The sequence below is a fragment of the Spinacia oleracea genome, chromosome 1 (assembly GCF_020520425.1).
Source record: "Spinacia oleracea cultivar Varoflay chromosome 1, BTI_SOV_V1, whole genome shotgun sequence".
Classification (NCBI taxonomy): Eukaryota; Viridiplantae; Streptophyta; class Magnoliopsida; order Caryophyllales; family Amaranthaceae; genus Spinacia; species Spinacia oleracea.
The window spans coordinates 1,379,991-1,524,169 of record NC_079487.1 but is presented as its reverse complement, the minus strand read 5'-3'; the positions used below and the strand labels follow the sequence as shown (position 1 = coordinate 1,524,169).

The 144,179-nt window shown below is 37.8% G+C and overlaps 6 protein-coding genes and 1 long non-coding RNA gene across 16 annotated transcripts; 3 read left to right on the top strand and 4 right to left on the bottom strand.

The window, feature by feature from the left end:
- The first annotated feature begins 61,444 nt into the window (after positions 1–61,444).
- LOC110777672 (uncharacterized) lies at positions 61,445–73,046 on the top strand. 2 transcript variants are annotated; one of them, XR_008926255.1, is made up of 3 exons: positions 61,445–61,562; positions 61,655–69,922; positions 73,032–73,046. It is a non-coding gene; the product is annotated as an uncharacterized lncRNA (long non-coding RNA). The 2 variants fall into 2 exon arrangements; XR_008926256.1 differs by having other exon boundaries at positions 61,451–61,562; positions 61,655–69,918.
- Positions 73,047–73,510: 464 nt separating this feature from the next.
- On the top strand, positions 73,511–75,482 carry LOC110777677 (ethylene-responsive transcription factor ERF062). Its single transcript, XM_056834942.1, has 2 exons — positions 73,511–74,066; positions 74,199–75,482. Exons 1-2 carry the CDS (start codon positions 73,850–73,852, stop codon positions 75,248–75,250), a joined length of 1,269 nt encoding a protein of 422 aa, XP_056690920.1. The 5' UTR covers positions 73,511–73,849; the 3' UTR covers positions 75,251–75,482.
- A 1,986-nt stretch (positions 75,483–77,468) lies between these two features.
- Positions 77,469–81,352, bottom strand: LOC110777673 (high mobility group B protein 15). Of its 2 annotated transcripts, none has more exons than XM_021982264.2 (7): positions 80,913–81,352; positions 80,108–80,291; positions 79,958–80,036; positions 79,682–79,835; positions 79,461–79,592; positions 78,209–78,603; positions 77,469–78,113 (listed from the first exon to the last, which is right to left on the bottom strand). In XM_021982264.2, exons 2-7 carry the CDS (start codon positions 80,275–80,277, stop codon positions 77,679–77,681), a joined length of 1,365 nt encoding a protein of 454 aa, XP_021837956.2. In that variant the 5' UTR covers positions 80,278–80,291; positions 80,913–81,352; the 3' UTR covers positions 77,469–77,678. The 2 variants fall into 2 exon arrangements, with proteins under 2 accessions (XP_021837956.2, XP_021837954.2); XM_021982262.2 differs by having other exon boundaries at positions 79,676–79,835; positions 80,913–81,350.
- Positions 81,353–81,915: 563 nt separating this feature from the next.
- LOC110777671 (myosin-binding protein 7) lies at positions 81,916–88,163 on the bottom strand. The gene is made up of 3 exons (XM_021982260.2): positions 87,169–88,163; positions 85,619–86,949; positions 81,916–82,386 (listed from the first exon to the last, which is right to left on the bottom strand). Exons 1-3 carry the CDS (start codon positions 87,788–87,790, stop codon positions 82,321–82,323), a joined length of 2,019 nt encoding a protein of 672 aa, XP_021837952.1. The 5' UTR covers positions 87,791–88,163; the 3' UTR covers positions 81,916–82,320.
- A 9,670-nt stretch (positions 88,164–97,833) lies between these two features.
- On the top strand, positions 97,834–100,995 carry LOC110777674 (receptor like protein kinase S.2). The gene has a single exon (XM_021982265.2). It carries the CDS (start codon positions 98,035–98,037, stop codon positions 100,582–100,584), a length of 2,550 nt encoding a protein of 849 aa, XP_021837957.2. The 5' UTR covers positions 97,834–98,034; the 3' UTR covers positions 100,585–100,995.
- Positions 100,996–101,139: 144 nt separating this feature from the next.
- Positions 101,140–112,270, bottom strand: LOC110777675 (probable calcium-binding protein CML22). Of its 8 annotated transcripts, none has more exons than XR_008926252.1 (7): positions 109,112–112,270; positions 108,130–108,493; positions 107,754–107,871; positions 107,524–107,675; positions 105,890–106,170; positions 103,321–104,276; positions 101,694–101,832 (listed from the first exon to the last, which is right to left on the bottom strand). XR_008926252.1 is itself a non-coding variant. In XM_021982268.2 (5 exons), the coding sequence occupies exons 2-5, from the start codon at positions 102,445–102,447 to the stop codon at positions 101,438–101,440; spliced, it is 705 nt and encodes a 234-aa protein (XP_021837960.2). In that variant the 5' UTR covers positions 102,448–102,500; positions 103,329–103,501; the 3' UTR covers positions 101,140–101,437. The 8 variants fall into 8 exon arrangements, 3 of the variants coding, with proteins under 3 accessions (XP_021837960.2, XP_021837959.2, XP_021837958.2); XR_008926253.1 differs by having other exon boundaries at positions 105,890–106,173; positions 108,130–108,479; XR_008926250.1 differs by having other exon boundaries at positions 108,130–108,479.
- Positions 112,271–128,398: 16,128 nt separating this feature from the next.
- On the bottom strand, positions 128,399–129,923 carry LOC110779226 (MADS-box transcription factor 5-like). The gene is made up of 5 exons (XM_056834558.1): positions 129,766–129,923; positions 129,570–129,669; positions 129,413–129,454; positions 128,990–129,161; positions 128,399–128,906 (listed from the first exon to the last, which is right to left on the bottom strand). Coding segments are annotated over exons 1-5 (363 nt in total). The 5' UTR covers positions 129,768–129,923; the 3' UTR covers positions 128,399–128,859.
- Positions 129,924–144,179: the final 14,256 nt, after the last annotated feature.

The window sequence follows — 144,179 nt, the reverse complement described above, 5'->3', positions numbered from 1 at the left end:
CCTGGCTTTATGGTTTTTCCGCATGATTTATGTTTATTCATATGTATCATAACCTAACAGTGGTATCAGAGCCTCTTATTATTTTCATAATCTAAATTGCATAAACATGGTTAAATATTACAAATTTGCAAGGAATTAAAAGGGGTGATTAATTTTCGTAATTGTTAATTAATTGCAAATTGCGTTTATTTAATTATATGTACGCAGTTTTTCGGCAGAATGTTCGTTACTCAACCAAATCGAGTGATTTTTTTGTCAATTCCGCATGTAAAAGGCATTCTAAAATTTTGACAAAAATAGTACTATTCGCCGAAACCCAGAATTCCCAAATTCGAAGCCTAACTATGACTTTTCGGAGGTTTTAGTTTTTCGAACGCAAAATTTTGTAAATTTAAGATGTTAAATTAAATATCTGCGATTCTTGTTGATAAATCTTGAATCTTTGATTGACCTACAATATATGTTTAACAAGTTTGAATGCCTATGCTTGTTAATTATACAACCTAATTTGTAATTATGATTAATTTGTTGAAATTCGAATAATTTAGAATTGATTTGATTTTCATAATTAATTAATAATTTAATTAGGTACCCATGATTAAAAACCACCATAAAATTTATTAATTTGTGTTAAATTTTAAATTTTTATGACCTAGATTTGAATCCATGTTAATCGGAAATTAATTGATTAATAAATTTTCGATTTTTCGCCCTAAAATTATGAAATTAATATGATTTATTAATTTGTCATTAATTTTGGAAATAAAAGTTTTAATTTTTATGCAATTCGCTCATAAAACTTGCACGCACAAAGCAATGGACGCTACGTGTTACCCTTAAGGGGTGTTGTATAGTGCGGGCATGCGACGACGAGCAAGGGAGCTCGTCGCCCATGCGGTACGATGCAACGAGCAAGGGCCATGGCACACGAGCATAAGGCAGCACGCTGCCCTGTGTCGAGTGTTGTGCGCATGTGGGCGAGTGGGCAAGGGCGAAGGGCAAGGTGCAAGCCAGTGGCAGACGCATGTGGGCAGCAAGCATGGTGCGCCACAGCGCGCGCTGCCACGCCCAGCAAGCAAGCAGACGTAAGGCGACGAGCAAGCGGGCGCGCGCAGCGTGGCCTGCAGTGCTGCGTTGCGTGTGGCCTGCAGACGCGATGAGCGAGCAAGCGCGGGCGCAGCGTGGCCTGCAGTGCTGCGTTGCGTGTGGTTGCTTGTGTGTTGTTGTACGAACAATCAAGGGGCGCTAAGCCTCGTGCACTCGATGGGGCTTGGGCGCAAGCCCAAGTGCCTCGTCGTGTCTCGATTGAGTCGTTTCGAATTTAATTTTGAATTTTCAGTTCGGAAATAATTTTAATTAATTTAAAAATTAATAATTTAAATTGTTTTCTCGGATTTTAATTTTGAATATTATAATTATTATAAATTTTATTTATATTAATTATTTTACTAAAATTAAACCTTGAATTAATTTAAATTCGTTTAATTCAACTGAAATAAATTAAATTAATGGATTCGATTATAAATTTATATGAGCTTTAAATTTTAATTAAATTTGTATGTTTCCGGTTAAACTAGAAATACATTTTTATGTTTAAAATTAGTAAAGCATATGAATTTGTTGGTTTAAGTGGGAGCATTTTTAGTCATAAACTCTTGATTAGGTCTACAAATCCTTTAAGGTTAAACAACTTGATTAGAATTAATAAGGGTTGAATAATTGGTAGATTATTGGTGCCCTTGATTAATTGCTGCAATTAGGGGTGTTAATGAGCCGAGCCGAGACCGAGCTTAGGTAGGCTCGGCTCGAGCTCGAAACTCTTAAGCATAGGCTCGGCTCGAGCTCGAAGCTCGACGAGCCTGAAAAATTGAGCTCGAGCTCGAGCTCGGTACAAGGCTCGACTCAACTCGAGCTCGACTCCGCTCGAGCTCGAAACTCGACAAGCCTATAAAAACTCAAGCTTGAATCTTGTAGACCGCTTAGCTCAATTGCTTAATTCAGCCCAAGTAAAATTTTAAGGCCCAAAATTTTGCAATTGAAGCAGGTAGTTTGATTGCAAATGTATTGGTTATTTTATAACTTCTCATTTCTCTCACTTTTAGATATACAACCGATGTGGGACATGTTATTTTGTTTTTTTTAAGCAACTCTTGAATACTTTTTTCTATTTGCTACCTCTGTATGATTATTTTGTTTATGATAATCCATGAAGAACATAACACCAAAAAAATAAGAAATCTAAAGGTAATTAAACCATAATCTGCACGAAAAAAACTCAATAATTCAAATCACAAAATTACATTTTAACTAAACTGAACAAATAATTGTGCGCTGTTTTGGCAATTGAAGCACATTGATTTGCGAGAATCGGGTTTTCTATTTCTTCAGACATCAAGAATAAGAATTTTTTGGTTCATCAAAATCAAAATCAAAAGTTTTCATTGCTTACAAGACTGCAGTAATCAAAGAAGAAGGATACACAAAATCTTCAAATTCAAAATTTTAGGCAAAACCAATAACATTAATTGAAAAGATCATACTAAAGTTACTAGCAGGAGATAAAGGAAGAAAACATAGATGTTTATCAATCTATTTGTAATGAAGAGGTTGCCATTGATGCGTAAAGAAAAAGACATCTTTCTCTTTCACCAACTTGGTATACTAAGGAAGCCAATTACAAAGTGTATAACAAACTCCTAATAATCAAGAATAGGTAGAGATCTTGGGTAGATGTTAGATGATATGGATAACTGAGTAAGGAGAGGTCAAGCGAATTGGTGGAGGATAGAGTTAGGTCGGATGAAGGGATAGAAAATGAAGTGCAAAAAATGAAGAGACAAAAGATGGGCGTCTAAGAAAATGGTAGAATATTAGTGAGAGAGCTTAATTAAGGTTGTGGTTGCCGAGTTGTATCAATTAACATTATACTCACATGTAGACCGTAGTATAATAAATGAGTCACTCATCTATTAAAAATTGTGTTATGACTTATGATAAAGGTGCCTTATATATTCCACAAAACTTTTCAACATATGTATATCCACCGATGTGGGACTCTAAGTCACAAAATATTTTTACACTATAAACAAAGTCGAGCTTGTTCACGAGCTTTCGAGCCGAGCCATGGATAGCTCGGGCTTGGCTCGTTAAGATCTCGAGCCGAACTCGAACTCGAGTCGAGCCCACTCGAGCCGAGCTTTGACCGAGCTTTGCCGAGCCGAGCATCGAGTAGTTCACGAGCAGGCTCGGCTCATTAACACCCCTAGCTGCAATTATTTATGTGATGCACTAACCAGCTATGTGGGCCATTCATGATAATGAATGGATGAATGGTATATATTGTATATGTACTGTTTTGCAGGTTATGGAGTGACTAGTATGGCCCAAATAGGATAGAAAATATGGTCTGCGTACCATTAATTTGAATGTAATTGCTCTAATGCACCAAATGTGTTTTTCAATTTAAATATGGTCTGCGTACCATCAAATAGTTGTAATTAGTTTAATTATAGCTTATCCTATTTGAAGAAAATGGCGCCTCCCACGGTGAAATTCAAGACGGAGTTTTCAATCCATTTTCATGACAGACTTTGAAGTTGAAGCTTCAAGATGAAGTCGGGCCATACTAGATCACATTTATCTTATGCATGCTTTAAGTTATTTGTTGCTTTAAATATGTCTTAATTATGCATGAGATTGTGGCTTGATTATGTTGCATGATTAAGGATTTTAGTTCACTTAAAATCTAACCAACATAGTAAGAGCCTTAAGTCCCAAACTTAAAAATTGAGTTAAAAGGTGCCATGCCAAAATAAACACTTACTTGGATATCCTTTACATCAATCTAGTAATAGTTTTCGCTCAACGAGGTGTTACTTATTGGCCCTAAAGGGGTAAGGTACACAAATAATTGTGAGTACATGTTAGTTTTGGTGAACTCAACGATATAAGTAAGGAGTCCTTTTATGTCGTGGCAAAATCGATAGGTTTACCTAATAAGTTCTTAGACGTACCTATCAACCAAGAGTAGTTTCTAGACTATTAGCAAAAGGCTTTTGCTTACCTAAAAGATTTTAGAATTGAGTCTAAATACATAATGTGCTTAATTCTTCAATGGATTTTAGGATCTTGGAATCATTTTATTCACACCTTGCGGAACACATAAATTCGAATAAAATGCTAATAACTTGTTTGAATTGCATGATTGCTTTAATTTTCAAGTTATTATTCATGATAAATGTTCAGACTTTGCATGCTTCAATGTATGTTTTAATTATTGTTTATAATTAAATATCTTGCACTGCAATAAATCCTTTTAGAAAGGTAACAGTAAACTTCCTCGATTGGTAGTGAATCCAAGAACGATTCACGGAAATGAGAGAAATAGAGCAATTTAAAATGTACGTTTCTTTTAGCGACTTTTATGGTTGTTTTCAAGTATCAAAGTCGAATGGCAAACCTATTGGTGCTTGTGAATTCAAAATACAATGTAGTTTTGAGATCATAAAGCATTGAGTTTAAAACACTCAGCTTTACCAATGGTTAACAACCTAAAATCCTTTTTTCCATTTAATTCTCGAATGAGTCTAGTCCCTAGACATTCGAATAGATCGATGCTTAGAGAACTTTAGAAGCTTCTGGTAAGATCATCTAGTTGAAACGGAATATTCAACATAAATGGTAAGAACTTTGTTGGAGTGACATTGGACAAAGTATAAAAGTCAACACTAGAGAATTCAATTCTTAAGGCTATTAGAAAGGGTACAAGAAAAACGAAAACAAAGGAACAAATGAAAGGAATTTACAATTCCGTTTCTACCTATAAGTTTATGTTTAAAGAGCAGTGACCTAGCAATCAAACTTCCTTGGTGTCATATACCGCTTGAGGTTCTTACTTCGGTAATAACACAAACAATGGAAGCTAGGATACACTAATGACCTACAAGTGGGAAATGAAGCATGGAAATGCTACATTAGTTGTAGGGTCATCTAGTTTGTTTTAAGTCCTTTCAAAGGCTGGAACTTAATGGCTATTTTGTTCCACAATCAGCATACCTAAATTTCTGTTTTCAAACACAGAAAGACTCACATTCAGAAGAACAAAAACAATGTTTGTTTGTTTATTTGAATGAAATGGTCATTTACGGGTTGAGTCAATATGCTTGATTAAAACAAACAAATCTTTAACAATAAAACTTTACTAGGATCAAATCAACCCCTTGATTTGAGTTCCACTAATCTTTGGCACTGTTGCTTAGACCATATCAACAAGTTAACATTCAAAAGCTCTATTTTTGATGGACTTTTGAAAGTTCATTGATTTCTAGATCAATTTAAGACAACTAGTCTTACTTGTTGAAAGTAACAAAAGATATGAACTATTGTTAGAACGCCTAGACAATAGAGTTCAAAGCTAAAGAAAGATTTTATGACTTTATTATTTCACCTAGATTTGAGTGAATATTGGTTTATTTACTCAAAGTGATATAAGTTTGAATCTGTTTGGCTAGTTCAAAGATTCAGAAGTATAAATCTCACTTGGCAAGAAATCATAAAGATCTAGATTAGATCATGACGATGATTACTTTAAGACCAAATATGATCATCAATGATTGTGTGTTGTAATTTCACGATCTAGCTCCATAAGATATGGCATATCTAAGTTGGAATGATCGAAGTCAATTAGTACTTGATTCGATCAATGATGAACCATAAAGACTTTTCCTATAATTTCTAAAACAAAATGCTCAACTACCACCAAACTAAACCAAATTCGTCAAACTATTGAAAGGTAATTTCAGAATATCTTTTCAATAATATATATACATGCATCTAAAGAGTTGCTAAACTCAGTGGGAGCTTAGTGTTTGTTATTCAACAAACTAAGGCCCAAGTATAGATATATGTTTCATTGTGATTTATTCAAATGAGACACAAGGGTATTGTTTTCTACCACGAATTTTTGAGAACATAATGGTTGTTTGCTCGAAATAATGTCCTTTTGGAAAATCGTTTCCAAAATGACAAGTGGGAGAAAATAGACCTCGAAAGTCTTCGAGGCGAACAACAAACATAAACGGACATTCTGGAGGCTTTTCGAAGTTCTTTAGAAGATCCGAACACTTATTCTTTAAGGACTTTAGAAGTGGCTTTAAAGAATAGACATCTTTTAGAACACTTTACAAGTGCTTCAAGGAGAACAGAATATTCAAAGGACTTTCAAGTGGCTATTGATTTTCTATTGTTTGATGTTCTATACCCAAGTAGGCATAGAGTTTAAGTCACTGAAACTATGAGATTCTTCTATTAGATAGTGAAGAAACATGGAGTTCAGGTCACTGAAGCTATGCGATTCTTCTATTAGATAGTGAAGAAACCTACAACTTGCAGTCAAACTATTATCATGTAGATTAATGAGTTTGTGACCTGTAAGAAAGCTATGACGAAACCCAGATTCCCTAAAGTGGTTAGAGGCCATATATAGACTCAAATGTTTTAAATGGTTAGAGACCATAAAACATACTCAATGTTTTGATGACAAAATTGAAATTTTGTTGATTTGCAAGAATAGTTTCACACCTATTAGTTACAAGTTGGTTTTAAGGATAAAAACCATCAAACATGGAATTGTGTTCACACACAAATCTAGATTAGTTGCTAAAAGGTTACAAGCAAATTCATGGCATGGATTGTGTTGAAACCTCATGCATAATCATAATGCTCAAGTCTATAAATCAAGCAATGATTGCATATTGGTACATATGGCAATTGGATGACAAAACGTATTCCTCAATCAAATGTTGGAAGAAACTATGTACATGGCATGTCATAGGATTTGTGGATCCAAATAAATGCTTGAAAAAGAAAGATAGCTTATGAAATCTAAGTACAGATTTAAGCAAGCAATTGGGAATTGGAATTGTATTTTAGTGAAGCTAATAAGAATTTTAGTTTCATAAAATGTACATGATTCTTATAGATGTATAAGAATTTTAGTGGGAGTACATAAAACTTAATTGGTCCTATGTGTATCACACACATATCTCTCTATTGTGAAATAACATTCAAATACTAATGACTTGGATTTGAAATTATTCATCAATGATGGACCATGGCGAAACTTAGTACATACTGGGTATTAAGATCTATTTACAGAGATCTTATGATATTGTTTTGGATTAAGTAGTGACATTTACTAAATCAAACACGAAAGACTCCATTGGAGATATTCGACCCATATGAATAAATCTAAGTAAAGGATGTTTGAACTATGTATAAGCATTTACTAAGTTAAACATCAAAGAGTCTAAATGAGATTCTTAAACCTATATTATATGTCAAAGAATTTAGCTGGATTCAGTATCTACTGAAATTTAATGAGCTAAAGTTACATGAATAGAATTCAATTGAGAATAATTCTGCAAAAGAATTTATCATGTATGATATAATATGAGGATCGCCAAAAATGTATCGTATGGCTTTAGGCATAACGAACAAATACCAATCTCTATTGATCTAAGTGAAGATCAACTAGATTAAGATCAAGAATACTTATGGTACTTGAAAAGGTACATAGGAATAGTTCTTGATTCAAGGAAATAAAGATATGCTAAATATTGATGCTACACGCATAAACACTAGGCAAAGGATCAAGCAAGATCCCTTGGAGTTAACCATTGACAAGGACGAGCTAAAGAGCATCGTATTTTGAAATGGCAACATGGATTGGACCATGAGTTGTTGCGTGAGAAATTAAATATTAATTTATATGTTCTAAGATACAGCTGGAAAGTCTTCCACATATCCGTGAACTGCTTGGATAAGTAAATCCAAACAAAGCATCACTAGCAACCTAGATAGTTGAAGTAAAAGTACCTACTGCCTAAGAAGCAATAAAACAGGGTTGTTTATGTTAAAGAGTTCTTCATTGAACTTGGGTAGATCACATGTTTGTTGACTTGATGGTTCTTCATTACAAAATGCGTAGAACCACTCTTGTAGCTAGAAAGAATAGATCACAAACTAAACAAAGTCAAAATATCTTATCGTCCTATCTCGAATAACATTCGATGAAAAGGATATTAAGATTGGAAAAGCATGATAACTAAACCTATGCAACAAGTGAGATACAACACTCACATTGTGGCACTGGAAATCAAGCATAACTTTGAGTTCCATCAGTTGTTTTAAATATGGGTTAAGGGCCCATGGTTGTAAAACATTGGGGTTGAACATTTATCATATATGAAATGTATTTTCATATTCCATTTTATCTTGGTTTAGTATTAAATGATGAGTCCCTTCAATTTGACGATATATTCAAGATAGACTATCAGGACCAGTCTTGTGACTAAGAAATGTCTATCAAGTGAACTTGAATGTCAAAAGTTGAAAAAGGTCTCTGGTCGGAGTTTTCTATAAAATTGGACGCATAGAAAACGTTAGACGACTAGAATGCAAGATGACTAGTAGTTCTGTTTCTTGAACTATGTGGACATGGCAATGTCATAATCATTTGCATAGATACTTACTTTGGGAAAACTAGTATCGGACAGACCTATGAAACTTTACTGTAAGAGATGAAAATCTGTCATAAGTAAATTTCATTAAAATTATTAGACACTAAATCCTCAATACCTGAGTGATTTGAGATTACTTGTCTGAGAACTGGTTACTTTGACGTTGACCAACCGTCGCACCGTAAAAGGAGGCTATAAAGGCAACGCTCAGGTAATCACCTATCAAACAAAGTCTAATCTCAAGATCGCAAGATTGGGATTGTCCTCCCATAAATCGGGATGAGATGCTGAAAGTTGTACAAGGCCACTCGGAGAGCTAGAAACTGTAAAATGCATGGCCGTGCTCAGATGAATCATAGGCTATGATTATCTGTTTTATTTGATCAGTTGAACTCTGAAACCGAGAAACACCTCTGGACATAATAAGGATGACAACTCTTACCTTATGTTCAAGAGCAAGCATCGAGCGACGATGGAATTAGGTAATGCACACTTGTCCCTAAGGACAAGTGGGAGACTGAAGGAAATAGTGCCCTTGGTCCATTTGTATGCATATAATATTAAGTCTAATAAATGCGGTTCAGTATTAATTGACAAGTTAATAATTCAGTGAGATCAAGTGAGCTGAATGCCTAGCTTAGAAGCCGCTTCAGTTCAACTGGAATTAATTACATTAATCCACAGCTTACTCTTGACTGAACCCGTTGGGTCACACAAATAGTACGTAAACGGATCAAGTATTTAATGGAATTAAATACTCCATCTATGGATATTCGGAATCGACGGATCTTGGTTTCAGTGGGAGCTGAGATCGTCACAAGCAAGAAATGAATACTCCGGAAACGATGATATTGCCGGAAACGGAAATATGGATCGTATCGGAAATATAAATATTATCCAAGTCGTAGATGTTGCCGGAAACGGAAACATGGTACGTATCGGAAAATATTATTGATAATGGAAATATTGCCGGAATCGGAAATATTGCCGGAAACGGAAATATTGCCAGAATCGGAAATATTATCGGAATCGGAAAATAGTTCCGGAAACGGAAATATTAAATATTTGTTCGAAACGGAAATTAATTCCGAAATCGGAAATATTAAATATTGTTCGTATCGGAAATGAATTCCGGAATCGGGAATTTAATCGGAAGCGCATCGTACGAATTAGCATCGGACGAGGCTTGCTAGACGAAGGCCCAGCACGAAGCCAGGCCCACGCCCAGCAAGCCAAGCGCCCAACACGAAGGCCACAGCCTCGCCAGGCCCAGCAAGGCCGTTGGCGCGCGCGCTGAGCGTGCTCGTGGGCTGCGAGCAGCGACTGCTCGTGTGGGCCGCAAGGCCTACGCGGGTGGTGCGATGCTCGTGGTCGTGCGACACTCGTGTTCGTAACGAATCCTAATCCTATTGGAATTCGTGCATTGACTAAATCCTAATCCTAAAAGATTAAATTTATTATTTAGAGTTCTAGTAGGATTCTAATTAATAAATTCATATCCTAGTAGGATTATAATTCCTTTTAATAAACTCTATAAATAGGTGCCTAGGGTCACATATTTATATCGAGATTTGAAGTATTCAAAAGGTAAGATTTTCAAGAAAAATCAGCCAAATACTTGCAACCCAATAGCCGAAATTCCTAGTAACCTTAAGGGCGATTCTAGTTGGTCAAGCTTAAGGCGGATCCGGACGTGCTGTGGACTATCTACGGAGGGACGACACTTGGAGTCCTGAAGACTTGTTCTTGTTCGGTTCGGACGCAGCTAGGGAGGGCACGCTACAAAGTGTATGCATCTGAATTATGCTAAATGATTATGTGTAAATAATATGTTTCCTGGCTTTATGGTTTTTCCGCATGATTTATGTTTATTCATATGTATCATAACCTAACAGTTGTACCTCAGGAGGCTCAGCACCCTTCATGGTTTGGCTATCCCCCAGAGGGATATGGAGTTCCTGGTGCTAGGGGTACCTTCACGCCCACTCACTACTACGGAGGGTATGGAGAGGGCACTAGCGGTCATGGTGGACGGGCAAATGATAAGGATGATGATGGAGAGGGCCATCAGTGATGATTGATGATGATGGTGGGTTCCATACCCCTTTGAGCCAATGAGGACATTGTCTGATTTAGCATGGGGGGCGGGGGGAGTGTTCATTTCCTTGTATATACTGATTTGAAAAGAAAATCGAAAAATACGTGCGATTGATGAGATTGAGACAATTAATTCCCTGTGCCCCTTTGGTTCAAAATTTTTATTTGATGATTCAAGGTGATAAGACAGGTGAGCATCATGGATTGACTATTTTTATATGAACTATGGTTGCATTGACTCTTGTTGAAGGTCAACTTTGTCCTACTTGTCATATGCATATTGTTGGATTGTGGTTAGCTGTGAGGTTTTGAGCCTAAATTCTTCTGTGTGCTTAATTCCTGGTGTTACATTGGTCTAAGTCTTTGGTTTTTGACTATTAGTATGCTTAATACACTTGTACTTTGCGCATGATGAAAGCACCGCAGTAGAGTTTAACCACCAAGTTCGGGTCGGCAAGAGGTACTGCGCCTCCTTTAACTTACCATTCTTTAGGAAGCCTCCAGACGATCATAGATACATTTTTTCCTGCTTTTTCTTTCCCATGCTTAGGTTTGACCGTTTTTTTGTTTAACTCCACAAAATAACCCTTATCAGCCCCGTTGGTTATTTGTCGCAAGTCTAACTTGGGGGAGCTATCATATGTTAGTATTGGTTCACTTTGTTGGGATGGTTGGCCTTCTAGGCCTATGATATTCAAGGTTGTGCACCTGTATTTTATGGGAAGTTAATAAGGAAGAGGTGAAATTACTAGTGGCGCCTAAAGCTTGTAGTTGCGGGTATTTTAGTTTGTATATATGTAATTTTTCATTTTCGTCGTTAATTTAGTTCAAAAAAAATCAAGAAAATAAAAAAAAAATGTCATTTATTTTTGTACTCCCTCCGTCCCACATTAGTTGTTACAGTTTCCTTTTTCGTCCGTCCCAGATTAGTTGTTACACTTCTAAATTATTAATGACCCCACAATTATTATATTGTCTCTCTCTTTCCACTAAATTTTTTTTGTCCCCACACCCTTTCTCATTCAATTAAAATAATACCCCACTAACTCCTATCACATCTACTTTTTCAATAAAATAACAATTGATAACCAAACAATCACTTATCACCTAAAACTTTGTGCAAAGGTAAGTGTAACAACTAATATGGGACGGAGGGGATAGTTTAGAAAGGCAAGGAAAATGGTAGAAGTTGGTTTATATTTCATATTGTTGGTTACTTCTTCCCTTATGGTCATATTATGGCTATTGATGAGTTTATAGTCTTTGGAGATGGGTTTCATTGGTTATATTTGCTCCCCGAGTTAGACTTTACACTCTCACATGTCCAAAATACTCCTTACCCCTTGTTTTTACCTGGCCAACATTACAAGCTTATATAAAGACCTTTTTTATCATCGTGCAATGTGTGTGCAAAATATGTTGAAATTAGTCGCTTATCAAGGGCCAAAGAGTATATGTGCATTTCGAGTCGACTCCGGCGTAGGTTGAGTGTTTAGGAGAACCTTCAAACACACTAGTGTTGTGAGTTGGGAGGGGCTACTACTCAGTTGATAGTATGCATGTTCATAATGGGAAAGTGAATGAACGGGCCACATTTGGTTTGCTTAGCCCGCCACATAATGAGAGGAGTGATTCACTTGGTGAGACCCAATATTGATTTTATGCGTATGCCTTGTGAGCCTTGTTTGTGATAGGTTATGATACATATGACAAAACATAAATCATGCGGAAAAACCTTAATGCCAGGAAACATATTATTTACACATAATCATTTAGCATAATTTAGGAGCATACACTTTGTAGCGTGCCCTCCCTAGCTGCGCCCGAACCGAACAAGAACAAGTCTTTAGGACTCCAAATGTCGTCCCTCCGTAGATAGTCCACAGTACGTCCGGATCCGCCTCAAGTTAGACCAACTAGAATCGCCCTTAAGGTTACTAGGAAATTCGGTTAAGTGTTTGCAAGTGTTTGGCTTATTTTTCTTTCAAAACTTACCCTTAGAATACTTTAATCCCGTGTGCATAAATTATGACCCTAGGCCCTTATTTATAGAGGTTTGGAAAGGGAATTGGAATCCTAGTAGGATACGATTTAATTAAACTTAGAATCCTATAAGGACTCTAATTAATTAAATAATCCTTTTAGGAATAGGAATTTAATCATACACCAAATCCTAATAGATTTAGGAATTGTGCATGGACACAAACACACACACGCACGGAGCCACAAGGGCGCCCGCACGCGTGCGATCGGCCCACGCAGCCCACGCTGCGCAGCCTTGCCTTGGCGCGCTGGGCCTGCCTTGCGGTGGGCCTGGCGCTGCCTTGGGCTGGGCGTTGGCGCGCGTCTTGCTTGCTGGGCGATGGCCTGGCTTCGTGTTGGGCCTTCGTCCGGCAGGCCTCGTCCGATGCTTATTCGTACGATACGCTTCTGATTAAATTCCCGGTTCCGAAATTCATTTCCGATACGAACAATATTTAATATTTCCGATTCCGGAATTAATTTCCGTTTCGAACAAATATTTAATATTTCCGTTTCCGGAACTATTTTCCGATTCCGATAATATTTCCGATTCTGACAATATTTCCGTTTCCGGCAATATTTCCGATTCCGGCAATATTTCCATTTCCAATAATATTTTCCGATACGAACCATGTTTCCGTTTCCGGCAACATCTACGACTTGGATTTATATTTCCGATACGATCCATATTTCCGTTTCCGGCAATATCATCGTTTCCGGAGTATTCACTTGCTTGTGACGATCTCAGCTCCCACTGAAACCAAGATCCGTCGATTCCGAATATCCATAGATAGAGTATTTAATGTCATTAAATACTTGATCCGTTTACGTACTATTTGTGTGACCCTACGGGTTCAGTCAAGAGTAAGTTGTGGATTAATATCATTAATTCCACTTGAACTGAAGCGGCCTCTAGCTAGGCATTCAGCTCACTTGATCTCACTGAATTATTAACTTGTTAATTAATACTGAACCGCATTTATTAGACTTATCATTGAATGCATACTTGGACCAAGGGCATTATTTCCTTCAGTCTCCCACTTGTCCTTAGGGACAAGTGTGCATTTCCTAATTCCTTTGTCGCTCGATGCTTGCTCTTGAACATAAGGTAAGAGTTGTCATCCTTATTATGTCCAGAGGTGTTTCTCGGTTTCAGAGTTTAACTGATCAAATAAACAGATAATCATAGCGTATGATTCATCCGAGCACGGCCATGCATTTCACAGTTTCTAGCTCTCCGAGTGGCCTTGTACAACTTTTAAGCATCTCATCCCGATTTATGGGAGGACAATCCCAATCTTGTGATCTTGAGATTATACTTTGTTTGATAGGTGATTACCTGAGCGTTGCCTTTATAGCCTCCTTTTACGGTGCGACGGTTGGTCAACGTCAAAGTAACCAGTTCTCAGACAAGTAATCTCAAATCACTCAGGTATTGAGGATTTAGTGTCTAATAATTTTAATGAAATTTACTTATGTCAGATTTTCATCTCTTACAGTAAAGTTTCATAGGTCTGTCCGATACTAGTCTTCCCAAAGTAAGTATCTATGCAAATGATTATGACATGGCCATGTCCACATAGTTCAAGAAACAGAACTACTAGTCATCTTGCATTCTAGTCGTCTAACGTTTTCTATGCGTCCAATTTTATAGAAAACTCCGACCATGGACCATTCTCAACCTTTGACATTCAAGTTCACTTGATAGACATTTCTTAGTCACATGACTGGTCCTGACAGTCTATCTTGAATATATCATCAAATTGAAGGGACTCATCATTTAATAAACCACAAATTAAATGGAAAAATGAATTCTATTCATTTATTGTGAATGATTAATCAATAATGTTTTACGAAGATTTAAACTCTAAAACTTTAAAACATTAAATAAGGACATCAAAGCCATTCTCCAATATGCTTGATTCCCATAGCTGCAGTGTGCGAGTTGTGCTTCGCCTGCGGCAGAGGTTTAGTCAATGGATCTGATATGTTGTTATCAGTTCCAATCTTGCTTATCTCGACTTCTTTTCTTTCAACGAACTCTCGTAGAAGGTGAAATCTACGAAGTACATGCTTGACTCTTTGGTGGTGTCTAGGCTCCTTTGCCTGTGCAATAGCTCCATTATTATCGCAATACAGGGCTATTGGTCCTTTAATGGAGGGGAATACACCAAGTTCACCTATGAACTTCCTTATCCATATAGCTTCCTTTGCTGCTTCATGTGCAGCAATGTACTCCGCTTCAGTTGTAGAATCCGCAATGGTGCTTTGCTTAGCACTTTTCCAGCTTACTGCACCTCCGTTGAGGCAGAAGACAAACCCAGACTGTGATCTGAAATCATCTTTGTCGGTTTGGAAACTTGCGTCCTTATAGCCTTTAACAATTAATTCATCATCTCCACCATAGACCAGGAAGTCATCTTTGTGCCTTTTCAGGTAGCTCAGAATATTCTTGGCAGCAGTCCAATGTGCCTCTCCTGGGTCTGACTGGTATCTGCTCGTAGCACTGAGTGCGTACGCAACATCCGGGCGTGTACATATCATAGCATACATTATTGAACCAATCAATGATGCATATGGAATCTCATTCATTCGTCTACGCTCATCAAGTGTTTTTGGGCACTGAGTCTTGCTTAGAGTTATTCCATGAGACATGGGTGTGAGGGGGTCGAAAAAGCGCGAGGCTAATGCGTGACCTCGTCCCTCGTGGGTGTGACGATTCTTTTTATTCAATCAAGTGTAATTGGATTTCCTGTGAGTATACTGTTAGGATATGATACATATGACAATTCATAAATCATGCGGAAACAACCATTTAGCCAGGAATACATATTATTTACACATAATCATATAGCATAGTTTAGATGCATACTCTTTGTTGCGTTCCTTCCCTAGCTGCGCCCGAACCGAACAAGAACAAGTCTTTAGGACTCCAAGTGTCGTCCCTCCGTAGATAGTCCATAGCACGTCCGGATCCGCCTTAAGATTGACCAACTAGAATCGCCCTTAAGGTACTAAAATTTTCGGCACTCTTAGGTAAGAAATATGACTGAATTTTTCTCTCAAAACTCACTTTGAATACTTGAATTTTCCTCTCTAAAATATGTGACACTAGGCACGTATTTATAGAGTTATGGAAAGGGAATTGGAATCCTAGTAGGATACGAATTAATTAAACTTAGAATCCTACAAGAACTCTAATTAATTAATTTATCCTTTTAGGAATAGGAATTTAATCATATACTAATTCTAATAGTTTTAGGAATCATGCATGAACACAAACTCACACACACACGGCAGCCACGAGGGCCGCCCATGCGTGTGCGTGCGAGCAGCAGCCCACGCAGCGAGGCCATGGCCTTGGCGCGCGCTGGGCCTGCCTTGCGGTGGGCCTGGGCGCTGCCTTGGCTGGGCGCGCGTTTGGCTTGCTGGGCGATGGCCCGACTTCGTGCTGGGCCTTCGTCCGGCAGGCCTCGTCCGATGCTAATTCGTACGATACGCTTCCGATTAAATTCCCGGTTCCGGAATTCATTTCCGATACGAACAATATTTAATATTTCCGATTCCGGAATCAATTTCCGTTTCGAACAAATATTTAATATTTCCGTTTCCGGAATTATTTTCCGATTCCGATAATATTTCCGATTCTGACAATATTTCCGTTTCCGGCAATATTTCCGATTCTGGCAATATTTCCATTTCCGATAATATTTTCCGATACGTACCATGTTTCCGTTTCCGGCAACATCTACGACTTGGATAATATTTATATTTCCGATACGATCCATATTTCCGTTTCCGGCAATATCATCGTTTCCGGAGTATTCATTTCTTGCCTGTGACGATCTCAGCTCCCACTGAAACCAAGATCCGTCGATTCCGAATATCCATAGATGGAGTATCTAATGCCATTAAATACTTGATCCGTTTACGTACTATTTGTGTGACCCTACGGGTTCAGTCAAGAGTAAGCTGTGGATTAATATCATTAATTCCACTTGAACTGAAGCGGCCTCTAGCTAGGCATTCAGCTCACTTGATCTCACTGAATTATTAACTTGTTAATTAATACTGAACCGCATTTATTAGACTTAACATAGAATGCATACTTGGACCAAGGGCATTATTTCCTTCAGTCTCCCACTTGTCCTTAGGGACAAGTGTGCATATCCTAATTCCTTTGTCGCTCGATGCTTGCTCTTGAACATAAGGTAAGAGTTGTCATCCTTATTATATCCAGAGGTGTTCCTCGGTTTCAGAGTTCAACTGATCAAATAAACAGATAATCATAGCCTATGATTCATCCGAGCACGGCCATGCATTTCACAGTTTCTAGCTCTCCGAGTGGCCTTGTACAACTTTTAAGCATCTCATCTCGATTTATGGGAGGACAATCCCAATCTTGCGATCTTGAGATTAGACTTTGTTTGATAGGTGATTACCTGAGCGTTGCCTTTATAGCCTCCTTTTACGGTGCGACGGTTGGTCAACGTCAAAGCAACCAGTTCTCAAACAAGTAATCTCAAATCACTCAGGTATTGAGGATTTAGTGTCTAATAATTTAATGAAATTTACTTATGACAGATTTTCATCTTTTACAGTAAAGTTTCATAGGTCTTGTCCGATACTAGTCTTCCCAAAGTAAGTATCTATGCAAATGATTATGACATTGCCATGTCCACATAGTTCAAGAAACAGAACTACTAGTCATCTTGCATTCTAATCGTCTAACGTTTTCTATGCGTCCAATTTTATAGAAAACTCCGACTAGGGACCATTTTCAACCTTTGACATTCAAGTTCACTTGATAGACATTTCTTAGTCACAGGACTGGTCCTGACAGTCTATCTTGAATATATCGTCAAATTGAAGGGACTCATCATTTAATACTAAACCAAGATTAAATGGAATATGAAAAATACATTTCATATATGATAAATGTTCAACCCCAACGTTTTACAACCATGGGCCTCTAACCCATCTTTAAAATATTTCATAGAATTCAAAGCTATGCTTGATTTCCAGTGCTACAATGTGAGTGTTGCTTCTCACTTGTTGCATAGGTTTAGTTATCATGCTTTGTCAATCTTAATATCCTTTTCATCGAATGTTCTTCGAGATATGATGATAAGATCTTTTGAGTATGTTTATTTTGTGATCTAGTCTTTTCTTGCTTCAAGAGTGGTTCTACGCATTTTTTTTTTTCAATGAAGAACCATCAAGCCAGCAGACATGTGATCTACCCAAGTTCAGTGAAGAACTCTTTAACATAAACAACCCTGTTTTATTGCTTCTTAGGCAATAAGTACTTTTACTTCAACTTTTTAGGTTGCTAGTGATGCTTTGTTTGGATTTGCTCATCCAAGCAGTTCACAGATATGTGGAAGACTTTCCAGCTGTATCTTAGAACATAGAAATTAATATTTTAATTTCCCACGCAACAACTCATGGTCTCCAATCCATGTTGCCATTTCAAAACACGATGCTCTATAGCTCGTCCTTATCAATGGTTAACTCCAAAGGGTCTTGCTTGATCCTTTGCAAGTGTTTATGCGTGTAGCATCAATATTTAGCATATCTTTATTTCCTTGAATCAAGAACTATTCTTATGTACCTTTTCAAGTACCATAAGTATTCTTGATCTCAATCTAGTTGATCTTCACTTAGATCAATAGAGATTGGTATATGTTCGTCATGCCTAAAGTCATACGATACGTTTTTGGCGATCCTCATATTATATCATACATGATAAATTCTTTTGCAGAATAATTCCCAATTGAATTCTATTCATGTAACTTTAGCTCATTCAATTTCAGCAGATACTGAATCCAACTAAATTCTTTGACATATAATATAGGTTAAGAATCTTATTTAGATCCTTTGATGTTTAACTTAGTAAATGCTTATACATAGTTCAAACATCCTTTACTTAGATTTATTCACATGGGTCGAATATCTCCAATGGAGACTTTCGTGTTTGATTTAGTAAATGCCATTACTTAATCCAAAACAATATCATAAGATCTTTGTAAATAGATCTTAATACCCAGTATGTACTAAGTTTCGCCATGGTCCATCATTGATGAATAATTTCAAATCTAAGTCATTAGCATTTGAATGTTATTTCACAATAGAGAGATATGTGTGTAATACACATAGGACCAATTAAGTTTTAAGTACTCCCACTAAACTTCTTATATATCTATAAGAATCATGTATATTTTATGAAACTAAAATGCTTATTAGCTTCACTTAAAATACAGTTCCAATTCCCAATTGCTTGCTTAAATCTGTACTTAGATTTTATAAGCTAGCTTTCCTTTTCAAGCATTTATTTGGATCCACAAATTCTATGACATACCATGTACATATTATATTCCAACATTTGATTGAGGAATACGTTTTGTCATCCAATTGCCATATGTACCAATATGCAATCATTGCTTGAATTATAGACTTGAGCATTGCGATTATGCATGAGGTTTCAACACAATTCACACCATGAATTTGCTTGTAACCTTTAGCAACTAATCTCGCTTTGTGTGTGAACACAATTTCATGTTTGATGGTTTTTATCCTTGCAACCAATAGGTGTGAACCTATTCTTGCAAATCAACAAAATTTCAATTTTGTCATCAAAACATTGAGTATGTTTTATGGCCTCTAACCATTTAAAACATTTGAGTCTATATATGGCCTCTAACCATTTTAGGGAATCTAGGTTTTGTCATAGCTTTCTTACAAGTCACAAACTCATTAATCTATATGATAATAGTTTGACTGCAAGTTGTAGGTTTCTTCACTATCTAATAGAAGAATTGCATAGCTTCAGTGACCTGAACTCCATGTTTCTTCACTATCTAATAGAAGAATCTCATAGTTTCAGTGACTTGAACTATATGCCTACTTGGGTATAGAACATCAAACAATAGAATATCAATAGCCACTTGAAAGTCCTTTGAATATTCTGTTCTCCTTGAAGCACTTGTAAAGTCTTCTAAGAGATGTCTATTCTTTAAAGCCACTTTCTAAAGTCCTTAAAGAATACATGATCGGATTTTCTAAAGAACTTCGAAAAGCCTCCTGAATGTCCGTTTATGTTTGTTGTTCGCCTCGAAGACTTTCGAGGTCTATTTTCTCCCACTTGTCATTTTGGAAACGAATCTCCAAAAGGACATCATTTCGAGCAAACAAACATTATGTTCTCAAAAATTCGTGGTAGAAACAATACCCTTGTGTCTCATTTGAATAAATCACAATGAAACATATATCTATACTTGGGCCTTAGTTTGTCGAATGACAAACACTAAGCTCCCACTGAGTTTTGCAACTCTCTAGATATATTTTATGAAAAGTTATTCTGAAATTACTTTTCAATAGCTTTGACGAATTTGGTTTAGTTTGGTGGTAGTTGAGCATTTTGTTTTAGAAATTATAGGAAAAGCCTTTATGATTCATCATTGATCGAATCAAGTGCTAATTGAGTTCGATTATTCCAACTAAGATATGCCATATCTTATGGACCTAGATTGTGAAATTACAACACACAATCATTGATGATCATATTTGGTCTCAAGTAATCATCAACATGATCTAACCTAGATCTTTATGATTTCTTGCCAAGTGGATTTTATACTTCTGAATCGTTGAACTAGCCAAACAGATTCAACTTATATCACATTTGAGTAAATAAACCTATATTCACTCAAATCCATGTGAAATAATAAAGTCATAAAACCTTTCTTTAGCTTTGAACTCTATCGTCTAGGCGTTCTAACAATAGTTCATATTCTTTGTTACTTTCAACAAGTAAGACTAGCTTGTCTTAAGTTGATCTAGAAATCAACCAACTTTCAAAAGTCCATTAAAATAGAGCTTGTGAATGTTAACTTGTTGATATGGTCTGAGCAACAATGCCAAAGATTAGTGGAACTCAAATCAAGGGGTTGATTTGAACCTAGTAAAGTTCTTTAAAGAGTTGTTTGTTTTAATCAAGCATATTGACTCAACCCGTAATTGACCATTTCATTCAAATAAACAAACAAACATTGTTTTTGTTTTTCTTGAATGTGAGTCTTTCTGTGTTTGAAGCAGAAATTTAGGTATGCTGATTATGGAACAAAATAGCCATTAAGTTCCAGCCTTTGAAAGGACTTAAAACAAACTAGATGACCCTACAACTAATGTAGCATTGCCATGCTTCATTTCCCACTTGTAGGTCATTAGTGTAGCCTAGCTTCCATTGTTTGAGCTTTTACCGAAGTAAGAACCTCAAGCGGTATATGATACCAAGGAAGTTTGATTGCTAGGTCACTTCTCTTTAAACATAAACTTATAGGTAGAAACGGAATCGTAAATTCCTTTCATTTGTTCCTCGTTTTCCTATTTCTTGTACCCTTTCTTATAGTCTTAAGAATTGAATTCTTTAGTGTTGACTTTTATACTTTGTTTAGACATGTCCAATGTCACCCCAACAAGGTTCTTACCATTTAATTTATGTTGAATATTAAGTTTCAACTAGATGATCTTACCAGAAGCTTCTAAAGTTCTCTAAGCATCGATCTATTCGAATGTCTAGGGACTAGACTCATTCGAGAATTAAATGGACAAAGATATTAGGTTGTTAACCATTGGTAAAGCTGAGTGTATTAAACTCAATGCTTTATGATCTCAAAACTACAGTGTATTTTGAATTCACCAGCACCAATTGGTTTGCCATTCGACTTTGATGTTCGAAAACAACCATAAAAGTCGCTAAAAGAAACGTACATTTTAAATTGCTCATTTTCTCTCATTTCCGTGAATCGTTCTTGGATTCACTACCAATCGAGGAAGTTTACTGTTACCTTTCTAAAAGGATTTATTGCAGTGCAAGATATTTAATTATAAACAATAATTAAAACATACATTGAATCATGCAAAGTCTAAACATTTATCATGAATAATAACTTGAAGATTAAAGCAATCATGCAATTTAAACAAGTCATTAGCATTTTATTCGAGTTTATTGTTCCGGCAGGTGTGAATAAAATGATTCCAAGATCCTAAAATCATTGAAGAACTAAGCACAGTTTGTCGACTTAATCCTAAAACATCTTAGATAAGCAAAAGCCTTTTGCTAATAGTCTAGAAACTATTCTTGGTTGATAGGTACGTCTAAGAACTTATTAGGTAAACCTATCGATTTTGCCACGACATAAAAGGACTCCTTACTTATATCGTTGAGTTTCACCAAAACTAACATGTACTCACAATTATTTGTGTACCTTGCCCCTTTAGGACCAATAAGTAACACCTCGCTGAGCGAAAACTATTACTAGATTGATGTAAAGGATATCCAAGCAAGTGTATATTTTGGCATGGCACCTTTTAACTCAATTTTTAAGTTTGGAACTTAAGGCTCTTACTATGTTGGTTAGATTTTAAGTGAACTAAAATCCTTAATCATGCAACATAATCAAGCCACAATCTTACGCATAATTAAGACATATTTAAAGCAATAAATAACTTAAAGCATGCATAAGATAAATGTGATCTAGTATGGCCCGACTTCATCTTGAAGCTTTAACTTCAAAGTCCGTCTTGAAAATCTCCGTGGGAGGCACCATTTTCTTCAAATAGGATAAGCTATAAATAAAACTAATTACAACTATTTGATGGTACGCAGACCATATTTGAATTGAAAAACAACTTTGGTACTTTAGACCAATTACATTCAAATTAATGGTACGCAGACCATATTTTCTATCCTATTTGGGCCATACTAGTCACTTCATAACCTGCAAAACAGTACATATACAATATATACCATTCACCCATTCATTATCATGAATGGCCCACATAGTTGGTTAGTAAAACACATTATGCATCACGTAAACATTTGCAGCAATTAATCAAGGGCACCAATAATCTACAAATTATTCAGCCCTTATTAATTCTAATCAAGTTGTTTTAACCTTAAGGATTTGTAGACCTAATCAAGAGTTTATGACTAAAAGGGCTCCCACTTAAACCAATAAATTCATATGCTTTACTAATTTTAAACATAAAAATGTATTTCAAGTCTAACCGGAAACATACAAATTTAATTAAAATTTAAAGCTCATATAAATTTATAATTGAATCCAAAAGTTTAATTTAATTTCAGTTGTATTTAAATTAATTCATGATTTTAATTTTAGTAAAATAATTAGAATAAATAAAATTTATTATAATTACAATATTCAAAATTAAAATCCAAGAAAATAATTTAAATTATTAATTTTAAAATTAATTAAAATTACGTAAACTGAAAAATTTCAAATTAAACATTCAAAACGATCTAATCGCAACGCAAACACCCTACGCATTGCACGCCCATGGGCCGCACGCACACAGCCATCGCTGGCCATGTGCGCGCAGCCCATGCGCTCGTCGCATAGCTGCTGCATCTTCCATCGCAAGCCATCGCACGCTATGGTGCTCGCTGCGCGCGCGCCAGCACTCGACGCACGCGAGCCATCGCTCGTTGTGCGCGCTCGCCAGCGCTCACTGCGCGCGAGCCATCGCTCGCTGTGCGCGCGAGCCATTGCTCGCTGTGCGCGCGAGCCATCGCTCGCTGTGCGCGCGAGCAATTGCGCGCGATCAATCGCTGGGCGCAGCGCTCGTGGCACGCGAGCTTGCGCTCGTGGCACGCGAGCTTGCGCTCGTGGCACGCGAGCTTGCGCGCGCTTGCGCGAGGCAGTGCGCGTCGTGGCGCAGCTCGCTTGCTGTCCACACGCGACTGCCTTGGCTTGCCTTTCGCCCATGCCCATTTGTTCATAGCTCGTGGCCCACGACACAAGGCAGGGCTGCTGCCTTGTGCTCGTGCACCATGCCCTTGCTCATTGCATTCGTGCCGCACGGGCGACGAGCTCCCTTGCTCGTCGTCGCATGCCCGCACTATACAACACCCCTTAAGGGTAACACGAAGCGTCCATTGCTTTGTGCGTGCAAGTTATATGAACGAATCGCATAAAAATTTAAAATTTATATTTAAAATTAATGACAAATTAATAAATAATATTAATTTCATAATTTTAGGGCGAAAAAATCGAAAATTTATTATTCAATTGATTTCCGATTGTCATGGATTCAAGTCTAGGTCATAAAAATTTAAAATTTATCATAAATTTACAATTTTTATGGTGGTTTTTAATCATAGGTTTCTAATTAGATTATAATTAAATATGAAAATCAAATTAATTCTAAATTATTCTAATTTTCAACAAATTAATCATAATTACAAATTAGATTGCATAATTAACAAGGCTAGGCATTCAAACTTGTTAAACATATACTGTAGGTCAATCAAAAATTCAGGATTTATCAACAAGAATCGCAAATATTTAATTTAACATCTTAAATTTACGAAATTTTGCATTCGAAAAACTAAAACCTTCGAAAAGTCATAGTTAACCTTCAAAATTTTAGAATGCCTTTTACATGCGGAATTGACACAAAAATCACTCGATTTGGATGAGTAACGAAGAAACTGCCGAAAAACTGCGTACGTATAATTAAATAAACGCAATTTGCAATTAATTAACAATTACGAAAATTAATCACCCCTTTTAATTCTTGCAAATTTGTAATATTTAACCATGTTCATGCAATTTAGATTATGAAAATAATAAGGGGCTCGTGATACCACTGTTAGGTTATGATACATATGACAATTCATAAATCATGCGGAAACAACCATTTAGCCAGGAATACATATTATTTACACATAATCATATAGCATAGTTTAGATGCATACTCTTTGTTGCGTGCCTTCCCTAGCTGCGCCCGAACCGAACAAGAACAAGTCTTTAGGACTCCAAGTGTCGTCCCTCCGTAGATAGTCCACAGCACGTCCGGATCCGCCTTAAGATTGACCAACTAGAATCGCCCTTAAGGTACTAAAATTTTCGGCACTCTTAGGTAAGAAATATGACTGAATTTTTCTCTCAAAACTCACTTTGAATACTTGAATTTTTCTCTCTAAAATATGTGACCCTAGGCACGTATTTATAGAGTTATGGAAAGGGAATTGGAATCCTAGTAGGATACGAATTAATTAAACTTAGAATCCTACAAGAACTCTAATTAATTAATTTATCCTTTTAGGAATAGGAATTTAATCATATACTAATTCTAATAGTTTTAGGAATCATGCATGAACACAAACTCACACACACACGGCAGCCACGAGGGCCGCCCATGCGTGTGCGTGCGAGCAGCAGCCCACGCAGCGAGGCCATGGCCTTGGCGCGCGCTGGGCCTGCCTTGCGGTGGGCCTGGGCGCTGCCTTGGCTGGGCGCGCGTTTGGCTTGCTGGGCGATGGCCCGACTTCGTGTTGGGCCTTCGTCCGGCAGGCCTCGTCCGATGCTAATTCGTACGATACGCTTCCGATTAAATTCCCGGTTCCGGAATTCATTTCCGATACGAACAATATTTAATATTTCCGATTCCGGAATCAATTTCCGTTTCGAACAAATATTTAATATTTCCGTTTCCGGAATTATTTTCCGATTCCGATAATATTTTCGATTCTGACAATATTTCCGTTTCCGGCAATATTTCCGATTCTGGCAATATTTCCATTTCCGATAATATTTTCCGATACGTACCATGTTTCCGTTTCCGGCAACATCTACGACTTGGATAATATTTATATTTCCGATACGATCCATATTTCCGTTTCCGGCAATATCATCGTTTCCGGAGTATTCATTTCTTGCCTGTGACGATCTCAGCTCCCACTGAAACCAAGATCCGTCGATTCCGAATATCCATAGATGGAGTATCTAATGCCATTAAATACTTGATCCGTTTACGTACTATTTGTGTGACCCTACGGGTTCAGTCAAGAGTAAGCTGTGGATTAATATCATTAATTCCACTTGATTTGAAGCGGCCTCTAGCTAGGCATTCAGCTCACTTGATCTCACTGAATTATTAACTTGTTAATTAATACTGGACCGCATTTATTAGACTTAACATAGAATGCATACTTGGACCAAGGGCATTATTTCCTTCATATACACCCAATTGACTAGTAATATAGGAGTCGCCATTTAGTTTTTAACAACAATGAGAAAAACTGACAAAACCCGGTTATTGTGACATAAAGGGAGTGCAATTATGTTTGACCACGACGGCCGTAGGTTCCCTTGTGATCCCTGGTGTGGGGATCTCTCAATATACACCCGCAAGGTAGAGATTGAGGGTTCGGGGGACTGTAACTACCGAGAGGAGTACTTCGATCGTCGATAACTCCAGAGGCAGGATATCCTTACTAGCTCAGCATAAATAATTGAAGGGACATGCGTTAACTATTAAACTAATCTGAATTGGTTTTAGCAATATGCAACATATAACACTAATTCGATCATGATTATCTGATTTAAATAACATTAAGGGACCTAGCATGATAATCCGATTTCCCAAAAATATTATATTTGTTAGGCGTGATAGTACAATCAGATTAGTTAGTTTAACATTTCATAAAAGGGGGAGGAAAGCAATTAAATCATAGAAAAGGGACACATTACGACGCACCCTTGAGAGGTGCGTCATAGTTCTCAGAAAACTAACCACTTTGACTTTGCTATTTCTCCTTTTATTTAACGAATCTCAAATTATAGGACGGGATACGTTCTGTTCGATTTATGGATCGATTGCGACAAAACACATGATCGGTTTTGCAGCGTGAGGCTTAGGCTTAGGGGTTCAGAGTCAATACTCAGAATAATAATTGTGTGTTGTGTGTCTTTTTTTCACGTCGAACATGGGCTATATTTATAGAAAAGAGTTCGTGGAAAGATAGAATTTGCAGAACTCTAATCCACGAGGAATTAGGAAAAAACACGTACCAGGTATTTTCAGCGCCCAGGCCTGGGCGCCGAAGATTTCGGCGCCCAGAGCCAGGCGTTAAAAATAGGATATGGGCTGTTCTTCTTAGTCAGATTCGGATTCCTAGAATCCGGAGTATTTGAGAGTTAATTGAGTCTTTTAGTGCGTATTAACCTTGTGACGGGATGCGTCTGGGCCCGTTACGAACTCTAGGCTCGTTAGGATTTTAATTAATACGTAACTCTTATTTTTGAATCGTATTAGGAACAGGATTCTTCTCGCAATTTCTATCTCATTTAGGATTTATGTTGGAGTGCAACACCTAATTCTGACAGGTTTCTATCTTTTATGACTTGCCACTTTTAACAACTACCCATTACGACAGTTACTATTTTTAGCAGGTTTCCATAAATAGCAGGTTTCTATAAATAGCAGGTTTCGGGTGAAATGAAAAGGGGTGATCGAGATTCGTTATTTTATAGGAGACGCGTTGTCAAGTGCAGGTTTACGCTTTCATCATCGAACCTTCCCTTTCGGGAATGGGGACAAAAGTAGGTGTCTACAGTTAGCACCCACTTTGACTGAGTCTTGGAGTAAGACGATGGTCAAAGTATTAGACGGAGTGCGTCGCACAAGCCATGGTGACCTGTTTTGGCGAGGGTCTCACGAGCCCCCGAGTGATAACTTTTGACTTAAGGGTCATCACTTGAAGTGTCGACATATCCCTCACGTGTCATTGGGATTTGTCAACTGATAGTATAGAAACTTCCTCACTTTGTCATTGGAAGGATCTAAAGGTGCGTAGAAACTCCCTCACTTTGTCATTGGGAGTAGCTACAGATGTTTTCGAAATTAAAGCTGTAAAGTGTAATTGGGCCTGGCCAAGCCCAATCACGAGGTAAAACATTTTTAAAGATTCTCATTTTCAGGGCTAGCTAAACGAGAAAACCCCCTTGTTTTTATAGGACGTAAAACGAAGGAAAATCCAGCACATCGTTCTTTTTTGGAAAAACGGAAAACCAATCCTTTAATTTTTGGAAAAAGGGAAAACCGAAAAAGGTTATCGCTGCAGCGACTAAGGACCTGCGCGGTTAGTGACGCAGACCCCGCCCGCTGAAGGTGGGCGAGCCTGTCCGCTGAGGGTGGACGCCCCGTCCGATAGAAGTGGACGAATCTGTTTTGATGTTTTGAAAATAAGGACCTACGCGGTTTGTGACGTAGACCCCGCCGGCTGAAGATGGCGAATCTGTCCGCTAAGGGTGGACACCCCGTCCGATAGAAGTGGACGAATCTATTTTGAAATTTATTTTGCTTTTTTTGAAAATAAGGACCTACGTGGTTTGCGCCGTAGACCCCGCCGGCTGAAGATGGCGAGCCTTTTTTTAAATTTGAAGATCTTATTTCTTTCGAAAACTAAGGACCTGTGCGGCTAGTGACGCAGATCCCGCCCGCTGAGGGTGGGCGAGCCCTGTCCGCTGAGGGTGGACGTCCCTGAATTCGTTTTCTTTTTGATTTGGGAACTCGCGCGGTTTGTGACGCGATTCTTGCCTGACTAAAGATGGGCAAGTTCCTATTTCTTTGGTTCTTTGGATTTCTTTTGAGAATTTCTTTTATTCATTCTTGCAAGAGCGAATTCTTTCGAGGGGTGCTCGAATTTAGTTGTAACCTGAACGTGGGCTGACAACGTGTTCAGACGGATCTTTGTCTTGCGACCGTCCGCTTTCGTGATTTTGAGCTAGTCTTTACGGCTCGACTTGGTCTTTGATCAGAGGACCGTGCACAAGCGTCAGTGACGTCCTTCGATGAGGTCGAACCTATTGTTGTTCTTTTTTTTGAGATATCCAAACATGATATGGTGTATGGCGCAGTCCGGGAATGTGATTTTGATCGCGCGCTCCTCGTTGGAGTCTATTTTTTTTCGCGAGCCCCCAAGCACTGGGGTTCGTCGGTTGTTTTTCGCATCTTGTAATCATGTTTGGGGTCATGCTCGTATGTGCGAGCGACCTTCTATAGTAGTGTGCTACTTTAGTGAAGCCGTGGAGTGCGACTTTAGTTTTCAGGCGACATCCGGTTTTAGCTTGGCCCGGATTAACCCTTTGACAGACAAACATTTTTTATTTGGAAAACCAATGACTTGACGACACATATTTTTGGTATTTCGAAGAATGACCATGATATTTAACTTGCTTTTTTTTTGAAAGTGTACACAAGCATTTTCTGAGACGAGTCTAAGTTTCGACCAAGTTTTAATGTTATTATTTTTTTTTTGTGCTTATTTGGGAGCTAAAGGTGCTTTGGGCTTGATCCTACTTGCAATAGGGCCTCGTGTTTTAGCAACACGGTCTTAAGTCCTTTCCTGTTCCGTGTTTTGTGAAATCTGGGCCTTGGGCTGCATTTTCAGCGCCCAAGTTCAGGCGTTAAATATTTCGGCGCCCAGAGGTGGGCGCTGAAAGTCCTTTCCTGGTAATATTTGATTTTCGGATTCCTAACACGTTTCCGAATGGCATCAGGATGTCATTGGGTGCGTTCAGCTATATATAGGGGCTAGATACGTCCTTATTTTCCACCACTCTCAAATTCTTTCTCTTCTTTTGCTGTGCTCTAATTATTCACTGCTTTTGCCATGTCAATCCCTACTTTCTCACTCCAACGGACTGTTAGGCGTTGGCTACGGGCCCTTACTCCCACAGAAAAAGCTTTGTTAAAAGAATACCACTTAGAGGCACTTTTAGGCTTACAACAAATTAATATTGATTATAATTTTCTGCATGCTGCCCTAAGCTTTTGGGACTCCGATCATCATGTTTTTGCCTTTCGGGGCAATGAAATATGTCCTTTGCCTGATGAATTTGTTGCGATCCTTGGTTATCCTACTAATGCTACTCCTGTTACCCCTGGCACCGTTGAAGAGGGTAAAACAACCATAAGGGCTTTCCTAGGGCTAGATGATAACATGTTTGCTGAAATTGTTGTAGACGATAAGGTTAACTTGGAAAAACTTGTAAAACATCATTTTAGGCCTAGTAAGAATATGACCGAACAAAAATTGAACATTCGAGCCCTTGTATTTTGCTTGTTGAATCATTACTTGCTGTCGAATAATAATGGTGCGTTCGGTGACATAAGGTTGATCCCCTTGATTAGCCAGATGGAAAGTTGCTATTCTATTATGTCGTTGGTTGTTGCTGAGACTTTGCTGAGTGCGGATGTACTGAAGAAGGGCGCCAAATCTGAATATTTTAAGGGGAGCCCCCTATTGCTGCAGGTAATCGATCTTTTCCTTGCGCACATGTATGTTTTTTTTTTGCACATATTTCCTTCTGCCTGGGGCTGAGTTTCAGCGCCCAGTGCTGGGCGCTGGAATATTCGGCGCCTGGTCCTGGGCGTTGAAACTGAGCCCCAGGAACCTTTTTTTTCTTTCTTTTCATTCTTTTGATTCGATCGTACCTGTTTTTGCAGATTTGGCTTGCGGAACGGCTTAGACTTTTGGAAGCTCCTGCCGATCCTAAACATTATCGCCCTATAGCTTTGGGTAACCGAAAATACTTGCACCAAGGCCAGGACGAGGCCGAATGGACCTCCTTTTTTACTTATGGCATTTGTTCTATTAAGTGGGTGGTACCATGGTGGGGTTTGACTACTATGACAGGGGGTTCTGATGTATCGGTTTATGTTTCTTTGTTGGGGCTATCTCGTCCCATTTATATTTTCCCTTACCGAGTTATGCGTCAATATGGTTTAAGGCAGACTATCCCCTTTTTTGATACGGTACCACCTAAGGTAGCGGCCTTTTCACAAACACGGGTCCTAGCGTGGGCCAAGTATTATGATGGTCTCCCGCGTTGGGCCGTAGCTACAAATGGCTTTGTGGGTCTTTCTGAAAACTACAAGTTGTGGATGAGCTCCGATGACAAAGATGTGAGGACCGAGGCTCGTAATGGGGAGCCGGCTGAGCTTTTGATACCTCGTATTCGTGTTAAGTATGAGGGTCATGATTCTGCCAGACCTCGTACCTATAGTTTTAAGACTGTGAAAGCTCGTCCTAATCGAAAGCGAAAGGAAGTTCCTCCCCGTTCCAATTTCAGGCCTAAAAAGATGCCTAACATGAAGGGGCCTGATGTTGCTAAAAGAAATGCAAGCTCTCGCGGAGATCGTCGCCGGAACAATGTATGGGTTAGGAAGGCTCAGCCGCCTGTAGAAACAGTGGCTAGTCTAGTTGATGATAATAACCCTTCTCCCACCATTGCCTGTGCCTTCGAGGCTGAGCGAGCTATAATTGAGAATGTTTCTGAAGCCTTGACATCTTTGGAAGTTAGTGTCCAGGAGCCGGTTCTTATGGAGATTGATATTGGGGCAGCGCAGAAGACTGTGGGGGTGGATCCTGCGAACATTGCTCTCTACAAGACTTTATTTGATGATCCGGAAGAACTAGAGTAGTGTAGTTCTTGCTAGGGTGTAGGTGCCCTTTATTTATTTCAATCGTGTTTGTTTTTATTTTTAGCACTTTGTTTTCCTTCTTATTATATTTTAATAAAGGCGTATTTTTAGTTTTCATTTATTTTTGTTTCTCCTCTTTTTTTTATGTATTTTATATGTCTAACACTTTTTTGCAAAGAATATATTTTTTATTTGGACCGAATCCTTGGTAAGGATTGCCTATGTATCTTGTCAGAATCAGGTCGCGCGTAGTTCTAGCTTTAGAATAAGTTCTAGTATGCCGGATTTCGGTAGATATGTCCTGAAGTGGAAACATATTACTTAATCGGTCAAATAAGTGAAGTATTTATCATTATTTTCATCTGCCGTTTTTTTTTTTTTTTTTTTTGCCATAGGTTGCGTGAAATTCGACTAATTTGTATAGCTATATTCTTGGTAAACCTATTTGGATACGTACTGTACCCCCCAAGTGTTCGTTATTTTTCCGTTGTGTGCGGATGAAATGACGAGCACTTTCAAAAAGAAAACTTTTGGCAGGCAGAGAGTTTCAACGCCCAGGCTGGGGCGTCAGAAATTTCGGCGCCCAGCCCTGGGCGCTGAAAATGAATTGGGCGGTCAATTTTTGACGCTTTGCTTCACATGTTCTTGAGTTTATTTCTATTTCTTCTTTTTTTTTTTTTTTGTGCCTTGATATTTTGCTTCGTATTTAAAGTTAATTTTGAGGCTATTTTGGAGGCTCTTTTGACTGTTAGCGTGAAACGCATTTTTGTCCAGATTAATTTTTTCTATTGGTGACTCAAAACAGTTTTGAAAATGGAGTTAGGGTGCGGAATTTATGAAGAACTTTGTGTAGGCTTTGAGGTGCGTTGTTAGTGAAGGGTATGATGGAATCTATGTTTTATGAATCTGTGTTTTTGGTAACATTTGCATTGTTTTAAATTTTGATTTCCTTTGATTTTGGGTTGCATGGATTGGCTCTTATGATGACTGGTTGGCTTTTTAGGTTTTGGGGATATGAATGGGATAGTGTGGTTTATTTTGTGGGTTTCGGGAATTGGTTCCCATGGCACTATTTCAAAACCGAGTGGGCTTTATTTGTTTGGGCCTAGAGTGGGCCGCCTCTTTATTTTTGTATTTGCAAGTACATTTGGTGTTTATTTGGTGTTAGAATAAAATTTTTAGGAGAAATATTACGCCTTTATTGATTCGGAAAGTAAGGAAAACACACTGAAATAAAACTGACCCATATTCTAAGGGGCCTTAGGACCATCTAAAGTCTCTATTATTTTTTCTATCAATCTAAAGACCTACTAGGCGCTTTTTACTAATTGTGCTCTATGTGGCTCAAGCCTGGGGTTTAGTCTCATAAAACTTCGGTCCTTCACCGGTACTCATCTTGGATTCCATTCCTTTTGCGTTGACCCACTGATATGTCTTCACCCATCCGTTCTCGACCTCTTCTAGTGTTGATGCAGGAGAGATTAACCGGGTTCGATCGAAACCTTCATCTTATAAAGCTAGGGTAGTCATCACAGTCTCGTTCTCCATAGGCCTCGATTCGTTAAACAATGTCCATAGAGCCTGGTTGTCCAATATTTCAGCTGTTTTAGCCTTGGCGAGGTGGGGTGCCTCATCCAAGGTGTGGCAGTCATGGAAAATTTAAAATCCGGGTTTTAGCAAGCCATCCTGAACGAAGGGTTCAGGAAAATCACAGCATGGGTGTTCTTCTCCTTCCCGAATGAACATCCCGTTAAGGGTCCTTTGATATGGGGGAAGGAGGGTGGTTTGTTTGGTTTTGTTAAGGCGCAGCCTAGATAGGCGGTCAGCAATATCTTCCTCCGTTGGTTCATAACCCAAGCCAAAGGGAGTAGATTTGTCGGGAAAAGGATGGAATGTGCATTCCTTCTTCCTTATGCCCAATGGGGTTCCTGGAAAATAGCCTTGAGCTAACAGCATTCTACGGATTACTCGGGATGCATGCGGGTCTAGGAATGCTGGATCATAATCTTCGATGAACTGGATTGTTTCTTCCATTTGAAACCCATAAAGGTCGTCTGCAGCTTCAGCCGTTCCAACCATAGTACAACTGACGTCGAGAGGAGGGGCGCGGATTTCTAGTATTACCCCGTTATGGTTAAGTTTAACCATTTGATGCAAGGTAGAAGCTACACCTCCTAAGTCATGGAGCCAAGGTCGCCCCAAGAGGAGGTTGAAAGTGGGCTTGATGTTGAAAGTGCCACAGGCCCGGTTTGTATGGTAAGGTTGATTTTTCCCAATACAGGCCTTCGGGAGTTATCATAAGCTCGTACCCCTTGCGTGGAGGTTTGGAAGTCATCGTTTCCTAGCCCCAAGCAATGGGCGGTTCGCAATGGGCAGACATTAACCGCCGAACCATTATCTACGAGCGCTAGGGGGATGTTTTGTCCTTTGCATCCAACCACTAGGTAAAGGGCTTTATTGTGAGCACCCCCCTCTTTGGGTAAGTCTTTATCAGTGAAAACTATGGCCTTTTCCCCGGCATCTCTCGTGACATGGCTAATCAATGAGTCAGGTGTGATATCTGTAGGTACTGAGATGAGGTCAAGTGAGCGAATAAGCTTTTCGCGATGTTCCTTTGAAGTACACATAAGATCCCAGATGGTAATCTCAGCCTTGGTTCTTTTTAGTTGTTTCAGGAGAGGATTTTCAATGACTTCTGCGACGGTAGCGTGCCGTCCATTCTCAGGAGTTTGCCTAACCGGGACGTCGTCCATGGGAGGTGGGTGAATGTCCGGTTGGTATATTCTTCCGGATCGAGTGAGGTTGTCGACCTCGGGCTCCTGAGGGGTGGTGTCAATGAGAGCATACCCGGGCCAAGTTTCAGTGAAGAAGTCCTGGCCCGAGACATGAGATAGGTAAATATCTTCAGCATCATCGTTCCACACACCGCACACTTCCCTCTCGATTCGATCCATAGGGACCACAGCGAGTGGTGCACCTTGAGGTGTAATATACACCGTGGGGTCGAAATTCTCTGGTTGGTCGAGAGAGATGTGACAAGAGCCGAGTGGGCTCTTGTTGTTGTTGGGTTTGCCAACGTTAGGGAGAGGTATTACTTCATCCTCTATCATGTCCTGGATCGTATGTTTTAGAGTCCAGCAGTTTTCAGTGTCATGCCCATTTCCTTGATGGAATTTGCAGTAAGTACCTTCGACCCAATATTTGTTTTTGACAGGAGGGTCACGGGTGGGGCCTATAGGTCTCAACTTTCCTTGATTGGTTAGTCTTTCAAAGGCTTGTACCAAAGTTGACCCGAGTGGGGCAAACTTTCGGTCTCGGACCCATCTTACAGGGTTTCTTCGGGCGGGAGCCTCTTCTACAGCATGGACTTCTTGGGCTTGGGATGTGTTACCCCGATTATAGGTGTTGGTCTTATATGTGGGTTTGCTCTGTATGGTTTTGGCGAGGTCGTCCTCGATCTTTATTCCCACATCATAAACTCTTTTGAAAGTGTCGAGTCCCAGGTACCTTAGATGTTGTCTGTAAGCCGGGTCCAGGTTGTCAATGAATTTTTGGACCAATTCTGTTTCGGGAGGCCTATTGATTAGCTGGGCCGCCTGGTCCCTCCATCTAGCAAAGTAGGTTGTGAAACCCTCATTTTTCTTTTGGAAGAGAACTTCCAGCTCGCGCATGGTGACTTGGAAATCCATGTTCGACGAGTATTGCTTGATGAAGACATTGACAAAGTCTTCCCAAGTGGGGAAGAGCTTAGGGTCCTGGTGATAGTACCATTTGAGCGGCACAGGTTCCAAGGACAAAGGAAAGGCAGGTAAGTACATGGACTTGTCCACGCCTTTCAAGTTCATGGTATTCACAAAGCTCAGTAGATGATCACGGGGGTTGTCCGTGGCCTTGAACTTTGGTAAGTCAGATGAACCGAACTTTTCTGGTAATTTGCCAGGAAAAGGTTCAGGATCGAGGGAGAAGTATTTGCTCCCCATGGTTTTCCGTAGGACCATTTTTTCAATCCTCTTCTCGTTTTCGAGGTCATTTTTGGCTTGCGCTGCCGCTAAAGCTTCATTTTCCATTTTCAGCTGGCCCATAAGTTGGGTCATTTGGACCATCTGGTCTCGCAAATCTTCGATGGACATGTTTGAAGGTGCGAATCGAGGTTGGGGAAGCGGAGATCCTTGAAATGAGGGACGACGGACGGAGCTTGGGGCTACTAAACCTGGTGTTGGTGATGTATCTTCGAGACGCACTAACCGTTGATTCCCTGATCGGCACCAAGTGGCAGGACCAGTCCTAGGCATAAGATAAGCTAAAGTTTAGGTTCCCAAAGTTTCAAGCATTACTTAGTCTAGACTTCGACTCTCAAATTGGTTTTTCACTCTTTCTTTTGTCGGTACACTTTTTGGTTTTTTTTTTTATTTTGGTCATTCTTTGGATTTTCGAAACACTTGCCCGTGTGACATTCATAGTTGTTAGCATGTTCGGTTTTGGTGCCGAGCATTGCCGTCGTAGGAGGCCTAACAACGACACAAAGAGTTATTAATTTTTTCACGAGTCGCTTTTTTTGAAATCGAGCGCTTTTCTTACGCCCTCGTAGCAATTCTTTTGATGAACATTTTTTTTTTGCGCTACGTATTTTCCTTTCGCTCGGGCACCGAAGCTGCTGCGCCTGACCAGAAGGCCAAGCAGCAACTTCAGCGCCCAGCTAGGGGCGTGAGAAATTCTGGCGCCCAGCCAGGGGTGTTGAAAATGCGTCCCTGGCTGGTTCTCGTTTTTTGTCTTCTGTTTATGCGACTTCGACTTGCGTGCTTGCCTAATAACGTCCTTTACGCGTAACAGCGTTTGTGGGATTCGTTACAGGCCATCCCGAGCGTCGCTTATTTTGTGGCGATCATTCGGGTTTGCGGAACACATGCTTCGGTATAACTCTTTGGCAAATTAGTCTATGAATGTTTGGGCAGTTTTTAAGGTCGTTGGTTTTCTAGGATAGTTTGTCACACACAATCACATATTTCGCTACACATAACTACATTACAAACATGGATTTGAAAATTAAATATGCCACGTAGTTTATGATAGGCTTCTATGGGTAGTTTATTTGCGCCTGGCTTGGTACCGCTTCTATCGTAGATCCAACACATGCCCCGGTCGAGGTAGTGTCTTCAACAGACGAATTTCGCTCAAGAGGCCAACCCGCAAGTGCAAGCCAAGGGGGCATGCAGGCGAGAGGGACCTAATGGGCGAGCGATTGGGTTCGGGATAGGTGTACTACCTGCACAAGTACCGAGTGGGAAACATGCGCGGCGTATGCACCCCCTTATTGGCGAAAAAAGGTATCCTTAGTCCCAACTCCCGAGGGAGCCGAGATTCGTTATGATGTTCTGCCCGTTCACATTAATATGTTGATTTTCAGGTCGTCCCAACTTGATGGGGAAATAAACGCGGGGTAGGATCGTTTCACCCTTCGGCTATTTTGATTACCTACAAGCACGAGTATTTCCTTCACTATCCCCAGTGGAGTCGCCACTGTGAGGGGGTCGAAAAAGCGCGAGGCTAATGCGTGACCTCGTCCCTCGTGGGTGTGACGATTCTTTTTATTCAATCAAGTTAATTGGATTTCCTGTGAGTATACACCCAATTGACTAGTAATATAGGAGTCGCCATTCAGTTTTTAACGACAATGAGAAAAACTGACAAAACCCGGTTATCGTGACATAAAGGGAGTGCAATTATGTTTGACCACGACGGCCGTAGGTTCCCTTGTGATCCCTGGTGTGGGGATCTCTCAATATACACCCGCAAGGTAGAGATTGAGGGTTCGGGGGACTGTAACTACCGAGAGGAGTACTTCGCTCGTTGATAACTCCAGAGGCAGGATATCCTTACTAGCTCAGCATAAATAATTGAAGGGACATGCGTTAACTATTAAACTAATCTGAATTGGTTTTAGCAATATGCAACATATAACACTAATTCGATCGTGATTATCTGATTTAAATAACATTAAGGGACCTAGCATGATAATCCGATTTCCCAAAAATATTATATTTGTTAGGCGTGATAGTACAATCAGATTTAGTTAGTTTAACAGTTCATAAAAAGGGCGAGGAAAGCAGTTAAATCATCGAAAAGGGACACATTACGACGCACCCTTGAGAGGTGCGTCACGGTTCTCAGAAAACTAACCACTTTGACTTTGCTATTTCTCCTTTTTATTTAACTAATCTCAATTATGGGACAGGATACGTTCTGTTCGATTTATGGATCGATTGCGACAGAACGCGTGAACAGTTTCGCAGCGAGAGGCTTAGGCTAAGGGTTGGAGTCAATACTCAGAATATAATTGTGTGTTGTTGTATGTTCTTTCACGTCGAATTTAGGGGCCTATTTATAGGGAAGAGTTCGTGGAAAGATAGAATTGCAGAGTTCTAATCCACAAAGAATTAGGAAAAAACACGTACCCAGGTATTTTCAGCCCCCAGGCCTGGGCGCCGAAGATTTCGGCGCCCAGAGCCAGGCGTTGAAAATAGGGTCTGGGCTGTTTTCTTTAGTCAGATTCGGATTCCTGAAATCCGTAGAGTTTGAGATTAATTCGAGTCTTTTAGCGCGTATCAATTTTATGACGGAATGCGTCTGGGCCGTTACGAACTCTAGGCTCGTTAGGATTTTAATTAATACGTAACTCTTATTTCTGAATCATATTAGGAATAGGATTCTCGCAGTTTTCTATCTCATTTAGGATTTATGTTGGAATGCAACACCTAATTCTGACAGGTTTCTATCTTTTATGATTTGCCACTTTTAGAAGCTGCCTTTTACGGCAGTTACTATTTTTAGCAGGTTTCCATAAATAGCAGGTTTCGGGTGAAATGAAATGGGGAATCGAGATTCGTTTATTTTATAGGAGATGCGTTGTCAAGTGGAGATTTACGTTTTCATCATCGAACCTTTCCCTTGCGGGAACGGGGACAAAAGTAGGTGTCTACAATGGGTAGCTAGCCTCGCTTGGAGTCTGCCATCTTGAACCTATCAAGCACCTTATTGATATAAGTGCTTTGACTAAGTCCAATCATCTTTTTAGATCTATCTCTGTAAATCTTGATGCCCAATATGTACTGTGCTTCTCCTAGATCCTTCATCGAAAAACATTTCCCAAGCCAAATCTTGACAGAGTTCAACATAGGAATGTCATTTCCGATAAGTAATATGTCGTTGACATATAATACTAGGAAAGAAATTTTGCTCCCACTGACCTTCTTGTATACACAAGATTCGTCTGCGTTCTTGATGAAACCAAAGTCACTGACTGCTTCATCAAAACCTATATTCCAGCTCCTGGATGCCTGCTTCAATCCGTAGATTGATTTCTTTAGCTTGCATACCTTTTTAGCATTCTTTGGATCCTCAAAACCTTCAGGCTGTGTCATAAACACAGTTTCTGTTAAAACGCCGTTTAAGAAAGCGGTTTTGACATCCATCTGCCATATTTCGTAATCGTAATATGCAGCGATTGCTAACATTATCCGAATAGACTTTAGCATTGCAACTGGTGAAAAGGTTTCATCGTAATCCACACCGTGTACTTGCCTGTAACCTTTTGCAACCAATCTAGCTTTGAAAACTTCAAGTTTCCCATCCTTGTCCTTTTTCAGTTTGAAAACCCATTTGCTTCCAATGGCTTGGTAGCCATCTGGCAAATCGACCAAATCCCATACTTGGTTTTCTGACATGGAGTCTAATTCAGATTGCATGGCTTCTTGCCATTGCTTGGAGCTAGGGCTCGTCATAGCTTGTTTGTAAGTCGCAGGTTCATCACTTTCAAGTAATAGAACGTCATAGCTCTCGTTCGTCAAAATACCTAAGTACCTTTCCGGTTAAGATCTATATCTCTGTGATCTACGCGGGGTTAAATCTCTAGGTTGACCATGATTCTCACCAGATTCTTCTAAAGATCTCTGAGTTTCATCCTGAATGTCATCTTGAGCATTCTCTAGAGTTTGTTGTTCGACTCGAATTTCTTCGAGGTCTACTTTTCTCCCACTTGTCATTTTGGAAATGTGATTCTTCTCCAAAAAGACACCATCTCGAGCAACAAACACCTTGTTCTCAGATGTATTGTAGAAGTAATACCCCTTTGTTTCCTTTGGGTAGCCCACAAGGATACATTTGTCAGATTTCGGATGAAGTTTGTCTGAAATTAATCGTTTGACGTATACTTCACATCCCCAAATCTTAAGAAAAGACACTTTTGGAGGCTTTCCAAACCATAACTCATATGGATTCTTTTCGACAGCTTTAGACGGAGCTCTATTTATAGTGAGTGCGGCTGTATTTAGTGCATGTCCCCAAAATTCTAATGAAAGTTCGGCCTGACCCATCATTGACCTAACCATGTCTAGCAAGGTTTTGTTCCTCCGTTCCGACACACCATTCCATTGTGGTGTTCCAGGAGGAGTCAATTCTGATAGAATTCCACATTCTTTCAGATGGTCATCAAATTCATAGCTCAGATATTTACCGCCTCTATCAGACCGCAGTGCCTTAATCTTCTTTCCTAATTGATTCTCTACTTCACTCTGAAATTCCTTGAATTTGTCAAAGGATTCAGACTTATGCTTCATTAGGTTGACATAACCATATCTACTGAAGTCATTAGTGAAAGTGATAAAGTAGCTGAAACCACCTCTAGCATTTGTACTCATTGGTCCACATACATCTGTATGGATTAAACCCAATAGTTCAGTTGCTCTTTCTCTAACTTTAGAGAAAGGTTGCTTTGTCATTTTGCCAAGTAAACATGATTCGCACTTACCATAATCCTCTAAGTCAAATGGTTCTAGAATTCCTTCCTTTTGAAGTCTTTCCATGCGTTTCAAGTTAATATGGCCTAATCAACAATGCCACAGATAGGTGCGATCTGAATCATCCTTTTTGGCCTTTTTGGTATTTATGTTATAAACTTGTTTGTCGTGATCTAATAAATAAAGTCCATTGACTAATCTAGCAGATCCATAAAACATCTCTTTAAAATAAAACGAACAACTATTGTCTTTTATTAAAAAGGAAAATCCCTTAGCATCTAAGCAAGAAACTGAAATGATGTTTTTAGTAAGGCTTGGAACATGGAAACACTCTTCCATTTCCAAAACTAGCCCAGAGGGCAACGACAAATAATAAGTTCCTACAGCTAATGCAGCAATCCGTGCTCCATTTCCCACTCGTAGGTCGACTTCACCCTTGCTTAACTTTCTACTTCTTCTTAGTCCTTGTGAATTGGAACATAAGTGTGAGCCACAACCTGTATCTAATACCCAAGAAGTTGAATTAGCAAGTATACAGTCTATAACGAAAATACCTGAAGATGGAACGACTGTTCCGTTCTTCTGATCTTCCTTTAGCTTCAAGCAATCTCTCTTCCAATGCCCCTTCTTCTTGCAGTAGAAGCATTCGGATTCAGAAGTGGGTTGACTGACCTTCCTCTTTTCAGACTTGGCGCCAGTTTTCTTAGTTGGGCTGGCCTTGTTGCCACCTTTCTTAGCATTCCTCTTCTTTCCAGATTTCTTGAACTTGCCCCCACGCACCATAAGCACATCTTGCTTATCACTTTTGAGCGTCTTTTCAGCGGTATTCAGCATACCGTGAAGCTCAGTGAGCGTTTTGTCCAGACTATTCATACTGTAGTTCAGTTTGAACTGATCATACCCGTTATGAAGAGAATGGAGGATGGTGTCTACAGCCATTTCCTGAAAGAATTGCTGATCCAGCCGACTCATATTCTCAATGAGTCCAATCATTTTGAGAACATGTGGACTTACGGGCTCGCCTTTCTTAAGTTTGGTCTCAAGAATTTGCCTATGAGTCTCGAATCTTTCGACTCGAGCCAGATCTTGGAACATGTTCTTCAACTCACTGATGATTGTGAAAGCATCTGAGTTGATGAACGTTTTCTGCAGATCTGCACTCATGGTGGCGAGCATTAGACATTTCACATCCTTGTTGGCATCAATCCAACGATTGAGGGCTGCTTGAGTGACCCCTTCGCCTGCGGCTTCGGGCATCGCCTCTTCCAGGACATACTCCTTTTCTTCCTGCATAAGAACTATTTGCAAGTTCCTTTGCCAGTCAAGGAAGTTTTTCCCGCTCAACTTCTCCTTTTCGAGAATTGATCGAATGTTGAATGAATTGTTGTTTGCCATAATTAAAACTACAATTGAAAAGAATAAACAAATAAATAATCATTCACAGCTTCTCTTAATAAACTTAAATTCTAGCATACATGCATAATTCAATGTTCATTAAGCATTTTATTCAAATTATGTGTTCCGGCAGGTGTGAATAAAATGATTCCAAGATCCTAAAACCATTGAAGAATTAAGCACAGTTTGTCGACTCAATCCTAAAACATCTTAGGTAAGCAAAAACCTTTTGCTAATAGTCTAGAAACTATTCTTGGTTGATAGGTACGTCTAAGAACTTATTAGGTAAACCTATCGATTTTGCCACGACATAAAAGGACTCCTTACTTATATCGTTGAGTTTCAACAAAACTAACATGTACTCACAATTATTTGTGTACCTTACCCCTTTAGTATCGACAAGTAACACCTCGCTATGGCGGAAAACTATTACTAAGATCGATGTAAAGGATATCCAAGTAAGCGTTATTTTGGCATGGCACCTTTTAACTCAATTTTTAAGTTTGGAACTTAAGGCTCTTACTATGTTGGTTAGATTTTAAGTGAACTAAAATCCTTAATCATGCAACATAATCAAGCTTTGATCTCATGCATATTTAAGACATATTTAAAGCAATAAATAACTTAAAGCATGCATAAGATAAATGTGATCTAGTATGGCCCGACTTCATCTTGAAGCTTCAACTTCAAAGTCCGTCTTGAAAATCTCCGCGGGAGGCGCCATTTTCTTCAAATAGGATAAGCTATAATTAAACTAATTAAAACTATTTGATGGTACGCAGACCATATTTGAATTGAAAAACAATTTTGGTACTTTAGACCAATTACATTCAAATTAATGGTACGCAGACCATATTTTCTATCCTATTTGGGCCATACTAGTCACTTCATAACCTGCAAAACAGTACATATACAATATATACCATTCACCCATTCATTATCATGAATGGCCCACATAATTGGTTAGTTAAAACACATTGTATGCATCACATAAACATTTGCAGCAATTAATCAAGGGCACCAATAATCTACAAATTATTCAATTCATTCCTTATTAATTCTAATCAAGTTGTTTTAACCTTAAGGATTTGTAGACCTAATCAAGAGTTTATGACTAAAAGGGCTCCCACTTAAACCAATAAATTCATATGCTTAACTAATTTTAAACATAAAAATGTATTTCTAGTATAACCGGAAACATACAAATTTAATTAAAATTTAAAGCTCATATAAATTTATAATTGAATCCACATATTTAATTTATTTTCAGTCGTATTTAAATTAATTCATGATTTTAATTTTAGTAAAATAATTAGAATAAATGAAATTTATTATAATTATAATATTCAAAATTAAAATCCAAGAAAACAATTTAAATTATTAATTTTAAAATTAATTAAAATTACATAAATTGAAAATTTCAAATTAAAATTTTAAAACGATCTAATCGTAACACAAGGTACGCAACATCACCATACAACGCATAGCCATAGGCCACACGCACGCAGCCATTGCTGGCCATGTGCGCGCAGCCTATGTGCTGCGTCGCATCTGCTGCTGCTCACCTTCGCAAGGCATCATCGAAGCACGCTCGCTGCTCACCATCGCTGGGCGCGCGCCAGCGCTCGTCGCACGCGAGCCAGCACTCGCTGCGCGCGAGGCTTCGATGCAGGCGTAGCGCTCGTCGCACGCGAGCCAGTGCTCGCTGCGCGCGAGGCTTCGATCGCTGCGCGAGGCAGTGCGCGTTGCACGCGACTGCTCGCTGCCTTGCTCTCGCCCTTGCCCACTCGCCCATCGCACATAGCACACGACACAAGGCAGGGATGATGCCTTGTGCTCGTGCACCATGGTCTTGCTCGCTGCATTCGTACCGCATGGGCGACGAGCTCCCTTGCTCGTCGTCGCATGCCCGCACTATACAACACCCCTTAAGGGTAACACGTAGCGTCCATTGCTTTGGGCGTGCAAGTTATATGAGCGAATCGCATAAAAATTAAAAATTTTATTTTCAAAATTAATGACAAATTAATAAATCATATTAATTTCATAATTTTAGGGCGAAAAATCGAAAATTTATTAATTAATTGATTTCCGATTAATATGGATTCAAGTCTAGGTCATAAAAATTTAAAATTTAACACAAATTTACAATTTTTATGGTGGTTTTTAATCATAGGTATCTAATTAAATTATCAATTAATTATGAAAATCAAATTAATTCTAAATTATTCCAATTTTCAACAAATTAATCATAATTACAAATTAGATTGCATAATTAACAAGGCTAGGCATTCAAACTTGTTAAACATATACATTAGGTCAATCAAAAATTCAAGATTTATCAACAAGAATCGCAAATATTTAATTTAACATCTTAAATTTACAAAATTTTGCGTTCGAAAAACTAATACCTCCGAAAAGTCATAGTTAGGCTTCGAATTTGGGAATTCTGGGTTCGGCCGAAAAACACTATTTTTGTAAAAATTTTAGAATGCCTTTTACATGCGGAATTGACACAAAAATCACTCGATTTGGATGAGTAACGAAGAAACTGCCGAAAAACTGCGTACATATAATTAAATAAACGCAATTTGCAATTAATTAACAATTACGAAAATTAATCACCCCTTTTAATTCTTGCAAATTTGTAATATTTAACCATGTTTATGCAATTTAGATTATGAAAATAATAAGAGGCTCGTGATACCACTGATAGGTTATGATACATATGACAAAACATAAATCATGCGGAAAAACCTTGATGCCAGGAAACATATTATTTACACATAATCATTTAGCATAATTTAGGAGCATACACTTTGTAGCGTGCCCTCCCTAGCTGCGCCCGAACCGAACAAGAACAAGTCTTTAGGACTCCAAATGTCGTCCCTCCGTAGATAGTCCACAGTACGTCCGGATCCGCCTCAAGTTAGACCAACTAGAATCGCCCTTAAGGTTACTAGGAAATTCGGTTAAGTGTTTGCAAGTGTTTGGCTTATTTTTCTTTCAAAACTTACCCTTAGAATACTTTAATCCCGTGTGCATAAATTATGACCCTAGGCCCTTATTTATAGAGGTTTGGAAAGGGAATTGGAATCCTAGTAGGATACGATTTAACTAAACTTAGAATCCTAGAAGGACTCTAATTAATTAAATAATCCTTTTAGGAATAGGAATTTAATCATACACCAAATCCTAATAGATTTAGGAATTGTGCATGGACACAAACACACACACGCACGGAGCCACAAGGGCGCCCGCACGCGTGCGCTCGGCCCACGCAGCCCACGCTGCGCAGCCTTGCCTTGGCGCGCTGGGCCTGCCTTGTGGTGGGCCTGGCGCTGCCTTGGGCTGGGCGTTGGCGCGCGTCTTGCTTGCTGGGCGATGGCCTGGCTTCGTGCTGGGCCTTCGTCCGGCAGGCCTCGTCCGATGCTTATTCGTACGATACGCTTCCGATTAAATTCCCGGTTCCGGAATTCATTTCCGATACGAACAATATTTAATATTTCCGATTCCGGAATTAATTTCCGTTTTGAACAAATATTTAATATTTCCGTTTCCGGAACTATTTTCCGATTCCGATAATATTTCCGATTCTGACAATATTTCTGTTTCCGGCAATATTTCCGATTCCGGCAATATTTCCATTTCCAATAATATTTTCCGATACGTACCATGTTTCCGTTTCCGGCAACATCTACGACTTGGATTTATATTTCCGATACGATCCATATTTCTGTTTCCGGCAATATCATCGTTTCCGGAGTATTCACTTGCTTGTGACGATCTCAGCTCCCACTGAAACCAAGATCCGTCGATTCCGAATATCCATAGATAGAGTATTTAATGCCATTAAATACTTGATCCGTTTACGTACTATTTGTGTGACCCTACGGGTTCAGTCAAGAGTAAGCTGTGGATTAATATCATTAATTCCACTTGAACTGAAGCGGCCTCTAGCTAGGCATTCAGCTCACTTGATCTCACTGAATTATTAACTTGTTAATTAATACTGAACCGCATTTATTAGACTTATCATTGAATGCATACTTGGACCAAGGGCATTATTTCCTTCTGTTTGAACTTTGTACAGGTTGATGTGTGACTGTGGGGACTAGAGAATTCAATCATGATATATGCATACCTTGATTTAATCTTTGTATTATCGTCTACCTTTTTACATTTATCTTGGGGTGAGTTAATCGTCCATGTCTCATTGATTCTCTTTGCTTAGGGACAAGCAAAGGTTTAGCTTCGGGGATTTTGATATATGCATTTTATATGGAGTTTTTACCCCCGTCCCTTAGTACTTTTATGTGTTAAATGAGATCTTAGGAGCCATTTTGAGTACTAATATGCTTTGTGTAATGTGTCTTGAGATTTCAGGTCGTTTAATGGGAAATTGGTCTTTTTAGGCCCGTTTCGTGATATTATGGGCCACTACACGATCACGAGGAGGTTTGTGACAGCTATTGTCAACTCTTGGGAGCCTAGGATGTGCATGTTAGATCCCCAAGTGTTATACTCGGTGGTTATGATGACGAAGGACGCGTCGAGCCGGTCGCCCAAGAACTAGAGGGCAAATGAAGACCAACCGGGCAAGAATTTAGCTTAATGCACGGGCCCGATCGGGAGCCATCCGCCCGGTGTCCATCGGGTGGCCATCCTGCAACAGCGTTGAAGATATTTCATCCGCCCGATCGGGCGGCCCATTGTCCGATCGGGCGACGACAACCTCTGGACGCGCGGATTAGTTTCTTTATCCGTTTTTAATCGTTTTCTTTAGGCAAGACTATAAATACTAAGCCCTTAGTTTATTGTAGGCATCTTAATTTCTAGTATTGAGTACTTAGTTTATTTTTGCACTTAACTATTCTCTCATAATTATTCCAAACACTTTTATTATTTCAATCAAAGTTCCAATCTTTCATTTATTCTTCCGTACTTCGTTTAGGTAATAATTCAATTCCTAGCTTGTTTATTCAATTTCAATTCTTTTCCTTTGTTTTATTTTATTGCTTCAAATCATGTTTCTATTGAATAATATTGTTTTGCTTAATTTAATTATGTGTGAGTAGTCTTATTCTAGGATTTGGGAATCCATGAACCAGTATGAAGGGATGATTGAATGTTGTTAATGGTTGATGTTGTTGCTTAATTCCTATTGATTGTTTTCATTATACTTTGCGATTAGATTTGCGCAGATTTAATTGTATTAGTCTAGCAATATCAAGTTAAGGTTCGAGAGATGCAATTTGATATTTAGGCTTGTTTCAATAGGTAGAATTGGGATTAATAATATACATAGCGAGAGCCTGTTAATTTCAAGTCTATGATTAGTATCGATTCGAGAGAGCATGCTATTCTGATTAACTGCTTTATTGATTATTAGTATTGTTTATCATCCTGGATTGTTGTTCATTGGTGAACCTATGCCCTACACCTTTTATTATCTGATTTATATCGTTGTAGTTTTATTATTCAAAACTAAATCAATCTCTTGTTTCCCGATAGTCTAGACCTTATTTTAGTAATAGAAAGAACGTCATTTCCCTGTGGATTCGATCCTGGCTTCCCTTGCTACCTGGTTAGTGGAATTAGGTTTATCTTTGATTAGGTGATACAGCTTTAGCCTGTCAGTTCATCCAGAGATAAAAACCCATACATGTTACCAATCTATAGAGATGTAGACCTGTTAGTCACAGGAGCAAGTCTAGGAACCGACCTTCAGGGAACAGACCAACCAGTTGCAGAAGTCGTAGGCTCAAGAACCATAGTGGCAGCATGGGTAGGAACAAGAGGAAGCTTCTGAAATGATACGTTAGGCACCCATTTTTTCTTTGTAAAAGTTCTCTTCTCACCAATCTTGGTCTTGCTATAGCCATGACCCACTTGTTGGCACTTCAGGCAGTAACTCGGAACCCAATTATACTCCACTTTTTGCTCAAAACTCCTACCATCAGGTGCCTTAACCATACTCATGCAAAATTAGACAAGTGACATCAACTTCCACAAGCATTCTTGCATAAGATATCCTAGCTAGTTTGGGTCGAAGTACATTCATTAGTGAAAAAGGGAGTACCTAAAGTACTACCTATTCTACTTAGAGAATTCATACCCCTACAACTAAGAGGTAAATTTGGTAGTTTCACACATACAGGAACAATTCTCAATACCTCATCCTTAAAACAAAAATCTGGTTCCCAAACTTTGACAACAACAGGTTTATTTGCAATGTATGGTCCCGAATACAAAACCCCATTGCGCTCAGCCATTGATGAAAACCGAATCACAAAAATTCCCTCACTATGAAAGAAAATGTATGGAGCATAATTAACACTCCACTGTTTAGAAATGAAAGTACTGAAGTATTTAATTGTGGGAGTATCACCAATAACATACAAGATAATTGCAAATTTCCATTTAGCAGATTCATTATCAACATCATCTTTGAGCAAACAAGTTGTAGGATTACCCCTTTTAAAGTTGGAGCAATAAAAGAAAGTTGCATACCCTTGATTGAAGATCGATTAATCTCAAAACCAGATGGTCCGGGGATAATCTTCGATTCACTACTGGTCTGCTAGTCGTAGTCTCAATCGGCACTAGAGTCTCTATCATCGGCAACAGAATCGAACTATTCCCCCCCCCCCCCATTATACTGCTTCCACCAATATGAGAATTTGAGGATGAACCCTTCCCCAAACCACCACCACTAGTGGCAGAAGCAACTGGTGTCGCCTTCTGAGCAGATTGATGAACATGTTGCTTCCCAGGTCTCCCTCGTTTAGCCATCAATGGCAGCGGTTTACGTTAGGAAATTGACGCTAGCTAACTGAAGGAAATAATGCCCTTGGTCCAAGTATGCATTCTATGATAAGTCTAATAAATGCGGTTCAGTATTAATTAACAAGTTAATAATTCAGTGAGATCAAGTGAGCTGAATGCCTAGCTAGAGGCCGCTTCAGTTCAAGTGGAATTAATGATATTAATCCACAGCTTACTCTTGACTGAACCCGTAGGGTCACACAAATAGTACGTAAACGGATCAAGTATTTAATAGCATTAAATACTCCATCTATGAATATTCGGAACCGACGGATCTTGGTTTCAGTGGGAGCTAAGATCGTCACAGGCAAGGAATGAATACTCCGGAAACGATGATATTGCCGGAAACGGAAATATGGATCGTATCGGAAATATAAATATTATCCAAGTCGTAGATGTTGCCGGAAACGGAAACATGGTACGTGTCGGAAAATATTATCGGAAATGGAAATATTGCCAGAATCGGAAATATTGCCGGAAACGGAAATATTGTCGGAATCGGAAATATTACCGGAATCGGAAAATAATTCCAGAAACGGAAATATTAAATATTTGTTCGAAACGGAAATTAATTCCGGAATCGGAAATATTAAATATTGTTCGTATCGGAAATGAATTCCGGAATCGGAAAATTTAATCGGAAGCGCATCGTACGAATAAGCATCGGACGAGGCCTGCCGGACGAGGCCCAGCACGAAGCCAGGCCATCGCCCAGCAAGCCAAGCGCGCCGCACAAACAGCAACGCCAGGCCCAGCGCAAGGCCAGGCCCAGCAGGCTGCGCGCAGCGCGCGCGGGCGCTGAGTGGGCTGCTGCTCGCGCGCACGCATGGGGCCCATCGTGGCTGCCGTGCGTGTGTGTGCAAGTGTTTGTGTTCGTGCACGTTTCCTAAAACATGCAGAGTTCGGTTAATGATTAAATTCCTAATTCTATTTGATAAATATATTAAATTAGAGTTCTTGTAGGATTCTAGGTTTAATTAATTTGTATCTGAATAGGATTTCGATTCCCTTTCCATACCGCTATAAATATGAGGCTAGGGCTCACAATTTATAACACAAGTTTCAAAGTATTCAAAGTGAGTTTTTGAGAGAAAAATTCAGTCACACATTTGCCTATAAAGTGCCGAAAATAATAGTACCTTAAGGGCGATTCTAGTTGGTCAATCTTAAGGCGGATCCGGACGTGCTGTGGACTATCTACGGAGGGACGACACTTGGAGTCCTAAAGACTTGTTCTTGTTCGGTTCGGGCGCAGCTAGGGAAGGCACGCAACAAAGAGTATGCATCTAATCTATGCTAAATGATTATGTGTAAATAATATGTTTTCCTGGGTTTATGGTTTTTCCGCATGATTTATGAATTGTCATATGTATCATAACCTAATAGTGGTATCACGAGCCCCTTATTATTTTCATAATCTAAATTGCATGAACATGGTTAAATATTACAAATTTGCAAGAATTAAAAGGGGTGATTAATTTTCGTAATTGTTAATTAATTGCAAATTGCGTTTATTTAATTATACGTACGCAGTTTTTCGGCAGTTTCTTCGTTACTCATCCGAATTGAGTGATTTTTGTGTCAATTCCACATGTAAAAGGCATTCTAAAATTTTGACAAAAATAGTATTTTTCTGCCGAACCCAGAATTCTCAAATTCGAAGCCTAACTATGACTTTTCGAAGGTTTTAGTTTTTCGAATGCAAAATTTCGTAAATTTAAGATGTTAAATTAAATATTTGCGATTCTTGTTGATAAATCTTGAATTTTTGATTGACCTACTGCATATGTTTAACAAGTTTGAATGCCTAGTCTTGTTAATTATGCAATCTAATTTGTAATTATGATTAATTTGTTGAAAATTAGAATAATTTAGAATTAATTTGATTTTCATAATTAATTGTAATTTAATTAGAAACCTATGATTAAAAACCACCATAAAAATTGTAAATTTACGATAAATTTTAAATTTTTATGACCTAGACTTGAATCCATAACAATCGGAAATCAATTGGATAATAAATTTTCGATTTTTTCGCTCTAAAATTATGAAATTAATATTATTTATTAATTTGTCATTAATTTTAAATATAAATTTTAAATTTTTATGCGATTCGTTCATATAACTTGCACGCACGAAGCAATGGACGCTTCGTGTTACCCTTAAGGGGTGTTGTATAATGCGGGCATGCGACGACGAGCAAGGGAGCTCGTCGCCCGTGCGGCACGAATGCAATGAGCAAGGGCGTAGTGCACGAGCACAAGGCAGCAGCCCTGCCTTGTGTCGTGTGCCACGACCAATGGACGAATGGGCATGGGCGGAGGGCGAGACAAGGCAGTCGCGTGTGGGCAGCAAGCGAGCTGCGCCACAACGCGCGCTGCCTCGCACAAGAGCGCGCAGCCTCGCGCGCAGCGAGCGCAAGCTCGCGTGCCACGAGCGCTGCGCCTAGCATTGCTCGCGCGCACAGCGAGCGATGTCGCCCGCCCAGCGAGCGATGTCGCGCGCCCAGCGAGCGATGGCTCGCGCGCCCAGCGAGCGATGTCGCGCGCCCAGCGAGCGATGTCGCGCGCGCACTGCGAGCGATAGCCCGCGTGCGATGAGTGCTGGCGCGCGCAGCGAGCACCAATGCGTGTGGTGGCTTGCGATGGGGATGCAGCAGCTATGCGACGAGCGCATGGGCTGCGCGCACATGGCCAGCAATGGCTGTGTGCGTGCGGCCCATGGGCGTGCAACGCGTAGGGTGTTTGCGTTACGATTAGATCGTTTTGAATGTTTAATTTGAAAATTTCAGTTCACGTAATTTTAATTAATTTTAAAATTAATAATTTAAATTATTTTCTTGGATTTTAATTTTGAATATTATAATTATAATAAATGTTATTTATTCTAATTATTTTACTAAAATTAAAATCATGAATTAATTTAAATGCGACTGAAATTAAATTAAACTTTTTGGATTCAATTATAAATTTATATGAGCTTTAAATTTTAATTAAATTTGTATGTTTCCGGTTAGACTAGAAATACATTTTTATGTTTAAAATTGGTAAAGCATATGAATTTATTGGTTTAAGTGGGAGCGCTTTTTAGTCATAAACTCTTGATTAGGTCTACAAATCCTTAAGGTTAAAACAACTTGATTAGAATTAATAAGGACTGAATAATTGGTAGATTATTGGTGCCCTTGATTAATTGCTGCAAATGTTTACGTGATGCATAATGTGTTTTACTAACCAGCTATGTGGGCCATTCATGATAATGAATGGGTGAATGGTATATATTGTATATGTACTGTTTTGCAGGTTATGAAGTGACTAGTATGGCCCAAATAGGATAGAAAATATGGTCTGCGTACCATTAATTTGAATGTAATTGGTCTAAAGTACCAAAGTTATTTTTCAATTCAAATATGGTCTGCGAACCATCAAATAGTTGTAATTAGTTATAGCTTATCCTATTTGAAGAAAATGGTGCCTCCCACGGAGATTTTCAAGACGGACTTTGAAGTCAAAGCTTCAAGATGAAGTCGGGCCATACTAGATCACAAATATCTTATGCATGTTTTAAGTTATTTATTGTTTTAAATATGTCTTAAAATGCATGAGATCAAAAGCTTGATTATGTTGCATGATTAAGGATTTTAGTTCACTTAAAATCTAACCAACATAGTAAGAGCCTTAAGTTCCAAACTTAAAAATTGAGTTAAAAGGTGCCATGCCAAAATATACACTTGCTTGGATATCCTTTACATCAATCTAGTAATAGTTTTCGCTCAGCGAGGTGTTACTTATTGGTCCTAAAGGGGCAAGGTACACAAATAATTGTGAGTACATGTTAGTTTTGGTGAAACTCAACGATATAAGTAAGGAGTCCTTTTATGTCGTGGCAAATTCGATAGGTTTACCTAATAAGTTCTTAGACGTACCTATCAACCAAGAATAGTTTCTAGACTATTAGCAAAAGGCGTTTGCTTACCTAAGATGTTCTAGGATTAAGTCGACAAACTGTGCTTAGTTCTTCAATGATTTTAGGATCTTGGAATCATTTTATTCACACCTGCCGGAACACATAATTTGAATAAAATGCTTAATAAACATTGAATTATGTATGTATGCTAGAATTTAAGTTTATTAAGAGAAACTGTGAATGGTTATTTATTTGTTTATTCTTTTCAATTGTAGTTTTTAATATGGCAAACAACAATTCATTCAACATTCGATCAATTCTCAAAAAGGAGAAGTTGAACGGGAAAAACTTCCTTGACTGGCAAAGGAACTTGCAAATAGTTCTTATGCAGGAAGAAAAGGAGTATGTCCTAGATGAGGCGATGCCCGAAGCTGCAGGCGACGGGGTCACTCAGGCAGCCCTCAATCGTTGGATTGATGCCAACAAGGATGTGAAATGTCTAATGCTCGCCACCATGAGTGCGGATCTGCAGAAAACGTTCATCAACTCAGATGCTTTCACAATCATCAGTGAGTTGAAGAACATGTTCCAAGATCTGGCTCGAGTCGAAAGATTCGAGACTCATAGGCAAATTCTTGAGACCAAGCTTAAGAAAGGTGAGCCCGTAAGTCCACATGTTCTCAAAATGATTGGACTCATTGAGAATATGAGTCGGCTGGATCAGCAATTTTCTCAGGAAATGACTATAGACACCATCCTCCATTCTCTTCATAGCGGGTATGATCAGTTCAAACTGAACTACAGTATGAATAGTCTGGACAAAACGCTCACTGAGCTTCACGGTATGCTGAAGACCGCTGAAAAGACGCTCAAAAGTGATAAGCAGGATGTGCTTATGGTGCGTGGGGGCAAGTTCAAGAAATCTGGAAAGAAGAGGAATGCTAAGAAAGGTGGCAACAAAGCCAGCCCAACTAAGCAAACTGGCGCCAAATCTGCAAAGAGAAAGGTCAGTCAACCCACTTTTGAATCCGAATGCTTCTACTGCAAGAAGAAGGGGCATTGGAAGAGAGATTGCTTGAAGCTAAAGGAAGATCAGAAGAACGGAACAGTCGTTCCATCTTCAGGTATTTTCGTTATAGACTGTATACTTGCTAATTCAACTTCTTGGGTATTAGATACAGGTTGTGGCTCACACTTATGTTCCAATCCACAGGGACTAAGAAGAAGTAGAAAGTTAAGCAAGGGTGAAGTCGACCTACGAGTGGGAAATGGAGCACGGATTGCTGCATTAGCTGTAGGAACTTACTATTTGTCGTTGCCCTCCGGGCTAGTTTTGGAACTGGAAGAATGTTTCCATGTTCCAAGTCTTACTAAAAACATCATTTCAGTTTCTTGCTTAGATGCTAAGGGATTTTCCTTTATAATAAAAGACAATAGTTGTTCGTTTTATTTTAAAGAGATGTTTTATGGATCTGCTAGATTAGTCAATGGACTTTATTTATTAGATCACGACAAACAAGTATATAACATAAATACCAAAAAGGCCAAAAAGGATGATTCAGATCTCACCTATCTGTGGCATTGTCGATTAGGCCATATAAACTTGAAACGCTTAGAAAGACTTCAAAGGGAAGGAATTCTAGAACCATTTGACTTAGAGGATTATGGTAAATGCGAATCGTGTTTACTTGGCAAAATGACGAAGCAACCTTTCTCTAAAGTTGGAGAAAGAGCAAATGAACTGTTGGGTTTAATCCATACAGATGTATGTGGACCAATGAGTACAAATGCTAGAGGTGGTTTCAGCTACTTTATCACTTTCACTGATGACTTCAGTAGGTATGGTTATGTCTACCTAATGAAGCATAAGTCTGAATCCTTTGACAAATTCAAGGAATTTCAGAGTGAAGTAGAGAATCAATTAGGCAAGAAGATTAAGGCACTGCGGTCTGATAGAGGCGGTGAATATCTGAGCTATGAATTTGATGACCATCTGAAAGAATGTGGAATTCTATCAGAATTGACTCCTCCTGGAACACCACAATGGAACGGTGTGTCAGAACGGAGGAACAGAACCTTGCTAGACATGGTCAGGTCAATGATGGGTCAGGCCGAACTTCCATTAGAATTTTGGGGACATGCACTAAATACAGCTGCACTCACTATAAATAGAGCTCCGTCTAAAGCTGTCAAAAGACTCCATACGAATTATGGTTTGGAAAGCCTCCAAATGTGTCTTTTCTTAAGATTTGGGGATGTGAAGTATACGTCAAACGATTAATTTCAGACAAACTTCATCCAAAATCTGACAAATGTATCCTTGTGGGCTATCCAAAGGAAACAAAGGGGTATTACTTCTACAATACATCTGAGAACAAGGTGTTTGTTGCTCGAGATGGTGTCTTTTTGGAGAAGGATCACATTTCCAAAATGACAAGTGGGAGAAAAGTAGACCTCGAAGAAATTCGAGTCGAACAACAAACTCTAGAGAATGCTCAAGATGACATTCAGGATGAAACTCAGAGATCTTTAGAAGAATCTGGTGAGAATCATGGTCAATCTAGAAATGTTACCCCGCGTAGATCGCAAAGATATAGATCTCAACCGGAAAGGTACTTAGGTATTTTGACGAACGAGAGCTATGACGTTCTATTACTTGAAAGTGATGAACCTGCGACTTACAAGCAAGCTATGACGAGCCCTAGCTCCAAGCAATGGCAAGAAGCCATGCAATCTGAATTAGACTCCATGTCTGAAAACCAAGTATGGGATTTGGTCGATTTGCCAGATGGCTACCAAGCCATTGGAAGCAAATGGGTTTTCAAACTGAAAAAGGACAAGGATGGGAAACTTGAAGTTTTCAAAGCTAGATTGGTTGCAAAAGGTTACAGGCAAGTCCACGGTGTGGATTACGATGAAACCTTTTCACCAGTTGCAATGCTAAAGTCTATTCGAATAATGTTAGCAATCGCTGCATATTACGATTACGAAATATGGCAGATGGATGTCAAAACTGCTTTCTTAAACGGCGTTTTAACAGAAACTGTGTTTATGACACAGCCTGAAGGTTTTGAGGATCCAAAGAATGCTAAAAAGGTATGCAAGCTAAAGAAGTCAATCTACGGATTGAAGCAGGCATCCAGGAGCTGGAATATACGTTTTGATGAAGCAGTCAGTGACTTTGGTTTCATCAAAAACGCGGACGAATCTTGTGTATACAAGAAGGTCAGTGGGAGCAAAATTGCTTTCCTAGTATTATATGTCGACGACATATTGCTTATCGGAAATGACATTCCTATGTTGAACTCTGTCAAGATTTGGCTTGGGAAATGTTTTTCGATGAAGGATCTAGGAGAAGCACAATACATATTGGGCATCAAGATTTACAGAGATAGATCTAAAAAGATGATTGGACTTAGTCAAAGCACTTATATCAATAAGGTGCTTGATAGGTTCAAGATGGCGGACTCCAAGCGAGGCTACCTACCCATGTCTCATGGAATGACTCTAAGCAAGACTCAGTGCCCAAAAACACTTGATGAGCGTAGACGAATGAATGGGATTCCATATGCATCATTGATTGGTTCAATAATGTATGCTATGATATGTACACGCCCGGATGTTGCGTACGCACTCAGTGCTACGAGCAGATACCAGTCAGACCCAGGAGAGGCGCATTGGACTGCTGCCAAGAACATTCTGAAGTACCTGAAAAGGCACAAAGATGACTTCCTGGTCTATGGTGGAGATGATGAATTAATTGTTAAAGGCTATACGGACGCAAGTTTCCAAACCGACAAAGATGATTTCAGATCACAGTCTGGGTTTGTCTTCTGCCTCAACGGAGGAGCAGTAAGCTGGAAAAGTGCTAAGCAAAGCACCATTGCGGATTCTACAACTGAAGCGGAGTACATTGCTGCACATGAAGCAGCAAAGGAAGCTATATGGCTAAGGAAGTTCATAGGAGAACTTGGTGTAGTCCCCTCCATTAAAGGACCAATAGCCCTGTATTGTGATAATAACGGAGCTATTGCACAGGCAAAAGAGCCTAGACACCACCAGAGAGTCAAGCATGTACTTCGTAGATTTCACCTTCTACGAGAGTTCGTTGAAAGAAAAGAAGTCGAGATAAGCAAAATTGGAACTGATGACAACATATCAGATCCATTAACTAAACCTCTGCCGCAGGCGAAGCACAACTCGCACACTGCAGCTATGGGAATCAAGCATATTGGAGAATGGCTTTGATGTCTCTGTTTAATGTTTTAAAGTTTTAGAGTTTAAATCTTTGTAAAACATTATTGGTTAATCATTCACAATAAATTAAAAGAATTCATTTATCCATTTAATTTGTGGTTTATTAAATGATGAGTCCCTTCAATTTGACGATATATTCAAGATAGACTGTCAGGACCAGTCCTGTGACTAAGAAATGTCTATCAAGTGAACTTGAATGTCAAAGGTTGAAAATGGTCCCTAATCGGAGTTTTCTATAAAATTGGACGCATAGAAAACGTTAGACGATTAGAATGCAAGATGACTAGTAGTTCTGTTTCTTGAACTATGTGGACATGGCAATGTCATAATCATTTGCATAGATACTTACTTTGGGAAGACTAGTATCGGACAAGACCTATGAAACTTTACTGTAAGAGATGAAAGTCTGTCATAAGTAAATTTCATTAAATTATTAGACACTAAATCCTCAATACCTGAGTGATTTGAAGATTACTTGTTTGAGAACTGGTTGCTTTGACGTTGACCAACCGTCGCACCGTAAAAGGAGGCTATAAAGGCAACGCTCAGGTAATCACCTATCAAACGAAGTCTAATCTCAAGATCGCAAGATTGGGATTGTCCTCCCATAAATCGGGATGAGATGCTTAAAAGTTGTACAAGGCCACTCGGAGAGCTAGAAACTGTGAAATGCATGGCCGTGCTCGGATGAATCATAGGCTATGATTATCTGTTTATTTGATCAGTTGAACTCTGAAACCGAGGAACACCTCTGGACATAATAAGGATGACAACTCTTACCTTATGTTCAAGAGCAAGCATCGAGCGACAAAGGAATTAGGAAATGCACACTTGTCCCTAAGGACAAGTGGGAGACTGAAGGAAATAATGCCCTTGGTCCAAGTATGCATTCTATGATAAGTCTAATAAATGCGGTTCAGTATTAATTAACAAGTTAATAATTCAGTGAGATCAAGTGAGCTGAATGCCTAGCTAGAGGCCGCTTCAGTTCAAGTGGAATTAATGCTATTAATCCACAGCTTACTCTTGACTGAACCCGTAGGGTCACACAAATAGTACGTAAACGGATCAAGTATTTAATAGCATTAAATACTCCATCTATGAATATTCGGAACCGACGGATCTTGGTTTCAGTGGGAGCTAAGATCGTCACAGGCAAGGAATGAATACTCCGGAAACGATGATATTGCCGGAAACGGAAATATGGATCGTATCGGAAATATAAATATTATCCAAGTCGTAGATGTTGCCGGAAACGGAAACATGGTACGTGTCGGAAAATATTATCGGAAATGGAAATATTGCCAGAATCGGAAATATTGCCGGAAACGGAAATATGGTCGGAATCGGAAATATTACCGGAATCGGAAAATAATTCCAGAAACGGAAATATTAAATATTTGTTCGAAACGGAAATTAATTCCGGAATCGGAAATATTAAATATTGTTCGTATCGGAAATGAATTCCGGAATCGGAAAATTTAATCGGAAGCGCATCGTACGAATAAGCATCGGACGAGGCCTGCCGGACGAGGCCCAGCACGAAGCCAGGCCATCGCCCAGCAAGCCAAGCGCGCCGCACAAACAGCAACGCCAGGCCCAGCAGGCTGCGCGCAGCGCGCACAGCACGCGCAGCGCGCAGCGCGCACGGGCGCTGAGTGGGCTGCTGCTCGCGCGCACGCATGGGGCCCATCGTGGCTGCCGTGCGTGTGTGTGCAAGTGTTTGTGTTCGTGCACGTTTCCTAAAACATGCAGAGTTCGGTTAATGATTAAATTCCTAATTCTATTTGATAAATTAATTAAATTAGAGTTCTTGTAGGATTCTAGGTTTAATTAATTTGTATCTGAATAGGATTTCGATTCCCTTTCCATACCGCTATAAATATGAGGCTAGGGCTCACAATTTATAACACAAGTTTCAAAGTATTCAAAGTGAGTTTTTGAGAGAAAAATTCAGTCACACATTTGCCTATAAAGTGCCGAAAATAATAGTACCTTAAGGGCGATTCTAGTTGGTCAATCTTAAGGCGGATCCGGACGTGCTGTGGACTATCTACGGAGGGACGACACTTGGAGTCCTAAAGACTTGTTCTTGTTCGGTTCGGGCGCAGCTAGGGAAGGCACGCAACAAAGAGTATGCATCTAATCTATGCTAAATGATTATGTGTAAATAATATGTTTTCCTGGGTTTATGGTTTTTCCGCATGATTTATGAATTGTCATATGTATCATAACCTAACACTAACCTGCACCGAGAGGTTTTACAAGGAATCCGTTAATTTCCCTTATTATTATTATTATTATTATTATTATTATTATTATTATTATTATTATTATTATTATTATTATTATTATTATTATTATTATTATAATTATCGTGTAAATATTTTACATAAAGTTGGATGGGTGTCTAGAAACAAGTTGTGCTCCCACCCCTTTCCGAATGCAAAAACTCAATCTATGAAAGATAAATGCACAACTTTTAACACTGTTAGAATGACTAATAGAGAGAGACTTGATACACGAGAGTGTGTCCAAGGTATCCTTATCTAATTCCCCGAACGTAGAGAAGACAAATGGGACGAACTTTTATTTGTTGTCCTCACAATTGGATGCGTACTTCTTCTTATTCTTCTCCATAGCATTGTGCAAGGCCACCACAAGTGCCCAAGAACTTACACCCATACCAACAAAGGGAGAGATGTCAGTCACATCCAAACATGCATCTTTAATCTGGAACCAATTAAATAGTAAAACGTCTGCAGGTCTTAGATCATTCCCAACCTCTGAGAGAAAACCCATTGGAGCCTCCTTACGCACCATAATCCCAATTTTGGAGCAAATATCAACAAGAATATCACGCACCAAATTATGCCTGAACTTCCCACCCACTTCACTAGAACAGTGGACATCATGATCTCCCAATTGGTCCATCCTAGGAGCATTGCAACTCGGACAGAGACTACCTTCGAAGAACAGAGGTACCTTGAGCCTATAGCACAACATAGAGAGGAATTGACGATGGTTCATGCTCTGCCCTAAGCCATCAATATGAATGGTGAACAGACAATCTCGTGCGTGCGGGGCACGTATACAACTGAGAACAACAACCTGTCTTGGGCTTATTATTATTATTATTATTATTATTATTATTATTATTATTATTATTATTATTATTATTATTATTATTATTATTATTATTATTATTACTAATTCTTTATTCTTTATTACTTTGTATTTATTTATTACTTATTATTTATTACTCTGTACGTATTATTTATTATTTATTTAAGTTTAGTAATATTTTCTTCACTTCAGTAGCATTCAGATAAGTTTAGTTAAGATCAAAAGAACAACCTCTTATTTTAATATTATTTCAAACTAAGAGTTATATAATACATTTGGAAAAAGTTAGGGTTGTTTAGTGCATTTTATTACATACTAGATTTTAGCTCGTGCAATGCACGGATTCTATTAAATTGTTAAGTTAAAATAAAAATCATATATATACCAACTGCTATATTTTATATATTATATTAGATTAATTTTAACTAGATTTTAGCCCGTGCGATGCACGGATTCTAATAAATTGTTAAGTTAAAATAATACTCATATATATACCAACTGATATATTTTATATATTTGATTAGATTAGTTTTAGATTTTTGATTAAATTTTATTTTAGATTTATTTTTTAATTATTAGAGTGTTTGATTTTGGATAAAATTGTATATGCATAATATTAATAATTAACTAATAAAAATATCTACGTGGTACATAACTATTTATCTACGTGGCACTCGACTTTTTTACTTCAAAAATAATTTCAAAATCTTATTTTTCTTTGGCCGAAACTATTAGATTTCCTAGGTGGCGCTCTAATATTGCATTAGTGTTTGATTTTGGATTGAATTTTAGTTTAGATTAATTTTTGATTTTGTATGAATTTTATTTTAGATTTATTTTTTAATTATTAGAGTGTTTGATTTTGGATGGAGTTGTATATATTAGCAACTAGATTTAAAGCCCGTGCGATGCACAGGTTAAATTCTTTTTCTTATGAGATTTTTTTTTCAACTCTAAGCGAGAGTTAGAACCGTTATTGTTTTTATAATCAATGAGTATGACAGTTTTAACGAGTCTTTATTTATCTATTAAAAAATTTTAAAATTTATTTCTTATTATCTTTTACCGGGTCTTTTTTTTATCTATTAATATTTTTTTCTCTTATTTATCTTTTAAAAATTCAAAATTTATCTCTTATTATCTTTTACCGGTTCTTTATTTATCTATTTTTATTTTTCTCTTATTATCTTTTACTGAGTTTTATTTATCTTTATCTCTTATTATCTTTTACCGGGTCTTTATTTACCTATTTTTAAATAAATCTAAAATAATATTAATGTTTGATGACATAGAAATCTTACGTGGCGCTCCCAATGCTCTCCAAAAAATCCCCCTTTATATATACTCTCTACGTCCCAGAATACTTGAACCGGTTTGACCGGCAAAAAATTTAATACAAAGTAATTGATTTATTATTTAATTAGATGGTAGTTGATGGGGAGGGTGCATGGGACCACAAAATGACATGTGAAAGGGATAGTTGATATAATATTAATAAAATTTTACCATTTATAGAAACGGTGCAAGTAATCCGTGACGACTTTATAAGAAAAGCAGTGCAAGTATTCCGGGACAGAGGGAGTATATATTAGATTAATTAATTAAAATATTTATGTGGTACCTAATTAATTATCAACCTGACCGTCAGTTTTTTTAATTCAAAGATAAATTAAAAAATTTATTCTTCGGTTTTTTTAATTCAAAGATAAATTAAAAATTTTATTTTTCATTCATCGTGACGCTCTAATAATTGGACAAATATGCTTCCTTTGACTATTTGGAGACCTGAGATCAAATTTGGTGAAATACGTTTGAGAGTGAATAAGAGGACCATAAAAGCAAAGACGGCTGGGAAATCTGGGAATAAAAACAGCAGCCCCAAGTCCAACTCTTAATTTGGCATAGTGGGAATAACGAATAAGGGTAACACTCTCTCTCCTCCTCCTCCTCCTCCTCCTCCTCTTCCTCTGTCCTTCTCGATTTCAAGTTTTCCTTGTGTTTTTGTGGATACAGGTTGTCTGAATTCCTGATCTCCTTCGCTGCTGTTGCTGTTGCTGTTTCTGCTGCAATGACTCATATCCTTTTATACTCTGTTTTCCTTTTTAATTTTTACCCTAATTTTGTTGATTTAATTTAATTAAATTAAATTAATAGATAATTGGAGTATGTGATAGATTGGAGTATCCTTAATTGGTATTGTTGATGTGATTGAACGAGGTAATCAGAGAGATAAGGATCGTGAAAGAGCTGCGTCTCGCGTCGGCGGTAGCGCTAAGAAGAGCACCAAGAAAGATGATGGCCTCACTCCCGAACAACGCCGTGAAAGGTCTTTTTCCTTTTTTATTTTAATTTTTAAAGATAGTCATGATTAGTTCTCACTATAATTTTAACTTTATTTGTTTATTATAATTATTACAGGGATGCAAAGGCGCTGCAAGAGAAGATGGCGAAGAAGGCCGCCGGTTCCGGCCAAACTAGTGGTGGAGGTACCAGCAACAAGAAATAACAGCTTATTCTAATTTTCTATTTTAAATATAAATCAAATAAATTGATACTCCATGAGTTTGTTTAACTGTGCTTTTTCGATGTGGAATTATGAGTTCTAATGTTCCTTTTTTTTAATGTCACTGTCCTCGTAACTTGTATGTTTATTACATCTTTATTGTTTGACTATTTCCTTTGATTTCCTTCAATCAGAAGGGAGTGTTGTTTTTGAGGTTCTTCCTAGATGATTTGACCACAGTATAAACTTTGAGTTGCATACAATAATGGTTTTTGCAATAAGAGTTAAGAAGGTCACAAATCTTTACTCTTTCAATGATAAATTGATAATGTGAGTGGTGGTGTTGGCCTTCCTTCCCTCGATGGCTTGTCCATGGAATTAAAACTTTAGGTTGTATACATCTCCTTCCGAATAAATAGAAGTGTTGTTTTGGACTGTTTCTTCCTATGCATTCTTTTTGTTACTTTTGTGTATTTTGATTCTTGAACTTTGGCCACTATGCTATGAATCAACTTAGCTTGGGCACCATTAATGGCAGAAAATAGTAAAGAGGATGATAATTTTATTTTAATGAGCCGGAAATTACAGGGAAGTAATCAATATTCAACTGTTCAGGAGACTTGAATCTCTCCCAACGAACTCTTAAAAGCTCAACCAAATACTTAATCAATATTCAACATGATTTCTATCTCTAATTTGCCTTGTTTTAAGAGCTTCTACTCTAACAAACTATCTGTATTTCTTCAAGTTACTAACAATATGCTATGGATCAATATGAGGGAAAGGGCCACTTTAGGTAGTATCTTTATAAGTTAGTTATGGCCTTATGGGTAGGTTAGAGAATAAGTTAGGAAGCTAGTTAGGGAAAAGTGCTATATATTAGCATATTAAAGAGAGGAAAGAGATGTTGAATATTGATGAGTTTTGTGTTGAGCTTTTAAGAGTTCATTTGAGAGAGAATCAAGCCTCTCGAAAGCTTGAATATTGGTTACTTTTCTGTAAGTCCAGTTCAATAATCAAATCATCTTCGTCTTCCATTTAATTGGTAGCAAATGGTATCATAATTCATAGCAAATGGTTAAAGGTACTTTCTATAGTGCCCTTATATCAGTTCATTGCACACTAGTATTGAACCTAACTTCTGGATGAATTTTTTTGTTGGAATGACACTACTTTTGCAGACTGAATTCACAGAAATACAAGAGGGGGAAGTTCTAGATTGCTTACCATCTTCACTGTTAAATTAGGAATCTTTTCCCCTAGATGGTTTGTCCATGGAATTAAAACTTCAGATTGTATACATTTATACCGGAAAACTAGGAGTGTTGAATTAAACCATTTCTTCTTGTGCATTATGTTTGTTATTTTTTCATATTTTGCACTTTAAGTTGAAGGGCAACTGCCACTGTACAGCACCTAACTTCTAGATGCCAATTTTTGTTGGATGAAACCCACATTACTTTTGCAGACTGAATTCACCGAAATTCAAGAGGGGGGGAAGGTTCCAGATTGCTAAATTTGGAATCTTTCCCCCTAATTTAACTGGTTACCTCAGCATGTTATGTTTACATAATTACAAGTTTAGACTTCGGATGCACTGGGTTTGACATTGATGTTGAGTTCCAAGGACAAGAAAAGTTGTGACCTGTTGTAAAGGGGAAAGTGATTTTGGATTGTGAAATCTTGTTTATGGCATAGCATAATCACATACCTCACAATTTACTGACATATCTTGAGTTGTTTTATGGCTTCAACTCTTTAGATCAATATTAGGATCTTGAATGATTTTCAAGGTGCAGTTTATTTTTAGAAATTTCATTCAATTTTTTGGTACATAATTCTTAAGTTGAGCAGATAAAAAGTTTCCTACGCAACTAAGGGGTTTCACATACAGCTAAGGGTGCAGCAAGCTTCATCAGTATAAAAATAACAAAGCTTTGCAGGGGTGTGTTATAGTGGAAAAAGATGGCAGTGGGATTTTTTTGCATGAGTTTGATCTGTCATTCTTTTCCTTCCTCAAGGAGCTGATCTCATTCCTGGCCGCTTCAATGGCAGAATAGAACTTTTTGGTGTACCTATTTTGTTAGCTTAGAGCTAGATTCACTGCAGTATGTTCAAGGTTGCATTGTTTAACATTTGTTTAGAGATGCTATCCTTTTCCTGTTTGGCTTTTCTGATAAAGTAGGTTAGGACGATGGTTTATTATCACCTCAGGACGGGATATTGGGAGCATGGTGTTGTTATGCCGTTATTGTGGCATACCCAGATGTATTTCAGACTAAGGTACTGGTTTTACATGAGGAGAATCTAATCTGGCATAAGTTAGCATATTAGAAACCGTCGTCTACTTATATGGATTTCTGTGTGGGTGCTATGTTACTAATAAAATTGTCAGAGGTATCAGGATGAGGAATTCATACCCAGCAAACACCTGTTTGGTTGTTATCGGAAATAATATCCGAGCTTTCTGTCTTTTGTTTCTTTATTTCCCTCTTCCTCTCTTTTGCTTCATCCATTCCCTATTGCAGCTATTACCTCCTCCACCCTGTTTCTTGTAATCTTCTGACAAACATTCTTTGTTTCCAAAAGTTCTCTTTTGAGGCCATTGTTGGTTTCATGTGCTCATGGAATTTATTCCAAAGGAGACAAAGAATCCGAGGGACACTTATTGATGTAAATCTGAGACCATTGCTACTCTCTTCTAGACTTCTAAAGTTCTAGTAGCTTTCTTGTGTTGCCTTTTATTGTGGCTGTCTACTTCTGATTTTTGGCAGTACTTGCAGTGCCAAGGGGAGCTTTTTGATGCTGATTGTGTGGTCAATGCTGTTGCATGAAGTTAGTGGGTAATCTCTTTGTCAACTACTTTTTTTAGGTGAAGGCAATTGCAACTGGCTTGGACTGAGGGTGTGGAGGAGAGGATCAAAACCGTTATGCAAACTTGTTGGCTTTGATTATATTCCTTCTCCAGTTCTGTAATAGAGGAGGGGAATGAATATTATTCCTTGTTTTCCGAGTCTATGAAATTGTTACTTTAAATTAAAAGTAGAGGACAAGATCAAACTGTTGTGCAAGACCATCTTCTTGCTAGCTTCCTTCTCCCAGCTCTGTTTGAAATTGATATATCAAGTTACCCGTAAGAGAGGCTAAGATGACATTATTTCGTGGGAGGATGGGTAGTGGTTCCTGGGGATCGCATTTCTCCCACATAAACTAGTTTCTAATCTTCCTTATCAATTTTGGTTCCAAAATATAGTAATGCCCTTTTGGGGTTATTTTGTACATTAGCATTCTGTGTAGCATTCAGTATATCTGGAGGCCAGTTAGTATTTTAACCAAATATGTCCATTTCCGATGCAGCCAAAGATTCATTTGTTCTTTTGGTTGTGGGATGTAATGGACTAAATCAAAAGGACTCTGAAAACCTCTTCGCTTCCTTTCCATGAAGTAGAAGATGGTCGTCCCGTTATCGCTTTTTGAGTCAATTAGAAACAACCTTTCTGCAATTGAAGGGGTAAGGTTGCGTATACCCGAACCCCCCCCCCCCCCCCCCCTATCCCGCTTCTTGTGGGAGCCTCTTTGAGGCAATGGGGTAATGATAATGATGATAATGATTTGGGACTTTGGGTCTCGAGTTAGTAGCATATTCAATAAGCATGCTTCCTCGATGTGGAAAATTATCAAAATGCTTTATTCAATCGCATTTTCACTTAGCATATCGAAGTTCTAGTGGAAAGCCCTATTGATTGCCCAATATGGTTGCACTTGTTCATTGAATTTGCAATGTGGTTTTAGCTCTTTGCTCCTACCCCTGCTTTTCCTTGGTGGAAACAGGGAAGTTACTAGTGTTTTGTAAAAAAATTACCTTGCTTGGACACATGGTTTAGGTATTGGATAGACGGTTCAGAAACCGGTTGGCACCCTTATATATTGCTTACTAGCAGTCGAATCGTTGTTGGTTCTGAGGGAATGGGTTACTTAGACAATCTGACTCTATCAACTGGGGCATGCCCAAGAGTAGGAGCAGTGGACCATTGTACAGTAACTATTGAGCTCAGCAAAAGCTGGTGAAGTGTAGCCAGGCAATTAACATCATAGACTGCTGGGGATGAAATCTGGGTTAAACTTTATACAAACGGAAGAAACTGCTGACTGTTGTGATTCAGGAAGCCAGGCCTAGGTCTGATGGCATATAGTTCCAGTGGAGGAATGGATGGGTTTATAGGCTGAGTGGAATTTGTGTGCCTTGCAAGTTGCAACTCAGTGATTCTTTCCTCCTGATCATCAAGAAATTTAGAGGCCAGTGATAGATAACTAGTTAGACTCTGAAGCAACACAAATGCAGCAAGTAGAAGGTGACTAGAGACTTGTTAGGAGTCCTGTGGAGTTTGGCCATATTTTTTTCATGTTTAAAGGATTCCTGATAGGGTGTAAATTAATTGCAAAACTGATCCTTTACTTACACCCTTGCCCTCCAAAGGCCCAAAATATGTATGTTAGGTGCACAACTTTCTTTGTTTGGTTGTTTAGGCTAGAGACTTAGAGGAGGTCTTATTGGACCTTGTATCAAAAACACTCTTAGGGGGTCCTTGAAGGCCCTATTTATTCAAGATGTCGAGTATAAAAAACTCTAGGAATTTAATATGTTGAGAACTTGAAACACTTCCCGTATACTGGGAACAATGTTCCTCTTGTTCAGTCGTTCTGCCTAGAGAAATTTAGGTATGCTTGATCCACAGGGAGTTTTTATATATGTTTGGAGTACAGGATAACAGGAGTAGATACTTGAAATGAGGAAGAAATTTATGAAGAAATACCCTCTCCAAAAAGTTTTTCCTCGGAAGGATGTTTTACTTCTTGGTGCCCCCCATCTAAGGTTGCAAAGTTCAAAGGATAAACCGCTTTCTGCTGAATATTTTGAGAAGAATTCAGAGACTGGATGATATGGATGAGTAAATATGTGTTGCTAATGCAAATATCCACGAGCTTTTACCACTTTTGGACGAGTAATATATTCTTTATTTACATGTTAGTTGTCTGTAATGCTCAGATGTTATGTAATATTTGGTTCCTAATTGAGTGCACTTGGTTTCTTATCTCACCCTTTAGACAAGACATTTTTCTTCTGCCTGGTGATTTTTTTTTGGCAAATAAAGATGACTTGGATAAAGTTTTTGCTGAAGAATCAGAATACCAAACTTCCAAGACATCTTAATTCTAAACTAGAACAGCAAGCTTACATTAACAACACTTGTGTCACTTTGTCAGAACTCCTAACAGCAGCTTTGAAAATAATAGAGTTGAGCACAGCTTCTAAGTTTTCATGATTGTCAGTGTCCCTGTCAAGATTTCTTTAGTCTGTGGATGGTTTGGGTTTCAGTATTTAAGAATTAGAATTTAGAAGTCCTTATCTTTTAGTTTTATGAATTGTCGTAAGATATATATACACCTCTCCATTAATTGCTTGTTTGTCATCACCTCTGCATGTAGTTTTTGGAGTTTGAAGAATATCCGAAGAGTCCTATTGTCTTGAATTAACAAGGAAATTAAGCTTGAAATCTGAATTAACAACAATTCAGATTGGTGTAAAACAAGTATGGTTGTTAATTCAGTTTGTCTGGAAAAGGTCAATGATATAAAACAATTGAGGAAGTGGTCACGGCTAGTGGAGTTTGGTATTCACGCCCCCCTTAATATATTGTGGGTAGGAAGGACTTGTTTGTCAGTTTGAAGGCGTGATATAAGTAAATAAATAATGTTATCTGTTAAAGCACATGGGTAATGGGTTACAGGATACAGGATACAGCATACAGCATACAGCATACAGCATACAGCATACAGGGGAATGAATATGGCCACTTTACATATAGTAAGCTGTTGTTGTAAAGTTCAGGAGCAGCTAGCTGAAAGGGAAATAAATTAGTATTTAATACTTATACTAATACTAATACTAATACTAATACTTGTGTCTATGGATTAAGGTTGCTGCTTATATTGTTTCTTATTCATGTCCACATCGTTAGGTGCTAGCTAGGTATGATCTGTTGACACAAGGAGTTATGCTGAGAATTCATCTCTGCTAAGTGCTAACCTCTGTTGTTCCTGTTCTTGTGTATCTTTTTGTGTCTCTGGTAAAATTTTGGGAGATCTGTAAAATGTTAAGTCTGTGACTATTGTGGCAAGCTCGAAGTTCAAACATATATATACTACTACAGTTGGTATTGAATATTTTGTTTTGGTGCAGAATTATTAATAATCTTTTGGTTATCAGCTTGATATAATCAAATTGGTTAGGCATACATTAATATGTGAAGGTAGTACGATTTGTGATTATGCTTGTAATTCTTGTGTGTTTCAGTTTGGAGTTGAGAAAGAAGAAAAATGGATTGATTAATGCAGTGAGTAGTAGGTTATAGTAATACCAAGTTGGTTAGATTTGGTGGGCATTATGAATGACATGACATGGGGTGATAGGCAGGTATAATTAAGTTGTAGTATAATCGAGTTTTTCATGGTAGTTGATAGAAATTACTTGTATACAATTATTTAGTCTACGAAATGATAAGGAAATAAGAATGTTGATCTCAGCGGGGTTGATTTTGTTTGCATATAGGAAAGTTTTTGAAATTGTGATGTTGGTTATAATAATAATGTTGGAAATTAGTGTTTAGAGGAGTGACGAATGCCTGGAGAATAAGATCAAGTTGGGTGGGTGATGAATACGTACGAAGTCATACATTATACAGGGAAAGAATGAAGCAGGCTAGCAGCAAGTGGCAAGTGGTAAGTGGTAAGTGGTGTGTGTGAACTGTGAAGTTAAGCAAGGATTCTATTTTTGAAGAGCCTTTTAGTTGTAAATGTGTAGGTCATTCAATTCTGGTATGTCTTCCTCTTCATTAGTTTATATTTCTTGTCTGCTCGGACTCTCGGAGGTTAAAAGGCCAAGGGGATATTCTGGTTCATTGTATTTGGCAGACCCTCACCTATTTGCACTCAACATTGCCGGAATATTAGCTTTGGGAAATACTTTTATCAAGTTCCAATATTATGCGATTTTTATTTTTTATTTTTTATTTTTTGACGGAGAAGAACAATATTGAGTCATACGATATTTACAAATAGCATATAGATTTTATTTGTTCAGAAAAAAAAAAATTGATTTTGGCTATCTTTCTTTACGGCCTGTTTGATAGTCGGTCATAATTGGTGTCAATGAGAATAAATTTGTAAGGGAAATCTATATCCATTTCTATGGTAATATGTAAGTTCACCCAAAATTTTAGTATAAGCGATTAAAGAGGCAGACCATTTAGAATACAAGGTTGACGCGTGTGGTGATAGGAGGTTAGTAGTCAACCTAGGCACCTAGCAAACCGAAGATAAACTAAAGTAAAAAGTGAGCAGGTAGCCCATCATTGATACAACAATGACATAAAAACCGTTAATATTACAGGGAGTTACAATGTATTGTAGCCCACAAAAGTAAAAATTTGCACTCCGTAGCTTAAATCATCTAGAAATTTGATGTGGCAAACTTAACCACACTACACTATATCTCACCATTAAAGTTGCTCTAACAAACACGTACATACGATGCAACACTTTAGATAACATTAATAATACTGCTCAGAGGCGGATCTAGTGGGGGTACAATTCTCATAAAAGAAAAAAAATCCGTTGTGTCTAAAAACCGATCTAGGTTACACTAAATAGCGTAACACAACGCATAACAAACACGGCAACGTTCTGATAATACTAAAGAGACCTGTGGAATAACCGTCTCTTATATTCATGGATGCCATATCTTTAAAATTCTATTCAAAAACTTAAAGCACAGTTATTTGAAACGCATGGTCTCTTAACTTGAGTAATTCATTCCCCCCTTACCAATTATAATTTTGAAAAAGGTAAGTCATTCAATTTGTGCTACTTTGGACTTGAAAGGCCTTTTCCATCTTCTCTCGATCGGCTTGTTCTCAACATTTGTCTGGTAATTTTGTGCTAAAATTTTGCCGTTTATTAAAAATTGGGGCATTTTTGATCGAAAAGGATTGCGATATGGGCAGTGTCGATGCTACGAAACATAAAAGTTGAGCGTGCTTTTTGGTCCGGTACTATCACAATAATTTTGGGGAGGAAATCGTGAAAGCAGACAATTAAGCATGAGGGTCCTGACTCCTGAGTAAGTGAGTATGATTAAATGTATAGTTTAGATTGAAGTAAATTAAACCCTTTGTTTGATCTTATCTGCACATTATTGTTATTAGTAGTCATCAAACCTAAGCTATATTTGACTTAATTGCTGGCTTAACTTATAATTTTGTGTTTTACCTGAAATGAAGAGTCTGTTAATTAGATTGTTTAAGCATAAATGAGGGAATCAATGTGCTTAATAATTAATGATATGCGAAAGGGATAATTTCTCATAATCTTGCTTAGATTGATAACCGATCGAGTTTTCATAGAAAAGTTTGGAATTTATTATGATAATCATATCGTCTTGGGAATTGGGATGGTAATTATACTGTTTCATACAATTTCTTTTTAACGAAAGAAAATTGCACTCTTTTATTAGCCATCGAGGGAGTTGACGCGTGTTGGTACGTGATATAGGAGCTAGCTAGGTTATATTAACCATTAGTTAATTAGCCAACCTACCAAACCAAAAACCTAAATTAAATAAAGCCTTCATCTCCACTAACAAACACGATTCTCCATTGTAATTAAGAATAGGACCTTGATAATATTCTTAAGATTCAGAAATGGCATTCATGCATCATGCATGCTTATTTGTGTCTTTTAAAAACTCATGTGATAAGGAATAAGGGGATCAAAGACGACTGAGATTTTAACTTTGGTCTTTTTACACCCGTGTAACAACTAATTAGATTAGCACAAATTCTTTAATGGACTTGGTCCACACTAATTTATTGTGACCATGCCTTAAAATAAATTCAACAACTTGTTCTTATTTTATTTTGGCATTTTATTAAGATTATAATGAAAAAAAATATCAAATTAGTGGCGTTGGTACATGTTGTGCTTGAATAATTTAATTTTAAGTCACAATTCGCGTTTAGAAACATAGGGTTACTATGCTTCAAAAAATGGTTACTATGTTTAAGATTTTTGGTGTTTAATTTATTATATGAACAATAAAGGTCATTATGAGTGTAAAAAAATGTTTAGAGAAAACTATTAATTTTAAGTCCACACTAATATTATTGTGAACCAGGTCCACGCAAGAATAATCCTTAGATTAGACAGTAAGAGCCAGAACCTGCTTACAAATTATAAATATACTCATAAAATATTGTTTTAAAGTTATGAGACTTTAGCATAAAAACTTACATTACTACTCTATATTATCATGTTACATGTGGTAATTATTACGATTTCGAAGAAAGTAACATACTTAGAGACTTACATATATAATTTTTAAAAAATGACCCTAACTAAACTACTAGATCCCTCTTTCATTTTATTTGTACTATTTTGACCAAAAAGCTCTCGTAAAAATTGGTCAAATAGAACAAGTAAAATGAGACGGAGGGAGTTACAAAGTATAAAAATTATCGTGTTGTGTCGCATCGTATCGTGAATATCAGTTTTATTACTTTCTACTACCAAATAGCTATATTCTATAAATGTGTAGGAAAACAAAGAGAGCACTATAAATCGATTGGCCTTCAGGTCAATATTGCAGTTTAAGGAAAGGAGCAGACAAACCAATACAGACTACAGCTAGAGGATTAGGAATATACTCATAATTTAATTAGTCCATACGTGTTTCAAGTCTTAACCCCAAGAAAATTGCAAAACTTTACAATTTAATTAATCATCTCCATGTGCACTGTAATATCAACTTAACAACTACTTGAATAACACAGCAACTAATTAGCCCTAATTACTTTCTTTCTGAACTTTACAATTCTTCCTTTCCCAAATCTTAATAATCATGCATCAGCATCTCTTCATTGCTTTGAATTGTACTCTACTAACTTATTCACCATTTTCTTAAATTTAATTACTCCGTGCATCTCATTTTATAGTTGCTTCATTAAATTTGACCCATAAAGCTCTGACAGGAAATAGTTAAATGGAGCAAATAAAACGAGATAAAGGGAGTATGCCTATTCATATACACATTGCGTCTTAGATTTCTTTTTTTTTTTCAGGTTTAGTTGTCACTTGTCACATTAACGCAACTTAATTACCGACTATAAAATCAGAACATAGGAAGCTAGCTAAGTAGTACTCCATCTGTCTCTTTTTGTTCTTTACGTTTTCCTTCTTGGGTGTCTCAAAATGTTCTTTACATTTCCTTTTATATCATCACATAAATAATTTAATATTCTATCAAAATTTGTGTCCAATTATTTTAGCCAATTAAATCCATTGAGTCATTTAATTTTCCACACTTTTACATTGAGACATTAACTTTTTCTCATTTCCCCAATATCAGATTTTTGATAAGAGTGAAAACATTATAAATAAACGTAATTTTTCTCGTTTACATAAAAACTTAGAAAAATCTCAATGCACATTAATTAGTCGTTAAAACGCGTGCAAAATACCAAACGTAAAAAACAAAAAGAGACGGAGGGAGTATTAATTTTGGTAAGCTCTATGACAGATCAGAGGTTTAGATAAAAGAAATAAGTTTTTGGCTCAAAGAGGTGAGGATGTGTCATTAGTTGTTGGTTTATGCAGCTTCCAATGATTATGATTAAATTGATTATGGGATTGGGACCAAATTTGGAAACGTCGTGGGTTTTTAACTAATCTAACTTTCTTGTCAAAAAAAAAAAAAAAACTAATCTAACTTTCCACCTTAATACAAGTATATATGTTATTTAAAGTTATCTTGGGATTGTCTCACCACCCATCTCAAGAGGCAGAGATCAGCTACAAGGACAGGCTAATTAAGTCATAACTTAATGTCCTAATCGAGGCTATTAGGGGTAATCAAATGATAATTAATTAATTAAACTATTATTGGCATCTGCAAAAGCTAGCCAGCTTGGTCATCATTTGGTCATGCTTGTAATGCAAAATTCCTTTAATTTATCATTATTATATAATATGTCCAAAGCTAATCATAGTTTAGAGTGATAATATTAACAAATCCGATCCCCTTTGTTTTGATTAGCTTCCTCCTAATACAATAGATTGATCTATCTATCGGTGATAAGTGATTACTTATAAAATTATGTATGCTCTTTAGTCTTAATTAACATTTCTAGGACTGACTTGCTCTTTTTTTTTTTTATCATACTTTTCGCTGTTATGCAGGAGCGACCTGTTATTGGCCAGGCAGGGTGTCTTTTTTAAGAAGCATTGGTGGTGAAGAACTTAAAAAGAAATAAAAACATTGACATTGAAAAATAAACAAGTTAAAGCACACCAGACCCCTTGAAACTTTAACTTTTTGGATGCTTAAGATGGATCACATTCACATGTGGATGTTTGGAAAAACTCAGATCACATGCTGGGGAATGGAGGGTATAAATTTAGGAGCAAAAAGGGAGATTAAAGTAGAATTAAAGGCATTAAGTATGTATGTATGTATGTATGTATGTATCAATGTATGTGGTTTGAGGTTGTTTCAGTCGCTTTCAAGAAAGAATATGCAGCCATTAGCGCGCTTAACATATAATATATGTAAGGACAACAAATGAGTTGTCACCTCCTTATTGGTCATTCGCCGGGACATTGAATGAATATGGTTGGCACGACTTCGTCCAACAATACATTTTGTAATTTGTAGGTTGATCATAGATGAACTTTTACATAGATCGATCTAGCTCATATGTTATGAAGTATATATATAAACCTGTTTCTTTTTCTGTGTGTTACCAAAAAAGCAGGTTCTCTGAATTTATATAAATAATTGTTCTCAACTGATTCTTGTCTTATGAGAAGTGCTTTTAGGCTGACTGCATTCCTTTTTTAGCATTATATAGCATACTTCCCTTTCCTTTCCTTTCCTTTCCTTTCCTTTATTCTCTCTTTATTCTTTGTTTGTCTTTTAATTTTTCTGATCGAACAAACCCCCTCCCTCGGTCCTCTCCTCTGTTCATCAACCATAATACCATATACTTGCTGCGCACATGGAGGATCACTGTTCAGAGTTGGAAACCTTGATGCAGAGAAAGATGCTGCCTTACAAGGGTAGTGATTCAATTCATATGTGGGGTGGTAACTTTGATGATCACAATGAATCTGATGATGGTAGAATTGAATTCAGATCATTACCCTTTTTGGATAGCCCAAGTTCTACTAGCAGCCTCGAGCCTACTTCTTCAACTTGTAATTTGTCAAAACAATGTATGATCCTGAAACATAATAATAATAATAATAATCATAATAATAATACTAGTGTCACTCAGTTGGGTTCTGGTGTTGATTTTACATTTCCAAGAGCCTCTACCTTTGTTAATTTCTTCAAGTCTAGTGCAGTTGGAGATCAGCTGAGTCAGTGTACAACATCATCTGCATCACAATCTCATTCAACCCCTATTAACCTCCTTTCAAATTTAACCTTGGAGGTTAATAAGGTTATGCAGGATCCCTCATTCAGCATCAGCAGCCCAAGAATTGGAAGGAGCTCCCAAGATGCTGTATTAGCAGATCCCTTGCTGCAGTGTGGCCAAACTCATTACTTGCCTGCTGTACATAATCATAATCATAATCATAATCATAATCATAATCATAATCATAATCAATGGCTGAGAATGAGCGAGGAGTTGTCATCAAAAGTAGTCAGCACTGAGTTTAGGCTCAGTCCTACCAAGACACAGGCAATGAAGAAGTCAACTGGAAGAAGGCTGCAGACCTTACTTCAGCCTCACAAGAGCTCATCATCATTGTCATCATCATCATCTTCATCTTCATCTTCATCTTCATCTTCATCTTCATCTTCATCTTCAGCGGGGAAGTTGTATAGGGGAGTACGGCAAAGGCACTGGGGAAAGTGGGTGGCAGAGATCAGATTACCAAGAAACAGGACAAGGGTGTGGTTGGGTACATTTGACACAGCTGAAGAGGCTGCATTTGCTTATGATACTGCAGCATATATACTGAGGGGAGAATATGCGCATCTGAATTTCCCAGATCAGAAGCATCTACTTAAGGCTAATTCCTTAAACGGAAGTACTGCAGCACTCTTAGAAGCAAAGCTCCAAGCAATATCACAGCAAGCTGGACTTAAGAAATCAGGGGATGTTCTCCCGACTTCATCCTTTCTAATGAATAATAACTCGGGTGATCCAAATTCAATAAGTGGAGTGAAGAAAGAGTGGCAATTTGAGTTGGATGGTAGAGTAATTGGAACATCATCATCATCATCTGAGATGATGATGATGATGGAAAGTAGTAACAAGATGAGAAGCCATCAAGTTTCATTTGACCACACTGTTACTGTTGATGCACATGCTGTCCAGTTAAGTAGAATGCCTTCCTTAGATATGGATTCCATCTGGGATGCTCTTCTGGTTTCTGATACCACATGAACACTTTGCTTTATTTTGTTTCCAATTCATCATATTATTCATAGTCAAACTCAAACAGGTTAACTCGTTTGATTTGTAGCATAATACGATTATTTTTCATCTTTAATTTAATTATTGTCAACTCCATCCCATTTTGAGAAATGGAAGAATCAATTACATTTTCCGTTTTGTGATTTGATACTGTACTTTGTATTTTTTAACTGGATGGGTTACTTGTCTAGTCACATTAGTTTTCGTGCGTTTTTCCTGTTAATTCAGTTGTACAACAGTTGAAGGGGAATGTTGGAACATCTGATATGAATATGATGAATTGAAGCCAACAACAAGGGTATGTTGCATGTTGGTGTTGTGACTTGTGAGGTGTGGGGACTCCTTAAATGGGCCATGCCATGCCATGCCATGCCCCTATTAAGTCAAAAAGCGAACCATCCAACCAATGATGTCTTGGCCTAGTGGTTAAGACTGAGGGCCTGTGTACAATAGGTCTCAGGTTCGAATCCCTCCGCCCCCATTTGTAATTTATATTGCCCTTGTGGCTCATACGAACCATCCATCTTATTTTAAAATTTTACAATTATTGTGGGCCTATTTAATTAAATAAAATTTGAGGCTCTTTGGTTTGGCCAAGCTTCTAGTATAAAGCAACTTTTAGGATGACCAACAACGTTTACATAGAGTAGTACTAGAGTAAAAGTTGGATTTACGTCGGACAAAATCCTATATATTGCAGGCGCAGCTATATGCTAATGTAAAGCCAGTTCCAAAGATTTAGAAAGCATATGTTACATTTAGGAGTTATGAGCAGATGAATATAAGTAGTCGATGAAGTTAATTGAGATTTGAGAGTGACACACAGCTTTTATATCGATGAAGCAGGAAGCATATTCTGTAATCTTTACAGTAGCTACGATGATATTACGTATAAGGAATAATATAAACGCTCCAAGCTAAGCAATGGTGAATGGTGATGTTGACTCTCCAACTTTAGCTGCTAAACATACTTAATTGTTAAGTTGCTATTATGATAACGACTATGATTATTTCTGATAAGTATGCTGTTGATATGGAACATAATCAACATACATATATATAAGTATAGTGTACCAAGTCATCCTTGAATTGACTTACAAAAAAGTCTAAAGTCAATTCAATTATATATTAAGTGATGAATGAGATGATAACATGAATTGATGAGTTGATGGATACAGTTTGTTTATATAAGTTAAATTATATTGAAATCCTTATGAATATCATAGATAGATAGATAGATACATCAAGTGATCAAGTTCCGTGGTTGATTCCAATCTAATACAGTTAGAAATTCCATATATTGACAGCAACAACTTGTCTATTGTCAGCGCTGGCGACCATTCGTTACTCAATATGTCTATATGAATGGTTCGGAACTTAATCTTGGGAGGTTTGAAGGGATAATCATGTGGAATACGAATATTGAGGATTAGGAAGAAGATGCCACCATCAAAGGGCCAATGATGATAGCTTGGAGGTGAAAAGATAGAGATCAGATGTCAGATGGAGTCTGTTAGTTTATATAGTTAGCTACATTCACAACAAACAAATTACAATTATGTGGAGTTAACAAGGGACCGCACTAAGTTTCAAACCAACTTTGGACGCAACTTGATATTTAGAGTAAGAACGCAACTGCATGCCTCTTTCAATTGCCAACTAAACTAACCTTCATTCATTTCCTACTTCCTAGTACATGCCTAGTTTACCACTTTAATTTACTTGTTTTAGTAAGCTTACTAAAGGATTATGTCTAAATATTTCTTGTCATTTTTAAGATTTTCTTATCCAGCAAATTCAAACGAGTAAGTTCAAAGTTAAGGAAATCAATTGCCAATACCCAAGCTGTCAAATCGTACAAGCTATGTACTTTACCTGAAACTCATTGTCATATTACTTGTTTCACACAACCTTTTTTGCTTCGAGTAAACGCCTAAACAAAAATATAAACCATTCAAAAACGCAACATTGTCCTCTTGTTAGTTTTTACATATTAGTCTTGGTGTTTGACCTTGTACTAAGGGCCATTTCTCAGCTTACTTGATACTTAAAAGGAAAGAAAAAAATACTCAACTTGGAAAATCGTGTTTTATTCACTGAAAACTGACATGAGAGAGTGAGAGGGGAATAAAACTGTTAGGACATGCAGCAATTTCATTAGAATTCCATTAAGCAGCAAAGAAACCCATAACCAACAAAACTGCAAAGTCGTGTAATCACCTGGTTATCTGTAACAGAAGTTCCTTCTTGAGAAGCCTAAATAAGTAACAACTGTCTCTAACAGATGTGCATACCGATATTCAACCAATAAAAATTTACAAAAGGGTCAACTTGAATTGCTAGGGGTTGTTCCTAACTAATTTATAACTATGTCACTATCAAATTCTCATGCTCAATATCAGGTGCTGAATATTGCTTCGTCTCCCACATTAACATGACTTTCTTTGAAACCTCCTTTCTCCGCTCCCTTAACAACTTCAAACTCCCCTGTTCCTGTTCCTGTTCCTGCTCCTGCTGCTACCGAGGCTTCAGAAGTACCTGCATTATCTGGTGCTGGAGGTGTATCTGCATCACAAAACTCCTCATCGTCATCATCCTCGTCTTCATCAGTCTCGCTCTTACTAGAATCACTTTCATTTTCAGGTGATTCTTGGGAATCTCTCTCTGTCTCATCTTTTCCATCCACTTCCGCCATTTCTACATCTATATCAGGAAACCTCTGCTGTATTGGTATTGCATCACTTATCACCTGATTTGTCCTTAGTCTCTCTTTATAATCTTCCATTTCTGTCTTGTACCTTTCTTTGTCCTTAATTGCTTTTGCTTGATACACCTGAGCACAGACAACAGTTTATCTGGGTAAATATCTGGTTAAAAATCACATGATACTTTATTGTCAACAAAATCATTTCAAGTTGAAATTCTTACAGCCTTTTCATTGTCCTTCAATTTGTTCCAGAGTTCACCAATCATCCTACTAATCTCCCGGTCCTTGCCTGGATGAAGTGGCTTCAATCTGGCATGTTGCTCGGCAAAGAAGAAGTTGTAACCACTTCTATTAGGTTTAGGGTGAGTGGGATCTCTCTTCCGTAACTCAGACTTCTTCCTCCTTTTCCTCCTACGAGGCACACCTGATGTTGCACGAGTACTATCAGTTTTGACAGTTGAGACACCAGATGATTGCGCCACTTGATTCATTTTAGCTGGTGGAGTCTGATAGAGAACCCCTTTCAGTTTGTCCTTCCCAATTGTTACAGTAACAAGGTAACCACTATCGAACTTTCCATCTATCACTCCAATGATAGGGTACCCCCCAGATGGTGCTGTGGCCAACCAGAAGGAAAATGAAGGTTAGTATACTGCAATACTGTATCAAACCAGAACAAATTTGGAACAAGAGTCCTTTAAGTCTGCCACAATTTGACAGGTTACTTCAACTTGCTTTTACGAAGCACATACAGAGATTGTGTACTTGCAATCTTGCATTAGTAAATGAAATTCAGATATCCATAATATCAAACGGTTTCCAAAACATTTCCAGTGACGGTAAATCCCATACTGTTGTGAAGCTTTGTAGAAGCAATTTAGTTTCTTTCAGTAGCAACTAGTTCTATGCTTAACTCGTGTAAATAACAAAAAAAATTAAATGTTTGATTCGAACATACATTACAATTTAATGGATGGTTACAGTTTTGTTGAGTTGCAGAAAACAAAAAAGTATGCAGCATACTATAACATGTTCTGGAAAAGCTTAATTTGTAGGATTTTCTTTCCAGTCTTCTTCAGTTGTCTAATACAGATTATCTTCTAATTTGACTTTGAACTAACTTCTTTGGGTAATTTCCAACTCTCAAGTATCAAACAATTAGCCCTGTTATAGGTTGACTATAACGTGTTAGTATTTGTTCATACGAACATAACACTACAAAAATGAAATAAAAGAGAACGAGATCAGGTATTCCAAAATTTTCCGAAGGACTATAGAAATACTCCGTATAGACAAGACCCCGGATGATGTTTCTCTTACATACTATAGCAGCATTTGTTTATAGTATAAGACCATACAGTGAATCAGTGACTGAAATCACATTTCACAGTCTCACAGATACAAACCTAGAAGAAATTCAGCAGCACATGAGATAGATGATTACTTGACTATAAAATGGGAAATTAAGCAGACCTTGAGACACAAACTCTGTAGAGTTTATTTGGTTCTGTTGGACATTTGCAGGGTGAGATGGTGTGGGTGATGGGGACATTTTAGCCGTTCCATGGACTGCAACAGGTGTAGCATTCAGACTCTGCAAAACACCTGCAATACAAATCCAGTATTATAGAAGCTACATAGTCTAGTAAAAACAAAGATTGAGGATATATGCAGGCATAGAGAGGTACCACTACCAGGAGGGCAATCCTGTGATTTGAAGTAGTAGATTCGCTCATAGTGTTGAAGCAAAGAATAGTAGTATTTACGCAGCACAAAAGAGGCGTTTGTGGCTGTGGATGGGAAATTGAAAGTGGCTGTAACATCTTTCCATCTTTTTTCTGCTAGTATCTGTAAACAGCAGCGAAATCAACAAATGTATTCATAATGTAGCTAGTGAAGAGTACATGAGCTAAGCTAGCAGGTAAGTAGATACAACAAGGTTTGGTTTTAGTTAGATGATTGAAATGCACCTTGTCAATACCACCCCGAGAAGTAACCTCGACAAAAAGCTTGTGCAGGTCAAGATCCCGGCCTCCTATAACAGGAATCCTGTAATAATAAGGTTGATTTAGAAGAAGATAGTATAAGGTTGTGGTAACAAAGTTAGAAAGACGAGTTACATGAACTTGGTGGACATAGCAGCATGAAGGTTCTCGAGTGTAGTCATAAAAAGTTGACGATTAGAAACAACATCCTCATACTTAGCAGCAGCAGCAGCAGCAGCAGCAGCAGCAGCAGCAGCAGCATCAAGGTGCTTATTGCTACCTGATGACATTCCTTTATCAATCATAGTGTATGCTTTCCCTGCGCAGCAATCACATTTTATTGTTACTAATTGCTATTCTATTATACATTTATACTGCACTGCACTCTTCTGTAGCCAGCCAAGAATAAAACAGGAACATTGAATTTCAATCCACACTCCACTCCGTACAAGTAAATGTCCATAAATTTAAATTAAAGCACACAACTTTCAATTTTGCTCATATCTTCTTTTCATTCCCAAATTTATAATTATAAACATTTCCAAAGATAATTATTTGACAGAAAAAGAAAGAAGATGGAATCCCAATATTTATATTTATATATTTGAGGTTTGCACCATTAAATCAGTCCATACAATTTATACAAACAAACCCTAAATATGTGAAAAACAAGGAAACCCCATTAGAGATTTTAATCAAACTAATCATGATAATAATTTAAATAAAATACGAACGAACTCAGGTGGGTTCTTAATTTGTTATTATTATTATTTGGTATTTATAATATGTATTGAATGATGGCAAGAATAGCACAGTAGCATGCGTGACAGATGAAACAATAGCAATCACATTAAAATCACATACACTAAATTAGAAATAAAATTAGCTACTTTAATACTTCAATTAATAATAATAATTCAAAAATTAATGAAATACTTACCCAACTGTAGAAGACAGAGAGAGACTGAAAATGGAGGACCTTTTTTTTTTATTAAAGTAAACCCTTATTTATTAATTTATTAGCATCAACAAACCCTAAATCTTTACAATCTAATCTATATCGTCATTTCTATATTTAAATTACACATTTAATCTAAAACCAAATACTGATATTAAAATGACTGTGTTACCCTCGAGGGTAGTCTCTAATCTCAAAGACTCGAGGGTAGCCATGTCATTTCTGATACACATGATAATATAATATGCTTGAATTAATCAACACCCCATAAAAAAGTTTTTTTAAAAAGAAACCCAAATACAAACACGTACTATTAGAATGGTTTGTTAAGATTAGAATATGCTACATTCATTCATCTACCCATTCATTACCATACATTTTTTTTTTTTTTTTTATTTACCAATTAATTACTATAATAACTTACAAAAAATAAATAAAAGAAGTATCCCATTTGCCGTAGATTAGAAGAAGATAGAAGAAATATGAGGCAAAGGATTTTATGCTAAACGTGGCTTATTCATTTTCTGTTATCCCACACCCCTTATTTTTTTCTTCTTTTTTTGGTCAGTGAGATGAGAACCCAATTTTCACATTTGATGGTCGTGAATGCATATCTTTAATCATTAATATATGCGATTATATTAATGATAAAAGCTGATAATGCTAAATAAGCTGTTTATATAAAGAGAGTGGATGTGGATTTGGAGTGGTGATGAGATGATGCCTGACAATGTGGGCGATAACACATGACGGAGTCTGTCCGTCTGTCTGTGAACTGTGAAGTACTGAAGTGGTATAAAACTTAATCTGAGCAAAGTGATTAATCAAAATATTGGAGGATGTGAGATAGCACCAGAAAAACTCCATTTGTGGGGAACTTGAGAAAAACTTGAGGGGCTTTAACGCCTCAAAACTTCAGGGACCAAAGAAGGGATCTGGTTTGGTATTGGTTGCAGCAAAAGGATGTTCGGGTAGAGAAACCAGATACATGGAAGTTGCTTCTAAGTATATATATACACATGCACATAAATGGAAAACTATACACGTACTGATTCAAATGTCAAGTACTTTTTACAAAATCCATTTTTAAGTGGAAAGCCTGCAACCCCATTGCTTTATTAATTATTAGGAGCTATCCACCACTACACCGGAGTCGGAGATGGGAATGAGAAGCTTAATCACAGCTTTTTCTCACTTCATTCATTGAAACCCTAGGCTAGGCTAGCCTAGCCTATGCTATGTTATGCTACTCAAGTGCCCTCCTGACAGCTTCTTGAAAACTTCATGTCATGCATTGCAACCAACAGCACAAGGGAAATTTCACACCTGAATCTGGAATGCACATTTGAAAGTATCTGAGGGCAACTCTTAACTCTTAAGACTGACTCCCTTAACTTGATTGACTTTGACCAACTGCTACAGAAACACCCCGAGAGCATCTTTTCTTAGATGTCACCTGTAAGCAGTCCACAATCAGTAATCCATACAAGTATTATATATAGTTTTCTGCAGTAATTTAGATATGAAAAATCAGCTCAAGAAACCCAGCAGCAAAAATTAGCAGCCAAAGCACTCAGCCATAGACAGATTTTCAGCACAATACTCTAGCTCTAGGGAGAAAACATAGTTGCAAGGAAACCAACATTATGACTCTACAGGTTGTGCAGCATAAGCTACAGAAGGGGAGTTTCAGAATCATGATAGCCAAATACAAACTTACTCGTTATCCAAACAAACAAAAACAAAAAACTAACTCAAACAAAATAACAGCAACACATGATTTAAGAAGATTAACTGATGAAAATTGAAAAATTCCCCACAAGGTGACAGGGGCACAAGGCATATCTGAATCGAAAATGATAAAGGTCGCAACATGCGACCTTTAAGCCGTGTCACAATGATGACATGACATGCCTATGTGTCATGATTTAAATTAGAAACTAAAATATTTAACTTATATATCCTATTATACATGTTTTAAAAAAAAGGTAGAAAAATCTTAATATTCTAATTTGTTTCCTTCTGTATATCGACTACCTTATTTACATATTTTCATAGTAAAAATATTATGATGACTCATAGCATACGTGGCGCCTATATGTACCAATTAAACAACGACACATAAGATTGCGACAACTAAATTTTGTCGCAACTTGCGACCTTTATCATCACCCTGATATCTGAATTGTGATCAGAAAAATCAAATGGAACTTATTAGGGATTAATTCCAACTACATAAACCAGCGACAGCTCAAGACGGTCAAAACTGGTTTTGATGAGCGTTCCAAAATTCAAACAACCAAAAGTTTGGGCGTAAACATAGCTGACAGAGCAAAATGCTAACATGTGTTGGGTTTGTCTGTGGACCAGTGCTGCGGATTTCAGTACGCTGCAGTCTGAGACTAGTCTTTGAAATGGGTCATTTTCTAGACTTTGGCCTTTGGGTGAAGCTGGGCAGCATCACCTAGTCAGTGGCAATGGAAATTCTACAAGATGAATGGCTATAGCTTGATTGTTGTATAGATTTCTTAATTTACTAGATAAGTTGGTCAGTAAGCTTGAAAGTTTCGGTACGTCACAAAGTACAAACCCAGGGATCATTAGACTTAGTGATTAGATAAATGTCCTAGTTATAATTGGTCATTTGAGTTTATAAAAGCAGGTTTAGGCATACTAGAATATATTATTGGTGTCATTGAGGAGGGAACTATCAATTGAGAAAAACAAGCTTAAAGGAAAGCACAATCTTGTGAGTAGTTTTGTAAAAATTCGTAGAAACTTAATCAATGTTATTTTGAGGGGAGAGCATTAAATTTTTCTTATATACACTTTTCTGAGTTGATAAATCTTTACACATTCAGATATATGATCCTCGTGAGATGGTCAACGAGTAAGCTTATCCAACAGACAATTAGGTGATTAGATTCTTGAGAATTTGATCATGTAACTTCCAAGAGAAAGAGTCAGATTCAGTTAACTGTATGACACAAAAAAAAAATCAGTTATAAAGTAGGCAAGGAAAAGGTTCTGATAGGACAGTTAAAAAATTATCTTCCTCCTGGAAACTTCACAAGGAGTATTCTAACTTCTCATGGTTATCATCATTACCCCATTGCCTTCAAAGAGGCGCCTGCAACAAGCGAAGAGGTTTTGAGAGCTATTTTGATTTAGTCCATTACATCCCAAAGCCAAAAGAACAAATGACTCTTTGGCTCCATTAAGATGAAAGACTACTCGTGGTGAATTAAGAAAATAATTATTCAAGATGGAGGACAACAACAAAGCAAGGGGCTTGATGCAACAATTATACCGGACATATGTTTTTGAAGCAAGAGGAAAAGGGGAAAGAAATTTAGTTAACAGTAACAACACCATTAAAATGGTACTGCATACATCTTATTTGTTATTACTTCGTAGATTTCCAATGAATTGTCATAGTCACACATGCAGACACACGTCATCGTTGTTTGGGGAGAGTGGAGGGCGGGAGTGGTGGTTCATGGCGTGACAGGGGAATAAATCATAAATGTGGTGGTAGGGAAAGATGAATAGGAATAAATAATAAATGTGGTGGCAGGGAAAGATGAATGGGAATAAAATCATAAATGTGGTGGTAGGGAAAGATGAATGGGGTGATGATTGTAATAGATCAGAGAAATAGAAATGTAGAAACGAGAAAGAACTAAAGGAGAATCTGAGGGGAATTTGATAGTAGAATGTAACTTTTTTTTCTCTAATATACTCTATACATAGAAGTTCCCCTTCCTTCCCTCTTTTTCTACTCTGACTACTTCTCAAACTATTCCCCGTGCTACCTCATGACAGTTTACAGACTATATTGCAAAATCAGTAGTGCCCCTCCACCTAGGCTGGTCTACTGCAGTGACTAGGGGGAGGGGCATAAGGAGTGGCCAACTTTTGGATTATAATTGAGGTATTTGTAATGATGGCTGTGATATTTAGTTGCCTGCTTTGTGTTGATTTGGAAAGAAAACAAGTTGGTGTCTGAAGGTTTTGAACCCTCGACCAAGCTAGCGAAGAAAAAGAAGCCAGTCAAGTTAGGCATGAAAGAAGCCAAGGCATCAGCTTCTGTCTAAAAGCTTCCAAGTTCAGTTTCCAACAAAAATAATAAAACTAGTTTACACAAGGGGCTAAAATAACACACCTTTGGTGTTCAATTCCTATGTAAGAAAATGCAAACATTGTGCAAAATAATAAAGGATATTGTAGTCCTTTTTGCTTAGTATTAGAAGAGTACCCCACCTAAGGAATAATAGACCGTCTATAACACTTTGTTGATCATTATTTAAGGCTTGTCACAAACAAACTGTGTGGAGAAAGAAGAATTATTCCTTGTTTTAATTCAAATCCAATGTCACAGCCAGGTAGTATGTTACTAGCCGTGAATCACCACACTAGGTTAAATGGTTAATCCTAGTCCAATTATCCAGTAGGGTAATTGCAAAATTACCATTGCAGGATCCAAGAAAGGCACAGTCTGTAAGGTCCAACATGAGTAGTCATTTTACATAATTTACCATAAGGTTTTTTAACCAAACAACCCTTACAGTCTACCCCACAGCTTTAACAACTTGCACAGAATATAGCATCAATCGATGAAAGTCAACAAATAATAACCTCTAATTGCATATCAATTGTGCAGGATGACACTATTACGAGGAGTATACCTTAGAAGACAGGGGTGGAAGGGAAGCCTGGCGTGCAGCCTTCTCCGGTGCCGTTAGATGACGAATCTCTCGGAGCTGGGATGCTATATCCTCCAGAAGTTGTAGTTCGGTTTTCGCCCTCTCTTGGTGTTCGAAAGAGCCCTTAAGCTTACCTTTCTCTTCCTGAACAGTCCTCAGTCTTGCTCTCAGCCAACAAATCTCATCGTCTATTTTCAGCCTCTCATGATCAACTGCTGTTAAAGAATTGCGGCGTAATTCAGAGACAAAACTTCTATCAGGCGAGCTGCTGGCTGTTGGGAACCGATCAACTATATCTGAAGAGCTTCTGCTAATCTCTAGTTCATATTGTCTCACAACATTAGAAGCATTATTATGTATGAGCAGTTGATCACCTTCCTTCCCATCAGTATTTTTGTGAATACTCTGTTCTGGATCCACGATGTGGACATCATGGACACGAGGCTCTACAACTTGCAGTGGCATTTGTTTTCCATCATCAGCACCGCATATTGTTTCCTTCTGGAGAAAAACATTATTATTTTCCCCTTGAGATCTTGGAATCGCATCCATGGATAACATTCCTTTTTCCTGAATATCTTGATTAGCTTCATCATCAGTCAAAGCTGGAACAATACTTGAACATTCGGGAATTTCCATTTCATTTTTGTCAAGTGGAAGAACTGATAGTTCTTTGTCTTCAGATACAGTAGAAGTTTGCTTCTGAATGTAAGCAGAGGAATAATCAGAATAGTTTCTGTCGATGTTTTCTCCATTATCAATTGACTGACCGAATTGCTGTAGAATCAACATAGGATCTACAGAAGGATCAAAAGCAGAGACCTCAATTTGTCTTTCTGCCTCATTTGACTGACTATCCCATCCGTTGTTTACTTGGAAAACCTTCCTATAGGCTTCAAGTTCCTTCTCCAAGAAATGTTTTTCCCGCTCTCTCCTAACAATGATCTCTTTAAGTATATCCATTTCTTCAGCATCATAAACTGATTTTTCCTCTAATATCCTTTGGTACTGTCGAGCCTCTATTTCAATAGATGCTTTCTCCTCCTGCAGTCGTGAAATCATAGCCATAGCTTCATCTGCGGCAGAGGCAGCAGCAAGTCTCTCTTGCTCTAGCTCAGAGAACAACTCGGATCGAGCAGCATGTTCTTCCTCAAGTGCTAGTTCCAGAATCCTGACAACGTTTACATCTTCACTATCAGCCCCATGCTCATGCTCTAGGTTGTTTTTAAGGTTCTCAAACAATGTTGCATAGTCATACAAGGGTTTAGTCTCATCAGCTGCATCATTGGATTCAGAATCTGGTAGAGTCCCACCTGTGAGTCCCAAGAAAAAGGACATTTGAGCAACCAGTAATAAAGTAGTAGAAAAATCAAAGGCATTGCCAGTTACAAAGATGCAAAATTAACATAATGTACAAAACAAATCCTGACAAGAAAAAAGTGTTAAAACCACCTTAAACCATGAAGAAGGCACTATATAATAAACAGCACAATTAATTGGAGAGTTTGAAAAGTAGAGGAGGAAGAAATTACCAGAAAAGTTGACAGTGGTTGGTTTCTCTACCTTCTCTATTTTACTGGAGTCTGACTTGAAGTGATCATAAGAAGAGGAAGAAGTAAACTTTCCATAGTCAATACTAGCTCTACGACGACGCCTAAATCCAAGCCTTGACCTTTGAGTTGCAGGAGTCTTGCCCTTAATGTCAAATTTACCAAAGGAGTCAGTACCAGAAAGGCTGTGGTGTGACCTCCTTGGATCAGAAAAGGAGCTGTAGGATGCTTCACCTTGTAAATGCAGCACACCATCATCCGAGTAACCTTCTTTGAGTAACTTCAAATTGAGTTGGGAGTGATCATCTTTCTTGGGTAGAATGGAATCAAAAGGGAATTTGGTTTTAACAGACAAATGAATAGAGGAAATGGTTTCAGCGGGGCAATCAAGTAAGAAGCGTTGGAAGCAGGGAGCGTGATTACTAGGGTAACCAAAGAGACCATTGCAAGGACAAGGTAGGGTTAAACCAAAGAGGGAAAGGAATTTGGATAGGAAAAAGGCGATAGCGGAACAACACAGGAGGAAGTAAGCAATAGATAAATCAAGAAAGGCACCTACTAATCTAGAAAAGCTCCATGACTGGGTAATAACTTGGCATGCCATTGCAAGAAGAAGAAGAAGAAGAAGAAGAAGAAGAAGAAGAAGAAGAAGAAGAAGTTGAAATTGAATCTGAAAAAGAAAGAATGAATGGATTTACCTAAGAATGAGCGAGTGAGAGTGGGAAATGGAATTCTGGAAATGAATATGATCCTGAATTAGGGGGAATAGCGGAAGAGGAGGGAGTGATCGTGGAAGATAGATGTTGAATTGGACAAGAGATGATCGGTTGTTTTGTCTTCAACGCAGGTGTCCGTTTTGGGCCTCCCCTCTTCCGTCTCCAAACACCACATCATTCGCTCTTTCTCCTTCACATCACCGCACGCTAAGTCGCTTACGAAGCACCGAGTACAACCTAACGCTATCCACAACGTCCATTTTTTTTCGTCCATATCCGATCTCATGTTTTTAATACCAAATTGCCCAGTACGTCAAAATATGGTTTATGCACCCGGATGCACAATGCTCATTGTGCACCTGTTTTTAAATGAACATATAATATAAATACAAACAACATATTGTTCAAATCCATAAAACATATAGTTTAAATATTTCACTAGTACATGTACATTGAAATCATTCTCCATGTTCATTAGGTTTTCAATAAATGTTCAACTGGGTGCACGATAAGCGCTATGCACCCGGGTATTAATCCAAATTGCGTCTGTACGAAGCTTTTAGAAAGCATAAACTTACCCTAAATATCTAAAAGTTACTTCCATATAATATACTCCGTAAAAATTAATGATAAAAAAATTAATTTTAAAAAACATAAATAGTACAATATATCATTTCAAAAGCACTAATAAAATTTATTACATCCGTTCCTGAAATTTGTTTATGCTTTCTGTTTTAATTTGTTCATGAAATTTGTTTAAACTTTCCGTTTTATTTTGTTCCTGAACTTTGTTTAAACTTTCCGTTTTATTTTGTTCTTGAAACTTCTTTACACTTCACTTTATGCTATTTTTTACATATAAAATTTACATTTACATCATCATTTAGCCCACCACTACAAACAACCTGTAATATTTTTTCATGGGATTCCAACATAACTTAGCTACTCAAATAGTTTAATATTAATTTTCATCAACTTACGTTGTTTGACAATTTATATCTACTTATTTTTCCACTTGTTACCACAACCATCACATGTTCACCAAAGTTTCTTAATTACCGTGCAAATATTAAGCGTAAACATCATTTAGTAATAAAGTTAGTATAAGGGATAACCATATAATCATTTAAAAAGTTTATCTATAAAAAATTACTTCATAATAGCTATAGTAATAATATATTAAAAAGCGTTGTGAAAATGTCTATGTGCCATGTAGTACTCTCCCATTTACGCCACATCTTCCACTCACTAATTATTAGAAAACCAAAAATCAATACAATGAGATTCAAACACGAGACCTCAAGTACATATGATAACTCTCATTATCATTTTAACCAACCACAAATTGTGTTTTATCTCTTCACATTAATTTATAAATAAATGTTAACTTGAAATTCAAATCAACTAAGTTTTTATGTGGCATTTTATTTTCTATGGACTATTTTGATAATAAAAAAATAAATAAAGCATTAGGACAAACATGAAGAAATATGATGTCGTAATTCTCATAAGCATCAACTATAGAAACGCCCTAGATAGCTGCATATATATATATATATATATATATATATATATATATATATATATATATATATATATATATATATATATATATATATATATATATATATATATATATATATATATATATATATATATATATAATTTGATGTTTATTAATTTCAAGCACTTAATTTCAAGCACTTAATTCCACTGGAAAATTAATTATACAAATTGTAAGATGATCTAATTGAAAAATTACTTGGCAGTGAGTTGTCTTTGTAGTTTACGAACTTAATAGATGCTTTCCACTTTATGAATACATGTATTTGGGTCAAATATTAAGCTTAAGAAAAATCTAAAATTTTAACTATTCAATGTAGCAACCGGGACATCGCTCGGGCCACACACTAGTTTTTATCAAAACATGTCAAAAATTATCAAAACATAAAAGTTAACCTGTTTTACAATAAATTTATAGTACATCGGGTGTGCGCAAAACCTTTTGTTTAGAATGTCTTTGTTTCAACCTACTTTGACTTATTTAGCAAAATAAAATAAAATATACAACTTCAGATAATTTAATAATTAATATAAGTTCAGTTCAGCAAAAAAAAATCCAAACAATTTACACATAGTAATACTCCCTTCGTATTTATTTCAGAGATACACTCTCCTTATTCATCAGTAATTTTATTAAAAGATACCCTTTCTATTTTTACCATGTCATGGTCCCTAGTCCCACATCCAATTATATTAATCTTTCTCTTCCTCTTCCTCTTGTTGTCCCCACATTCACCCACTATCAATTTCTTACAATAAATAATAATCCCTCCATCCCAAAATTATAGTATTGTTTAACTAAACACACGGATTTTAAGAAAAGTGGAATATAATGTGTGAAAAATTGAAATATAATACATTGATGATTAATTTGTATAAGAAAGTACTCCATTCGTTCCGAAATACTCGAAGCAATTTGACTGACACAGAATTTAATGCATTGTAATTGACTTATTATTTAATTAGATGGTAGTTGGTAGTTGGTAGTGGAGTAGTTTTTTTAACGGATTTTTCATGAAATACCCCCGAATTATGGCGTAATTCACCAAATGCCCCTCGACTTTCAGAAATTCACCAAATGCCCCTCACAAATGACTTAATACCCAAAATACCCTTACTAATGACGCGCCGTTAGTCCTCCGTTAGCCTAATTTTTAAATTCACCAAATACCCCTATTTTATAACTTATTTCATATAATACCCCTATTCTGAAACTTAATTCACCAAATACACATAACTTAAAATTACCCATTTTGATGCTCAGCGGCTAGTTTTTATGTTTGAAAATTAGCCGTTGCTTATTGTTTGCTTATAAAAACCCCTTTTCTGACTATTTATTGTAGTTTTTCTATTGTTTTGTTAATTTCATATCATTTTTGTCATGAGTTTTCTTTCAAAATCATCATCCACACCCATGAATCCACATATGTAAGAGTCCCAAACAATTTCTAATATTATGGGAGGAAATTTCCATCTGAGGCTCCGATACAACACTCAGTAAGTTTCAATTATGATCCAATAAGTTCAGGCCTCATCCAGTAAAGACAATGCACTTTAGCTGAGCAAAAGGCCAAAAAACCCCATTTTCAAAGGGATCTTATGTAAGTGAAGCTGAAGTAATTCAATCTAAAGCTAACACCTTAATTTTCTTATTGTCCGAATGGTAAAGAAACTAAGAAATCAAGTTCAATAACACATATATTTTTATCACAACCTCGATTTCAACTTGGATTCATGATGTGAAAATCTTGAGTTTGGAGGCAAATCTTTGTGCCAAGATTCATGTTTTTTCACTGGTTCATGAGCTTTGGAACATACCTTAGTTTCATTTTTTTTTTCTTGTTCCCTCAAATCCAAAAATAGACATTTGTCCATAAATCTGACCATGTCAATAGGACCTAGCTCAAAAGAAAAGTGGGAAAACCTTTATGCCTCGACTGTAAGGTTGAGAGAAAGTTAGGAGATTGAAGAAAGATGTTTGGAGGCAGTAGAGACAGGAGACAAAAGGGAGTTAACGTTAAATATGTGGCATGGAAGCAATAGAAGCCGAGGTAGCTGGAACATATGCGTTAGAATAAAATTAATAAGAGCTTTATTTTTAATCTGTTTGCATATGTTAAAGATATTTCCCATATTGAAAAAGGAATACCTTCCGATTGCATGGTAAATATAATTAATTGGTCACATAAAGAATAAGGTACAAAAGAAGTAGCTATTTTCTTGAAGAGTTGCGACGTTTTGAGGTGTTTTTAGGAGTGTTTTATGTTTTAGTGTTGTACCGGAGCTTCAGATTGAGTGTTGTATCAGATATTCGGATGTCAAATTTTCTCCCATGATAACAAAATTTATTTGGGACTCTTACATATGTGGACTCATTGGGTGTGGATGATGATTTTGAAAGAAAACTCATGACAAAAATGATATGAAATTAACAAAATAATAGGAAAACTACAATAAACCGTCAGAAAAAGAGTATTTATAAGCAAACAATAAGCAACGGCTAATTTTCAAACACAAAAACTAGCCGTTGAGCATCAAAATGAGTAATTTTAAGTTATTGGTATTTGGTGAATTAAGTTTCTGAATAAGGGTATTTGGTGAAATAAGTATTAAAATAGGGGTATTTGGTGAATTTGAAAATTAGGTTAACGGAGGACTAACGGCGCATCATTAGTAAGGGTATTTTGGGTATTAAGTCATTTGTGAGGGGCATTTGGTGAATTTCTGAAAGTCGAGGGGCATTTGGTGAATTACGCCAAAATTCGGGGGTATTTCATGAAAAATCCGTTTTTTTAATATAGGTAGTGGGATGTGTGTCAAACTTTTAAAGGGTATGGGGATGGGGGTGGGGCTAGTGAAATTTTTTAATGTTTTTTTTTTGGAGTAGGGATGTAGGTGGGTCCTTGGGTAAGTGAGAAATTGATATAATATTAATAAAAGTTTCCATTTTTAGAAACGTTGTAAGTAATCCGGGACGACATTATAAGAAAAGCGTTTCAAGGATTACAGGACGGAGGGAGTAGAATATAGTACATGTAAAAAAGAATAAAATACATGTAAAAGGGAATAAAGAACATGGGGAAGGGGAATATAGTACATGGGTTTATGCAATTTTTTGTTTTTTTGTTGTGGTCCCAAATGAGGGTAATATGAGAATATTTTATGTTCAAATATGGAAACAATACCATAATTATGAGATGCTCGATTTAGAATACAAGACTATAATTTAGGGACGGAGTGAGCAAATCAATACCTCATTCTTATCTTATTTTAATAAATTCAACTCACCCTACTAAAACCGTGTTGGTCAAAATGTATTTCTTAAATAAATTTGGAGGGAGTAAGTTTTTTCTAGCAAAAATAAGTTCAGATATGTTAATTTCAGTCAAATTCGATTAAACCAAACAGAGCCTTAATTCGAAATCAAGATTAGGGTTCAATATATAATATGTAAAGTACATACCAAAAGTACTTGAAATGTTGTTGAATATCTGAATTGTTCCTAAACGATATGTAGAGTAACTTGACAAATTTTTTAAATTTTACTTCTTCCGTTTCATAAAAATTGCAACACTTTTAGATTTGCTACTATTTATATATGAGCTTTGACCATATATTTCTACTAATTTATTAAATGCAAATGTTATCAAGTAAAATATCGTTGAATTGATTTCAATATATACTTTTATAATATTAAAATTTAAAATTATTTAGAAAAAATAATTAGAGATAATTGTGGTCAAAGTTGTATCTTGGTAAACGTGCTAGTCAAAGTGTTGCAATTTTTTTGAAACGAAGGAAGTATTTTTTACCACGGAGTATTTATTGATGACCCAAAGACGACTCCACGGTCATGCACAGCTGACCTCCCTCGACTATTTAGGCGCCTGAGACCAACGTGATTCAATAATGTCTGACTAGTCTTATATGCACACAATATGTGCGAATATAAAAAAACAGACTTGAGTGAACACGAGAGAAGAAGGATATTTTGCTTAAATAAAACAAAAACTATGGTTTCAATAAAAAAATCAAGAACTACGGAGTAATTAAGAGAGAAGAGGCGAGAAAAGAAGCGATAATTCGTTATAAGAAAAAATATTTAAACCAGAAAATTACAACTCCGACACCACCAATAAAATTTACAACATGCCTAAGTTAAAAAGTACCAATCGCTAACTGCTGTACCCGGATACAGCCAGCTCTGGCTGTACCCCCCAAAAACGACGCGCTCATATTGTTTGTTCATTCTTGTCGATTGTTTGTTCTTTTTTATTGTACTGTTTGTTCATTCTTATTGTACTGTTTGTTCTTTCTTGTTGTACTGTTTGTTCTTTCTTGTTGTACTGTTTGTTCTTTCATGTTGTTTTTTAAATTCATCATCAAAATTTCATAATTGTTGTATTTTTTGTTCTTTCTTCTGGAATTTTATGTTCTTTTTTATATTGTTTGTTCTTTCTTGTTTATTTGTTTGTTTATAATAATCATATGGTTAATGTTCATAATTAAACTCTTCATTAATCTTTTATTCTTTCTTTTTGTATTGTTTGTTCTTTCTTGTTGTACTGTTTGTTCTTTCTTGTTGTTTTTTAAATTCATTCATCAAACTTATTGTTGTATTGTTTGTTCTTTCATGTTGGCTTTAAAATTCATCATAAAATTGTTCATAATTGTTGTATTGTTTGTTCTTTTTTCTGGAATTTTATGTTCTTTTTTATATTGTTTGTTCTTTTTTGTTGAATTATTTGTTCTTTCTTGTTTATTTGTTTGTTCACAATAAATATATGGTTAATGTTCATAATGAAATTGTTCACTTCATTGGTCTCTTATGTTTTTACAAGCGCCTATATTGTTTATTTCCAAATAAATAAATAAATATTCATTTCCAAAGTAGTAAATGTTCATTCCAAATAAATAAAATAAATGTTAAATAGTAAATGTTCATTTTTGCAGTTTATTTCCAAATAAATAAATAAATATTCATTTCCAAAATAGTAAATGTTCATTCCAAATAAATAAATAAATGTTCATTTCCGAAATAGTAAATGTTCATTTTTGTAACAGTATTTGTTCTTTCTTGTTGTATTGTTTGTTCTTTCATGTTGGCTTTAAAATTCATCATAAAATTGTTCATAATTGTTGTATTGGTTGTTCTTTTTTCTAGAATTTTATATTCTTTTTTATATTGTTTGTTCTTTTTTGTTGAATTATTTGTTCTTTTTTGTTTATTTGTTTGTTTACAATAAATATATGGTTAATGTTCATAATGAAATTGTTCACTTCATTGGTCTTTTATGTTTTTACAAACGCCTATATTGTTTATTTCCAAATAAATAAATAAATGTTCATTTCCAAAATAGTAAATGTTCATTCCAAATAAATAAATAAATGTTCATTTCCGAAATAGTAAATGTTCATTTTTGTAGTTTATTTCCAAATAAATAAATAAATGTTCATTTCCAAAATAGTAAATGTTCATTCCAAATAAATAAATAAATGTTCATTTCCGAAATAGTAAATGTTCATTTTTATAGTTTATTTCCAAATAAATAAATAAATGTTCATTTCCAAAATATTAATGTTCATTCCAAATAAATAAATAAATGTTCATTTTCGAAATAGTAAATGTTCATTTCCGAAATAGTAAATGTTCATTTTTGTACCAGTATATTAATGTTCATTTTAAACAAGACAAAACGACATCGTTTTGAATGGGGGTACAGCCAGCTTTGACTGTACCCGAGTATAGCCAAAAATTTGCGAAAAAGTACTTCGTGACGAAGTCGCGTAGAAGTTTTGTGGTGGGTATTGAATAGTTTGGTAAATTGTCATATATAATCATTATCATGTTCGTCTTTCCACTTTTACCTTGATCTCCTATGTGAAATACGTAGTAATGCAAAACTTGCTGCAAATATTATTGTCAGATATCTTGGAATATTATATTAATTCAAAATCAAATGCGATAAAATGATCAGAAAGTTAAATATTTATAATACGCTATTCAATTAATTAACTAGTGCGTGGTCCGGGTGTTGCTCCGGATTTTACTTTTAGTGGGGTTTACGTTTTTTTAAAAATGTACCCATTTTTAAAAGCGGTATTTGACATTTATATGAGAAAATATAACAAACATTGTAGCTAGTTGAGATGGTAGGAAGTGAAACTTATAATCCATGAGGTTTGATGTTCGATCCTTGCTTACATGATTTTTTGGTTGTCAATAACATGTCATGATGCTTATTAGTGGTGACGTGGCGTAATAAGGAGAGAGTATACGTTTTCATAAACGCCTTTTAATATATTAGTATAGATTGAACTCCCGAGTAGACCAAGAGACAAACGAAACGAACCGAGTTAAGGATTTTCTCTCCATCTTTTTAAGAATCTATTGAACCTAATTTAAGTAGATACATATCAAATAAGTTGTGAATGAACAACTATAAATATACAAAGTATAACATAAGATAAATTTATCTCTAAAACCCCGCAATTTAGATTATACACCCGGGTGAACCGTGCTCATTGTGCAGCCTGATGAACATTCATTGGGAATCTATTGAACATAGAGATTGATTTCAATGTACACGTATTAGTGAAATGTTTGAATTATATGTTCTTTGGATTTGAACTATATGTTCATTTGCTATATATTCATTGGGTATGAAGAATATATTCTTTGTATTTGACCTAGATGTTCATTTAAAAATAGGGTACACAGAAAACATTATGCACCCGGGTGCATAAAACATATTTTGCTAAAAAAAACCTAATTAGATGAAGAGAGTGTGTGGCCATGGCAGCAGCAAAGGACCCACAATAAGAAGAGGTTATGAAAGCAACGTAGGAGCAGTGGACGGAGATATAGCGTTTTATAGCGTATAGAAATAGAAATGATAGCAATTAAGGTGAGGGGAGTTATTCTAGTATAACTTCTATTTTTATATGTTATGTAATTTATTTTTGAATAACATTATGACATCATATTTTCCGATGATTTTTATCGGAAAATGACCTCAGATTGTAATTTAAAAATAGAAATATAAGTTTAAGGTTGTAATTGACAAAATAAAAAATTTAATGTTATAATTGACAAATAGGAAACTTTACTAGATTGTATTTGCCAAATTGCCAATATATTTCTTTAACTGTTATTGGAGAAAACCACCTCCATTGTTGGGACTTGGGAGTGCTGTAAAGAAACGGATGGAGAGGTGTAATCCTATCAGGGGATTAGCACTAAGCAATGCGGCACTTAGGGTGTTATCACATACAATATTATATCATATAATTATTGTTTAAAAATGTAGATTGAAAGTGGGTGAGCTGATTGCTTTATTGACATTTGTAATGTCACCCGTTTTGGTTGTGGATATATTGGTGAACTAATCTTATTTCTTCTCCCAATTCCCAGTTGATTGCTAAGGTCAAATGAAGCATATTTCCCCTCTAAATTACTAATTACACCCTCAGTCTCTTCCTGATTTTTACATATTGCATTTAGAATGTTCTATTTTATTTTCTATATTGAGAGTATTTCCTCATATATTGTCAAATAAATGCCTTAATATTCTTTCAAAAATTATGCCAAATGATTATTTTAACCAATTAAATTCATTGAGTCTAAATCTCTCATACTATTCTATTTGGTTCTTTAGGTTATTATGAAGAGAAAAAAAAATTAAAACTTATTACCCTTAATTAGAATAATGTGATTTTAAATTAAGGTTTACTTTGAAAAAAAAAAAAGATTAATTTGATTCAGAAAATGGTTTTTATATCTAAGAAAATTGGTGTTTATTTTATTATAGTGACTATGTACGTACAAGTTATTAGAAGAAATTATTTCCCATTGACTTTGGATACACACTAATATTATTGTAAACCATGTTAATACAAAAGCAATTGGATTGTGAATCTATCAACTAATCGGTACAATAATATGACATTATCACCAATCCTATCGTCTAATGATTATTTGCAAAACTAGGTAAGGGTTGAATAATACTCCGTACTCCGTATTGGTGATGGTCATGGTTCCTAGATTCTAGAAGTAGACAAGCCTTGGAATAATTCTGAATGCAAATATTTTGGTGTGTGAAATATCAAATAGTTGAATAAATGTGTCCGTGAGTTTGAAACTAACATGTGAATAAATGTCAAATGTTGTAGGGAAATATTCACATTAACATAAACATTAATAAGGTTTAGATGACATCCCTCAACTCAAGTAATTCAACACATAAACCTAACCCACAGACCAAGGTTGAATAAAAGCACTCCAACTCCAACTCCAACTCCAACTCCAACTCCCACTCCCTCCAAATTCTATAAACTAAAAAAAAAGTAGTTGTAAATACTCGTCATATTGCGCGTCGTTTCAGCTCTAGAAATGCACCTGATTAGGATTTCTTACTTTTATAATTTCGACTTTTTATCTCATTTCTTGCTCATCATTTTCTTGGTTGCCCCTTTTCTACTCATTCTCTCCTAATCACCCATTCACTACCACCATTATATTTATATACGGAACATTTAATCATTTCATTTATATACGCAATACCAGAAAATGGGTCTGAATCGACTGTGCTACATCCTCCCTACAGAGTCAGAGACCGAGACCGAGACCGAGACCAAGGCGGAGGCAGAGAATATACCTGATGAATCCAAAGGGCGTACGAGCATCATGAGTAGCTGCCATGATCAGATTGTTTCAATGCTCCGGAGATCATTAACGCGTCTGCTCATCACTGGTTCATTATTATGCGGTAAGATGAAACAACACCAAGAAGCAGTGTTTCACGACATGAGAGGAGTAGAATTCTCTCAAGTTATCAAGATGGATAACAATCAAATGACTAACCCCAAAATGTTCAGTTTTGCTGAGCTTTATATTGGAACCAACGGTTTCAGCAACGACCAAGTTCTTGGTAGTGGCGGTTTTGGCAGGGTTTTTAAAGCTCTCTTACCCAGTGACGGCACTCTTGTTGCTGTCAAGTGCTTGCTCAATACTACTACTACTACTACTACTACTACTACTACTGATAATAAACCATCGTCTGATCTTCTCAACAATGGCATCGACAAGACTTTCGCAGCTGAGTTGGTTGCCGTGGCTCACTTACGCCATAGGAATCTGGTTAGGTTAAGGGGTTGGTGTGTCCATGATTATCAGTTGCTCCTTGTCTATGATTACATGCCTAACCGCAGTCTTGATAGGGTCCTCTTTAAGAATACCTCCAATTCCCTTCTTCTAGATTTCAAAAGGAGGAACAATATAGTTCTTGGTTTGGCTGCTGCCTTATTTTATCTCCATGAGCAGCTCGAGACTCAGATCATCCACAGGGATATTAAAACTAGTAATGTCATGCTCGATTCCCACTACAACGCTAGGCTTGGTGACTTTGGCCTCGCACGTTGGCTCGAGCACGACCACAAGAATACTCCCTCTCTCCTCTCGTCATCCAGGAGATCATCAGATTATCAATTTCGGCTAGCAGAGACCAGCAAGATTGGCGGAACAATTGGCTACTTGCCCCCTGAAAGCTTTCAGAAGCGCTATGTTGCAACTGCCAAGTCTGATGTTTTTAGCTTTGGGATTGTAGTCTTGGAAGTTGCTTCTGGAAGACGAGCCATTGATCTCACTTATGCAGATGATAAGATCATTTTACTGGATTGGGTTAGAAGGTTAGCTGATGATGGCAGCCTGCTGCTAGCTGCAGATTCTCGACTGCCTGATGGATCTTACCAGCTCTCTGAAATGGAACGTTTGATCCATCTGGGGCTCCTTTGCACATATCACATTCCCAAATCACGCCCTGACATCAAATGGGTTCTGGATGCTCTCTGTGGAAACATCTCCGGCAAACTTCCATCTCTTCCTTCTTTTAAGACACATCCTTTGTATATTTCCTTGTCTAGCAGCAGCTCGTCTGAAACCAAATACAAACCCACCAGTAGTACTACTACCGTCTCTACATCATCCATTTCAACCATCTATATTACAGCTGCTGGAAAAACCTTATTTGTAACAGCTCAAGATATTGATGAAGACAGCAAGTCTGAGAGCTCATACACAGATATAGAGAGTGTGCCTGATAAAAACTCTTTTCACCTTCCAGTAGTTGAGACACCAAGAGAGATCTCTTTCAAAGAGATTGTTTCTGCAACCAACAATTTCTCAGACAATCACAGGGTGGCTGAGCTGGACTTTGGAACTGCCTACCAAGGCTTCCTTGAAAACCGCCATCATGTCCTGGTCAAGCGGCTTGGAATGAAGACTTGCCCTGCTCTACGAGCCCGGTTCTCAACAGAACTCCATAATTTAGGAAGGCTTCGTCACCGCAACCTTGTACAGCTCCGTGGCTGGTGCACAGAACAAGGAGAAATGCTGGTGGTCTATGATTACTTAGCCAGTCGACTCCTTAGCAACATGTTGTTCCATAACAGCTGCAAAGCCTTGCAATGGCATCAACGTTACAATATAATAACATCACTTGCATCAGCAGTTGTCTATCTCCATGAGGAATGGGATGAACAAGTTATCCACAGAAATATTACCTCTTCTTCCATAGTTGTGGATCCAGATATGAATCCTAGGCTCACCAGCTTCGCACTTGCTGAGTTCTTGACACGAAATGAGCATGGGCATCATGTGGCCAGCACAGATAATTCAGTTCGGGGGATCTTTGGGTACATGTCACCCGAGTACATGGAATCTGGAGAAGCAAACACTGCAGCTGATGTTTATAGCTTTGGTGTTGTGGTACTTGAAGTGATTACTGGACAGATGGCTGTTGACTTTCGACATCCTGAAGTGCTACTAGTCAAGAAGATTCGTGAATTTAAGGCTACAGACAGGCCTTTAGAAGAGTTGGCAGATCCTCAGTTAGATAGGGAGTATGAGCTTCAGGAATTTGTAAGACTGCTAAAACTAGGACTGGCTTGTACACATTCCAGTCCAAAATCACGACCAAGTATGAGACAGATTGTCAGCATACTCAATGGTAATACTTCATGCTTCATTCAAGGGTCTATGGAGGGAATAGAAGAATGGAAACAAGCAAATGCATATTCATTGTCATTGGTTAGACGAATCCAGGCCTTGGGGATCCAATAACTACCACCGGGGATACTATACTACACCCTATATATATAGTGTATGTCAAATTTTGCTCTTTGTCCCTACTACATCTGATATAGTTATAGCCTTGTAGGTGTTTCCCAAGCCACCGGAAATTTTATTTATTATACATGATGCAGCTACAATTAGTAAGAACCTTGTGGTTCATTACTTGGGTTCCTTTTCATTACTTCTGTAAGAAAATGTGCATTTTCTTAGTTAGTTCTTACTGCATTTCATATATTTTTCTATCTTATAGAAGGAACTTTACTTTTGGATTGATTTATGATAGGGTGTTACTTTTAATTTCTATTGGAAATATTTATCTTTAACAACCTGCCACTGATGAATGATAATTCTTGTGCTCTGTTACTTTACCATTTAAATTTATACAATACATGAATTATTTGTGATCCAGTAACTGATTGAAGTCCATTCTTAAAGTTCTACATTATAAAGCCTACGCATAGTTTATATGAAATACTGTTGTAGTATTGTTGTAACTGTAACTGTAACTGTTCCTCAATCTATCAGCAAATAACTTTTTAAAAGGATCCTTGTAATTTACTATGTTATGATTCTTTGATGATAATGCAAGAAAATTGTGCATTTTCAGAGTGTCATTGTTCATACCAAGTCTAATAAAAAACACACAGGAATCAGGATGCAGCATTGTTTCATGTTTTCAGCCATTACAATTTACAAACGAGGAAGAGTCAGCAAAGGCATTTCTGGATATGCATTTCTCACGTCTAAGACAGATAATAGATACACACTATTCTGACCTGAATTCAATGTTATTAAGTTCTGATAATTGAATTTTCTGCTATACTGACAATATGTTTAACTGTTACTCATCAGCGACTGGAGTTTCTTCATCAGAATCGATCCCAAGCCAACTAGTTAAACCAAAAAGGAACTCTCTGAAACTGACATTCCCGTCCTTGTCCTTGTCCATCTCCACTGCGAATATGTCCAAGGTCAAATCCCAAGAGAAAAAGAGAAGAAAAAAAAGAGAAAAGGGTCAGACGCAAGAGATTAACAATAAGTCGAGAAATAAAGTATCCACATACTAAATCTAGTCTTAGTGACATGTGAAGGTGATCTCTCCGAAGAAGTTTCAGTAAATGCCACAACCATATCTTTCTTGTTAAGTTTTCCGTCACCATTTTTGTCCATGTAGAAGAATACTTGGACGATTTGGTCAAAGGTTGATTCCAAGTGGGGTGATCCCATCCTTGATACCTGAAGTGAAGTATCAAATGGTTAACATGAGCACTTAGGAAACAAGATGAAATCTACATAAATTACGGAATAGTGTTACTATCAAGTTTTTGTGAATACAATTTCAGTGGAGCTGGAAGGTTTAGTTAAGAGGTAAATGAGACAGAGGAGAACAATAAACTCGTTAAACTGTATGTGACCACTCCTATCAACATCACACGAATAGAAAAGATCGTCAAACTCCTGCTCTGTAAGGTTGACTTGCAATTCCTCCAAGCATTTCTTAAGTTCCTCACGATCAATACTTCCATTAGAATCTTCATCTGATAGAGGAAGATGACGATAAGTAGTCCATTTTTATTGCGAAAAGAGAAAGCAAATAAAGTCACTGTTGGTAGGCATGGTAGCTAGAAACTCACCGTAATGCTCAAACACACCTCTAAGGTTCTTGACTTGCTCTTTCAATTGTGGAAACTTCAGAATGACACTATTAATTGATCTGAATTTTTTGTTTTTGTGTCCCGAACTGGAAGGTTGTTGTCTAAGCTCAATTATCTTCCTTGCCAGCTTGGCATCCAACCTCCTATATTTGTTAGCATTACTAGTAATACTACTGCAACCACAACAGCAAAACATGCTTCCAACTTTGTTGCCGATGGACTTAAGAGAAGTACAGGAATGAGACCTCCCTTGAAAATTAATTGACAACCACAGACATATAAGCAGAGATTCACTGGAAACCGTTTCTAAAAGCAGAAGCAACCAAGAAATTCTCAAGTTGCAAAATGAAGCAAGCATAACTAAAGAGAATTTCTGGGTATGGAATATTGGTAATTTTAGATGCAGTATATATTCGTATCTGGTTGTTAAGGAAAGTAAGGAAAATACTTGTGAATTCATCTGGGCTTGGCTTGTCAAAAACTACGTAAACAGTAATATATAACAACATAATGAAGAAATGAATGCAAAAAGGAGGAGGAAGTAGACATTATTTACCAGGGGGTGAAGTTGATCTATCCATGGCTTCAAAAAGTTTGTGTTTGCAAGTCGGGGATAGTGAAAAGCATAAATAGAGAACGAAAGAGGGGAAAGGTAGTGGTGGAAAGTGGAAACTTACAAGGCACCTTCACCTCCACCAACAAATAAGCAAAGGAGGGAACAGTGGGTGTTGGTGGAATTGGAAAGAGGTCTTCCCAATTATTCAATTCCAAATTCCAAATCCAAATTCCAAATTCCAAATTCCAAATTCCAAATTAAAAAAAATCATCATTTGTTTCTTCATTAAGAATCGTAGCTTAGATAATACGAACACCCCCTCCTCCGTCCATAATTACCATGGAGTACTCGTGTTCTGGTGTATATTATTTTTGGAAATACAAATGTATGTGATTGGTTTTATCATTTTGCGATTACTACTACGGATTGATTTATGTGAACAGTATTATAAGAGCACAAATTAGGACATAATTCTCAAATGAAGAACACAAATTACATGAAAATATGATATACCTCAGTACCTGAGACGAACACCGGGAAGTCCTTATGGATACTCCTTTGTTAAGCAGTTTGTTTCAGCAAATGAAGAAATCAGTAGGTGCAGATTATAAGATAAAATACAAGAAGAATCCTTGAAAATAGAAAAGACAAAGTTACTCCGTAGAATCCTTTGTTGATTATAACAAGTTAGAATATGATTCTCTTCTTTTTGTTGATTACTAGTTGTTGATATATAAATTAATTGTCAAAATCATATTAGAAAATAGGCACAACGATTAGCGAAAATCCCCGGAAAAATAAATAACAATTAGATAAATATTACATGATTCATTTATACCTTCGTGAATATGTTAGGGTTGGATTCACCTAACTAACCATTTCTCCGCAGCATTTCATCCATCTATTTTGATTTGTGTTACCTCGTCTAACCATTTACGTAACTTGTTTCCCCCCTCCTCCGGTAAACATAATTGACTAATTCTTAGATTTGTACAATATTGGTCAATTTCTAGCGGTGAAAATTCTGAAGTTAGGGCCACTTGTTTGATCTCGGTCATGAATTCTCCAACCGCTAACATATATAGAAGACAGACCAACATAAAATATTGTATCCATCTCAGTTCCCTTTCAAGCAATGTTCACTATGTTGGATTGATCAAGACATGTCTTAAAGCTTGATAAGGAGAGGTACCAAACATTGAATTAAATCAAACAGCCTAGGGTTAATGCATTATAGCTAAAGTATTTAGTTTAACAACTGATCTATGTTATCACAATGTAAGATTATTCTTATGTGCTCCACCTAACTTGCGTTTTCTCGGGAACCCCTTGAACCACGAACTTGATAACACTTTTGAAAGAAGTGTAACATTATCGACATCACATGACATATATGGATTAGCTTCTATTCTCTTTATCAATTCCCGATGCTTCCCATTGTTGTCCTTCGCCAAAAGCGCAATAGGAATCTGCAAGGCACCAATATGATGAATTAGAAAATAAGGTATGAAATACATGCTATCACAGTGTAAAAGAACATTGGAAAAGATTGACCAAGCAGACTCGTATCCAGAAACAAATGCACATTCACAACATTATTACCGTTTGATGTTCTCTGCTCACTCGAAAAAATGCATAGTACATAGACCAGCACAGAACACAAATCTCAAAACAAAACTAAGTATCCTACTCTTACAAACTTATCGCAGCAGGAAGATGGGCCACTAAATTATGCATAAACCATTGCACATTTCTAAGACCCCTGCATTATCCATCTTCAACTGATTGAGCATTTCCAACAGTGAGAGAAGGAAGAGAATTTGAGTGACAAAAAAACACTAAACAACATCTTATGTCAATGGGTTTTCCTTTATATTCCCTTCCAATCCCTTTCTTGGGTTGATTCCCTTTACCCCGTTTGAACCAAACGCCCCCCAAGTTTGACACTTATTTGTTCATTGGACCTAAAAAATCACAAATCTGTGATCCCACAGTAAGTAAAGACCAAAAAAAGGCCAGGACTCACCAAAAGGGTTCTTATGTTTGTTTGTTAAATGTTAACATGAAGCAACAACAAGAACATGACCGGAAGATCACTCAGTAGGTAAAGACAGAGAGGAGAGTTGTATACTTGTCTCCATCTACTAAGACAGTAAGACACATGTATCTAACAATGAATCAGTTGCAAAAGCTTACAAAATAAATGCAAGTGCCAACATTTTTTAATCTATAACAGTCTTCAAATGCCTAATTAACTCCCTCCATCCCTTTATAATAATCCAAATTCCAAATTTAGGTCAACCCAAAATAATAAGTTAGCACAGATCAATCCTGATAAACTTGGCAAGGCAAATGAAGATAATGAGAAAATGAAAACAAAGCTTCAGCGACCTTGCAATATAGAACAATTTGCTACATAGTACTCAATCCCTAGAACACGTAACAGTAGGATCATCAAAACACTATATCAGGCAACGAAATCTAGAGACTATATATTCAGACTCAAGAGCATTGACCCCCTTTCTAGAGTGTTGGGACCAAGTACTTTTATATGAAGCTTTTATGACACTTAGTTCAGTGGGAGTATGGTGCATTTCCTGGAGGATTATGGCACATAAGTAGTCGTTTTATGTCTCTAGAAACCTACCTTGGCTAGGAGGGACAAGAGAACTATGTGGTGTGCAATGAGAGCATTTATCTCCCTTCTCCCTTCCTTCTCTCCCTCCCTCACTCTCTCTTTTTCTCCAGTCCAGACTCCAGACTCCAGACTCCAGACTGCAACCCTCAGTCACCCAAATGACAGAAAAATATTTTCACAAAAATCAACCAAGGGTTAATAGGCAAAAATCACCAATTGCAGTTTGAGCAAGAAGAGTATTAAGGATAATTGAACACCAAAAATAAGTTTGAGCCAAGTTGTATCCAACATAAAATCCGTACAAGTATAATCCCCATATTTGTTTCTCTCAAATTATGTAACTGCCATAAATAAAAATAAAAGATAGCAATAAGATTCAACATTTATCTCACATCATATGCAATCATAGATACTTGTGCAATAAGTGAAACAGTATAAGCTTACTGAGAGCATGTCGTTTCTGGAAGGATATTGTACCACAGGTTTACACCTGGGAGAAACTTGGTGTTGTTGACAGTGTCTTCGACAAATCTGAGATCATCTGAGTCTGAATATAAGCTCTTAGGATCAAAGACCCATGCATGACGGATGTTAATTGTGGGTTTCTGGTAATTCGGTCTTAGAGGTGACGATCGTTGCACAAAGATGTCACTTGGCAGAGAGAGCAATGGTCGTCTGTGCCTTATGCGTGATTTTTGTAGCCCTTCTCAGTATTGTTATGTTCCCTGCTAGTAGATCATAGAGCAAAGCCGCACCAGATAGAAAAACAATACAATATTATATTGTAGAAATTTCTAGTTCCGAAACTAAAGTTAATCTATTTCTCTATTAAACGTTTACGACTTTCCAGGAAAAAATTACTCTATTTCTCTATTACTCTATATTTCCAAAACTAAAATAACTGCATTTAGACGTTTTTGGAATAATATCCTGTAATATTCCGTACTCAAGATGAAGAAATTTTTTATTGTATCGTTGCCTAAAGGGAAAGTACATGCGAACGATTCTTAATTAAATAAAACACGACCCAACATTCAAAACCATTATGCAACAAACCCCTTCTCAACCTCAACCTCAACCTCATTTCAAAGTAGTAATAATCAAACCATAAATAGTGTAGATCTGCATTAAACTATAGCAGGCGAGACAAGGTCAACCAATCATTAGAAACTCCATATCCTTCAACAAAAACGGACCGAATGTCTTGTAGCAGCTTCTCTTTTTTTTCCCTTTTATAATTATTGATTTGTAGCGATTCTGTAGACTTTGTCATCTGATAAATATTTACGTTTTATCAGAGTTCAGATGTCCTAAAACTCTGAAAGTGATCATCAACAATATAACACGGTAGACGGTAGTTACATCTAGTCTAAACCTAAATTCGATTTTAGTTGCCTCCTTGCTCCTTTCTTATGTAGAGAGCATACCCCTTATGCATTATTTAATTTTGATATTGGCTTCTTTTGTACTCTTCAGTGGACACTCAAGCGACATCGTTCAGCAGCTAATGAACGCAAAGCATACATTTTTCTATATCAATTCAAACTCTCTTATAATTTTAAATTATCAAAAAGGTCCATTGAACAGTCCGATTGTCCGAGAATGATAATAATTAAGTTTTATTAACCGAAACACCTTTAATGATAGCAACAAATGTACTTTTATATAACTGATGATGGGAATTGCAAATATTGTTGTCAACCTAGTAGAAAACCACGACATACTCATTCAACATAGATATTTGAACACAACTTCAAAACTCACCTAGCATAATACTAACCAAAACACGTTTAATCACAACTCTTCACAAAAAATCAACTCAAAATTGATAGTGAACTCCTAGACCCATACACTAATTCTAAGCTATTGAGTATTAAACCATGAAAATCAATCAACCTACATGTTTGCACACAACTTCGAAACCCCTAGCATTATACTATCATAAGGTTTATCATTGAAACTTTTCACAAGAAATACTTACTGATTTTACAGTGTAGTTTAAGCTTATTATACATATCCCTCCTTAGGGCTACAACATTTGCTTTAGAAAAAACAAGACAGTTTCAAAAAGACAATACCTGTCTCATTACAAGATCAGTGCGGATGTGCATTGGCCAAATTTTCTGTTGGTAACAGATGCAAGGTATTCATAAACTGCAGCTCAGACAGCTGGCTACGCTCCTCAAGCTCCGGAGGGATGGTGTCTTTGAAGTTGTTGTCACTAAGTAATCTGTAACAAAAAATAGAATATGGTTATTTATTATTGAAGTATGAAAACTTATTGGTAAGATTTCATAACGGCACTCACAATCGTTTCAGTGACTCCATGTCTGCAATCTCTGCCGGAACCAATCCAGTCAAATAATTGCCGCTCAAATCCAGTACCTCAAGCTTGGTAAGACATCTGAACTCTACTGGAATGGCACCTGAGAAGGACCAAAAACACGAACAGAGTAATGATTAAAAATAGCACATCCTATATACTATGTAGTATTTTTAAGCCATTAACTGTTTTCAGGAGCAAACATAACACAAACAATGGCATGATCACTGTAACATATGAAGCCATTACATTTTGCATTAAAATCTGAAGTGCTTAAATAAATGAAAATAAAATGAATACACTGCTACACAAATAGCAGAAAGCTAAAAACAAGGTCAACTTATAGAGAAACAGACCGTACCTGCAATGTTAATATGCAACAATGGCCAGGGGCAACTGGATGGAAGTGCGGTAGCATTAGGTATGTAAAATTTGCTATAGCTACAACAAGATGTTTAGGTCTCTTTGGGTTCTCAAAACAGCATAAGCATCGCTCCTGTTGAGTAACAATGTGCTTCACCAGATTCTGCACAGAATGTGATCTGTTCTCATGGTCTGCACCTTTTCTCCTTCTCTTTTTGGTTGGTGCCCCATCATAATCATATTCATCATTAGCCTGAATCGACACACTATATTTCTTATTCTTCGTTATTGTTTGAATCAGATGCCTATCCCCATCATCTTCTTTTCCCTTTTGCTGCAATTGTTTATCTTGTGCAGCGTATCTGATAAATTAAATAATAAATGTAAAATCTATTTATAATGAAGGCAAAATTCAAATATCCAGACAATTTCCACAAAGGAAACTTTGTGATTCAAGCAAGAACTAAAAAGAGGAAGAGAAATGATTTAAGGCTATATCGTCATTCACCTAGTTATCATTCTCATTGTTAACCTAGTATCCATTTAACGGATTTAACAAAAGAACACAAACAGTCTAGCACCTTAAAGAATACTCTGTAGTATAGATTATACAAACAAATACTGGAGAAAGCTCACACAAGTAAGGCCAGCATTACCACCTAAATCAATGACAGCTTTCATGTTCTTTTTACACGGTTGAAATGTTAACATATAAAATGTTTTCGTCACCCTATCATTGTATGTTGAACACATCAATCTAACACCTTAATATTTTCTCCAATTACTATGGCAATAAAAATATTGGTTAATCGTCTCTCAAGTCTCAAGTACAAGCAAAAGATCAAAAGCGAGATCTCATTAAACTATGATGATACCAGAAAATTCAGTCACTTTGATTCAATATTACTCTCTACTCAATCTCAAATTCAAGAGCCACTAAATCAACAACTTAATATAACAAAAATGTAAAGAATACCAACCAGCCCTCTCTAAGATTCTTCTTCTTCGAGTTGCGCTTGTTCTTCCTATTCTTCTTGCTACCTCTTCTTCTTCTCCATCTCCAATGCTTTCTCTCTCCTCAAACTCTAGCTAGTCCGCCTCCATTCTCTCAACCTCCTCTTGCTCTAGCCGAAGTAATCTCATCTTCTCTTCAGGATCGTTCAATCCTAGTAGTTGTTTTGCAGCCACCATTGTATTGTTTTGTCACCTGCAACATAAAAGAGGTTCCAGATATCCTTGCATTAAAATCAAACAATTTTAATTCAATACCCTTGATTTCCATATAATAATAAACAACATGTCAACATCATTAAGCTCTGTAGAAGTTCCAGAGGCATAGAGCAAAAGGTTCAATGAGATGAAACAAAACATTCAAGCTCGGACTATGAAAGAAATGGGAGTTTCTTTTATATCTAATCATGGTGCTCACTGCTTACAAATATCTGAAGAATCTGATTAATTGAAGGCAACTTTCTGATCGAGGGGAAAACTAGGTCGATACTAGTCTCTCCTAATCAAATAAAAAAACCTAAACTAACCACTAAACACAAGTAAAGCGGCAAGTAAGGGTCGAAATCCACAAGGACTAAGGTGCGCTAATTTATGCTCACTCTTTTCCTTAAGCATGATTGAATTGGGAACTTTGAGGACAATGGAGGCAAGATTATCATCTAATGAAGATGTTTTGAGAAAAGAAAAAGGGATTGAGATGGGAAATGAAGGAACTAGGCCAAGCTTTCTCGAAAATGGGACATAAGGGGAAGGGGTAGAAACAAGAGTTTCACAAACAACTTCTCCCGCATCACAAGACTCCAAAACATAAGCTTTTTCGACCAAAGGGTCCTCAATCAAGGATCTTTCCTCCAAATCACCATCATTTGCCTCAAAAACATCCTCACCCATCAAATAAGATGTCTTACTTCCACATTGACCAAAGAAATCACTCAAGGAAGAGGGGATATGAGAGGACGGGTGCTCTAAAGATAGCGGAAAGGGAGTGAAATTAAGGTCACTTGAGATAGGAGTAAGAGACTCAAGAATCGAATCATCAATCAATAAGGGCTCATGATTTTCTACACCCTCAACTAACCAATCTCCAAAAGAGGCTACCTCACTCTCCTCAACATCATGCTCCACATCTTCATCATCCCAAAAACCACCATCAAGATTTAGACTACTCTTTCCCAATTTATTTTCATTCTCAACATTCATCAAATCATCGTCAATAATAGCAAAATGATCTATGGGTTTTCGAATAGCATTGATTTTAGCCTCAAGAAAGGTCGTGTAATCGGCTATTTGGTTGGCCCTAGAATTAAACTCTTTGATGCAATTCTCAAGAAGAAGCTCCAAGTTAGGTTCCGATGATTTTGAATGCATAGAATTTTGAAAATCAACAAGGGAAGAAGAGTCACAATCAAGCATATGAGGGAGATCATGCAAATTCTTGCAAGTAATTGAAGGGCTTTGATAAGAAGCATAAAAAACATTTACATTAGAATGCAACTCATCAACATGAGAATAAGGGGAAACGGGATTAGAATCATGCATATTTGGCTCACTATTGAAATCATGGGACATTTCAAGGGAATTCATGCAAAAACTAGAATCAACATTAGAAACATGAAAATCCCTAACACATGTCCCATGATTGGTCATTTCCCAATCATAGGTATCTCTAGCTAACCAATTATAAAAATTCCATGCTTCATCCAATGATTTAGCCCGAAATTCACCATGAAACATATTCTCAACCATTCCCCTAGTAAGTTCATTAAGACCATCATAAATCATTTCACATAACTCCCACAAATCAAACCTATGATCACTTCCAAGAGATTCCTCAAGTCTTTCAAAATACCTCCAAAACGGTTCACGCTCAAATTGAGGAAACAAGAAACATGCCATTTTTTTGAATTTTTCAAAATAAAACAAATAAATAAGAAAAACAAAAAGAACTATGCACAATGACCTAGACTCATCTAACTAACACAAACTAATGCAAACCGTAGTCCCCGGCAACGGCGCCATTTTGATCGAGGGGAAAACTAGGTCGATACTAGTCTCTCCTAATCAAATAAAAAAACCTAAACTAACCACTAAACACAAGTAAAGCGACAAGTAAGGGTCGAAATCCACAAGGACTAAGGTGCGCTAATTTATGCTAATCGAACAACAAGTTAGGTCGGAATAGGGTTGGAAAAGTCAACTAACCAACTAAAACTAAACTAACTACCAAAGGACAAACATGGTCAAGGAATGAGATCAAACACCAACAATAATGAAACAAGTATACGAGCAACAATTAAGAATGATGATGCATAAGCAAAGTATGAATGATGCGTTGGTTAGAAATAGATCCCCAAATGACTCCCGCCTTGGATCAATTCTTAGAATAGTCAAATGCGAACTCCCGCCCTACACACAACTACCCTTAGGTCACGGTTAAGCACAAACCAAACAATAGTCAACTTAAGTCACGATCCCTCGATTTTCCTAAAGTCAACTACCCCAAAAATCTAAATCATACACAAGTAGCTAATTTGCATACAACAAAGTTTGAGTATGCTCAAACAAACAATAGTTTAATCATGCAACATCACCAAATTCAAACTCATTTACCCAAATCAATCATTGTTAGGTTTTCACCCAAACCCTAACCAATACACTACTCAATCAACATAAAACCAATAAATTTAAAGACTTTAATAACTAATAACATGATACTAAGCAAAACAACAAATAATTTAAAGATTTAATTATAAGACTAAACATGAAACTAATCTAATCAAGAAACATATAAAACAATAAATATGACAATTTATGAAGAGAGAAAAGTAAGAAATTCTCATTGATTATTGATGGAGATCTCCAAATCATTAACTCCCATCTTTGAATCATCAAAATCCATCTTCAACCCATTGTGTTTCTCACTTTCTCTCTCCAAAAACTAACTAAAACCCTAAACCCTAAGAGAAAAGGAGAACTAAGCTTAATTATGTACATGGTAATGAAGTTATGACCCAAAAATGGGTATTTATACTAAAAGCCTCAAAGAAAATAAAAGAGGAGAAATAAAAATAAAAAGGGAAGAGAAAATCTCAAAAGAAAACAAAAGGGTTTAAGAAAATTAAAAAGAACGGAAATTTCATGAAATGCCCTCGAGTTTTGCCATAATTCACCAAACGCCCATCAAGTTTCAATAATTCATAAAATACCCCTCACAATTCGTACAAATACCCAACATACCCTTACTAATAACGGGCCGTTAGTCTGCCGTTAGCCAAGTTTCCAATTCACCCAAATGCCCATATTCTGAAACTTATTTCACCAAATGCCCCTATTAGGAAACTTATTTTACCAAATGCCCCAAATTTAAATATAGCTATTCTGATGTTCCGACGGCTAGTTTTTGTGTTTGAAAAGTGGTTCTTGGTCATGGTTGGCTATAAAAACCCCTTTGTTGAATGGTTCTTGTATTTTAGATGTTATTTTACTTTACTTTGCTGATTTCATAAGATTTGTGTCATGAGTTTTCTTTCAAAATCATCTTCCACACCCAATGAGTCCACATATATTAGGGCACCTAACAAATTTTGTTATTGTGGTAGGAATGGAGGTTGAAGTGGTGTTCCACAAGCTCTTCTGGATAGCTGCTAATGCTTTTTGGGGTAGTTTTTTGCACATCTGTTTTGATCTTGCACATATTCATTGAGTAGAAAATAACATTAAATGTAGTTGGTGCAAAGATGTTTTGTAAGTGAAGCTAAAAACAGAAATGCTTCCCAGTTTGGTATTTTGTGCAGATTATGCAACATCAATTATTTATGAAATGTGAATTTGTTTCTCATTACTTGTGTTTACTTCATGATTACAAACAGTAAAATTACAAACATCAATATCCCCATTTAATTGTATTACAACTTTGACTACTTTTTGTTGTTGTTTTAGCTTCTTCTTCATTTGCTTCAATTCTTCTTGCATCTTACTGTTTCGCCTGTTTTCAATATTTTCTCCTTCGTCTAAGCTTCCCCCGCATTGTCCTTCGTGTTGTTGCCCCTTGTTTTTTTGCTCAACTACTCCCTTTCACCATCTCAGATTGTTTCAAGGATCACACTTGTAGTACAACCTTTGTGGATTGAGTGTTGTATCAAAGCTTCGAATGACAAATTTCCTACCACAATAACAAAAATTGGTAGGTACTCTAATATATGTGGACTCATTGGGTGTGGATGATGATTTTGAAAGAAAACTCATGACAAAAATCTTATGAAATTAGCAAAGGAAATCAAAATAACATCTAACTTACAAGAACCATTCAGCAAAGGGGCTTTTATAGTCAACCATGACCAACAGCTACCTTTCAAACACAAAAACTAGTCTCTAAAACATCAAAATAGCTATATTTAAGTTTGGGGCATTTGGTGAAATAAGTTTCAGAATAGGGGCATTTGGGTGAATTGAAAACTTGGCTAACGGCAGACTAACGGTCCGTTATTAGTAAGGGTATGTTGGGTATTTGTACGAATTGTGAGGGGTATTTTATGAATTATTGAAACTTGATGGGCGTTTGGTGAATTATGGAAAAACTCGAGGGCATTTCATGAAATATCCGTAAAAAGAAAGTAAAAGAGAATAAAAGGAAAAAGAAAGAGAAAAAGAATAAAAAGGAAAAAGAAATAGAAAAAGAATAAAGGAGGAAATGAAAACCCCCAAAAAGATCAGAGTTGTAGCTCCCTTTTTCCCTCAGTTAAACAAACCCGTGCTCCTCCCTTTCTTTGCTCCTCTTTCATCCCTCCATCATCATCAATCATCATAAATCATCATCGATCATCACAAATCATTATCGATCATCACCGTTAATCGTCGATCAACATCATCAACGTTTATCCTTCATCATCAATCCATCATCACTTTCGAATTCAATCATCATCGTCCTCATCAACGGTCACCGTCGAGCAACAATCACTCGACCATCATCACCGTCGATCTTCCATCAACCTCAACCACGAGCGCAGCCACGTGACTTCATTAATGCCGTACCAATATGAGCGGTGAAATGTTCGGTCGAACCCGAAAAAGGTTCGGGCGAACTTGATTGCTGTTCGGACGAACTCCTCGATGGTTTGAGCGAACCTCATACTTACAGGAACTCTAAATATTCGGTTCGGTCGAACTCGATACGGGTTCGAACGAACCAATATACTCTGTTTTTGCTCTGTTCTTGGCTTGATTTTGATTGCTATTTTGGGTTTGTTGTTGTGTTGTTGGTGGTGAGAATTGGTGTAGGGGAGGAGTGCAGGTGTTGGTGTTGGTTAGTACGGTGTGGATGAGAGATGGTGGCTGACTTAGGTGTTGAGGAGCAGGGTGTTGCTGGGTCGCGGAGGAAAGGCACTCAGCAAGGAGGGGTGATGTCAGGTGTGGGTGTGGTGTAGGATAAAATAGCAGGGTGGTGGAGGTTAAGAAGTAGGAGTATATTTGTGTATCTTGGCAGCAGCTGGGTCAAATGGTCTAAGCCCATTAATGACAAAGCCCAAGCTCCAATTCTGTTATGTCCGTTGCTTTCTTGATTCGTGCAACTCAATCTCGGACCATGATATTCCCACCAACACACATAAGGACAAACACGAGGGTAGAAACGAGAAAAAGAAATCAAAACTAATAATAATAATAATAATAATAATAATAATAATAATAATAATAATAATAATAATAATATAATAATAATAATAATAATAACGTTCGTTTCCTCTCGAAATGGGCGATTAGGGCACCGGGTTAGTTTAAATTTCACGGCCAACAGAGGGGTTCCTCCAGCCATCAGGCCGGCCGCGGTGGTTTCGTCAGGTGGGTGCGGTTCATTTCGGTAGTTGTGAGGCGGTTCATCACGTTCGTCAAGTGGTTTGTGCGGCGGTTCATTAGGTACGTCAAGTGGTTAGTGTGGCGGGTCAACAGGTTCGACAGGGTTGTTGTGGTGTTCAGCGGTGTTCGACAGGGTTGTTCTGTGGTGTTCGGCGGCGGCGGTGTGTCCCTGGTTGCGCTATTTTGTTCGGTACTGTGTTGGCTGTGCGGTGGTTTTTGTAGGCTGTACGGTGTGTCACTGGTGTACGTTGTTCGGTGGTTTTTGCCCGACGGTTAATTCTCAGGGCCGCGGTTTCGTCTCAAGGCTGCGGTTTTGTCCTACGGTTATTTCGGGTGGTGCGTCTGCTGTGATCTCTCAGGGTTGCGCGGCTGTGTTCTGCGGGTCAGGTTTGCTGTGCTTCGGGAATTGTGATTTCGTAATTCGGATAAACGTTGCTGCTGTGCTCTGTTTTGTGGCTGTGGTTTGTTGCTGCTTGGTGTTGGTTTTGGTTGCGTCGTGGCTCTTTCTATTGTAGTGTTTAGGTGGTGCTTGCTAGGTGTTTGGGTGGTGCTTGCTAGGTGTTTGGGTGGTGCTTTGTGGTGTTTGCTAGGTGTTTTCTAGGCTGCTGCTAGGTGCTTGCTAGGTGTTTTGTTGAAGTGCTTTTATGGCTACCGTGGAGAAGTTTCATTGCCCTTTTGTGGGTCTTAGCGGGTGCCAGGATGGAGGTGGGCGTGGTTTGGTGAGGAGTTCTCTAATCACTCACTTACGGGACCGTCATTGTTGCATTGGTGTGCGGGATGTAACCCGTCATTCTCTTACTACCAATTTGCAGGTTTTTACTGCGGCTGAGGTGACCTTTCGTCGTATGGGAATTTGGCTATGTGGAGATTGTTTCAAGACGCATACTCATCGTATTAAGTGTCGGCATGGCAGTGGTTCTAGTACGGTTTTTGTGGACCCCTCTGATTCTGGGGATGGTACTATTCGTTTTACTCTCTACGGTATTCAAAAACCTCAAGCTCCTGCTTCCGAGCTGTCTACTTCTGATGCGCCTCGAGAACATCATTTTTCTTTTGATGTTGCTCTTCTAAACACTTTATGGTCTAAGCGGTTGCGTTCTGTGAAAACCATCCCTCCCAAGTGTCGTTTGGGTTTTTCGCGTGTTCTGACAGGGGCCCTTGACAAGGTGATTTGCAGACCAGATGACATCGCTTGTTGGGTTCAGTTGCTCGTGTTACCTCTGTGTGTCCTCAAGACTTTTTCTCCACGAAGTAATCGTGAGTGTTCCTCCGGTGTTAGGCGGCGACAACAGGAAGAGTGTATCACCTCTGCTATTCGTTCTTGGGGTGTGCCTGGTGGTTCTGAGCAGCTTGTCGTAGACACATTGGCTAGCGTGTCTCCCCCTCTATTGGATGTTGACGAAGACTATGATTTGGCGGAGCGTAATATTAAGCTATGCAAGAGAAAGATTTCTGACGGTCACTACACTGCTGCCGTTAGGGTTCTTTCTTCCTCGGGTCTTGCCCCTTACAATGATGCTACTCTTGCAGATTTGCAAGCAAAGCACCCTTCCGTTCCGGTCCCTACCTTACCAGACATCCCTGTTGATCATCACCTTACTGCTTCCTCCGCTGTTGTTTTGGAGCAGATTAAGGGCTTTCCGCGTGGTACTTCGTGCGGTAGAGATGGCTTGCATGCTCAACACCTTTTGGATTGCTTGGGTGGTGCTGCTGTAGCTGTTTCTGATGAGTTGGTGGATGCTATCACTCAGGTAGTTAATCTCTTTCTTGCTGGAAAGTGTCCTGCTGAACTTGGAGGATACATTGCTAGTGCTCCTCTTACGCCACTTGTTAAGCCTGGTGGTGGTATTCGGCCTATTGCGGTGGGCACTATTTGGAGGCGACTTGTTTCTAAGGTCGGGGCTGCTTTGATTGGTCCGCGTCTAGGAAACTACTTTGGAGGTCTTCAGTTTGGAGTTGGGGTTCCAGCTGGTGGTGAGGCCATTCTCCATGCTGTCAATCGGTTGGTTGAGGCTCGTGGGGCCGATGTTGGCCTATCTATGTTATTGGTGGATTTTCAGAATGCGTTCAATTTAGTTGATCGATCGGCTTTGTTGCGTGAGGTTCGGCTCCGTTGTCCTGCTCTTTCGCGTTGGGTTGAATTCTGTTACTCTTCTCCAGCCCGGTTGTATTATGGGGAGCATACCTTATGGTCTTGTCAGGGTGTGCAGCAAGGGGATCCTCTCGGTCCTTTGCTGTTTTCTCTGGTTCTACATCCATTGGTGTGTCGTATCAGAGACTCTTTTGATCTATCTCTTCAGGCTTGGTACTTGGACGATGGCACTATCGTTGGTGACACTTTGGTGGTTGGACAGGTCTTGGAGTTGATTTTGGAGGAGGGTCCTCGTTTAGGTCTCCATGTTAATGTTGAGAAGACGGAGGTTTTCTGGCCTTCGGTGGACCCACGCAGTCGTCTAGAGGGTGTCTTTCCTACGGATATTGCTCGTCCTGCGCTTGGTGTTAAGTTGCTTGGTGGCCCAGTCAGTACGGATTCCTCTTTTTGTAAGGGGTTGGTTTCGCAGCGTGTGTCGAAGACTGTTGTGTTGATGGATGCTGTAGCCAAGCTTAATGATCCCCAGTGTGAGTTGTTGCTTCTTCGTGCGTGTACTGGAGTTTCTAAACTCTACTTTGCTATGCGCACTTGTCCGCCTCATCTTTTCGAAGCGGCCCAATTATCTTTTGATGTGGCTCTGCGGGCTTCTTTAGAGCGCATCGTGACTGCTTCGGGACCTGGGTTCGGTGACTGGAAATGGCGCCTTGCCACCTTGCCTTATTCTTATGGAGGATTGGGTGTTTATTCAGCTGGTGATGTTCGGCATTATGCTTTTCTTGCATCCCGTTTGCAGTCTTCTGGTTTGCAGGATTCGCTTCTTCGGCTTTCAGGTGTTGATGGTCCGGGACCGGCCTTTGATGATGCTCTTGGTCTTTTCAATAGGACCGTGGAGACCGACCTTATGCGTAGCCCTAGTGAGATCGCTGCCCCCTCTCTCATGAAGAAATTGGCAGACATATATTTCACGAAGGTTACTGCTGATGCGGAATCCGCCTACTCCTTATCTTCGCGTCTTGTTGCCCTATGGAAATCACAGCAGGGGGATCACTCCTCAGCTTGGTTGCGGGCAGTCCCCGTCTCGGGGTTAGGTCAGACTATGAACGGTAAGACTTATCGTTCGGTTCTTTGTTATCGGTTGGGTATTCCGTTGTTCTCTAATTCGACGCCGTGTTCTGCTTGCTCTCGGGTTTTCGATGGGGACATTTATGGGGATCAATGCCGTGTCTTGTGCTGGGATCGTGGGTATCAAACATCGACATAATGTTGTTCGTGATACCCTTTTGGATATTTGCTACCGGTCGGGGATTTCTGCTCGCAAGGAGGTTGATGTTGGGCTGTCTAGTGAGAGTGATGGAGCTCTTCGTCCTGCAGATATATTGCTTTACTCATGGGATGGCGGTTTGGATGTGTGTGTTGACTTGACTGGGTCTTCCCCTCTGACGCAATCTGGGTTGGCAGGCTTCGTTCCGGGTCGGGTTGTGGTGGTTGCAGCGCAGCGGAAGCAGGATAAGTATGCGGCACGTTGTAGGGATTTGGGTTACGGTTTCTTTCCTTTTTCTTTCTCTTCTTTTGGGGAATTAGAGAAAGGGGCTGTTTCTTTGCTGAAGCGGGTCCAGACGTACTCCAGGGCTCAGGACATTGGGGCGCGGGCAGCTGCCCACATTTTCAGCAGGATCGGGTTCGCCATAGCTAGAGGAGTGGGGGCCCAGATTGTATCTCGGCTCCCCTCCAACTTCTTGTAGTTCATTTGATCTTTGTAGCTTGCTAAGCTTGTAAGGTTTTGGTGTTTTCTATAATAATAATAATAATAATAATAATAAAAATAAAATGAAAATAGAAATAGAAATAGAAAATAGAAAATAGAAAACTAACTATAAAATTATCGAAATAAAGAAAAATAAATAAATTAAGAAAATATGACCTAAAAGCTAATATAAATACGCTAAACTAAGCTATAAATAATCGAAATAAGAAATCAAGTAAAATAGAGACTAAAATTGCTAAAAATAGAATGAAACCGACTCAAATGATGCTTAAATCACTACCCTATGAGTGACATAAATGTCACTCATCACTTTCTCAAATTCAATTGAAAATACATCAACCACGTGCCATTTGACAAAAGGAAGCTATAATTTGCAAATTGAAAAGCTCAATACAACAATGGTATTAGAGATTATGAATAAATCGAGAATAAGAAAATCTCGCATTCATGAAATATGATCAAATAAATTCATATCCTAACCAATTTTAGAACATCTAATTCATTTTCATCAGAATACGCCAAGAATAAAACCTAATGGTCAGAAACAAAAAGGAGAATTGTCCAGAAATAATTACCAAGATCGATTTCGCACTCCTCAAATTCATCATCGTCATCAAACATAACCATCTTAGCTTCTTCTGGTGCTGGTTTAACCACTTTCGTCGCCATTACCTAAAATGTTCAATTAAAATACAATAAATGAAACCCTAACCTTCACGATAACTTGGCTCGGAATTCAAATTAAAGAAGCCAAAAATAAAATTCAAAAAATGAAGGAAAATTTGTAATTATTAATAGTGGTTGGGTCATAAAGGTTGGATTATTCAAAAATATTGCATAGGTTGGCTTAATTAAAGAAAATCGGGCAAAGGTTGGATTAATATTTACAAATTTTCCAAAAATGAAAAAAGTAATGGAGCAGTTAAATTACTCACCTAGAAGTTGTAGTAAAGAACTGAATACATTCACAAGAGGTTAAACCTTCACACAAAAAATCTGACAAAACAAAATCAAACAAAAGTAAAAGACCGTAATTAGTTAGTATGAGATGAAATGAAATCCCTAAAATACAGAAGAAAATTCGAAAAAAATTATTATATAGGGGATCTCCACATTTAATGGCTTGATTAGATGAAACATAATCAAATAAAAAAAATAGAGAAGAAGATGGCGATGATACCAGATCTTGGAAATCGAAAGAAAAATTGAAAAGTGAGATCCAATCAAACCCTAGCCGACCAAATCGACTGCAATCTATGATACAACTGTTGTGGGAGTTTTTCCTTGGATGATGACGAGGAGGTATCAGGTTCCACGTAGCGTTGAGTCCAGTCCACGTCGGCGGTGTACCTACAAAACAAGAATATTCCCGAAGGAATATTCCCTCCGATGCTTAAGTAAGACATGGGTTTTAAGGAAGATGTAATTAATAAACAGAAAGCATTAAAGTAAGTAGTAGAATGTTTCTCTATCTAGAATTGTGTGTCAATTTCTTGGGAATTGAGTATATTTATAGCCCCCCTTTTGGGGGAAACCCTAGAGTGACCTCATATGATTGGTTGGTTTATCAGATGGTGACATGTGTCACCATCACAAATCTCCTCTTTGGGCCATGGGCCTTAAAGTTGCTGGCATAACTTGGCTAGTCATACATCAGCACATTGTAGCTCCTAAATGGCAGCCAAATAGATGGCTGGCCAACCGGGGAATGCCACGTGTCTCACGTTTAATGGAGCCACGTAAGCGGTGTGAGGGGGTCGAAAAAGCACGAGGCTAATGCGTGACCTCGTCCCTCGTGGGTGTGACGATTCTTTTTATTCAATCAAGTGTAATTGGATTTCCTGTGAGTATACACCCAATCGACTAGTAATATAGGAGTCGCCATTCAGTTTTTAACGACAATGAGAAAAACTGACAAAACCCGGTTATCGTGACATAAAGGGAGTGCAATTATGTTTGACCACGACGGCCGTAGGTTCCCTTGTGATCCCTGGTGTGGGGATCTCTCAACATACACCCGCAAGGTAGAGATTGAGGATTCGGGGGACTGTAACTACCGAGAGGAGTACTTCGCTCGTCGATAACTCCAGAGGCAGGATATCCTTACTAGCTCAGCATAAATAATTGAAGGGACATGCGTTAACTATTAAACTAATCTGAATTGATTTTAGCAATATGCAACATATAATACTAATTCGATCGTGGTTATCTGATTTAAATAGCATTAAGGGACCTAGCATGATAATCCGATTCCCCAAAAATATTATATTTGTTAGGCGTGATAGAACAATCAGATTAGGTTAGTTTAACAGTTCATAAAAAGGGCGAGGAAAGCAGTTAAATCATCGAAAAGGGACACATTACGACGCACCCTTGAGAGGTGCGTCACGGTTCTCAGAAAACTAACCACTTTGACTTTGCTATTTCTCCTTTTTATTTAACGAATCTCAATTATGGGACATGATACGTTCTGTTCGATTTATGGATCGATTGCGACAGAACGCGTGAACAGTTTCGCAGCGAGAGGCTTAGGCTAAGGGTTGGAGTCAATACTCAGAACATAATTCACTACAAAAAAACGCGGCACATTGTGACGCTTTTTGGGACAAATTGCGACGGTATAGAGTGTCGCTATTTCACATAGCGACGCTTTGGGAGAGGGTCGCTATTTTCATTGCCGCTATTTACCGACGCTTTAGAGCGTCACAATTTGCAAAATATCGATGTATTTCGCCGCCGCTATTTGGAGTATAGGGACTCTATAGATAGTCGCAATATTTAGACTGCAAAAAGCGTCACTATTTGCATGCTTATAGACACATTTCTCCGCCACTATAAACCATATAGAGACGCTTTAGACACCCGAAATATATAGACTCTTATTAGAGTCCCTATACGTTTACTTTCGTGCGAGTTCTCCTCATTCCCTCCAAAATAATTTAGACCCTTTGGAGCGTCACAATTTGCATCATATATATCAATTAATCAATTAATCTAAAATCACAAATTATTTATAAAATATCTATTGACCATAGATGATGGTAATCAAATACTCTACTACATTATCATAAAACACCGTAACGTCGTGCTTTGATTAATTTAGAAAAAGTGATTTATATAACAATATAAATCATCCATAAATCTCCAGAGTCTAGTTAACTGAAATAAAAGGAATAGTTAAAACAAAAACAACTTCCTAACATCATATTTTCTACAAGATAGTCCAAAACTAAATAAAAACTACTTCCTGACTACGTACAAACTAATTACCAAGTAAACCTATTGCTATGCTAGCTTAGCTTCAAGAGAACTTGTTGATCTTGATCTTCATATACCATTACCACTTGAATTATCAATAATCTGCAAAGAAAATTTAATATTTCAAATATATATATATATATATATATATATATATATATATATATATATATATATATATATATATATATATATATATATATAAAGCATGATGACACATTTTAAAATCAAAGAAAAATTAACAATATCATTTGAATCACTCAAATTATATTTTTCAAGGTAGATCAAGCAAACACTTATTCAATCTACGATCTTTGAATAATGAGCTAAATTATAGTTCAGCAAATTCAACCATACATGAACATCATTAAAAAAAAAGGTCCAGGTATCTCCGCGGAAAATGAAACAAAGAAAAAAAAGTCTAGGTATCGCAGCCAGAGATCTGTGATATTTACACTTAATTCCCTATGATTCTTCCTATCCTGCTCTTTATGGTATCCTTAACAACTTTTACAAAAGAATCAGTATGTATAACTTCAAAATTCCAAATTGCATCACTTCTAACTCTCCATATTGGTATTACTAAGGCAGGAACAGCAGTTTACTGCACCCTTTTCTGGAATCTAGAGCATTTGTAGTCCTTCTATAGCCCATTTCAGCAGGTATAACAGATCAATTCTCGAAGTTCTTATCCCTAGCCACTGCTTAATCTGGTCTAAAGCAGCCTTGCTGTAGACACAACCAAAAGACAGGTGCTCAAGAGTTTACCAGCGGCCTAGCTCTCTATTTTAACATTCTACGCTAGAAATTAAGCAGGAATACATAAATATTTATACTCCTGTAGACACAAATTTGGTGTGCGTCTTTGTGATATTGGGTCTGCTATCCACCTGTTGTAGCCCTTGTAGACGGGTTTTCCTTTCTCATGTTTATCAGTCTGTTTAGGTTAAGATAGTGTTGGTAATGATTTTTTAAATGATTTGGAGAGTCCAGCTGTGACAAATACTGAATCTTAAAGAAATTAGCTTCTACTTCTGTCTAGTTTTCCCCCCTAATACATTGTCTGTAAGGATAAATCATGGATGATACTTCTAGACTCAGTTGAAGAGTGTTTCTTCAATAAACCATGTGCTTCTCATACAATACTATTACCTCAACACAAGTAACAGTAAACAAAACAGATAGAAGAAACTTCTGTATTGAGCAACAAGACATCAGATAGCCTGTTCATATAACTAGTATGGAGCTGCTACATAAAGATAAGTGAACAGACCAAAAACAAAACAGACTATAGAATTCAATCAAACATAAAACAAGCTTTACTATGCGCAACTATAACTCTTTATAGTAGTTGATTTCAGACTTATCTATCACTTATGGTCAGAGTTCGACTGAGCTTTTATCACGAGAGTAAGTTGGTGCTGTCTTGGCTTGGCTTACACATTATGATGGTAATTTGGTACTTTTTTGTGGTCTGAGCTCACGATCGAATTTGGAGCCTAATCCTTTTTAGGTGGAATTTTAACGACCATGGTTAAGCCATATTTAGTGTCATTTGAAAGTATTTAGTGTCATTTAAAATTATTAATAGCTTCATTCAGCATTCCTATGTTTATTTCAGATTGTTTATGTGCTGTGGTGGTTTGATACTTTAAACTTTGAACACTGATTTTGTTTGCAGCAACTATATTTGCTTATGGACAGAGAAGAATTGGCAAGACATATACAATGCGAGGAATTATAGAAAAAGCTGTAACAGATATTTACAACCACATAATGAATGCAAGGTTCTGATCATAGAAAGTAAAAGCTCAGTTTAAGCTTAGTATGTTTCGTCCTATAGTTGACATGTCAAACTAATCGCTTCTCCCATGATTACAGACCCCGGAAAGAGAATTCACTAGCAGGATTTCTGGACTAGAAATCTATAACAAGAATGTCAGGGATCTTCTCAATTGTGAATCTGGTCGCACCCTTAAGCTAGAATCTAGGACCGATTAGTGTGTTGGAGGGGAGAGATTGGTTTCTATGCACAAAACAACTAAGTTGGGTCCACATAAGCTAGAAATTCTCATTTGTTTTGAAAATAGTAACTCGCCCCTTTCCAAAACTGTAACAGAAATACAAAAACATGGAAACAAATGCATACACGCCCCAGTGTAATTCGTAAATAACATACATGACAGTTAATGAAAGATTACGTCAACAATATTATGGTGTATATGCAAGGAGTAAATAAAGTATTAACATGGTGCCATGAGAGAAACTACTACAAATTGGTCGCAAATCTAGATGTCATATAGTGAATCCTTAGTAGCACAAAAATATATAGAATGTGAGTCCATTACCAACTAGAATACAATAGTGCTACATTGCTACATGCACATACAATTTCACTGGACAAGCTACCTAATGTCACTGTCTGTATCATCCTTCCATTAATGTGTTCAACCAAGAAAATTCAATAAAGCAAAAGAGAGAAACGCCACTGCACTAAAACAACCATTTCAATTTCTCATATTTTCTTTTTTCTGAACATGGGGAAAAAATCAGACTCAATCAAACTAGAAAATATCAGACACAATCAAACTGGAAAAAAATAAGACCCAATCAAACTGGAAAAAATCAGACACTTCGTATTATTATTGTCATATTCTTCTCTCTCTCCTTTTCTCTTTATTTATGAAATTGGGAACCATTTCAGACATCAATTTCAGATTTTCAAAGGAATTAGGACAAAACACTAGATATGACAGTAAATCATACTTTGAATAATATTCTTCTAATACCATAACTAACTAGAAGAATTGTAATGACTAGAACAACACATGTATAAGAAAAAGAGAATTAGTGAGGATGACCACTTATGGTTTGACAATTTGTAATCTTTGAGTGTTAGTTTAGTTTGACAATTTGTAATCTTTGAGTGTTAGTTTAGGCCTTGCTAATTCTTACATGCATGGTTTGTGATTTTTAAACCGTAGCATCACAAAGAAAGACTTTCTCAACCTTAAATGATTATTTGCATACAGCTTCCCTCCCCCATGGCCATAATTAGACTATAATTAGACTGGAAAAACAAGTGACAGTGCCTCTCCCTTATGCTTTATCCCAGTTTAAATTAAAGAGTAACAATTCATGTAAACAAATCAGAACAATAATCAAGCATAGCAAAATAGAAATGCATGATTTAAAAGTCGTCAGAAAAGCAATCAGTGTAAAAATATTAAGAACATCAAACATCAAGCTTAAACAAACAGATAGAAGCAATATTAATCTACACTGAAGTTTACACCTACTCATTTATATCATTTTACGTAAGGCCATGTGCTTTACACCAATTGTAATGAGTTGATGTTGAATAATATTGGTCTTTATTGATAATAACTGATTTATATTTATTAAAAATGATTTTACTGATCAATGTTCAAACAAGGCCACGTATAGCTGCATTTATATCCATTTTATGCATTCCTTTTTAAGTCTTAACATTTGTGAGTTGTTACAACTTACAAAAGGGAAGTCGGAAACTTAGACATCATAATTAATGTAATAAGCATATATACAGGAGTCAGATTGAGAAGATATAACACTTACATTATCACTTACGTTGTGAACTTGGATGATTTCCTGGATCATCTTCCAAAAGTATGGATTATTGCATTAGTTTTCTGTGCAATCAAACCGCTCAAGCCATTTCGACTTCCCCAATCACATCCACGGCCTTTATCAAACTCGCAGAAAATGACATATTAGAGTTCTCCTCTGCATCATATTTTGATATGTACCTGCTCATTAATAACAAAATTTCAACAATTAGATAATGGGACAGGAGCCACAATGTCTTCCTCTATTAACATCGATGTCAAGAGCTCAAGAAACCTACAGCTATCCAGTTTTGTATGTTACAACAATCAGATTAGAAAAAAGATATTGAAAAACCTTTGTAAAAAGTTCATACTTAAAAACCCTGTTGTGAGTCTTGCTAGACATGTTTCAAAATAAGTACTAGTTACCTGAAAATATTTTCTACCTTCACAAGAATCTTTTGGCACGGAGCAGTAATAGTTTATCCAATAGAACTAATTAACTGAATTTACATAACTCTAAACTGCGTAAACAAGCGCTTGTGATTACCTGGAGTACAAAAAGTCCATCAGTAGCCAACACAGACTCACAGTAGCAAAAGAACTCCTCAACGTATTCATGTCCTAATCTACTAATTCATGTCTTTCAGCTATTTCTAGGATCTCACTGTACCATAAAACAGAAGAAAAATAATAGTTAGAGAAAAAAAAGGAGGAAGAAATATTATATTTAATGGCTACTGCATTTTGTAGAGAATTTTGAGGTCATACCAAGTGAAAATTCAATCATATTATTGGGCACCCTGCAGTTGTCGGTAATCACAGAGAAGGAGCGTTATGCGATTCTGTATGCATAACAAATTTATTGGACGGGAATGTGCAGAAAGGCATTGGATAGAATTTAAAGAGACATAAAACCAAACAAGTCAACCTCCTTCAACAATGATGCCACTAGACAACGTAAGCTGTTAAATTTCACACAAAACTGCATGATTGATGCATAAATGAGTCTACAGACCCTCATCTAACAGATGTTCTCAAGAAATACGGATATGACTAAGAGGCATAAACTACAAATAAATATTAAAATAAATTCTCGTTTTTTTTTGAGTGCAACTCGAAATCTAATGCGTGTTTTCATACAAAAAATAAGACAAGTAATCAACATTCTCATCGTAATGAAAACAGACCTTAACTAGCAATATAATTCAGTTTGTTTTGATAGGCAACACAAAAGTTCTACAGATGATCTAGGTAAATTTAAGTCAAGTTTGTTTTGATTGATAGATGGGAATATTATCGTTAATAAGTTAAAAGATTAGACTCACTTAATAGCAACATATTTAGGGACTAGGGCAGGTACAAAGTCAATCAAAGAGTAAGAGGATGCTCAAAAACTCAAAATGCATGCAGGAAGCAGTCCATGTAAACCTCGACACTATGTAACTTCAATCCAAAAACATAAAAAACATCTTTCCATAGTAAAGAAACATATCAGTCAATATGGCAAGAGGGTGACATTAGCATCTTTCCAATGTGTTTGTTCCATAAAATTTAAATCTTATTGTATTTTGAACTGTTGTTGAAGCATCAAAACTCTTTTTCCTTTTGTTCATTGGTAATACAGAGAATACTAAGCGCGACTTTCAGCTCCATAATGAATTTATATTTTTAATACTATTGAGAAACACAAAATGGTTGTTCATGACCAGCGCATGACAGGAGAAAGATAACCAATTACAAAGTGTAATACATGATATAAGGAAGTTCAACAAACTCTTAACTTCATAGGATTTGTGATGAAGGGAAGTTCTTAGCAAAGAAAGTAAACCTAGTCCGGGTACTTAGCATGTGAATCAAAGTACACTTTGAGAATCTAGATAAAAGAATCTAATTTCATGGCTAATCTTCCATAAATTCCACAATAAAGTAAATGGTGAATCTAAGTCACGTAATTCCACAATGTAATGGTGAATCTAAATCACAGAATGCCACAATATGCTGGTGTCTACTAGATTGCAGGTTCTAGCTTCACGGTTGCTAACAAAATCATTGTGGACTACAAGGTCGTCACTTATTTGTTAAATACACTGAAGACCAAGAAGGTACTCTAGAGATAATGAATAGCTGCTTCATGGATATCAGCATATCCACAGGGGCACGAGCTTCATGTATGAGCTTGAATTGGTCATGTGACGGGGGGGGGGGGGGCAATTATGCGGAGACAAGAAAGAACCCAAAAAAGCTATGTTACATGATTCAAAATAGATAAAAAATTCAAGCAAACTCAGAAATTAGATTATACTTTCTAAAGGAACAAAGTCGATACTCTTTTTAGTCAGATTATCAGGTATGTTTTAGTATGAAGCACGCATAAAAAGGTTACTGATAGTGTAGCTTAGATATATGACTAAAAAACTTGAGAACTGACCTGGAGTTTCTCTTAAGAACTTTTCAGTCTTTCACCATACTCCTTTACTTCCTGGAGACCTTTATGTAACTGCAAGCAATCCCATATTATAAAAAAAATAAGCCTTTAATCTTCAAATGCCCAAACCGACATCGAAAAATGTGCTAATAAAATCATCCAAGTATATACCTTAGTCAGCCGCATTTGACGTACTGAAGATTGTTTTTTTTTAGCAGAAATCAATAACTCGTCCAATTTCTATTATCACCATAAGGTTCAGGTAATCCAGAATTAATACACCAAAATAACGATCTGATTATGCTAAATAAGCAAAAAGGAGAGTGTTGAATACCAGGGATATTTTTTCCATACCAGCTACTAGTCGTTTCTTCTCTTCTAACTTCAGCTCCATTTCCGATTTCTGATAAAGAGATATTATTAGTCGCTTTTGAGTTCTGATAATACAGTCCAATGAACGAAACCTAGAAGACAATTATAAAGCTCCTTGTGTATGAAATGATATAGCTCTTCGCCAGGAGAGGAGTAGACTCGCGAGTAGACTATTCCACACTCGCGAGTGGTTAACTAAATATTTATAGCTTATTTTATATATGATGTCAAGTTGTTAACTAAGTGCCACACATATACTGTTGGATATTAGATTACCAAAACATGCTATTTCTGGTGCCAATTTGAGCAGCAGCTAGCAATGAGGCAGAGAAGGACAACCAGATAGACTCTTCTAGGCTTCAACACTACCTCTCGATTGCTTTCCTCTTTCGAATGTTGTCACATGGTAGCCTGAATGTAAGAAGCAACAATTTTAAATCAAACCATTTGAAAAAACTAATTTATGAAATTTGGGGAAAAGAGGAGTACCCTAGCCTAGGTGCAAAGTAACATCAGAATATGTTTTGTCGAATTCACTGTTGCAGCCTCCATCAGAACCTGAAGTCCCGTTCGTCGCAGAAGAAACCTTGGTTGCTATGGGGTAGTACTCAAGATACATAGGTTTCGGGCGTTCAGATGGTGTATGAAATCCTCTAAGCTCATAAATCTACAGATCATAAAAATACAGATTTAAAACTGCTATATTAGTCCACCCCACACAGTAAACTCGATCACATGAATGGGAGAAAGAAATATAGTTACTTGTCTGGTAAGGCCCTCTGCTCCTAAATTATTAAAAAAATAGGTAAAAACTGCATCTTTAGTCTTAGGTAAAACACATAGTACCATGTCACAAGAACAACAACATACATCAAACAAAAATTATAACTATTTAGTCATATAAATACTGTGAAGTACCTGCCTGCGTGAATGCTCGGGTTGTTCCATCAGCAATTGGTCCTGCAGTAGCAAGTACTCGCATAAATCGATATTAATTTGGGTGCTTGTCGTACAATAATAGCCTCAAATAAAAGACACAAATAACCAAAGGGAAGGCACTACAAACTACAACCACCTTCTTAGCTTTTACAGACAGTAGGCTTTCACTGAGTTGCTTTTCCAGCTGCTGCACTTCTTTCAAGCTCAAGTTTGATAAATCTTTACCCAGCATCCTCCTGTAATTGACAATGGTTGTTACTAGCCCGGCCTATGGCAGAGTTTATAATAAAAGACCACAAACTTGAATCAATGACAGTTTTGAGGGCATATACATTTGTCTCAATTGGAGTTTTGTTATCCTGTCTTTCAGACTATCAATCTCCTTCAAATCTTCTCCCTGCAAATAAAAAAGAGATCCAAGAAAAAGAGAATAGTTTGATAAGAGATGCTTGTTTATACAAAGTAAGCAAAGAATTGTCTAGCTGGCCATAATCAACAGAATCCATGCCTGACATTAACTAGATACTTAAAAAAAAAATCTAACTATACAAGTTATGCAACAGAGAAACAAAGGGAGACATCTTTGTAATCATCAATCAAGTATGAAAATATAAACACTTCATCGGGAACTAAAAATAGAATTTGAGTCAAGACCCTTGTATCTCAATCACGAGTGTTGTCTTTCCGCTTTGTACCTTAAACAAGACCAGTAAGGATCGCTGAATTTGGTCTCAAAGAAGGCACATGTGACGTGACAATGTAATACCCATAAGACCTATCCATAAAGGACATATTCCAACCAAATAAATGTGGTAACTTCAAAAAAAAAACCTCTAAAAAATTCAAGAAACAAGCAGCAACATAGCATCACTCCTTGTTACAAATGCACACTCAGCTAAATTATACTATTTGTCGATTCAGTGCTCCTAAAAATGCTTAATTTATCAACTAGGTGATCCCAATGTAGAACAAAATTCATAAATTTTATGCAAAAGTTAACCTTAATTTCCAAAACCCACTTCAGAAACTTCAATAGAAAAAAATAAAGACCTAAAAATAAAACCCAGAGATAAATTAAAATTAATCAACAAACAAACTAGAAATAAACCCTAAATTCAAACTTAAAATATGTTGAATTTTTATATAAATATTTTTAATTGCCTGAAATATACTATGAGTAGGTAGACAAGAAAGTTCAAGCACAAAAATTTCGGCAACAAAAATGAAAACAATAAATAAAATCAAACCTTCAAGAACTTCTTCGCGTGAATTGGGAGAATTTATCTGACAAACCAAAGAAGCCGGAAATCCAAAACCCGCAACTTAGAGCGAATATCTCTAACAAAAACACTAACTTATTGAAGCTTGAGATGGTTATATTTGGCGAATTGTGAAAACTATCAATCAGGGTTTCCCTCCTTTTGTATTGAGAGGAATGACAAGATTACTAGCAGATTGCAAAAGAAATTGAGGTGATTCGTTTGTGCTAACCTGTTGTAAACGAAATTAAGGGGATTCTGAGATGACACCAGCGATTCTCTGGGAGTGTATTCAAATTTTCCAATGAGCAGTTGGTTTTGGAGAATGTGGGTTGACTAGGTTGAGTGTTTGATATGTTGTGGGAGCAGGTATGGGAGAATTAAGCGGGGTTAAGGGGGGAAATTTGGCTAAAATTATAAGCGAAAAGTTATAGTTTAGCGGGCTTAGCTGACATGTGGGTACACGTGTCTTTTATTTGCTAATAACGACGCTCTATAGCGTCCTTATATGCTACGACCCTTTAAAGCGTCAATATTTGCAAACTCCTATCCGCGCCCCAGAAATCCCTGTGACCCTTTCGTGAACCGTCGCAGTTAGTCCGTCTAGATTTGTATGTTTTACTCATAGTGATTGTGTGTTGTTGTGTCTCTTCACGTCGAACTTAGGGGTCTATTTATAGGGAAGAGTTCGTGGAAAGATAGAATTGCAGAGTTCTAATCCACAAAGAATTAGGAAAAAACACGTACCTAGGTATTTTCAGCGCCCAGGCCTGGGCGCCGAAGATTTCGACGCCCAGAGCCAGGCGTTGAAAATAGGGTCTGGGCTGTTTTCTTTAGTCAGATTTGGATTCCTGAAATCCGTAGAGTTTGAGATTTAATCGAGTCTTTTAGCGCGTATTAATTTTATGACGGAATGCGTCTGGGCCCGTTACGAACTCTAGGCTCGTTAGGATTTTAATTAATACGTAACTCTTATTTCCGAATCATATTAGGAATAGGATTCTCGCAGTTTTCTATCTCATTTAGGATTTATGTTGGAATGCAACACCTAATTCTGACAGGTTTCTATCTTTTATGACTTGCCACTTTTAACAACTACCCCTTACGACAATTACTATTTTTAGCAGGTTTCCACAAATAGCAGGTTTCTATAAATAGCAGGTTTCGGGTGAAATGAAAAGGGGAATTGAGATTCGTTATTTTATAGGAGATGCGTTGTCAAGTGGAGATTTACGTTTTCATCATCGAACCTTTCCCTTTCGGGAATGGGGACAAAAGTAGGTGTCTACAGTTAGCCCCCACTTTGACTGAGTCTCGGGATGAGACGATGGTCAAAGTATTAGACGGAGTGCGTCACACAAGCCATGGTGTATGTGACCTATTTTGCGAGGGTCTCACGAGCCCCCGAGTGATAACATTTGACTTAAGGGTCTTCACTTGAAATGTAGACATATCCCTCACGTGTCATTGGGATTTGTCAACGGATAGTATAGAAACTTCCTCACTTTGTCATTGGAAGGATCTAAGGGTGCGTAGAAACTCCCTCACTTTGTCATTGGGAGTAGCTACAGAGTTTTTCGAAATCAAAGGTGTAAAGTGTAATTGGGCCTGGCCAAGCCCAATCACGAGGTAAAATGTTTTTTAAAAATTCTCATTTTCAAGGCTAGTTAAACGAGAAAACCCCTTGTTTTTATAGGACGTAAAACAAAGGAAAATCCAGCAAAAGTTATCGCTGCAGCGACTAAGGACCTGCGCGGTTTTAGTGGCGCAGACCCCGCCGGCTAAAGATGGCGAGCCTGTCCGCTAAGGGTGGACACCCCGTCCGATAGAAGTGGACGAATCTGTTTTTGAAATTTGAAAATAAGGACCTACGCGGTTTGTGGCGTAGACCCCGCCGGCTAAAGATGGCGAACCTTGTCCGCTAAGGGTGGACACCCCGTCCGGTAGAAGTGGACGAATCTATTTTGAAATTTGTTTTGCTTTTTAGAAAATAAGGACCTACGTGGTTTGCGCCGTAGACCCCGCCGGCTGAAGATGGCGAGCCTATTTTGAATTTGAAGACTTTATTTTTCGAAAACTGAGGACCTGCGCGGCTAGTGACGCAGACCCCGCCCGCTGAAGGTGGGCGAGCCCTGTCCGCTAAGGGTGGACGCCCCCGCTCGCTGGAGGTGAGCGAACCTGAATTCGTCTTTTCGATTTGGGATTTGCGTGTCGCGATCTTGCCCGATTGAGGTGGGCAAGTCCCTATTTCATTTTTTCCTTGTGATTTCTTTTGAGAATTTCTTTTTGTTCATTCTTGTAGGAGAGAATTCTTTCGAGGGATGCTCGGATTTAGTTGGAACCTCAATGTGGGTCGACAACGTGTTTAGATGGACCATAGTCTCGTGGTCATCACCTTTTCATGGTTTTGAGCTAGTCTTTTCGGCTCAATTTTGCCACTACCTGGGTCCTTGATTAGGGGACTATGTATAAGTGTCAATGGCGACCTTTGTCTTGAGGTCGTAAACCGGTTTTATTTTTTGAGACATCCAAACACGGGACTTCGTACAGCGTAGTCTGGGAATATTGTTTTAACTTTGAATAATATATATTTTCTTTCGAGCTCCCAAGCACTCATGCTTGACGGTCATTTATTGTCAAAGAGGTTCCTTGAGGATACGCATTCTGTAATGTCCTTGATCGTGTTTGGGATTGTGCTCGTAAGTGCGAGCGACCCTTGTAGTGGTGTGCTACTCTTGACAAAGTCGTGAGGTGCAACTTTCAGTAAGGAAATTGGCAATTTTCGAGTCGAATGGATGCGGCAGGGCCCAATAGAAATTAGGGCCCTTTTTTTGAGCCTGGGTTCATTTTCGGCGCCCAGGCCTGGGCGTTGAAATAATTCACGCCCAGGTGGGGCGTTGAAAGTGTTGTTTGGGCTGGTCTTTTGATGACACAGTTGGCCTCTTGTTCATTCGTTTATTTCACTTGGAAGTTCTATGTATTCTCTTTTCTTTTGTTTTTTTCTTTGTTTTAGAACGTGATGATTTTCTTGAGAAGCCGTAGCCGATTGGTGGACTACGGTGCTTGTCGCTTTGGGGCGTTTATTTTAAGGAACTGTTGCTCTTAAGGTGTACAGTTATTGTAATAGTCGGGCGAGTCTGTTTGGCCCGAGGAACATACCTTGAGGCGTAAGACTTTGATCGCTCTTGTATATATATTTTTTCCTTTTGAACGCGTTCGTGAATGTTCGATACTTAGAATGATGATATGTATGTGCGAACGAGCGTTCATAGAATGGCCGTTGTGTGCGGTCCATTAATCAGTTTGCTTGAATCATATTTTTTGAGCAATGACTGATTTTGAATAGTTTGCTTAGAAGCTTGATAGGGTTCAGGCCCATTCATGAAGTGGGCTCAAGCATCGTGCCCTTCTTGATCGTTCAAACACTTGCTTCGAGTTTTTTTTTTATTTTGCTATGTTCGTTTCGTAGCTTGGAGCCCCCAAGTATGCATGTTGGGATGCTTCCTTTTGGCGTACGATTTTTGTAGGTTCTTTCGAAAAAGATGCTTTGGGGTTCCGCTCGTGTAGGTGCGAGCTATCCCTTTCGTGGTAGGTAATATTTGGCTACCTTTAATCCTTAATGTAGAAGTCGTGTGGCTTGCATTTTGAATTTGGGCGATACGTAGTCTTTGCCTCTTTTACACATGCTCTTTGGTCGTGCCTACATTAGTGCAATATGCCTTACTTTTTTTTTTAGACTTGTACCGTGGGACGGTTGAACTTATGGTGCGACGTAGGCTTGTGTGGCCTAACGGCGTGTCTTAGAACATTCCTCCAGGTGTTGGGATATTATTATTTTTTGTATTGGAGTATTTCATCACGCCTTGTTCAGGTGCTCGAACAAGTGTAGCACCTTCTGCGTGGGTATGCACGGCTTATTACTTCGTTCGATGCGAGGATTCATAGGTGTTTCTTTCTTATTTTTATATCTAGGCAAAATTTGACAAGCAGAAAGATTCAGCGCCCAGGCTGGGGCGTTAAAGATATCGGCGCCCAGCTCTGGGCGTTGAAAATGATTTCTGGGTATATTTTGACAGTTCTTATCCTTGATTTTTTTATTCTTTCGCTTTTGCTTTGGAACGATGTAGACTGTGTAACGGGCGCTTTATAGGGCGAGCGTTATGTGCAGTGGTTTGGTCGGAGTTTTGGTGACTCGCGATTTTCAGTTACCCTTGATAGTGGGGTGACTTTATATATTCTAAGTAGCGCTTAGAATTTGGGAGGGGTTGTAGCCATTCTAAGGTTCGTTTTACGCGATTAAAGCTTAGGATTGTGCCCCTATGACATATGTATAGCATTAGCGTCGAGAATTTGCGATAAAATCGTCATTTCGAGCATTTTTAGAGTGTTTTTCTCAAGCCTCCAACTGTAGCTACGGGATTGGCTTGGTGCTATAATACCTTGCATACGTTTTTATGCATTCATGGTGACATGGATCATGAATAGTTTGAACCAGACTCGTTTAGTGCGAGGTACGTTCGAGTAGTGATCTGCTACTTCTCTTGTAAATGTCGTATTATGCGACATTGCCATGGTCAAGGTAGTCACATGTTGAAGTATGCCTTGACCAAAATCTAGGTGCCTTTCTTTACCCATAATCATATTTAGAAATCTTTTTGACTCACTAGCAATATCGAGATAAACACATACTTAGCTTAAACCAACGACACTTTATTATGTTCGAAAAAGTCTTTGAAAATTATTTGAAACTTTATTAAAAAATCGAGTCCTACTGTGTACAATCCGAGGTGTCCTAGGCAAGTTGACTTATAGAAGGGTTCGTAAAAATACTGTTACGATTTTTGGAATGTTGTCTAAGGATTTGCTGGAAGCCAGGGTGCAGGCGTCAAGATATACTTGAGCCCGTTTGGCATATGCTTTTAGGCTTTTAGGGCCGTCTTTTCCAGAATTGCGGGAATATAAACCGTTTTCAAATTGACTTAGATTTACTTGGTGTATGTCCGTACAAAAGGTCAAGGTATATTTAGTTCTTTCCCTAGCTCTTTCATTTCAATTTTTTAGCCCCCAGTTGCTGTTATGTCTTCCCATTAATGATGTTTTCAGATTTTGATTTTAGATGCCCGTGTCATATGTCTGAGTAGGGTGAGCCTTGGTTAAGTGCCAAGTCCTATTGACAATGTCTTTTTTTTTTCAAAGGGGATTCGCAAGCATTTGAATTACCATGAACGGGTGCCCTGAGTTCAAAGGAAGGATGGGGCAATGCCGTAGAACAATTCTCTTTATTGCAAGCTTACTGCCTTTACTACTTGTTGGCGATCATGACTGTGTCTAGGGGTGAAAGAAGGTCTTTAAGCGAACGACTATGTCTAGTGGTGAAAGAAGGTCTTTAAGTGAGTTAGTTCGCTTTAGGGAGGGTCAAGTCGAGTATTTTAGAGGTCATGGACGCTTGCGCTAGCCCCCATTCAATTGAGGCAAGGCGATCTTTTTGAGTCTTGGCTAAGTGCCTAGGAGTGTGAGTGCTCCTTCTGGTAAGGGTACGTGCCTTTTATTTTTCGATGTGTGCTCATTAATTTTGGCATCTTGATTAATTGGATTCTTCCTTTGACTTAAATTTTTCTTTCGACTTTGATTGCAAGTAATTAAATTTCAATAAGGGACTCTATTTCTTATTCTTGTTATTCTATAGGCTCTAACATCTTTGCAAATTGGTTGGACCGAATCATGGATTGCCTACGTATCCGCCTTAAATAGTTTTAATTTGGAATCAGGTCTTGCGTAGTTCTTAGCCTAGAAAATGGTTTCATAGAATGCCGATTTTAAACAAGTATGTTCTGAGGTGGAAACATATTATTTGAAACGGTAGAATAAGTGAAGTTTATTATTATTTAAATCTGCTGCCTTGCCGTAAGCCAAAAAATTTGTTTTATATTTTTGAGTACATGTATTTTCTTTTCATGTGTTTTTTTTTTGGTACGTATACTTGAATACGTGTTGTACCCCTCCAAGTGTTCGTTATTTTTCCGTGCATGTGTGGATAAAATGACGAGCACTTCTGGATAAATTTTTCAGCAAGCAGAGAGATTCGGCGCCCAGGCTTAGGCGCTAAAGATTTCGGCGCCCAGCTCTGGGCGCTGAAAATGGTTTCTGGGCGGATATATTTTGGTGCGCTAAATGCTTCTTTTCCTTTTTAGACTAACTTTAGAGGGGCTTTGCAAAGTTTGCTTTTGTATTATTTACATTTTTTGTACTTTTCATTTGTCTTCTTTTTTTTATACTCGTGACTCAAGACGGTTTGAAAGATGGGTTGAATGAGATAGGATAATTTGTATAGGTATTGGTCAAGCCTGAGGATTATATTTGCTAGGGCTCACAATTTGCAACCTCGAACTAGTGTCATGAGTTTACATCAACCAAGGCCAATGAGTAGCATGGCGACGGCTCAAGGGAATATCAACAGGATGCATTCAAACAAGTTATATGGTCATTATGCTAATGGTGGTGTAAGAGCAGGTTTTGGAAATAATGGGTACGACGCACGTGTCAATGGCCGTACGTGGTTTGCGGTTGATAACAAGTTCAAAAACAAGAGTTGAGGTAATGGTTTCTTGGGTTATGGCAATGAGAACATGGATGGGTTAAATGAGCTGAACAGGGACCTCAGAGCGAACGCGTCTAAGAGCATAAGGATTGGAAAGGGTAGACATCGTAGAATTTTATGATTTGGATTGGCTGACTCAATTCTTTTCCTTCGTTTGCTTGGGTAAATTCCGCACTTTGGGAGGTACGGGCTAACTCAATTCTTTCCCTTTGTTTACTTGGGTTAATTTCGCACTTTGGGAGGTACGGGCTAAGTACTTCATGGCTCGCTCTTTTCGCTCTCCCCTTTTCTCTTTCTATTTTTTCTTTCTTTTTTCTTGGGATTCCTCCCCAACATAAATTCTTCAATTTTTAATTTGGGCTAAAAGGTAGATGGTTGTGGTCTTTGAGTCACGAGGCGAGACTGAGTGAGCCTCGTTTGGTAGGCCTATAGTGGACCTTTAAATTGTCTTACTTTGCAAGCGTATTTAGTCATTTCTTAAAATGTGCAAATAGCGTAGATTCAAAATGTTGTTTTTACCTTATTGAAATTTAACGAAAGAATTACATCGAAAATAACTTTTTTGCTTCTTTTCAGATTCCGGTTTTACGGGATTTAATTGGAAGTTGTGATTTAGACTCAAACTTTCAATAATCTTTCTGATTATAACCCGGGTATGAATATAAGGAGGTGGCCTAGACCCAAAATAATGACGTGGCGTAAGCCTATAATACTTGACCAAGCGACTCTCAGACTTAGGCTAATTGGACCATAACTTTCGTTGGTTGACACTTTAGATTTTAACCCTTGGGTGTTCATTTGTCATGCGCCATTTTGCTTAATGTTGGCAAGGTAGTTAATTGGGGAGATCGAAATTTATTTTTGCAAGACTAGAATCATTAGTGCGGCTTCTCTCTTAGTGTGTATTGCTTTTACCCCAATGGTAGCCTTATGGTATGCCGATTTGGGTATTTTCATGGTTGGTCATGTTGCATTCATGGAAAATCTTTTAGTCCGTACTTAGTAGTATTTCAAGGAGCGAGTGACTCGAGAGGACTATGATAGTCGTGACCCAATGTGATTATAAGCCTTGAGGCCATTAATTTTTCTTGCCAATGGTATTGACACCTTAGGTTCACTTTGGGGTTGAGCGACTATGGGGGATGATTTCCAGAATGTGACTGTTTCCATTTTGCAAATACTATAGTATATTCTTTTTATTGGTGAGAGAGTATAGAGGCCGTGGATTCCTAGCAAGGGATGACAATTACATATGGGTGCTCATTGATTTGAATGTTAGGAAGGGAGACTCAATATGGTTTAACCTTTTAGCTTGCAGAACGACACCAAGTATTAGGACCGATTTTATGGATAAGACAACTAAGACTTAGGATTTAGATTGTACTTCGGCATAGCCTAGTCTAGACTCGGATTTACTTAATTTTCATTTGAACATTTTTTATTTTTTTTTCTTTGAAAACTTTATTCGAACATCATTTTTTTGAATACTTTGCCCATGTGACATTCAAGGTCGTTTAATTAGCATGTTCGGTTTTGGAGCCGAACATTGCCGTCGTAGGAGGCCTATCAACGACACAAAGAGTTATTATTATTTTTTTATAAGTCGCTTTTGAAATCGAGTGCTTTTTCATACGCCCCCGTAGCAAATTTTTTTTTCACGAAAAGTTTTTTTTTTGCTACGTATTTTCTTCATGCGTGGGCACCGAGGCTGCTATGCCTGACCAAAAGGCCAGGCATCAACTTCAGCGCCCATCTATGGGCGTGAGAAATTTCGGCGCCCAGCCCGGGGCGTTGAAAATGCGTCCCTGGCTGGTTCTCGTTTTCTGTTGGCGTATACTTTTGTTTTTGCGACTTTAGTTTTGCGTGCTTGCCTTATAACGTCCTTTACGCGTTGTGGAGCGTTTGTGGGATTTGTTACAGGCTATCCCGAGCGTCGCTTATTTTTGTGGCGATCGTTCGGGCTTGCGGAACACGTATTTTGGTATAACTCTTTGGCCAATTGGTTTATGAATGTTTGGGTAATTTTTAAGGTCATTGGTTTTCTAGGATAGTTTGTCGCACACAATCACATATTTCGCTACACATAACTACATTACAAACATGGATTTGAAAATTAAATATGCCACGTAGTTTATGATAGGCTTCTATGGGTAGTTTATTTGCGCCTGGCTTGGTACCGCTTCTATCGTAGATCCAACACATGCCCCGGTCGAGGTAGTGTCTTCAACAGACGAATTTCGCTCAAGAGGCCAACCCGCAAGTGCAAGCCAAGGGGGCATGCAGGCGAGAGGGACCTAATGAGCGAGCGATTGGGTTCGGGATAGGTGTACTACCTGCACAAGTACCGAGTGGGCAACATGCGCGGCGTATGCACCCCCCTATTGGCGAAAAAGAGGTATCCTTAGTCCCAACTCCCGAGGGAGCCGAGATTCGTTATGAGGTTCTGCCCGTTCACATTAATATGCTGATTTTCAGGTCGTCCCAACTTGATGGGGAAATAAACGCGGGGTAGGATCGTTTCACCTTTCGGCTATTTTGATTACCTACAAGCACGAGTATTTCCTTCACTATCCCCAGTGGAGTCGCCACTGTGAGGGGGTCGAAAAAGCACGAGGCTAATGCGTGACCTCGTCCCTCGTGGGTGTGACGATTCTTTTTATTCAATCAAGTGTAATTCGATTTCCTGTGAGTATACACCCAATCGACTAGTAATATAGGAGTCGCCATTCAGTTTTTAACGACAATGAGAGAAACTGACAAAACCCGGTTATCGTGACATAAAGGGAGTGCAATTATGTTTGACCACGACGGCCGTAGGTTCCCTTGTGATCCCTGGTGTGGGGATCTCTCAACATACACCCGCAAGGTAGAGATTGAGGGTTCGGGGGACTGTAACTACCGAGAGGAGTACTTCGCTCGTCGATAACTCCAGAGGCAGGATATCCTTACTAGCTCAGCATAAATAATTGAAGGGACATGCGTTAACTATTAAACTAATCTGAATTGATTTTAGCAATATGCAACATATAATACTAATTCGATCGTGGTTATCTGATTTAAATAGCATTAAGGGACCTAGCATGATAATCCGATTTCCCAAAAATATTATATTTGTTAGGCGTGATAGAACAATCAGATTAGGTTAGTTTAACAGTTCATAAAAAGGGCGAGGAAAGCAGTTAAATCATCGAAAAGGGACACATTACGACGCACCCTTGAGAGGTGCGTCACGGTTCTCAGAAAACTAACCACTTTGACTTTGTTATTTCTCCTTTTTATTTAACGAATCTCAATTATGGGACAGGATACGTTCTGTTTGATTTATGGATCGATTGCGACAGAACGCGTGAACAGTTTCGCAGCGAGAGGCTTAGGCTAAGGGTTGGAGTCAATACTCAGAACATAATTGTGTGTTGTTGTGTCTCTTCACGTCGAACTTAGGGGTCTATTTATAGGGAAGAGTTCGTGGAAAGATAGAATTACAAAGTTCTAATCCACAAAGAATTAGGAAAAAACACGTACCCACGTATTTTCAGCGCCCAGGCCTGGGCGCCGAAGATTTCGGCGCCCAGAGCCAGGCGTTGAAAATAGGGTCTGGGCTGCTTTCTTTAGTCAGATTCGGATTCCTGAAATCCGTAGAGTTTGAGATTTAATCGAGTCTTTTAGCGCGTATCAATTTTATGACGGAATGCGTCTGGGCCCGTTACGAACTCTAGGCTCGTTAGGATTTTAATTAATACGTAACTCTTATTTCCGAATCATATTAGGAATAGGATTCTCGCAGTTTTCTATCTCATTTAGGATTTATGTTGGAATGCAACACCTAATTCTGACAAGTTTCTATCTTTTATGACTTGCCACTTTTAACAACTACCCCTTACGGCAGTTACTATTTTTAGCAGGTTTCCACAAATAGCAGGTTTCTATAAATAGCAGGTTTCGGGTGAAATGAAAAGGGGAATTGAGATTCGTTATTTTATAGGAGATGCGTTGTCAAGTGGAGATTTACGTTTTCATCATCGAACCTTTCCCTTTTGGGAATGGGGACAAAAGTAGGTGTCTACAAGCGGGGTATTTTTACCCACATCATTTGCCCCTCAAGAAGGGTATTTAGGTAAAATGGTTGGCGCGATGCCCGTTCTTGACCTCTAATCTCCCGATTAAGCTTTTTGAACCAAAGAGCATGCGCCACGTGGCGACTTTTCCTATTCTGCCCTCCCTATATATATGTGAGGGGGGGTAAAATTTTAATTTTTCACTTTCCAAAATTTCAACTCTGTGCTTTTCTAGAGAGAGATTTTTCAGATATTTCTGACGCACTTTTGATTCGGCCCATCTTTAGGACGGAGAAAAGACTGGACAAGCCTTCCGTCTCCCTTGTCGTGACGCTCACCTTTGACTCCATCATCTCCGTTATTTTTGAGGTAAGGACTTGATTTCAGTATGTTAGCTATTTCCTGTATTTTCGTTATTCGTCAGTCTTGGCATCGTCCATTTTTCTTTTTGGAACAATGGCTCATGGTTCTCGAGCCGTTAAGGTTGGGACTCCTGGGTTTGGTGGTCTGATCTGCGCCGCACCAATATCCCACATTGTTTCTTTTTAAGCCCGTCGTTAAGTTCGGCCTCCCATTGCGTCTTTATGCAGGACACGATGGCGAGGACGAAAAAGACGGCAAACATTGCTGACTTGCGGCTTAGAGGTCAGCAGATGGACCCTTCTTTCTCAGGAGGGAGATCCATCAAAGTGCCGGCGGGGGAAGTAAGTCGGACTCCCCCAGGTGAGCCTAGTAGTGCTCGTCAAGGAGTTACTTATTTTGATGAGTTTTGGATGGAAGAGATGGAAGCTGGTCCATCGGAACAGCCCGCCGCTTCGTTCGAGGAATCGGAGCCAGATGAGAGCGGCGGCGAGGCTGAGGGTGTGGAAGTCGAAGAGGAGGCGGCTGGAGTGCCTCAGGTTGTTGCTGGGGGCGTCCAGGGCGAGAATGCCCATATTGACGCGGGTTATATTGGGGCTGACCCGAAGTGGCTGAAATGGCTGGAAAGACACAAGGAAAACTATGCCGTTGGTATGAATACCGGCCCTGGCTATGAAATGAGATTCCCTGAGAGTGAGGCGTCCACCATTTTTGACGTGGACCCAGGTGAGTTTCCTGTGTATGGTGGAGCTTTTAAAAGCGGGTTACGTTTTCCAGTCCATCCTTTTGTGGAGGAGGTATTGGATGGGTTCGGCATTGGCATCTGCCAATTGTCACCCAACTCTTGGACGAACGTACTTGGGTACGTCGCCAAATGTGAGATGTGAAGGAAATAATGCCCTTGGTCCAAGTATGCATTCAATGTTAAGTCTAATAAATGCGGTTCAGTATTAATTAACAAGTTAATAATTCAGTGAGATCAAGTGAGCTGAATGCCTAGCTAGAGGCCGCTTCAGTTCAAGTGGAATTAATGATATTAATCCACAGCTTACTCTTGACTGAACCCGTAGGGTCACACAAATAGTACGTAAACGGATCAAGTATTTAATGACATTAAATACTCCATCTATGGATATTCGGAATCGACGGATCTTGGTTTCAGTGGGAGCTGAGATCGTCACAGGCAAGAAATGAATACTCCGGAAACGATGATATTGCCGGAAACGGAAATATGGATCGTATCGGAAATATAAATATTGTCCAAGTCGTAGATGTTGCCGGAAACGGAAACATGGTACATATCGGAAAATATTATCGGAAATGGAAATATTTCCGGAAACGGAAATATTGTCAGAATCGGAAATATTATCGGAATCGGAAAATAATTCCGGAAACGGAAATATTAAATATTTGTTCGTATCGGAAATTGATTCCGGAATCGGAAATATTGAATATTGTTCGTATCGGAAATGAATTCCGGAATCGGGAAATTAATCGGAAGCGTATCGTACGAATTAGCATCGGACGAGGCTTGCCAGACGAAGGCCCAGCACGAAGCCGGGCCATCGCCCAGCAAGCCAGCGCGCCACAAACGCACCAGCCAAGGCTGCGCCAGGCCCACCGCAAGGCAGGCCCAGCGCGCGCCAAGGCTGCGGCAGCGTGTGGGCTTGCGGCAGTGGGCTGCGAGCTCGCGGGCTGCGCGCGCGCGCGCATAGCGCCCCTCGTGGGCTGCTGTGCGTGCGTGTGTGTTTGTGTGCTACTCGAATCCTAAAGCTACCGGGATTTCTCATATGATTAAATCTAATCCTAAAAGATTTAGTTTATTTAATTAGAGTCCTAGTAGGATTATAATTAAATAAATTAGTATCCTAATAGGATTCCAAATCCTTTTCCATAACTCTATAAATAGGTGCCTAGGGTCTTATATTTAAAAAAAAGAGCATTCAAGTATTCAAAGTGAGTTTTGAGAGCAAAATTCAATTACACAATTGCCTATAAAGTGCCGAAAATAATAGTACCTTAAGGGCGATTCTAGTTGGTCAATCTTAAGGCGGATCCGGACGTGCTGTGGACTATCTGCGGAGGGACGACACTTGGAGTCCTAAAGACTTGTTCTTGTTCGGTTCGGGCGCAGCTAGGGAAGGCACGCAACAAAGAGTATGCATCTAAACTATGCTAAATGATTATGTGTAAATAATATGTATTCCTGGCTTAATGGTTTTTTCCGCATGATTTATGAATTGTCATATGTATCATAACCTTACAGTGGTATCACGAGCCTCTTATTATTTTCATAATCTAAATTGCATGAACATGGTTAAATATTACAAATTTGCAAGAATTAAAAGGGGTGATTAATTTTCGTAATTGTTAATTAATTGCAAATTGCGTTTATTTAATTATACGTACGCAGTTTTTCGGCAGTTTCTTCGTTACTCATCCAAATCGAGTGATTTTTGTGTCAATTCCGCATG

Coding starts and splice junctions, on each gene's coding strand:
- LOC110777675 (XM_021982266.2), bottom strand. CDS start 102,832: ATGGATAGATCAACTTCACCCCCTG. Junction 102,135..102,230: donor AGGTGTGTTTGAGCATTACG/GTGAGTTTCTAG, acceptor TTCCTCTATCAG/ATGAAGATTCTAATGGAAGT. Junction 101,551..101,660: donor TGTCACTAAGACTAGATTTA/GTATGTGGATAC, acceptor ACATATTCGCAG/TGGAGATGGACAAGGACAAG.
- LOC110777677 (XM_056834942.1), top strand. CDS start 73,850: ATGGAGGATCACTGTTCAGAGTTGGAAACCTTGATGCAGAGAAAGATG. Junction 74,067..74,198: donor TTGTAATTTGTCAAAACAAT/GTATGATCCTGA, acceptor AGTCTAGTGCAG/TTGGAGATCAGCTGAGTCAG.
- LOC110777673 (XM_021982262.2), bottom strand. CDS start 80,277: ATGATTGATAAAGGAATGTCATCAGGTAGCAATAAGCACCTTGATGCT. Junction 79,836..79,957: donor CTCGGGGTGGTATTGACAAG/GTGCATTTCAAT, acceptor TGCTGTTTACAG/ATACTAGCAGAAAAAAGATG. Junction 78,604..79,460: donor TACAGAGTTTGTGTCTCAAG/GTCTGCTTAATT, acceptor GGTTGGCCACAG/CACCATCTGGGGGGTACCCT.
- LOC110777674 (XM_021982265.2), top strand. CDS start 98,035: ATGGGTCTGAATCGACTGTGCTACATCCTCCCTACAGAGTCAGAGACC.
- LOC110777671 (XM_021982260.2), bottom strand. CDS start 87,790: ATGGCATGCCAAGTTATTACCCAGTCATGGAGCTTTTCTAGATTAGTA. Junction 86,950..87,168: donor AACCACTGTCAACTTTTCTG/GTAATTTCTTCC, acceptor TGGGACTCACAG/GTGGGACTCTACCAGATTCT. Junction 82,387..85,618: donor TTCCACCCCTGTCTTCTAAG/GTATACTCCTCG, acceptor GACTGCTTACAG/GTGACATCTAAGAAAAGATG.
- LOC110779226 (XM_056834558.1), bottom strand. Junction 129,162..129,412: donor CCGAGCATTCACGCAGGCAG/GTACTTCACAGT, acceptor TATGATCTGTAG/ATTTATGAGCTTAGAGGATT. Junction 128,907..128,989: donor TGATGTTACTTTGCACCTAG/GCTAGGGTACTC, acceptor TTCTTACATTCA/GGCTACCATGTGACAACATT.